Source organism: Podarcis muralis, chromosome 7 (genome assembly GCF_964188315.1).
Source record: "Podarcis muralis chromosome 7, rPodMur119.hap1.1, whole genome shotgun sequence".
Taxonomy (NCBI): domain Eukaryota; kingdom Metazoa; phylum Chordata; class Lepidosauria; order Squamata; family Lacertidae; genus Podarcis; species Podarcis muralis.
The window spans coordinates 40,549,120-40,693,298 of NC_135661.1; the positions used below are offsets into that span (position 1 = coordinate 40,549,120).

The following is a 144,179-nucleotide window of genomic DNA, read 5'->3' on the forward strand; positions in this document are numbered from 1 at the left end:
TAAACACATTTGTCTCCCCCACTCCACCTTTTTAATTTTTAGGTCTGTGCTTTATTGCATACCAACCTCTGCTGTAGGCAGGTTCAGATGTATTTAGAAAAAACCCTGCTCTCTCTGCAGAGAGCATCCCCAGCTGTGTGGAGGAAGTCATGTCTGACCTGGTGCAGGGTGGTCGCCTCAAAGCAACGCAGAGCAAAGGACAGAGGAATGGATTCTGGGGCCCACAGCACTGTGTCTTGTGGGCATGCATGCAGATGACGGTTTCATCAAATATGAAAGAGCCAGTGTGGTGTAGTGGTTAGGGTGTCAGACTAGGACCTGGGAGACCAGGGTTCAAATACGAACTCAGCCATGAAGCTCACAAGGTGACATCGGCTCAGCCACTGCCTCTCAACCTAACCTACCACACAAGGTTGTTGTGGGGATTAAATAAGGATGGGAAGAACTGTGTATGCCACCATGAGCTCCTTGGAGAAACAGGTGGGATACAATTGTGGTGATGATGCAGATCATCATCACCAGGGATGGGCAAATCTGTCAGTTTTGATTTCTTTCCATTTCTCATTTTTTTCCAGTCTTAAATTCAGTTCTCTGCAGTTTGCTTTTTTTTATAAAAAAAAAGCACCCTTGTGATGCTCTATCATCATTTTAGTGCAAATTCCTCCCTGTACACATATTTGTATACAAGTATGCTGAAAGCCAGGTCGAGGTGGAGCCTTATCACAGAATAATTTTAAATTTGATATTCTCAAAAGTATGATTGGCGGGGGGGGGGGGGGATACATACATTAGATTTCTGAAATTTCTGAAATTTATGTTTGAAAGCCATTTATGTGTTTGTTTGTTTGTTTGTTTGTTTGTTTGTATGTTTAAAAACCATAAACACTGAGCTTTATTAATAATATTTAAGGCAATCACACTTGTTTTCACCATCTAAGATAAATACTTGTATGCTTTTGGGGCCCACCTTATATTTATGATTGTAAGTTGTTTTAAATGGTTTTGATGTTGTTTTTAATGCTGTAACCCGCCCTGGGACCTTGGGGTGAAGGATGGGTAATAAATAAAATAATAATAATAATAATAATAATAATAATAATAATAATAATAATAATAATAATAATAATATCTAGGGTTGTGTCCAACTAAGTCCTGCTCAGAGTAGACCCATTGAAATTATCAATCTCACACTAGTCATGTCCATTAACTTCAATGGGTCTACTCCAGTGTTTCCCAACCTTTTTTGGGCAAAGGCACACTTGATTGATGAAAAAAATCTCGAGGCACACCACCATTACAGCCCCGTGACGTCAGCGCGCAGCGTCACGCCGGGAGGGACGCACGAAAGTGTAAGTTTCAATTTTTTTCCCTCCCCCTTGCCGGGGAACCTCCAAGCCTTGGGGGTGGGGGGGGGAGGAGGCAGCAAAGCGAGGGACTGAGGGACTCCTCCAACTCCTCCTCCTGCTCGTCCACGGCCGGGTCGCCGCCGTGAGGGAAGGGCGCCGGGGCGCTGCTGCTGCTGCTGCCGCCGCCGCTCCCGGCAGGCATGGGCCCAGCTGAGGCGGCGGCGGCTGTTGTGGTGGTGGCGGCGATAGCGGGCGGAGGAGGGGGCGGCGGCGGGGCCGAGGTGGCCGGCGGCGGCGGGTGGAGCAGGAGGGCGGCCGAGGCCGGTGAGGGAGTAGGGTTGCTCGGGGCTTGAGGAGCCGTCGCCGGGAGCTGCTGCTGCTGTTGTTGCTGCTGCTGCCCGGACATGCCGGCCTCCTCCTCGTCCGCTGTCTCGCGCTCCTCCCTTTTGCGCGCGCTGCCCCGCCGCCGCCCCATTGGCCGGGTCCTGTCAGCTGATCCTGTGTTATTTCCTGTGTGTGTGTGTGAGGGGAGAATGGAGAGAGAAACCTCGGCACCGCCACCGCAGAGCCGCCCCCGGCTCGACGCGGATCCTTGCCGCCGCCGCCCCGCCTCTCGCCGCCCGACTCGCCCGCCTCCCTCCCACGGCACACCAGGCAAGGTCTCGCGGCACACTAGTGTGCCACGGAACACCGGTTGGGAAACACTGGTCTACTCTGGGTAGGACTAACACTGAATACGACTCCTTATTGACTTACCGGTACATATTTATGTATGCATTTCTTTAAATAAGGAAGCCACTAAGTTGATTTACGGTAACTATGAAGACTTCTTTGTTGGGGAGATCTTTATGCTGGATGGGGAGAAGAGAGAGACGAGAGATCCATCTTTTAGCACTTGTCCTCTGTCAAGGCACTGTCCAGCCTTGAAATAACCCCCACCCCACCCCACAACTCTCTCCTTTCAACCTTCCCAGTGAAGTAAATATGCTTGCAAGAGCTCTTTTCCTTTTCCAGATGAATGGCATTCCTATGTTATTAAAGATTTGGGGCAAAGACCCACGACCCATAATTTGCATATGATTATTAATATTTATATAGATGTAAATTAAGGGGGACTTTTGGAGGGAAAGCCATCCTGTAAGAAATGAGAGGAGGTGAGTAGCAGGAAGTCTGGCACTCAAAGGAGCTCACTGGTGGACCAGGCCCCATGGACCACCCCCTGACCAGAACCCTGGCTTAGATGACATCAAAAACGAAAGGTAGGGGTATGAATCCGTACCTAGCCTCCTGCCCTTTTAAACATCCATTAATTGCTTTGTTTCTGTCATGATAAAAGATTGACTTTCCACAATCAGCCTTCCACACATGGCTGTTTGTCAAAAGAAAGAAAGAAAAAATGGGGAGGGGAAATGTATCTCCATCAAAATGGAAATAGTTGGCAAGCAAAAGCAGATTAAAAACCTGGATGCTCTTCCAGGCTGATGTTTGAAAAGCGATACAGTCAGCCCTCAAGGACCCCCCACACTGTGGACATGGTTTGCATGAGAGTTCGGCTTGAAAGTTCAGGAGAGGGGTCTCCCCCCCTCCTTTCAGCACCACGAAGGTCATCGCAAACACACACAAATATCAACCAAGAATATCTGTTGGCTTCTATGTGCTAAAGGGGGGGGGGAGAGAGAGAGAAGGCGGGAGTGTATGACTAATCTAGTAACCTTTCTTTTTGTGTTTAGTAGAACCCAAGTCTGTTTACAATAAAACGGAGTGAGATTTTTCATTCTTCCAAATGGAGCAGGGGTTATATCAACAGCATAACCTCAGACACAGCAAACACCTGTTGAGCAGAATTGGGATTCGACCAAATTTTAAAAGGGAAAGAATCATGATTTCCTCCCCTTTTCTTTTCCCCTCTCCCCACTCAGCTAAAGGGGTAATTTGAAGTCAACATGTATAGTGTGGATTGTATTGATCAGGGACACCCTGCATGAAATGTTGGCAAAATTAATGTGAAGAAGAAGAAGAGTTTGGATTTGATATCCCGCTTTATCACTACTGTCAGGGGCTCAGGAACAGAGGCACAGGGGAGAGAGGAAATGGAGAGCGAGGGGGAGGAATCTGAGGGCAGCGGAGGGCAGAATGACAGTGACCCGAGAGATTCCATGAGCCTCTCCAATGAATCAGAAGATTCCCAGAAGGGGGCGCCGATGGCCAGGGCAAGGGGGGTCCCAGGGGGGACACACCAGAAGCAGGGGGCCAGCGGAGACTCCCAGAGCAGTAGCTGGAAATCAGGGCCAGCTTCCCCACCGAAGCGTAGTGGGGGGGAAGAGTCCCATAGGTCAGAGTCAGCGTCTCCTCCGGCAAGCAGGGAGGAGGAGTCAGGCCCAGCTAGCGTCCCCGAAGAGGGGAGCAGCGACAGGAGCAGTATAACGGTCAGAAGGAAGGTGGCAGGCTGGGCGGGCGCGCCAAGTTCAAATGTACAGGCGCGCGGGACAGCAGGAAACCCGGATTGGGAACCAGGTCCTAAAGCCCGCTGGAGGGAGGGGGAAGACTCGGGGGAGTCAGCGTCAGAAGAGTCTAGAAAGGGGAAAACCCCGGCGGACAGGCGGACCCAGAGGAAGAGGGAGCAGAGAAAGAGGTGGAGCAAGGCTAGGGTCTTAAACTGGTGTCTGGGGGGAGGAGACTCAGACGGAGCTTCGGCGGTCTAGGGTTTAAGACGTAGAGCTGCGCGCCGTGGCTGTAAATGAGAAACTGAACTTCAATAAAGACTATTTAATATAACAACGGACTGGCGTTGGTCCTCTGTGAGCTGGGACCTGGGGCAGCTCTGACAACTACCCTAAGGAGTCTCAAAGCGGCTAACATTCTCCTTTCCCTTCCTCCCCCACAACAAACACTCTGTGAGGTGAGTGGGGCTGAGAGACTTCAGAGAAATGTGACTAGCCCAAGGTCACCCAGCAGCTGCATGTGGAGGAGCAGAGACACAAACCCGGTTCACCAGATTACGAGTCTACCGCTCTTAACCACTACACCACACTGGCTCTTTTAGTTGAATCAAAATAATTCAGGGGTTGTAGCTCAGTGGCAGAGCATGCAAAGAGTCTCCGCTTCAGTCCTCAGCATCTCTAGGTACAGGAAAGACTGAAAACCTGCCTGAAACCCTGGAGGGGCCATCAACACTAAAATTCCACTGAACCAAGAGTGAACTCCAAATCAGTACTTCAAATGAAGATTTGATGGGAAGAAAAGTTCTTTCTTTCTTTCTTTCTTTCTTTCTTTCTTTCTTTCTTTCTTTCTTCTTGAAGATCAAAATAAACTCCAGATAGAGTCATGTTTATATTTATTGGGGTATGTGTCAGCTGCAAGGTTCAGCATCTATGGATCTACAGTATCTGGAAGCAACTCAATTTGTTTCAGATCCACTCTGTGTCTTCCTAATTCAGCTGTATCAGATCTGTTAAATAAGAAGCTCTGTTTCCCCCATTGGCTGTAACGGAGAGTCAAAAAATGATTATAACTCCCCCATCCAAAGTGGATGAAATTTGCAGGCAAAGGACTTCCACTAATGTGGATTAATCCTGAAAAATTTCAGACAAATCTACGGGATTTTAATGCAGGGCTTCATTAATCTAAAAAAGGAAAGGGGGGGGGGGGATTTTGCCAGAAAAGGATTCAATCTTCAGGAATGGTTGCCTGTTCTGAGAGGATGAACCCCGACAGCTTTCAGAATGATAGATGCAGGTTTTCTCTCATGAGGGAAGACCACTTTGAGTTGAGCAAAATTGAAATAGATTAACCTTCTGTAGTGTTTTGTGGGTAATCAGTCTGAAAACTGGTGTCCTGAGGAAAGTGACCCTGAGCAAATGGACAGTAATAGGCTGGCAGTGAGCAACACAGCTGAGGGCAGGCTTAGCTGAAGGGGTGGGAATACCAGACCTTGAGGTGGGAGGGCAAAATACTTTAATAAAAATAATAATAAAGCTGGACAGCAGGAATTCATTGTAATGAAATCATAGTTACCCTAAAACTGAAGGAAGCAGAATGAAACTTTGGGTGATGTAAAAGCCACTTCAACGCACCCTCCACCACATGCTGCCTGGGGTTGATAGAAGTTGTAGTTCAAAATATCTGGAGGGCACCAGGTTGGCAAAGTATGCTTTAGGGCAGTGGTGTCCAAACTTTTTTCAAAGAGGGCCAGATTTGATGAAGTGAAGGGCCATGGGGGCCAACCAAAGGGCCAACCAAAGTTGTTGAGGGTTTCTTAAAGGATTTTACCCCAAGAAATAAACTGCCACAGGGGCCGGATTAAACCGACCGGTGGGCCGGATTGGGCCCCTGAAACGGACTTTGGACATGCCTGCTTTAGGGAGTCTTTGATCGAACTTGACATGTCTTGTTAATGGTGTGATCCAACTTAGGGATGTGAGAAACACTCCCAAATCACTCCTATCCACCTTGAAATTAGTAATAACATGTGACTGACAAGAAGTGATTAGGTAGCTGGTTAGGGGCAACTGAGACAGATGGGTGGCATATAAATAATAAAATTGTCTAGTGTTTACAACACACACAAGTGTGAGGAAAGTTATATAAAACTGCATCTTTAAAAAGTTGCAAAACTCACATTTGAAAAACAAACCCAAGTCTTATTTTCAACATCCCAAAATCCAGCTTTGCACAAGTCATTATTAATCTTCCAGTTCTTCACTCAAATCTGTGAATGTGGAACCTCCCCCCCCTTTTTTTTTTATTTAAAGGAAAGTCCCAAATTTTAGTTAAGAACAGAAAAGTTTAATTAGCAAAACCTTCAAAATTTCAGCCATCTGCTTCAGTTTTAATTTGAACTCAGAAATGCTGAATTCAGAGAATTACTTACATTCCAAATGTGCATTGGTTTTGCATTCTGTCATTGATCATATGGTTGTGAGAATCCAAACCAAATGTCTTTACTGGTCTTAACTACCTAGTCCCCCACCTAGGACCCTATTTGCTCAGTGGTTACTAAATAAAACACTACATACCATTTTGGCAATACACTGATCTAATCTGGAGCCAAATTGTGCTGTGCAGAAGCACAGAAAGAGACCCAGGTGTGAATAATTAGTGGATTGCTCAGAACTGAAGTCATTGCTCCTTAAAGCCTGAGCTAAAGGTTCCTAGCAAAGGCTGGAACACAATGCCTTATATCCTTTCCAAATGTGTGGGATTATTGCGGTTGTTTTCTTCCAGAGGTATGTTCTGACTAAGCAGGTAGCTACACACAAATGTCCTCTTTAGCCACATGTGTCTCTAGCCCATTGCTACCATTAAGGTTAGGACATTTGGGCAAAAGTCCAGAGTTCCATTCCTCAGAATTCCCCCCCCCCTCATGCCATAAGGCTGGCATATCTTATTTTGAAACAAGTGAAGTAAGACTTATTTTCATCTACAGCAGCGTTGGGAAAACTTTTCCAGCTGAACATGGTTCCCCATCTCTGTTCAATGTAGATGCATAGGATCGGACTCTGCGCTTGATGGTCTTCCTTTCTTTATATTGGAGATGGAGAACCTCAGACCTGGAGGCCAAATGCAGCCCTTCAGTCCTCCCTGTCTGGCCTCTGGGACTCTTCCAGGCCACATCCCTCACCAGTCCTGCCTTGCACCATCCATGGTTGCATTTGCCTGGCTGGAGTGAGTCCTTGAATACTGATAATGCTTCTTGATTGCCTGGATGGAGGACAGAAGTGGAGGTAGGGGTGAGGGTGGAAAGTAGCCTACTGTACAAAGGTAAAATTCACATTAGTTGCTCCGCCCACTTTTGCCTCTTGCTCCAGCCACCACTGGCATGTAACCATGAGGATACTACAAAAAACCTCACTTGTGTTCATGGGAGTACAATCCCAGAATAAGCTCCTGCCTTGACATACTCTAAGGCAGGCATGGCCAAACTTGGCCCTCTAGCTCTTTTGAGACTACAACTCCCATCATCCCTGACCACTGATCCTGCTAGCTAGGGTTAATGGGAGTTGTAGTCCCAAAACAGCTGGAGGGCCAAGTTTGGCCATGCCTGCAAGGGCTCATCCACACATTTGCTTGTCTCATGCCTAGAAAGCGTGAGTCCCAGTGCTTTTTAGGCATGGGTCTGAGTGGTTTTGCCTTTGCCTTTGCCTTGCCACTTTCCCTTGGAAACCCTGCTCTTTAGCAATAAATCCAGGGGGGGGCTATTCGCTGAAAACCTGATTTCCATTTGTTGCGATTCAGCGCTAAACAATTGGTTTTCGGGGGGGGCAGTGGCGTAGCATGGGTTGTCAGCACCCGGGGCAAGGCAAGTAATTTGCGCCCCCTAACCCGTGGATTTGCGCCCCCTAACCCGTGGATTTGCGCCCCCTAACTTGTGGATTTGCCCTAACCCCAGATGTTGCGCCCGGTGCGGCCGCCCCCCCCCCTGCACCCCCCATGCTACGCCACTGGGGGGGGGGAGTGGCAGGACAAATGGAAGTGTGGATAAGCCTTAAGATTTGTGCTCTGCATCATCACACATGCATTTGCAAAACTCCTACCCTAATTAAAAGCAATAATTGCTGCATTATATACAGCTGCTATTTACCTTTCTAGTTTCCATCATTTTAGCCATCTTACTCACAGGTGAAACAAATTTGACTGCATAAAGCAGATGATTGAAACAATTACATGACATTTATAATTCTCAGAGGGATATCAATCTTAGTGTGTTGCAGCAAAAACAACAGAGTCTCATGGCACCCTAAAGACTAACAAATTTATTACAGCATGAGCTTTCATACAGAAGTTATTAACTGTTAAAGTGCACGCAAGGGATGTTGTTGTTTTTTAATAAAAAAGGAAGGTTAAACAGAGATGTCTGTTTTTCATAATTGCACTGTGCTCCCAAGACAGCAGTTCAGCCATCTTGAAAATCAATGTTTTCATGACCTTTGAACTCTCTCTTCCTGTTGAGCGTCTCCGCCACAGGTTGCTCCCTAGGATGAAAACAAAGCAAATATATAACAGTAAAGGGCTGGGGTTAATGTCTTTAACAAGATAATGTTACTTAAGGGAACTGTAAACCAAATCATTCCAAAATTCCAGTTGGTCCTTGAAAATCTAAGGGATATTATGAAACCATATGTGCACTGGCCCAGCCTGAGTTCCTGACAAGCAATTTCATGGGTTTTTTTCCCTAGAAGGCTGCTCTTTTGGAACTGCACAATCAGGTTGACAGCTTCATGGGGAAATTGTTGAAGGTCACCACAGAAATCTGTTTGATGTGACTTCTGTTCTGAGCGAGGGCAGAGGGCACCTCATCATAATTCAGCAAGGTGGCTTTTAAAAGCAATACGGCTTGTCTGAATAGATGAAAGTTCTAAAGTTTATGCCTCTCAAACAGAAAGTTTCCTGCCCCACAAGCCTGCTGGAGGGTCCCTGCTAAGATAACTCTTCTGAGAAGGTTAAGACGTGGAAAGCAACATAGAACAAGTATGATTGGGACCTTCCCAGAAATGGTGGGGAGGAATATGTCTGATCTGTTTGTTTGTTTTTACAGTGGATAGACCTAATTCAACATTTCAGAATTTGCTTGTGGGTCAGAATGCAAGTCTTAGTCAGATTATGCACCAGCACTTCTGCATAATTTTGTGATGAAGCTTTGGTCCCCAAAAGTGCACACAAAAATATGTAGCTGATGTGCAAAAGAAAATGGAAATGAAATGTGTATTTCAGAGGGAAATGCACTGTAAAATATTGAAAATGTGTATTTTATGGGAGGAGTGCAAGCAAAATGTATACAACTTGCATGTGAATTTTTCATGTGGGAAAAGCAACAATGGATTAGAACAGATCTATGTGAGCAACAGCAAAACTGACATGGAACCACATACCTGAGCAGATTTTGAGATTTAAAAGGAGGATCCTGGGAGATAAGGGTGGTACCCTTTGGAAAATAAAGAGGTGGATCCTGAAAATAGTTAGAAGGAGAAGGGGATCCACTTTAGGAAACATTGTATGCTAGAGCAGTGCTTCAATTCAGACAGAGACCTTATATGTGAGTCAGAGACTCCATCCCTTTCTGGTTCTCTGCCAGGTGCTGATCTGAGCAGGTGCTTACATGAACTTTCTCCTTCTCCTTTCAAGTAAATTTATATGTGGCTAGTCAGACATTTTGCCTGTAGCTTCAGCACATCATTTCCTCTGCTCCTTTGGCTGTGGTGATGTCAAGAGAGGTTAGGGGCCGGAGACTGGCTGAGAACCTGAGCAATCATTTTGGAGCACCCCATTCCTGTGGCTGGAATGTCTGGGTCTGCAGCTTTGTTTTCAGTACAGATGTTTGCTGAGCATCCAGATACTCGATTTTTCCTCCAAGGGAACCCCAGGTTCCAGGTCTGGGTAGGGTTGAACCCAGGGCCTGATGGAGGAATATGCTAGCATTTCTTCATCAAAATTCTCCTGAAAATTCACCAGTATTTTTGTATGCAATTTTCCCTAATATACACATTTCCCCTCATATAATTTGTTTATCCTCTTTTCACTGATATATGCACGCTTATGCACATTTTACCCTAGTACATGCATTGTTGTACACATTGCTTGGCTATGTGTTTTGCAAAAATTTGGAGTTTTGCAAAATTTGGAGAAGTGCAAATTTCAAAGGAAGGCTGTATTTGGGGTCACATAAGTTGAGAAAGTTCAGATTTGGCATGTTCACCTTTAAATGCAATATGAATAAAATTTCTCCTCTACCCAAATTCAACACTGCCGTTGTCATTTTGTTGGTCTTCCATTTTCACTGCTGTTTGGTTATTGTTTCTATGGTGATTATTTAATACATTAAGGATCCCACTGGAACTGGGTGGGAATATTTATTGGAATAGAAATATTCAGATAAATAAGTGATCAAAAGTTTGGAACGGCAGTTTATCCACTGATTATCATAGTAACACCCCTGAAATTTATTCATTTATTTGTGTACTATTTATTTTTGATCATTTGTTGATCAACAAAGCCCTTCAGATGTTTCGCGCAGTTAAAAAACATTAAACTGTTAACTCAGTAAAAAAATAAAAAATGAATCCAATTGAACCCAAATTATTCTCTCTTAATTTTTCTAAAATAGCTCATTGTCCATATTATGGTTGTCTAATTTCTATTTTAAAACTGTTTAATTAAATTAAAATTTCATTTTCTCCAGCTAAGATTGCTTTTGCTGTGTTTAAAATATATGCCTTCAATGTATTAATCAAGTTTTTTTAATGTTGTCAGTCACTTTGAAGACATGCACCAAATAAAATGAATGTGGCTTCTCTAATCCATTGAAAATCTGTGGTATAAGGAGTAAATCTTGGGAGTTAGCTCCATCTGGGTGTTTTAACTGTGTCCCTGTCATAGTCAATATTGCTTCGCAACATCTCATTCTTTTGAACGTTAGGTAATTGGGGCCAGTTTAAGTTTTCTAGTTAAATAAAATGTCTTTCCTTTTAATTTCTGGGAGGTCGGGGTCTACCTCATGTCCAGGCCAACTCAGAGTCCTGTCACAGTGGTTATAAATATATCTGACATTACAGATGGAATTAATTGTCTCTCTGATACTAACTGTTATAAGCGAGAGCTGGAAAGGGGGAATTCGCCCTTTAACACAAGCAAGTTCAATGTGGGTATTAATTCAAGTGAACAGATAATTGATTTTGAATTTACACCTCTGTCAAAGTTTGTTTGCTTCATCGCCTAATTATTTGGGACAGAGAAAAATGTTGGCACTTGTTTTAGTCCATGGGCATTTTGAAAAGCCTTAGACCATATGAGGTGGGAAATCTTTTTTCCTTGCTGATACCCTTCTGGGGGCTGCATATCAGAGGTGGGTGGGGGAGCTAGACGAAGAAGTGGGTGTAGCAAGGGGGTGGGCTTTTTCTGCATACAAACATATACATGTTAGGAGAAATTCTCACACAAAAATGCTGATAGGGACTGATAGGGAAATGGTTGTGGAAATGTGGAGAACTGAAGACTCTAAAAACGAGAAACTGAAAGTAACCTAAACTGACAGATTTGCACATTCCTACAGTGAAGCCAGAAAATCCTGTTTGCACTCATAGCTCAGAGGAAACACTGACTGCAGGAGCCAGAGCATGTTTTCCCCTTTTTGAAAGTCAGGCTAAATTTGCATCTATACATATAAAGTAGCCTTTGGAAATTTATGCTGGGGGTCTTTTAGGTACTTAGCAACATCCCTGGCAGGACCCCTTAGGAGACCCAGGCATATGAGGCAGAGTTTGTTTGAGATGAGGTAGCCATTTACCAATCTACATTGCTGTCCCAATACTTTTTGTCACCTGACGGGGAAGGACAAGAAGGCATTCCCATTTCACATGGGAGAGCCAGTGTGGTGTAGTGGTTAAGAGTGGTAGACTAGTAATCTGGGAAACCGGGTTCGCGTCTCTGCTCCTCCACATGCAGCTGCTGGGTGACCTTGGGCTAGTCACACTTCTCTGAAGTCTCTCAGCCCCACTCACCTCACAGAGTGTTTGTTGTGGAGGAGGAAGGGAAGGAGAATGTTAGTCGCTTTGAGACTCCTTAAAGGGAGTGAAAGGCGGGATATCAAATCCAAACTCTTCTTCTTCTTCTTCTTCACATACAAAAGCTGAGGAGATTAGCAGTTGAATCCTATTTTGACACTGGTAAGGTCACTTGGTCAGGAGCAGATTTCATGGCCCAGCCCTGAGACCAAGGGGCTAGTCCTGGTGCTGTCACGGGGTCCCCTGATGATGATGTCACAGGGGACGGGCACCAATGATGTCATTAAGCATGAAACATTAAGCATTAACCACAGTCACTGAGAGCTTGTCATTCAAATGACACAAGGTCTGGCTGGAAATTAAGACAGAAACCTTAGCAAAAGGGGGTGTCCAGCTAAAGTGAGGGGATCATTCCTTCCTACCTGCTTAGGAAGCCTAGGCAGGGAATGCACTTTTGCCTACCTGCAGATTCAAGCCCTCTCCCTGCCACCAACTGGGGTGGAGGGGGAGGCAGGAAAATCTGGGGACTTCAGGTCAGCCCTGGGATTCTAGCAACCATAGACACGGAGGATTCGGACACTGTCCTCCTGAGAGTAGCAGGCAAGCTGAGCTGGCACAGGGCACACCATTCTTCCCTCCCACCATCTGCTGCTTGAGGCAGCCACCTCACTCTGGCTAATGGTAGGGCTGGCCTTGCCTATCCAGGTCACAAACTATGCCTATCCATTTACAAGCAAGCATTTGTTTCTAATCGGTTGCACACACATAATATCCTCAAGGCCTCCAGGTCTGGCCCAAGGCATTTTGGCTCTGATGGAGGAATCTCTCAATAGGACTCTGCTGCTCCCCCCAGTAGCTTTCTGTTTTGGCTCTGCTATTGCGGCCTTGGTTTTTCTTATGTGGAAAAAAAAGATTTATGATTTGGTTGAACTAGTGGATTTGTTTTAGATTTCATTTCTGTTGTTTTTGGTCATCAGCCACCTTGAATTTCTTCTGGGAGGGGCGGAATGGGAAGGGTGTGATGCTCGGATTAAAAAAATCAATAAAATAAATAGGGTTGTATCCAACATTAGTCATTGAATCCACTGAAATTAATGGGCATGACTAATTTAGGTTCATTAATTTCAATAGGTCTATTATGAGTGGAACTTAGTTGGATACAGTCCAAGTTAACATAGTGCACAATCCAGTTCTCAGACGTGCAATTTAAGATGAGAGATTTGATAAGAAAATAATAGCATAATAAGAGCCTGCTGGTTGAGGCCAATAGCCCAATAGTCCAGCATTCTGTTCTCACAGTGACTAACCAGATGCCTATAAGAAGCACACAGTTTAGCAATGGATGTTCTTTTTGTACACATTATTTGTTGGAGAACTACTCTGAAAAATTGGGAGAGTTGCAAATTTTCAAGGGTGGCTCTGTTTCAGTTCACACATTGTTTTGGAAAGTGTGGATTGGGTAAGTTTGCCTTTAAACGCAAAATGAATTAAAGGGGAGGACACACCATCCTAAGATCATTGAACCATAGTTAGTTCCTAATTTGACTGGGGCTATTTGGCACACTGGTTTATCCAGGCCATGCAAATCAGGCAGCTAACTGCCCACAGTGGTATACTCCCCCCCCCCCCCACATATTCACACAGACAGGAAGTTGCAAGCCACTTTCCTCAACTTCTATCTACCCCCTCTCAACCAGTTGCACAATGGACCTCTTCTCCCACCCCCAATGCAATCTCCCTTTCTCCATTCCATGCCTTATAAGGTATGCCAAGATGGGTCGGTCGTAACTTGCTGGGAAGAGGCTTCCTGCTGAAATGGCAGGAAATTGCTAACCCCACCAATTTCAAGAAGGCTTGTGACATGAGCCACCTGTGGAATGCCACCACATTCCATGCTGCCCCCCCTACACACACACACACACACACACACACACACACTGCCATGAAATTTTACATCCCCTTTAAGTGAGCCATAGAAATGCTCCAGCGCTGATAAACTCAGATTTATCTGTCGTTGGGTAGTAGATGTTTGAGTAGGTTGCAGCACAGAACGACTTCAATAAAAGAATCCTCAGTGCATGCTTGAGACACAGGCCATACCTTGAATCTCAAAGACTGGCAGCAAACCAGCAAACCAAAGTTTTTCTCTCTCATAACACTAGAACTCGTGGACATTCAATGAAGCTGAATGTTGGAAGAGTCAGGATAAAATAAAGTATTTCTTTACACAGTGCATAGTTAAACAATGGAACTGACTCTCACAGGAGGCAGCGATGGCCACCAACTTGGATGGCTTTAAAAGAGAACTGGAGGGTAAGTCTATCAATTACTATTAGCCATGATGGCTCGGCTCGGCTTCCATGCTTAGAGACAGTACTGCTTCTGAATACTAATTGCTGGACACTCCAGGATGGGAGAGCACTCCTGTGTTTGGGTCCTGCTTACAGGTTTCCTACAGCATCTGACTGGCCACTGTGAAAGTAGGATGCTGCACTAGTTGGGCCATGGACCTGATCCAGCAGGCTCTTCTTAACCAAGACAAAACAAAAAGTGGACAGTTATCCATGGCCGTGGGTTTCAGTGCAAGCTGCAGCTAGGTTTAAGTGAAGGTCACTTTCCCATTGAAAGTGACTTAGGGTCAATTAACTCTGAAAACTTTTCAGCTGGCTGGAGGCCAATGACAAAGGAGGAAGGAGGCCAGGTAGGGATGTTCCACCATTCCAGAAGGCTGCCATCCTGATCTACCCACATATAGTTATGTCAGTGGCTACTGGCTACAGTGGGTATGTTCTACCTCCATTACAGGAGACAGTACACCTCTAAATACCAGTTGCTAGAAATTGGCAAATTGGCAGCACAGAGAGAGGGAGGCTGATCTGTCTCATAGTAGGTGCTTGGGCTTTAAGCCTTTCATACTCGCAGTTTTCAGGAGGGAGGCAAACTCTCACTTAAATGAATGGGAGGGCTTTTTCAGTGCAAATTGCAGCTCCAGGAGGTGCAATCCAAACTGGGACCATAGCAATGGGTTAAAGTCGCCATACTCACCACACTACATCCCCAATGTGGGTCACTGGCAGTTCGTGTTTTTATAAAAATGAAACCCAACACTTAAAGGCACAGATCCATAGCTAATGTCTTGTCTAGTTTGGTCCTTACGAAGAAAGGGCATGTTGTTTGTACATTCTCAAATAAGGGATGAGCACCCATGTTGTGGATTGCTCTGTAGGCGGGCTCTGCTCCAGATCTTGCATTCTGATATAACTGAATTTCATGAACCAACAGTGGTAACTGGCTAGTGGCAGCTGGTGCCCATTGGGACTGACAGAGCCAATGAGAGGCAGAGCTAGCTAATTCCAGTATTCTTCTCACCCACCCCTTCCTGCTGAGTTCTACAAGGGCAATGCTGAGGCCAAATTCACAACATTCATTTAAAACACTATGATAGTCATGGCTTCCCCCAAAGAATTCTGGGAGTTATCATTTGTTAAGCGTGCTGAGAGTTGATAAGAAATCCCTATTATTCACAGAGCTACAATTTCCAGAGAGGTTACTAATCAATCCCTCTTCCCAGGGAACTCTGTGAACCAGCAGTGGAGGAAGCCGCCCGGGTGCCTGAGGCGGCGCGCCGCAGGGCAGTCGAGCCGCCATAGGGGCATGGTGAGGGCGTGGTGAACCTCCCATAGGGCCAGGGCACACCGTAGGGCCTCCAGAGTCTGCCTGCTCCCACTCAGCCACCCTACAGCTGGGGGAGGGGAGGCAGCGGGAGGACCGTTTGAGCAGAGCGGAGCCTGCGTGCACCCAAGAAGAGACATGTGGCTCGGGCGCATTGCAGGCCCCACGGTGAGTGCCGCTCGGCATTCTGTCATCCCCTCAGTGGTGACACCCAGGGCGGACCACCCCCCCTTTCTCCACCACTGTTGTGAACTGTTGCTCTGTGAGAGAAACGGAGGCCTCCTAACCACTCTCAGTGCCCTGAATAAACCACAGCTCCCAGAATTCTTTGGGGGAAGCTATAAGTTTTTGAAGTTGTATCATGGTACTTTAAACATCTTATGTGAATGTGGGTTGAGACTAAGGAGGAGGAAGCTGGAAGGCAGTGTCGTCCCCAGGAATGGTTGTAAGTAAGAGAAACCAGGCAGGTGGGGCTGGCAAAGGGCAGAATGAGGTTGATTGGCTGAATGGGTTCCCATCAGTTTGCAGCTTGAATTTCTTTCTTTCTTTCTTTCTCTCTCTCTCTCTCCCTCTCTCTCTCTCTCTCTCTCTCCCTCTCTCTCCCTCCCTCCCTCCCCCTTACATTATTAATGTGTTAATGCACATTGTGCTTCCTCATCAAGATTTCCTTGGTGACACTTATCTATGTGGAGATGTATTAGCAAGGGAGGAGGGGAAAGAGACTCCGTGTGGCAGAGGATGCTTGTCAATCTCATGAAAGTCCAAAAAACCCCACAATAACAAAGCAAATGGGTGAATTGCTATGGCCTCATTGCTATTTGATACTAAGATTTCAATATTTGGAACTCTAAAAACCCAGGAGTAATTCAGAATGGGAAGGTTTTTGCAATTAAGAACAAGTGCTGTAGATGAGCATTAGGCTGCATGCATACCACACATTAAAAGCACATGGTTTTCCTCACTGAATCCCGGGAACTGTAGTTTACCCACAACACAACTACAACTCCCAGAAACATTAACAAACTGCATTTCCCAGGATTCTTTGGGTGTGGACACAGCCCATATATGGAGAAGATGGCTGCACACAAAAAGTTCCAGGTTCAATTTATGCCAGAGGGAAAACTTTACATTAGGTTCTTTTAAGCAACACAGATTTCACCACCATGGCAAAGTCCATATTCAGTTTGGCATTCTGGAGAGGGGGGGGGGGGATGATCTAAGTGCCTACTTCCATATTGGGGTGGAGGTTGTGATGAATGCATTTTAAAATGCCTTTCTTTATGAAGGGTGCCTTCTAGCTCTATGCCCAAGACATGTAGATAACTGTTTTTAGAGTACTCCATGTTTCAAACATTAAAAAGGAAGAAGAAGAAAGAAATAGAAGCTAATCTTAGGTATTTGGTTCCCTTCAGTGCCTCAGGGACAGAAAATAATTCCCAACAGGAAGCCTTTGATTTTGAAGTTCCTATGTTTCTAAAATGTCTCTGTCAGTGTTAACACAATGAGAGCGTGCCTGACAGTTCCCACAGCCAATGCGAATAAGGGGTTGGTCCTCAGAAACACTGCTGTTTGGAGAACTCCTCAGTTCCCACAGAGAACTCTTTTGAGACCCCTCACACACATTACCCAATGAACCCTCTTTCCCCCACTGAACTTAATAGTGCTGCACATTTTTAATGAAAAGATCAGGATGGCTGCTTTACATATGTGAGAAATGGTAAGGAAGTTTTTTCTATTTTTAAAAAATGACAAATCTGTCCAGATGGAAACTGAACGTAACGCTTTTGCAAAAGGTGGGAAGATTCCCTTTTGCCAAAAAAAGGGGAGGACAGAGGAAATCTCTTGAAGTCAACTGCCATTTGAAAAACTCTGCAAGCCAGTTAACTTGCAACGGAGATGAGCTCTGTGGCAAAGTGTTGATTGGATGTCAAAGGAACTGAGCTGAATGACAAAGTAGTTTGCTTTGATCTAGCAAGCTCAGCTCTCTCAGGCAGCCTTATTGATTCACAGGCGCTGTAGGAAAATAATGCCAAAGTGGAAACTTGCCGAAAGAAACTATTACTTTATGCAGCACATAGCGTAACTGTGGAACTCACTCCCACAGGAGGCAGTGAGGGACATCAACTAGAACAGCTTTCAAAGAGGAGCAGACATTCATGGAGGCTATCATCAGGTACTAGTCACAATGGCTATGTTCTACTTCCACGGTCAGAGGCAGGATGTCACTGAACACCAGTTGCTGGGAATCACATTCGGGTAGTGCCCTGTCATGCGCATGTCCTGCTTGCAGGCTTCTCACAGGCATCTGCTTGGCCATTGTGAGAACAACATGCTGGACTAGATGGGCCACTGGTCTCAGTGGTGTAGCGTGGGTTGGCAGCGCCCAGAACCACAGGGAGGGGTGGAGTGGAAAAGAGGGAAACGGACAGACCATTCGTGCATTCAACTGCCTAACGGTGTACATGTCACCCAGGAGGTTGCAGCCACATAAATAAGAAGAGTCATTCCGTTGTCTGGAGAGGTCACTTCCTGGTTTGCATGGAGAAGCTGTTTTCAACAGAGCCCAGTGACAGAAGCACACAGCTGTGTTGAGGCAGCACTGGGTGTTGAAATTTTGCACCCCTAATGATTTGCACCTGGGGCAACTGCCCCTGTGACCCTCCCCGCATGCTATGCCACTGACTGGCCTGATCCAGCAGGGCTCTGACATTCTTATATTAAAGCAAAATGAAGAATCAGGAGGGCATAAATTCGGAATTTACCACTGCGCCATTGGCAGGTCTAGAAGGCAACTTCTCTCTTGTCCCAGGGACAGAACATGCCTCCTGAGTCAAAGACAGTGTTTTGTGTGGTACATGAAGCATTAGCTTTGAACATGAAGGAGTAGCTTTAAATTCCTGCTTGCTCTCAGCCATGAAACTTACTGGGTGGCCCTGGGCAAACCCCTGTCTCTCAGCCCTGACACGGGAGGCTTCGGAGGTAAAAAGATAGGCTATTGACTATATGTGCTAAGCTAATGATAAATAATAATACCTGTAAAAGAAGCCAGCCACTGGTCGTATTCCGGGGGGAGAGTGAATCAAGCGTGCTCTTTATCGCAACTTGCATTTGTTTTTCACTTGCTCTCAAGCAGGACTGCGTTTATTTCTAGCTGACCATGTGCTTTTCCCTGCCGCCACCCCCTCCTCCCACATTCATGAATGGGAACATTTTTCTTTCTTCGCAAGCATCGCAAATGGCTCTGGGCGCAAATTCCCTTGGAAAACTAGCGTGACTTTCTCTCTGCTGCTGCACATTCCCTGCAAAGAACCCAGCAGGGAGGAATCACCATGACCCCATCGAGCCTTGGAAAAATAAATCTTGCTGGGCGCTAATCTTTCCGTACACATTTCCCCACCACTGCCACCGCCGCCATGCTGCCTACAGCCCACATAATAGAAATCTGCCCCAAAAAAGTATTCTTAAGGGGGGGTGGCTATCCTTTTGGTGTTAATTTGTTTGAAATGGCATTTACATTTAACTCACAAACTGAAATCCCACTGCAGCTGCTGCTAAATAGATTGGCTAGAACCAAGAAGGCCCTAGGTGCTATAAGGGGGAAGATTCATCCTGTCTGAGATGGGGGGGGGGGGTTTGTCAATTTTGGTTTCCATCAGTTTCCCATTTTTCCAAACTTAAATTCAATTTTCGGTGTTTCCATATCAGTTTGAGATTTGTTTTTTCAAAAACTCCTCATGAAAACTCACCAGCATTTTAGTGAGAATTTCTCCTAATATGCACATTTCTTTACAAAGCAATTTCCCCATATGTAATGCATTCTTGTGTGTTGTTTTTTGTCAATATACACACTTTTATGCACACTTTACTCCAGTATATGAATTTCTGTACACATTACATAGCTGGGGAACTGCACTGAAAAATTCAGAGAAGTTTGAATTTCAGGTGGCTGTGTTTTGGCTTGTATATTGTTTCAGAAAGAGTGAATTAGGTAGTTTCACCTTTAAAATGTGAACTGAATTGTATTTCTCTTCCACCTCTACATACTGTATTATCTAGAAACTGTAAGAGTTCACTTTTTTAAAAAAAGTTCACTTTTTTAAAAAAAAAAGAACCCACAAAAGATAGCGAGAATTGTCAGGGTTGATTATCTAGTCGTCTTTTGAGGGTTAAGCAACTTTTGCTTTGCTTTGATGGAAGGGGTCCCCTCTGAAATAAATGGGGAATGCCACACATACATATATGAGTCACAACAAACAATGTATACAACCATTAATAATAGGAGGCTTATTCACATGTGACACTGAACACTGGTACAAATTATCTCTATATGTGTAAAAGTGTTGGTGTAGGAAAGTGATTTGTGCCGCTCAACTATTGTGTACACAGGGGCGCATATTGTACCCTTGTTGAATGTTACATAAGAGCACAAGATCAAGGGTGAATAATACAGTTATGTATGAATAACTGCATTAGTGTACAGCTCAACCATTTGTGAGCACAGATTGTACACTCACTGAATGTAACATATGAATGTAACCCCTATGGAAGCACACATAGGGTGAGTTTTCACCTGCAAGTCAGCCATGATCCTTTTTAAATTTTTTATTGAATTTATATACCGCCCTATACCTGGAGGTCTCAGGGCAGTCACAATATATAAAATAAAAATAAAAACAATAACCCAATAACACCCCCTTCCTAGCAAATGTGTCCCCATGTCCTGAGGAATGATTTTTAAAAGCAATAAAAATGGGTATGTACTAACATGACGATAACATATGGATTAAGATGACTAATAGCAAAACCTGTCCATACGGTATATGAAATCTTCAGTCACGAAGAACAACCTGCTGCATAACCATTTAAATCATTGCACCTTCTAATAGCAAACTCAGGTGGCGACACCTGCCAATCGGATAGTAGGTTAAAAGGGAGTCCTGAGAAGCAAAAAGGATGTATCATCAGCATACTCAGGGGAGAGGGCTATCGAGGGCTACTAGCCATGATGATTATGTTCTACCTCCACAGTTGGAGGCAGCAGTGCTTCTGAATATCAGTTGCTGGAAACCATGGGAGGGGAGAGGGCTCTTGTGCTCAGGTTTCTGCTCCCTGGTTTCCCACAAGCTTCTGGCTGGCCACTGTGAGAACAGGATGCTTGACTAGATGGGCCATTGGCCTGATCCAGTAGGCTATTCTTACGTTCTTATGATCCTGTAGAAGTACTAAAAAAAGGAAAGGGAAATCTTTGGGGAGGGGGACTAAGGGGACAAGTCCCAAACTTAACATATCCATAATGAAAAGTAGGCATGTTCAGTAGCCACAAAATGTTGATTGTCAGTTGGAAAAGAAAACAAGAAAATGGGGAAGGCCTGTCTGTGGTAGTGGACAGCATGGTGGGACTGTACCACTTTCCTGGCCTCCCTCTGCCTGAGTCACAGCTGCATGTGGTGGTGGAGAGGGGGAGGAACCAATGAGGTTGGTGCAGTGCAAATGCGCTGGTGCAGCCAATTCAGTGCTGCCACCCATGTTTGCACCATGTCAACCTTGCCACTATCTCACCCCTCCTCCTTTCTGTCATGGTATACAGCTATGACCCAGGCAAGTAGTGCAGCCCCATCACACCTTTCATTGCTGCTTGGTTGGCTGGCTGGGAGCACCCTTGCAAGGAGGTAAAATGCACTGCAACACTTTGTTGCAGGTCCGACTTGCATTGTATCAAATCTGAATGCTGAAATCACATTCCTTTTCAGAACTTTTATTACATACAGTCATACCTCAGGTTACAGCCACTTCAGGTTGTGGTGGGTTTTTTTTGGGTTGCGGACTGCCGAAACCCGGAAGTACCGGAACGGGTTACTTCTGGGTTTTGGCAGTTGCGCATGTGCAGAAGCACTAAATCGCACTTTGCACATGAGCAGAAGCGCCGAATTGCAACCCGCTTGTGCGCAGACGCGCAGAAGCAGGTTGCGAACACTGCGGATTGCAAATGTGCATCTCTCACGGATCACGTTCACAACCTGAGCATCCACTGTACTTTAAGTGGTGATATTATGCATTGTTCGTAGAAAGGCGATCGTTTTAAGAGGGTGAGCCCTCTCATGGAAAAAAGGATAGGAATGAATTCAACCAACAGCACCGGGTTATTTTTGCTCTGCTCTGAAGAATGATCCCGAGATGAAGATGCTTTTTTTTGCCTTGCACTGTAGTTGACCTTGAAAGTACTCCATGCTGTCTTGCGGGGTGAACAGCAAAGGACGATGCAATCCCCAAGCACTGTCATACTTAACTCTGACGAGCACTTAAACATAAATAAAAACAGCTTTCCTCTCCCAACTCGTCCTAACAAGGCCTAGCAGGGCCTCCTCCTAATCCAAGGGATTTCTGAAGCTTTTAGTTCTAACTAAGTAATTTGTAAGACTGTCTGTGATGCTGCCAACTCCGTGGTGACTGGATTTTTTGGTAGATTCCCAGCCATCTAATTAAAACCACGGGTTGGAAGGGATCATTCAAATTGAGGTGTGTGTGTGCATTCATGCACGTGCATGCATGCACGATGAAAAGAAATCTTCCAGAATCACACATTGAAAAAACCCGCTTCCAAAATTGCTCTTTGGAGGGACTTGAATTCAAAGCTGGAGAACTGATTTTGCAATCACATCTCAAAGCAACACGGACCCCACGTGCACCCAAGAGAGGTTGGGTAGCCTGCCGTGCTTTAGCTGAAATCTCCACATTTTAAAAAAAACTCCTTTTGCTTTGTTAAGATTAGCAAAGCTGTGAATCCAGGGAATTCAGTTTGTCTGGAAGGCCTGGGTTTTTCCATGGTTCATCAAGAAAAACAGGAGATTAGGAACCAGAAAAAGAAAGGGGGGTGGGGACCAGTCAAGCAATTGTATTCCATGCCTGGATTTGGTATGCGTGATGAATTTAATCCACAGAATGAAGTAACAGTACTGCAGTGGTTTGCAGCATATCTGGTGAACTACACTAGAGGGATGCTGGGTCTTCTCCCACAAAAGAAATGTTATGTTCCTGAGAAGAACTTTGCATGGCTGGTCAGCTGCTGCATCAGCAAAGGGGCTTCTCTCAAAGATTTCCCACTACCCCTTTTGTCTCCCAGCTTTCAGTCACAATCAGTTAAAGAGCCATACACCTCTCTGTTGTCTTCTTTTCTGGGACACCATGGGGGGCAAGGACTGCACCCACATGACAGGGGTGGATAGATGGTGGAAGGACCCTGAGTGGGAGGAAGGGAAGTGAAGATCTCCCAGGGTGAAAGAAGCTCCCAGGTGAGGGAGGGTCATTTTCTGTGAGGGCTGGAATTGAAGGCTACCTTTTGGCTAGAGAGAAGATTCTGTATAGGAATATAAGAAGAACCTGCTGGATCAGACCCATCTAGTCCAGCATCATATTCTCTCAGTGGCCAACCAGATACCTCTGGGAAACTCACAAGCCCAAGAGCATTCTCCCCTCCTGAGGTTTCCAGCAACTGGTATGAAGAAGCATTAGTGTCTCCAACTGTGGAGGTAGAGCATATCCATCAAGGCTAGTAGTTATCAACGACACTCTCCTCCATGAAATTGTCTAACCCTCTTTCAAAATAAACACACAAAAATCCCAGATGGGCTACATTTCCAGGTTGGTGAGCCCATAGCTGTCAACCTTCCCTTTTTTTGTGGGAAATTCCCTTATTCCAGCGCCGTTTCCCACTGCTTCCCACTGCTATCCCAGATTGTTAGATATCCCGTAGACTGTCCCCGGGACAGGTGAGACTGCTGATCCCTTATTTTCAAATCTGAAAGTTGACAGCTATGGGCAAGCCCCATCTGCTCCTCGCTTCTCTCTACAGCAAGTGCAGAAATTGCCTTCTTTACTGTTGGACACAGTATTGGTCTCCTCTGCTTAATCCACCAGAGCCTGTCTTCACATGCAGGGGAAGTCCCAAACTCATGAAGGGGTTGCGACCCACCAGCTACCCTTGCGTGGTTTAGCCATTCATCAAAGCTGTTGCTGGGGTGTGACCATTTTTGTATGCTGACAGCTTCTAGGAGCCATAGGGGAGAGCTAAGTGCAGGGTGGGAACCAAAGGTGGACAAACTTCTCCAGAAGGAGCATGATGTATCCTCCACCAAAGGTACTGCCCCATCTCTAGCACCCCATACACCGCAAAAATGACAATACAAAATGCATTATAGAATCAAAATTCATTAAAACAATACCATGTGATTATCACACTATGCTCATTCGGCAACGATCTAAAAATATAAAATATCCATTCCCTGTCCAGACAAATGCCTGGGGAAATAAAGAGATCTTTGCCTGGACCCAGAATGATGGAAAAGTGAGCTTCTTGGGGGAGAACATAGTTGGAATGGGGGCTAACACAGAAAATGCCGGTTCTCTCCAAGTCACCCATTTTGGAGGGACAAACAGAGAAATGTCTTGGATGACAACCTCAATATCCAATTGTATTGATATGGGGATACAGTGGTACCCCGCAAGACGAATGCCTCGCAAGACGGAAAACCCGCAAGACGAAAGGGTTTTCTGTTTCGGAGGCGCTTCGCAAGACGAATTTCCCTATGGGCTTGCTTCGCAAGACGAAAGCCCATAGGGAAATCTCCGGGGACCTGTTTTAAATTGCTGGCGGTCGGGAGCAAAGACTTTCGCCCACAGCCGGCCTTCAGAAGAGGTCCTGGACCTCTTCTGAAGGCCGGCGGGGGGCAAAAGTCTTTGCTCCCCCCCGCCTGCCTTCCCGGGACAGCGGAGACTTCTCCGCTGCCCCGGGCGATCTTAAAATGCTGGCGGGCGGGAGCGAAGCGTTCGCTGCCGACCCCCAGCATTTTAAAATCTCCCCGGGACAGCAGAGAAGTCCCGCCCCGTTCGGGATGGCGGCACAGAGCTGTCTGCCGTGCCGGGATCAGCGCAGCTCTGCGCGGCCATCGGGAGCCGGGGGCGAAGCCCGCCCCGCTACAGATGGCCGCGCAAAGCTGCCTGCAGTCCCGGGACTGCAGGCAGATCTGCGCCACCATCCCGAGCGGGGCGCTAAGTCCCGCCCCGCTCGGGATGGCGGCGCAGAGCTGTCTGCCGTCCCGGGATCAGCGCAGCTCTGCGCGGCCATCGGGAGCCAGGGGCGAAGCCCGCTCCGCTACAGATGGCCGCGCAAAGCTGCCTGCAGTCCCGGGACTGCAGGCAGATCTGTGCCGCCATCCCGAGCGGGGCGCTAAGTCCCGCCCCGCTCTGGATGCCAGCGCAGAGCTGTCTGCCGTCCCGGGACTGCAGGCAGATCTGTGCCGCCATCCCGAGCGGGGCGCTAAGTCCCGCCCCGCTCTGGATGCCGGCGCAGAGCTGTCTGCCGTCCCGGGACTGCCATCCTGAGCGGGGCTAAGTCCCGCCCCGCTCTGGATGGCGGTGCAGATCTGCCTGCCGTCCCGGGATCAGCGAAGCGTTCGCTGCTGACCCCCAGCATTTTAAAATCTCCCCGTGTCCTGGTGAGATTTTAAAATGCTGGGGGTCGGCAGCGAAGCCCTTGTTCCCCCCCCAGCCCCCCCAGCCTTCAGAAGCCCTTGTTTCCCCCCCCCCAGCCTTCAGAAGAGGTCGGGGGACAGACTGTCCCCGGACCTGGTCTGAAGGCGGTTTCCCTAGGAACACATTAATTGATTTTCAATGCATTCCTATGGGAAACCGTGCTTCGCAAGACGAAAAACTCGCAAGAAGAAACAACTTGCGGAACGAATTAATTTCGTCTTGCGAGGCACCACTGTAGATGGTCCCTGAGGCATTGGAGACCTGAGCTGTGCAAGGCTGTATCAGTCAAAATCAGCACTTTGAACTAGGAAGGTCCAGTAATCGCATAAGATGATGATGATGATTAAAGTTTTTCCTCATTTACAAAAGCACATGCATTGTCTCTTTCTTCAGGTATTGAAGGCAAAAAGAAAGAGAAGGGTGTAGTACTTAAAATGTTCAAATCTTTCCCAGCCACAAAGGTCAATGACCTTGGGTTAATCATTGCCTCTCAGCATGGTGAATGGTCAGGGATTATGGGAGGTATACTTCAGAAACATCTAGGGGGGGGCGCCAAGTGGGGGGAGACTGCAGCAGAAATTCTGTGGGCTAGTCCCCAACAAGCACCACTCTCTCCATCTTCTTCCATATTGCAGACTCAGGATCTGTACCGATAGATCACAACAGACATGCAGGAAGGCAGATGTAATGCTTTTGAAAGTCTGAGTTAACTTGCTATGCATAGGAAATTGATGTGGGTCAATGCTGAAATAAACAAAAATATAATCTGCGCAACATGATTAATTCTTGTCCCACTGAACATGTGTTTAAACAGATGTCTGATAAATGGAAAATGCACTGTGGGTTTAACAAGATTCTTTGAAATGACAGCATATAAAAGGCAGGGAATATCTCCATAGATACTTTAATTGGTAAAAGTAAGGATTTATTGAACCTTTTTGCTGGGGTCCATATCTTCCATTTTTATCTTTTAGTGGCTTGCATAACTGCTAACTCATTACAATCATACCTCGGGTTACAGATGCTTTGAGTTGCACGATTTTGGGTTGCGCACCGCACTGAACCTGAAAGTACCGGAACAGGTTACTTCCAGGTTTCGGTGCTTGCACATACGCAGAAGCGCCAATTTGCGACCCACATGTGCGCAGACGCGCAGGTCGCGGGTTGCAAGTGCTGCGGGTTGTGAACGTGCCTCCTGCACGGATCACGTTCGCAACCCGAGCGTCCACTGTATCAAGTATGCTGCAATTCCTGATCACTGGATGTTTCTTTTTAGCATCTCTTACCTCCAAATCTCCAAAGAAGCTTTTCAAGTTAATAAAGACATACAACACTGATTATTATAAGCAGTCTCAGAAGAGGTTTAAATAGCTCTTCCCTCCCAGTGCAAAGAATCCTGGGAACTGTAGTTTGTAAAGGATGCTGAGAGTTGTTAGGAAACCCCTTTCGCCTCACCAAGCTACAATTTCCAGAATTGTTTAACAGTCAATCCTTCTTTCCAGGGAATTCTGGGATTTGCAGTTCTGTGAGGGGAATAGGTGACCCAGATGCAGATTTAGGGCAATGCTACTGGTTTCACCGCACTGGGCACTGAGCATAGGGGGTGCCAGAGGGCCTTGCAACTATAGCTTAGTGAATTGAGCAGAACAGAAGGCAAGAGGCAAGGGGAGCTGAATTTTGGCCTTGCACAGGGTGCCGCTGAAATCTGAAAGACCAAAGTCCACCCCAAGGGGGGCTCCTAGCAACTCTTAACACCCTCAACAAATGATAGCACTGATAGCTTCCACACCTACCAATTTTTTACCTTTGTTCTTCCTCCAAAGTTGGAGGCAGCAATGCTTCTGAATGCTTTTGAATATTAGTTGCTGCAACCCACAGGAGAAAAGGGTGCTCTTGTGCATAGTTTCTGCGTGCAGGTTTCCTAGAAGAGGCATCTGTTCGGCTGCTGTGAGAGCAGGATGCTGGACTAGGTGAGCCATTGGTCTGATCCAGCAGGGCTCATTCAGTCTTCTTATACTATTCTAAAGACCTTGGGGAGGAACTTGAATCCTTAAGAATGAAAGCACGAGCCAATCATACTTGAAGATTTTTAACACGGCATCCTCTTAAAAGGGTGAAGGGGGGGGGGGTGTGATTTCCCCAGAACCAGAAAATAAGAAATGTCCCTTGTTAATAGGAGTATATGGAAACTATTGCACATGCAGATTTGGTTTTTAAAAAATAAATGCAAGCCACCCTGAGCAAAAAACAAACAAACAAACAAAACCATTGGGCACTGCTTTGTCAAATCCATTTCAGCCGTAAAGAAACCAGCGTTAATTTTTATGAACTTTATTAATTTCAGAAAGGGTGCATGTGTGCTAAGCTTCATTTGTGGAACCAACTGCTGAGTAACAATAAACTTCTGTTTAATGTGTGTGTGGGGGGTGGGGGGTCCAAAAATTACACCTCAGCTTTAACAAGCATGTGTATTTTCCAAAATTACACCTCAGCTTTTCAGATGGACGTTATCGATTATTCAACGTTTTGACTATACTGGAGACCAAATCCTTGCAGTCAAAATGTCCTATCCTCAAAGGTGTGATGAAACCAAAGCATATTCTTGTCCATAACCCCCCCTCCCTTTAGGTCTACTGCCTAAAATAATATTTCAGGATGCTGCCAGGGGAATCGAGCACTTCCTGCGAGTGTTTCAACTCACGGTCTCCCAAAAATAACACAGAGACTGTTAACACCTGCACTTCTCCATGTTTCCTTGCTAACAACAAGGAGATTAATGGGTTCCATTCAGAGCAGACCTTTTATGACCTCATTTATGATGTTGGGGATCCTCCGGAAATAGTTTTGCTAATCCAGATCTTGATAATCCCTGCTTCTTTGCAATATATTCAAAACACAGATCAAAACAAAGAGGAAGGGCTTCTTATTTTTCCAAAACGGTACAATCAGACAGCTCAAGTGCACGTGAGAGCTTTATAAAAGAGCTTTCAAAGAAAAACAACAAGGGGGGGGGGGGGAATTCAGTTCTTCCACACAAAGCAAGCCTGACTGGAAATCCATACTGCAGCTCTGTGTCATTGCTGGAGTGATCACAAAACCAAGGATCTGAAGCATTTTAACAATGAAAAAAAAGTGAGAAGTCTTCTTGGATTAGACCAGGGGTCAGCAAACTTTTTCAGCAGGGAGCCGGTCTACTGTCCCTCAGTCCTTGTGCCGGGCCGGACTATACATTTTTTGGGGGGGGGAGGGATGAACAAATTCCTGTGCCCCACAAATAACCCAGAGATGCATTTTAAATAAAAGCACACATTCTACTCATGTAAAAACACGCTGATTCCTGGACTGTTCGTAGGCTGGATTTAGAAGGCGATTGGGCCGGATCCGGCCCCCAGGCCTTAGTTTGCCTACCCATGAATTAGACCAAGGATCTATCTAGTCCAGCCACCACACTTACTGAGAGATAATCTGTTGGCAGCCAGCAGGCCACATACCAATAGCGAGGTCCCAGCATCTCCAGGTAGCCCTCTAGGAGAGAGTCCTGCCTGAAAACCTGGAGAGCCACTGTCAGTCAGTACAAGCAATACCATACCCTCCAACATTTCTCCGATGAAAATAGGGACGTCCTATTCCATAATGATAATTTTAATATTTATACCCCACACATCTTATTGGGTTGCCCCAGCCACTCTGGGCAGCTTCCAACATATATAAAAACATAATAAAACATTAAACATTTTTAAAAAACCCACATCCCTATAGGATTGCCTTTGGACAGGTCAGAGGCCAGATAACTCCATACCCTCCAACATTTCTCCAATAAAAATAGGGGCACCCTAAGGAAAATTTGGAGCAAATCAGAAACTGCAATGGTTTCTCTAAATCAGGGACATCCCTGAAAAATAGGGACACTTGGAGGGTCTGCAGTACTGAGGCCCCATCTGCACTACACATTTAAAGCACCACCATACCAGTTTATACAATCATGGCTTTACCCAAAGAATCCTGGGAAGTGTAGTTTATTAGGGCTGCAGAGCAGGGGTGCCAACTCCTGGGGGCTGAGCTCTTTTAGGGCCTCCAGTATTTGGGGCACCCACCATGTCCACAAATATCAGGGGTGGAGGAGGCCAAGTGTGGAGTCAAGCATGGTGTAGCTTCTGTGGCTAACTCCTCCTCCTCCTCCTCCTCCTCCTTCTGCTGTGTAGGGGAAGGAGGGTCAAAGCAGCCCCCACCAGCGGCGGCGGCAGCAGCAGCAGGAGGAGGAGGAGACATTGGCCACTGAAGCTGCACTTCTGCTATGTTTGGCTCCGCCCCTGGCTCCTTCCGATGTTGATCCCCACAATCTCCCTTGCAAGCTGGCACCTCTGGTGCAGAGAGTTGTTCAGCGACCCCTGTTCCCTGCACACAGCTACTGGGAAGAGGGATTGACTGTTAAACCCTTCTGGAACCTGGAGCTCTTTGAGGATGATAGGGCTCTCCTAACAACTCTGAGCACCCTTAAAAAACTACACTTCCCATGATCCTTTGGGGGAAGGCATGACTGTTTAAAGTGGTTCCTATTTTCATGCGAAATGTTGGAGGGTATGTGATACTGCTTTAAACATCTAGCAGCCAACCTGAACTAGTTGGATCAATAGTCTGACTCAGCATACAGCAGCTTTCCTATGTTCGTATGTATAGGTAGTCCCTGGCCAAGAGACACATCCTCTGAGGACATCATCATCCGTTTATTGCAGTCAACAGACCAGAAGTAAGGCCTTGCAGGACGTGTTGAACTTTGCTTAGGGTGTCAACTCAACCCATTTTCTGCATTCTAAATTGGTCATGTGACTTGATTCTCAGAAAGAGCATCACTTAAGTGATCCTTCTTGGATGGTCATGAAGATCATGACAGGCTACAGTGAAGGAGGTGGCCATGGAAGAACAAAGGATTTAGCTTACACTCCTCCCCCCCCACCCCCCAAAAAGCATAACCTCTTCTGAAAATGTCTGAGTCACTGTCGGGAAGCAAAAAGATTTGGCCCACGGTGGTGGCTGAGCGAGCTGCCTGCCCTCCGCCCTTCAGTGAAGTAACTAAATACTTTGCTGTAATTATGAAGTCTTAAAGTGGTGGATTGAAAGACCATTTCGCACTTGAAAGGATCGTTTGCAAAGGATAAACTGCCTCCTCCTAACAGTCCGCCTGGCTTTCCTCTCCCTTATAATGAGTTCGTTACTCTTCATGCCAAGCTAAATACGTATAATTAAGTTTGAGAGGCAGAGCACCAAGAAAGATTTCTTTTTCTTCTTTTTTTCAAACCACTTCACTTTCAAACTCAAACTGTCTCTTGACACGCAAAGATAATTTTGTGCTAATCAAGGGACACAAATATCCATGCCAAAGACTATTCATGGAACAAAGCACCAAGCGACTGGAGAAAACGTTTCCTTCATTTGTGAATAAGACACGAAGCTAGAGAGGTCCTCCACCTTGCCGGCATTCATGTAATTTCACACTTTCCTAAAATAAAACGCCCAATGAGTTCGACATAAAGTGCAGCTGTCGTATCACGATTGGTACAAGAAGAGGAAGGGGGGGGGGGAAACAGCAGCAAATTAAAACATGGGGGGAGACAAGTTTGGGTACACGGTTCTGGTCTTCGTTTCACTCCTTCTCTCTGATTAGATCTGAGCTACTGAAATTAAGAACAGCAAATATGGGATTTCCCCTCCCATGTTAGCTTGCGATTTCACAAGATGTTGTTTACAGAGTAAGTGGGAAAGAGAGCTGGGCAAAGCAGCAAGGCCAAGGGCTTTTTTGGCACTTGCCTAGCTAAATACTAGAAAACAGACATGCAACATGGAATATATATATGGATCCTGTTCAGTTCAAGCAGTGATGGCAAAATTCAAGGCAACCCAAATTATTCAATGGAGAGAGAACCCTGTAATTTTAGGGGCACAAGGCATGTAAGAGAAAAGGTAAGAGGGGTCATGATATAGAGGAGCATAAAGTGATGTAAGGTGTGAGAAAAGCGAATCAAGAAATGTTTTCCTCCCTCTCTCATAATATTAGAACTCGGAGGGAATAAAATGAAGCTGAATGTTGGAGGATTCAGGGCAGACAGAAGGAAATACATCTTCACACCAGAACACAATTTAACTATGGAATTTGCTCCCAGAAGCTACTAGGCACTTTGACTATGTTCTGTCTCCACAGTCATAGGCAGCATGCTTCTGAACACCAAGTGCTGGGAACTGCAGATGGGGGGACCGTGTTGCACTCAGGTCCTGTTTGTGGGCTCCCCAGAGGTGTCCAGTTCACCACTGTGAGAACAGAGTGCTGGATTGGATGGGCCTTTGGCCTGATCCAGCTTCAGGGCTCTCTGCATGTGGCTTAATTCTGTGAGCTGATGCACTGAGACAGTGCATCAGATCTCAGATGCCTCCACCATCACCTTGGGCAAAACCCAGCCCAATAAGGACTGAACATGCTCAGTATCTATGGAAAGCTAAGTGACCTTTGAAAATGAAAAAATGGAACTGGCTAGGCCCCTGAACAGGAACTGGAATTTTGTCACAGGTCCCACTCATAGCTAATTATCTCCCATGAATGTGCCTAACCCTTTAGGAAGCTACGGAGACTTTACCCCTACCTCTGTCCCTTTCTTCTCAGCCCTACTATGGGTTCACCCTGCCATGCATGCAGCTTTTTCAAGGCCAGATATGGGCAGGAAAGAAGTTCAAAATAGCATGAAGTGCAACTTCCAAGACCTTCCCAAAGAGAAGCCCTGCATAATTTGGCTTTCTTCCTCCAGCATGTTGACTTTGTACAGCCACTTGGAGATCCACCTGGATCCAACTTGTGCTAGTGCATTTTTGATGCAGAAAGCTCAGAAATAAAATCTTAGCCAATTTATGGCAACTTGGCTACAGAATTGGAAGCCAAACCAATCTCCACCAGCAGAAGGCACACAGGGGTGGGGTGGGGAACTGGGGGTGCAACATTGAGCTGATTTACTGATTTAACATCATGAACATTGTGTACCCAGCAAGGCAGTTCTTGTATTCACATCGACTGCCAGTCAGTGTAGACAGTATTGAGCTAGATGGCTCAAGGGTCTTATTCAGTATAAGGCAGCTCCCTGTTTTCCTATAGCTGAAGTGATACACATGTTAAGACCATTAAATCAAGGGCCTGAAATAACCTCACTGCAGTGCTGCATACAACTGACCAGGAGAGATAAGGATGCACTTGCCCCTTTTGGAAATATCTTCTAAGTGGTTGCACGGTGTATCCTTTTTCTTCACTGAGACGAACCTGCATCCTTCAAGTTGAAACAAAGTGGATCTGGCTGGAAGTAGGTGACATTTTTCTCCCCCGACAGCTGAAGGAAGTGTGCTGACCACCGTCCAGGATATCCGGAACTTGGCAGAGCCTTTCCCTTCCCTGACTTTGCTCACCAAAGGTTGCTTGTTTACTTTATAAAAGCCTATTCCTCTCTGACAGGTGTCCCGAGCGGAGGAGCAGTGTTTCTGGCTGATGATTCTCTCTAGCGAACGAGTCTCTGGATTTCTTCTAAGGGAAAGGAGGCGTTGTTCCTCCATGGTATGAATTAGGCATGGAAGGCAGTGCTAATTTCTGTATTTAGATTAGGGATAAGGAGAAAGTTCATTTTGCTCACATTTTAATGGGAAGCTGACTAATTCACACTTCTGGAACTAGTACATGCACCGAAACACAGGTATCGTTTGAAACCCACACTTCTGCAGATTTGCAGTTCTCCAACCAAAGAGTATGTACAAAAATGCATCTATTTGGGGAAACTGTGCAAAAAACCCCAACATGTATATGCTGGTGAAAAAAACATACAGAATGCATTATAAGAGGAGAAATTGCTTGCAAAAGTGTACAATAGTCAAAACTGAAATGCTGATATAAACTGCTGCTAAAATGTAGAGAACTGAATTGAAGATCAGAAAAAAGAGAAGCTTAGAGAAACTGAAACTGATCAATTTGTCCCTCCCTAATTAAGATAGACAGATGTACCAAGATATCAGGGAAGACCATGACAATTTGCTGTGTTTGTGATGGTGAGGATCAATACTCCCTGAGTAGCCTTGGACAAATACAAAGCTGCTGTATGTGCCAGACTATTGGGCAATTGACAAAAGCCCCCAGGACCTGCTCCTCCTCTTCACCTTTGGCAACCTCCTTGTTCACATGCCTTCATCTTGCTGTGAACCTCAGGGGACGAGTAAGCAAGCAATGTGGTGGTGAGAAGGTAGAGGAGGAGATGCCACCACCTGCTTGCTCTCTGACTCTTGTCAGGCAAGCAAGCAGGTGGTAGCAATGAGGAAACAGAAGAGCAGCAGCAGCTGGCAACAATGGCAATGTGTGGGGTAGACTCACTGAGGAAGGAGGCTCCATGGAGGATGCCTTGCCCAAGGTGCCCCTCCTCTGAAAACCTGGAGCTGGCACTTCTCCAAAGCCTCAGGCTAATGATTTTCTTAGCATTGCTATTTGCATAAGCAGTATAAGATAACAGATTGGTTCAGGCTGATAAAATGTTACTGAGCAGAATAAAAAAAGGCAAAACAGCAATAACTCAGAAAGATATACAGATAGAAGATAAACCTAACTCCTGAATTATTCTTTACTTAATCCAATGGAGGAGGAAGAGGAAGAAGAGGAGGAGGAGGAGGAGTTGGAGTTTTGATTTGATATCCCGCTTTATCGCTACCCTAAGGAGTCTCAAAGCAGCTAACAATCTCCTTTCCCTTCCTCCCCCACAACAAACACTCTGTGAGGTGAATGAGGCTGAGAGACTTCAGAGAAGTGTGACTAGCCCAAGGTCACCCAGCAGCTGCATGTGGAGGAGCAGGGAATCGAACCTGGTTCACCAGATTATGAGTCCACTGCTCGTAACCACTACACCACACTGGCTGCAGTATTGCTTCTTAATACCAGTTGCTGGAAACCACAGGAGGGGAGAGTGCTTTTGTGCTTGGTTCCTGCTTGCTGGTTTTCCACAGGCATCTGAGTGGCCACTGTGAGAACTGGATGCTTGAAGGCTTATTGTTTGATAACAAAAATAAACATTTTAATAAGGGAGAAATTATAACAACAAAAATTATTGCTATAAGGTTCTCACTGATCAATAAATCATATCTGGAAGGCTTCACAACATGTAGATGACTCTGGCCTCTCTACCTGGGCTTTCCTTCAAGGGCTTAAGGGTGGTGTACATGTTATTCTCACAACAGCCCTCTGAAGCGGTTAGCCATTGTGAGTAACTAGTCCAAGGCCATCCAGCAAGATTCAAGGTCAAGTAAGGGAACTGGAGGCCAGTTCTGTCATTAAGTTCAGGCCCACCTTGGGTGAATCACATCTTCTCACCCAGACCTGCATTAACCATTTGAGTATATTCAACCAGGTCAAGCTTCCTAGTTTGGGGAAGCCAAAATAGCTACTAGAAATCTGCTGGCCTAATGCCAACACACACACACACCATGAAAATCTCACTTGATAAAAACTCAATGCAGCAGTCAACAGTCGCTTTCCCAGTGCTAATTGCAATTATCCCGTGTCCTTTCAGCAGCTCATTGTAAACATCAAGAGGTCACCGGCTTGTATCTTTTGCTCCACTAACAACGCTCATCTCCGTCCCAGAACTTCCTGTCTGGCAATAGCCAATGCCTTCTGAATTGCCTGATGACTTTTGTTTCAACTTTAATCTCCCAGGGTCTTATTAGATGGAGAGAAGCCCATGAGCAATCCAAGATAGATATGCGAAACAGCAAAGGAGTCCAAGCAGGAATCATAAGATATTCCTCCTACATTTTTGAACATGTCTGTTTAGTCATTCTTTGTCCAATACGTGTACATGAAGACCTGGTTGGATTAAGGACCAAACTACTTTTACTAATTCTAATTATTACTATGATTCGTTTCATTTATGAATCCGTTCTTTAGAGGTGTATTGAAGCAACTCCCAATACAATCAAAACATACATTAAAAAACCACATCTATACATATAATGTTAAAAATATTACATATAACAATAGACAATAAAACAATTATATATAATAACTTTTAAAATTGCAATTTCATACATATCAAATCAATTTCAAATCCAATACAGATACTAACTTGGATAACAGTCTCCCCTTAGAAGACTTGTTGAAAAAGTCTATATTGCACTTATTGGGCAGGCTGCAGCTGTATCTTTGGGTTTTGTTCAATTAATTGCAGGTGCAGGAGTAACCAAATGTTGTCTGCAACGTGCTGGGCAGGGAGGTTTATCCCCACCCCCCACCCCATGAATCACATCAGGATTTATTTCATCCCAGTCACTCAAGGAGGGTGTAAAGATGGGTGAGTGAGGGTGTGTTGCCTCTAAATGGGTGTGGCTGAGGAGGGGATGTGGCCTGAAAAGAGTCCCCTGCTTTAAACCATTTTGGAAAGCTACCAGTCTCCAACCAGCTTCCATAAGGAGCCTTAGGAAACTTGTTGCATGCTGGCCATCATGTGTCCAAGATGATTCTACCTCCGCTGGAAGCCCAGGCGTTCCCTTTTAATTACCCTCTCCATTGTAGTCAAGTACAAAGGGAGTTCGCTGCATGACCTGCTTGTTTTTCATGTTAGGACGGCCGAGGAGCGATTCAAAACGCAATCTGCCTTCCAACCGCAAGTTTATGAATCCCAGAAGTTTCATCTGCTCAGGTCAGGCCAAGAGCTTGGCTGAAGCTACAGTTGAAAATTTTTCTCTGTCAGGCAACAGAAAGCAGTAACAAGAGGCCCAGCTGTTTGGCCTCAGAGTCCAGGCCCCTAATTAAAACAGTGGAAAATTAGATAACTTCACAAATTCATCACTGCCACCACTAGCTGTCAGAAAAACCTTTGGGATTACCACCCACCTTCTTGTTTAGATTGGTAACTAGTTGTCTCCGCTTAGCGTAAATGAGAAGGTTTCTAATCTTTGCATTGGTTTGGGATACTTTTTACCTCATTTAAGTAACTGTTTCTATCCAGAGTTTTAAAACAAAAACAAAAACCCCAAACCTTGATGCTATCTACAAGCACACACACAACTATATTTTCTAATGTAACTTTCCTAGTTAGAGAATGACCACCAACCCCACTCCACCCCCAGGTATAATTCACTCAGTAGTGCTCAACCAATATTTTCTATTTTAGGCACTTGTTGTTATTGTTTTTTTAAAAAACCTTTCTGTATTGTGCTTCTAATATCCAGTCTCCAAGGGATTCCCCCCTTTGAGGAATAGAAACTTGTTTTCCTACATAAATATAATCTTAAAAGTGGTGCAGTTTCATAAATCATGATGCCTTGCTACTGGTGCAGTGAATCAACTGTGTAGCTGTACTTTGCAGCACTGTATTTGGGGTGTAGGTGTTCAGAAGGCCTAACAGAGTAAGATGGGTACTTGTTACGACACAAGTGGACAAGAGATGTAACAAAGGCAGACTGAAAGAGTTGCAACATGAATCTCAGTACAGTCATACCTCGGGTTGAAGTTGCTCCAGGTTGAGCGTTTTCAGGTTGCGCTCCGCCGTGACATAGAAGTAACAGAACGCGTTACTTCCAGGTTTCGTCGCTCGTGCATGTGCAGACGCTCAAAATGACGTCACGTGCATGCGCAGAAGTGACAAATCGTGACCTGTGCATCTGCAGACATGGGTTGTGTTCGCTTCAAGATGCGAACAGGGCTCCAGAACGGATCCCGTTTGCATCCAGAGGTACCACTGTACAAGATAAGGGGTGTCTGTGTGTGTGTGCAACTCTCTTTCTTCACAGTGTAAGCCCAATACATTCTGACTAGTAGAGACCTCCCTATCATCACCACCATCATTTTGAATGTCCACTATTTGAATCTTCTTCTGTGTATGTCTATTACCACTATTACTATTATAGTTTATTAGTCACTTGCCACATAATGGGTCCCAAACGACTTACAAAATTTTAAGAACATAAAGCAAAACATAAAATCAGAAAAAAGAACAATACATTACAATCGAAGCCATGCAGCAGCCTATTTAAAAAAAACCCAATAGAGAAGAAGCAAAACCTTCATCCTTCATACACCATTTGATTGTAAAAAACAACAACAACCCAACCCACCAAGCATCTTACAAAGGTGGTCTCTCAAGCAACCTGTTTCTGAGATGCACAGGGCCTTTTATATTATTAGCAACACCTTGAATTTGGTCCAGGAGTAGACTGGCAGCCAGTGCAAATCCTGAAAGCAAGCAGTTATACATGGGTGGTAGTTTGGCCCTACAAGCAACCTAGTCACCGTGTTTTGCATCTAGATCACCTTCATTGTTAGCCCCACATAGAGCTCATGGCAGTAATCCAGCCCTGAGATTACCAATGCATGGACAACTGTGGTCAAGTTATCATGATCCAGAACAGGCATAGCTGGTAAAAGACACTCCTAACCACAGAGCGCAGGATGTTGACTCCATTTTGCTGGGAGAAGATCTGGTGCATAACAGTAGCCCTTTGAAGGTACCACCCATAGGATCAGCCGGCCATATAGAAGAATGGTAGTTTTCCTCTAGTAAACAGGATCAGGACCGGGACTTTTGCCCTTTGATATGTGAATGGGTAGGATTTCCCACACACACATCTCTGACAACAGCTGTCAGACCCAAAAGGTAAAGACATTAGGCGCTCTACGACGTATGTTGCCTTCTAAATCTTAGCTATTCCTTTGTAGTCTTGACAGTCATTTTTACATATATACAAACTTGCCAAGCTGGCTTTCTTTGATGTTCTTTCCTGCCTTTGTAATGCCGTTTCCTTTTAGTTGAGGGGAGAGCAATGGAGGCCTTTCTAGGTATGGAAAATACACTTTTTGGCATAAAATTCACATTAGGTTTTTTCTCTCTATAGACTCAAGAGGCTCACTTGAGGTTCCAAATTTGATTTTTTAAAAAATTATCTTCTGAAGCTCACTACCTTTGGGATTGACCATTTGGAAAATGTAATTTTAAAAAAAGAATCACAGATGGGGAAATTTGCGTCAATGGGAAATAAGCAAAGACACCGTGTTCTTCAAAAGTCTCTGTTTTGGGGGCCTAGATCCTTGTAATCAGTTCCCAAAGGATGTGTCCTTTCAAACTGAGGTCAGCTCCATTGAAACTCTGGCCATTTTTAAGAGGACAGAGCAGTGAAATCTGTAAATCTCAGAAATCAAGAGATGTAGTGAAATTGAAGCAGAAATGTAGCACGAGTTGTCATGCTTCATAATCTGCTTTAAAAAATAAATTCCCATAATATTTGCCATGCACACAACACACAGAGAAAATGGAGCTGCTACAACCGACTGCATCTTGTGTTACAAGGAGAAACACTAAGATTGCAAACTTGGAAGTAAATCCTTTTGAACATAGTGGGGCATATTTCTGAGTAGATTTACCTTGGCAGGGCCAAAGTCTTTTAGCAAATCTGCTCCAGCTGCCCACTTAGCTCTTTGAGGGACCTTGGACCACCCCTCAGCTTAGCCTACCATATAAAGCTTTGCTGTTGGGTCAATACCATTGGGATGTAACTCAGCTTGCACTGCAGGCTGACATGCCTGCATGAGAAGGGTAGATTGAGAAACCTCCAACCTTCCTAGACCGTCCTTTTTTTGCTCACTTGTTGACCTACCTTCAGTGATAGACTGATGCTTTCAGGGTTCCAGACTTCATTTTTACTTCCATCTTCTTCATCCTTACCTTGGAAGAGGAGACATCTTTATGTATCTCCTGCTGAGATGAAAGTGCAAGCATGGGTCTTTTCATGTCCACCTTAGTTCATTAGAACTAGGATCTTTCCTATAAAGTAGGTACTTCTTGCAATAAATGTAGCTTACTCATTTCTCTAAACTCATCAGTATAATTATACTCAGGGTAAAGTGTGCTTCTTCAACAGGGATACAGTGTTCTGCTCAGTTTATCTGAGTGTGTTAAATACAAATCTACTGTATATTTGGGGAAGTGCCTTGTCTGTCCAGCTATTTCTCAAGATACTGTCACCAAATTCAGTTCAAAGGTTCCTAAGGTGGGAATGGCAGTTTTCATTGATGCTGAAATGCTATCCACCATTTTGAGCAGCTGAGGAGGAGGATGGGAGTTGGAATTCAGCCACATCTGAAGGGCACCATCATGGGGAAGGCTGAGATTAATAAACCCTGTCTATTCAGTATTGTAGATCCTCGTAGAAAGAATGGGGTACAAGCATAATAAAATTCATTATATGGCCTCATTTCTACTTCAGCTATTTATTTGTGATCAACAAACATGCCATCTTGGTCCATGTACACAGTCAGCCAGATTTTTCATCAAATAGGCGTATCCTTTAATCTCTATTCTCACACACAAGGGTTGTTTACTTTTCGTCTAGGCAACCCACACCATGGAGAAACGACTCTGCAAAGCTTTGATTGACTTCACTTTATTGTATCCAAGTCAATAAACAAGCTTTTATTTTATTTTTATTTTTTAAGAAACTCCCACCAAGAGGATTAATGGAGATGTTGGCATCTGATGGTATTATCTCCTTGATGCCATTCTTTTTGAACCAGTGTGCCTCATGCAACAACTTGATGAAATAATTGGGATGATGGGACATGGCATTGCAAAGCAGCCTGCCAAGTGGGGTGCGGGTGGAGAGATGAAAAAGCAAAGAGCACAAATTTCACATCCCAGAACAGAAAAAGCATGCGTTTGAGAGAATCTTTAGGCAGCCAAGTACCTGGAATTGTCTTAATTGTACCTCCCTCCTAGCTAGGGGCTATAGATCATATCCTGATCTAAATGGACAAATTGCAAACAACAAACAGGAAAATCCAACCTCCGACTGAAAATCTTTATCCATTTCCAATTCAAACAACCCTTGTGCTTTGCTAAGGGATTAGTCGTTGCTATGAGAAATAACACAGAGACATCCTGAGTTTCTTTATTATTATGATCTGCTTCCTCCAGGACCTCACATGAGGCAGGTGAGTAGACTGACAGCAGCCACCAACAATCGGCTTTAGTATCGGTATATACTGGATATAGTTGAGACAATAATTATAACATATATATAATTATATATTACAACTCACCAGCTGAAGACCAATGTATTAGGATAGTTAGAAGATATTATGGATAAAGTTGTTCTAGAATTAATAATGGGGGTGGGAGCTAGTTTTATTTCATTGGAAAAGAAGCGAATGGTTTTATACAACCTGGGACTTGATCACATAGAATCATAGAACTGTAGAATTGGAAAGGATCATGAGAGCCATCTAGTCCAACCCCCCCACCCCCACCCCGTTCAATGCAGGAATCCTGCCCACAGCTGTCCCTGGGTGGGCTCAAACCACCAACCTTCTGGTTAACACACTGACCTGTTGTACTTGTGTTGCCACTGGTCTGATGGTGACTAACATATTTTTAAATCCAGCATGCATAGGTGGAAAAGAACAATTATTTCTCTGCACCCTCAATACTTTTTACGCTGCATTGTAGTTTCTCAAAACCACATATGCACGCAAGCATAGTTTAGGTTTCATATCCAATAAATGCATTTCCTAAAGCCCAGGTGTATTTAGACGTAACATTTTTTTGGCTCCTTAAGATGAGGGTAGGGGGGCATTGCTCTCTTATATAGCACTTGTGTTGCATGCAGGAGGCTACAGGTTTAATCTTTGGTATCTCATTCGAAAATGATCTGCAGGTGATGGAAAAGACTTTGCCTGAGACCCTGGAGAACTGCTGCCCGTTAGAGTTCCTGAACTTCTTAGCCAGATAATCCAAGGTAGTATAGGGCAGTTTCCTATGTGCCCAAGTATATCTCTGGAGTGCTTTTATGGGGGGAGCCCTTTACTGCAAAGCTGATAGTGCAGCATGACATGTCATAGGATGACTTCTCCATGCCCTCAAGAGCCCAGTGGGACAAAACAAATGAAAACCTGTCCTGTTCCAAGCAAACTTGGTCCTCCAATAAACCTGAATGGACAAACAATGTATTTATTCACACAGTTCATAGTTAACATAAGAACATAAGAAGCACTTTGTTGCTTTAGATCCAAGACCTGTTTAGTCCAGCATCCTGTTCTCTCAGTGGCCAATGAGATGCCCATGGGAAGCTCAAAACCAGGAACGTAGTGTGACAGCACTTTGTCCACAAGCTATTCCTAGCGCCTGGTATTCAGAGGCACACTGCCTCCAACAGTGGAGGTAGAATACAGACATGTCTATGCCTGTCCAAAACCTTGCAATATTCAGCTTCATTCAGGTAATCGCAGGGGAGGGGGGACGTCTCCTCCCTATCCACTTTCTCCACACGGCACAGTTTTACAAACCTTATATCATGTCCCCCTTCTTCACCTTTTAAAAAACACAAAACTATAAAGCCCCAAACATTGTAACCATTCCTCATGGGATGAGTTGATCCCTTGATCATTTTGGTTGCCTTTTTCTGAACCTTTTTGAGGTCTACAATATCCATTTTGAGATTAGGTGACCAGAACTGTACACAGTACCTGAAGTATAATCTCACCATAGCATTGCATAATCTACTATAATATGGATAGTTTTCTTTTCAATTCCTTTCCTAATGATCCTTAACATGGAATCCACCTTTTTCACAGCTGCTGCACCCTGGGCCAACCTCTTCAGAAAGCTCTCCACTAGGACCCCAAGATATCATTCTTGGTGAGTTAGTGCCAGTTCAGACCCTATGAGCAAATATGTGAACTAAGCATGTTTTGCCCCAATGTACATCACTTTACACTGGCTCACACTGATTTGCATTTGCCATTTTACTGCCCACTCACCCAGTCTAGGCCATGCTGCACTAGCTATATGCCTTTTGTCTGAGAAGCCACGGTTCTTCAAATGTTCTTGTGTTCTGTGCTTAAGCAGAGCCCAGCCCTGAGGCACTGAGCATGACTTGGAAGAGATTGAGAGTGACCATAAGCATGAATCACCAACTAGCAGAAAGCCGGAAGAAGGTTATGGCAGGGAGAAGAACTCTGCAGGACCTGGGAGAGCTCCCAGTAGAGACATCTGGTTGGCCTCTGTGAGGAAAGAATGCTGGACTAGATGGGCCTTTGGCCTGATCCAGCAGGGGTCTCCCTAGTTCAGTGTTTCCCAACCTTGTGCCTCCAGCTGTTTTTGAACTACAACTCCCATCATCCCTGACTAGCAAGACCAGTGGCAAGGGATGATGGGAATTGTAGTCCAAAAACAGCTGGAGGCACAAGGTTGGGAAACACTGCCCTAGTTGACTGATGGACACGGACAGCAAGCCCTACTTTCAGCAGAAACAATTGCACTATTAAGTTGCTAATCAAGAGCTCTGATCTTTGCAGGCTTGCTGTCAGTGCCCTTGCTGCCACTTTCTGGGATGAGGATCTTTGGAAGACAGAGCCCAGAGCAAAGAGGCCATGGTGATGGGGAGAGGTGGGCCCCAAGGGAGACTTGACCATGGGCCTTTCAAAACCCAGAGCCAGTACTAGGCAGGAGTTTGTAGGAACCAGGAAATGGCAATGACAAATCATAGTGGTGAGAGCAAAGCAAAAGGCTCCCGACAGAAGAATCATGGAAGTTCCCCATCAAATAGATAGCAACACCTGGACAGCAGGTTGAGCTGGCACACCATTCTTAAGAAAATGAGGGGAGTTGTTCCACCCCTTGATCATTCTCCTTGCCATTTTCACCTGGCCAGTCTTCCCTATGATTATGACATGCAATGCATTCCTGTTCAAAATGTATCTCCACATTAGTGTCTATACTCTGTGATGTTTTAATGATAGTACTCATCAGCATAGAGTACCAACGCCTCTTCCCCGCCCCCCTGCAGCCCATGGCAGTCATTGTGGCACCCACAGCGCTTTGATCAAGATATGAGTTCCAGCTCCTCATATTATTATTTTTTAAAAGCATTGTCTCTACATATAAATTATCATATGGAAATAGGACGCCTATCTGAGCTATCTTTGATCCTCATGTTTTGGTGATGGATAAGTGGTGGAGCCCCCAGAAGGCCACTGGTCCACATTCATAGCACTGGCAAAAGCTTTCCAGGTCACAGTGCGAAGTGCTCCCTTTCATGCTTTACCTTCCTGCACTCCCCTGTTTTAGAATTAGTATCTGGATGGGGTCACCTGGAAAAGGAGATGTTTGGGGCCCTTTTCAATATTAAGCCCATGTGCAACTGCTGAAAGGGATTTATTTCACCAATGAAAACTGAATTTCTACCATTTCACTGACCCGGGAAGAGAGATGACAGCAATTCCACCAGGACGTATTTTTTTGAAGGACTCTAATCCACACATTGACAGGAGCCTTCAGTGGGGCAGCTGTTTGTCCTCTTTGCGTCAGACGTTTGATCGATGCTCGAGCGCGGATCCCGCAGTATTTGACAACAGAAATGCAGCGTGGCGATTGACAAACGAGGTGACGCCTGACAAATGGAAGTGTAGCTCTGACATTTAGTGTCAGCCAAAGAACCCCGGGAGATAAAAATAGAATTTCCTGGGGGTCTATTACAGCTCAAAACGTCCACGCCTGCCATTTTAAACCTTTTCCTCTCCCCCTCCCCCAAATCTCTATATCTTCAGCTGAGCCTCAGGGCAGAAGTGTGTATGGGGGGGCATACAGGTTGAATCACATCTCCCTGTTCCAGGGAAGCTCAGCACAGATGTTTTTGCTTGGCGTGCTTGATTTCAGAACAGCAGAAACAACTGCCTTAACCTGTAAAAATCAAGAAACCAGTTAGGACAACAATATTGGAGTTGTATCTTGGGAAGGCCCTGAGTGAGAGGCCAGCATTCTGTTGCACAGACCTCTCACTTTGTGATTGTAATAATAAATTAAAAATAAAAGAACTTTTTTTAAAAAAATAGAATTGTACTGGAGAATAGAGACAGCAGGTTAAAAACAGGAAAAACTTTCTATAAAAACTTAACATTGGCAGCCCCAAAGTTTAAACACCTGCCAGAATTAAAGTCTGTGTGGTGCCAGTGTGGTGTTGTGGTTAAGAGCTGTGGACTCATAATCTGGTGAACCGAGTTCGCGTCCCCGCTCCTCCACATGCAGCTGCTGGGTGACCTTGGGCTAGTCACACTTCTCTGAAGTCTCTCAGCCTCACACACCTCACAGAGTGTTTGTTGTGGGGGAGGAAGGGAAAGGAGATTGTTAGTCGCTTTGAGACTCTTAGGGTAGTGATAAAGTGAGATATCAAATCCAAACTCCTCCTCCTCCTCCTCCTCCTCCTCTTCTTCTTCTTCATGAAAAGCCACAGTGGAGTGTCTTCCTATGCAGGGAGTTCAGAGCCTGGGTGCAACCAATGGAACCTTTCCTTCATTATCTTCTCCCAGCCAAATATATCTCAGATGCTAGAATATATGCCCAATCTTTCCCACACAGGTTCCTATAGGAGCAGACCTTCTTTAAAATAACCTCATCCGAAAATGGATAGAGCAGGTTGGGGGACCTCAGGCTCGGGGGTCAAATGTGGCCGTCCAACCCTCTCTATCTGGATTCTCCCAGTGCTGCACCTCTTCTCTTCAGCCACGGCCCCTTTCCTAGGCCACCCTCCCTCTCCCAGGCAACACACCCTCTTTCAGTGTTCTCACCTGGCTGAAACATGCCTTGAACTGTCCTCATCTCAGGATTTATTGTCCAGGTTCTTACACATTATCAAAACTGTAGGGGGGGAGGGATGCATCACCCCCCAAAAGAAGACACTGATTTGCACACCATTTGTATATTCCTAACTTATTGCTAGATAGATGCCCATTTAGAAATAATTATTATAATTCAAAAAGAAATTCAATACAGCTCTCTAGTGTCGATGGCCAGGTGAGCTGTGTGACTGCTCATTCACTGTGGATGAGCAACCTCAGGGTCCCTGCAGGTCTCTCTATCTTACAGATCACACAGCCTCTCAGAGGACTGTCCTCTGTAATGTAGGGCATATGGCCACTCTAACCATCTTCTTCTGAACCTGTTCAGATCTGTCCATGTCCTTCATAAAGTGCACTACCCAAAACACTGTACTCCAGAGGAATTATAACTTCCCCTGACCTGGAAACAGTGGTTCTGTTAATGCAGCCTCCAATATTTCTCCAATGAAAATAGGGACATCCTATTCTATTAGCAGCAACAGGAGCACCCCAACCACCCTTTTATTATTTATACCCCACCCATCTGACTGGGTTGTCCCAGCCACCCTGGGCAGCTTCCAACATATATAAAAACATAATAAAATGTTAAACATATTTTTAAAAAACTTCCCTCTACAGGGCTGCCTTCAAATGTCTTCTAAAGGTTGTATAGCTACTTATCTCCTTGGCTTGGGGATCGCATGACTCCACGCCCTCCAACATTTCTCTGATGAAAATAGAGACATTCTAGGGGAATGTGGGACATGAAATCAGTTACTGGTTCTGTAAATCCAGGACTGACCCTGGAAAATAGGGACACTTGGAGGGTCTGCATTAGCCTTCTTTTGTAGCTGCATCACACTGCTGGCAAATGTTCAGCATCTGATCGACTCCAGTCCTGAGAACCTTTCTATAAGTACTGCTACCAAGACAGGTATTCCCCATCCTATTTCATTCTCCTCCTGTCCACCTCCCTAAATACAGACTTAGCACTTGTTGATACCACAATATAGGGTGGTGGCCACAGCATAGAGGAAAAGCAAATTCATGGAGGGGTGGACCCCACATCTTCCACCTCAATTTTCCATCTCCTCTCAGAGCATTTCCTTTTCCTCTTTGAAACACTTCCTCTTCCAGACTTCCTTCCCCAGGACTCAAGCTTCCTGTGATTTCATGCCTGCCTGAGCTGCTCTTTGCTTACATCCTGCAGAAAGTCTTGCGTTCACTCACTGGCATCTCCAGTTGGGTCTAGGAAAAACTCCCTGTCTGAAATCCTGGAGAATTGATGCTAGTCTGCATAGACAACAATGAGATAGGTGGACCAATGATCTGACTTCAGTAGAAGGCAGCTTCCTATGTTCCTATGGCCGTCTTCCACAGCTCCTTTCCTGGGCACTTCTGTCTGCACTGTCCCTCTCTGGGGCCAGAAATTCATGGGATTCGCATATGCACTAAACAAAGTAGAATTTTGAGAGGAGGTGGAAATACAGAGGATTGTGCTAGCAATTGGACTGGTTTTATTACTACTGCCCAAAACTGGATTAAAGTTGAAGAGAGGTGGAGAGTTCCAGTAGTTACGAAGACTTTTCATACCACTTTCTGCCATTGGCCTTCAATTTTGAATGCACTGGAAAATACAGTAAACATGTGGACCTGCTTTAAGAAAGATGCTGAGATTAGGAAAATGGCATTAGACTATGGGGATAACACGTTTCAGATTTCATGCTGCTGCCGAATGTGAGTTTAGCTGCTGCAATCAACATACTAGATAAAGGAATAAACAAATCTAATATAGGCCAGAGCAGGAGGACTTGTTCATCACTGAGGGTCTGAGTAGAAAACCTGTATTAAAAAAAAAAAATCAATGCCCAGAAAACTTAAGGTCTAGAAACTTGTTTTGATTAAAATGAAAGCTGGCACTCACAGGAATCTGGCAAGAGCCTGTGTGTTGCTTACGAGGGATTGCTTGCTTCTTGCCATATACGATGCATTGTGCAGTGGAAATAGGACACTAAAGGGGGGCACTGCATTTGATTTCTTGAGATCTACTTTACAGATTTGGCTGGTTATTTGGACAATGTGAAATTTAACCCTTCCTCCTCTCGCTCTTTGCAGTTCTTTCCAACCAGCACACCACATCCTCCTGTCTCCTATCAGATTCTAAACCTTGACTGGCAATCAAAATCGAGTACCTCACTGCCTGGAAATGGGCCTGAGGCAAAATCCTGGAAACAGGCAGGCAAGCAAGTCTGCATGGTGCCACACATGCCTAGCTAAAATGACTTGTTGCTAGGGGTAGAAGAGGATGTCAATTTCGGTTTCTCATTTTTCCCATCTTAACTCCAGTTTTCTGCATTTCTGTATCAGTCTGCATTTTTTTTGAACAAGAACAAGAATGTGTTTTTCCTACTATACACACTTTTCATGCAAGACATTTTTGCAAATAATTTCCCCTTAATATAATGCATTTTTGTACGATATTTTAATGAATAAATGCATTTTTATGAAGACTTTTCCCCAGTATGTATTTCTGTACACAGGATTTGCATGAAAAACTGCATCTCAAAGTTCAGAGACATGTGCATTTTGCAGGATGAGCCACAGTCCTTGCCTTTGATCTGCTGCCATAATGTGATGCTGAAGTAATGTGACTACCTGCTGTTTAAACTATCAGTTATGTTGTTAACTGATTCATTGAATGAGTAACTGTACTTGGCTGTTAGATAACATATTATATTGTAAACCTCTTGGATTATTATTTTAATAGATTATGTTTAATCTTAAATAGGGGGGGGGGACTTAATGAAGCATCGCCAAGTGTTTATTTGCAGCTCCTTTCCTGTTCCTTCAGCTTTCCCACCTGTTAAATCTCTTGCAAGTAGGTACAGGCTGATGCCAAAATCATCTGGGCTGCCACTTCCATGGAGTGCCCCCCATTTACTGGGGGCGGGGGGGGTGTAAATGCCAGGGCACATCCCTTTGAATCCCACTCGGTCTCCAGTTAGATTTGGGATCACCAAGAGTTAACCTGATCAGCACCAGAGGTGCAACTCTCTGAAAACTCTCAGAAAACTTTCTTCCAAGACAGAGCTGGGAACTGCTGGTTTGTGCAAGGAGGAGAGTTTTCAAATGTAATCTCCCTGATCGTTTGTTTTGCTTGCATCTGATTCCTGTTGGCTGCCGAAAGCTGATGGGAAGGGAGGGAGAACCCAGAAAAGAATATATCCATTGCTGGGGACATTCTAAATATCCCTCACTTACCCTTGAATGGCTGAACTTACATTTTGCGAGCCCAGATTGAAGCACGCAGGGCCTCTGCACCGATTCATACTCGGGGACCCCCTGCTCTGCATTGTTCTCCATGCATATTCCTGTTGTATCTGTCCTCCATCATCAGGGAAGGAACATATACTGCAATGGAATTCTCCACATGTGAGCCAGTAGGATGTTGAAATTAATAGTTTACCGATGAAGCAATCGAGGTAGCAAAAGGTTAAGCAATTGGCTCATGGTCACTCAGTGACTCATTAGAGAAAGATGGCCAACGCTTTGGCCGGCTAGTTTGGCTCTTTGCACTGAGGCAACCAAATCTATTCATTTCAAGAGATTTATATCCAGTTGTTTAAAAAGGCACTCTCTCACGAAGCACACAAGCTACGTAACACATGATTTAAAATGTAAAAAAGCAATAAGTAAAAGCAATAATATAACAAATGCAGTCAATAGCCACAGAAGGCTTTGAAACAGCAATAGACCCCCAATAGTACCTTAACATTACAATATAGTCACAGGAATCCAGCATCACAGATTTCAGCAGCCTAGTTAAAACCACACAATCATAGTTAACTATGGAATTCACTTCCACAGCATATGCTAAGGGCCACTAATATGGAAGGCTTTAAAGGAGGGTAAGGCGTGGGTAGCGCTGTGGGTTAAACTACAGAGCCTAGGACTTGCCTATCAGAAGGTCGGTGGTTTGAATCCCTTCTCCTGCCAACCTAGCAGTTCAAAAGCATGAAGTGCAAGTAGATAAATAGGTACCGCTCCGGTGGGAAGGTAAACAGCATTTCCATGCGCTGCTCTGGTTCCGTGCGCTGCTCTGGCTTAGTCATGCTGGCCACATGACCCAGAAGCTGTATGCCGGCTCCCTCAGCCAATAAAGCGAGATGAGCGCCGCAACCCCAGAGTCGGCCATGACTGGACCTAATGGTCAGAGGTCCCTTTACCTTTACCTTTAAGGCAAACTAATTGAGGAGAAGGCTATCAATGACTACTAGCCATGGTGGCTATAATAAGTCACTCTGGGCAGCTTCCAGCACATATAAAAACATAATAAAACACCAAGCATTAAAAACTTCCAATAATAATAATAATAATAATAATAATGCTCTGCCTCCACTGTTGGAAACAGTATGCCTCTGAATACCAATTGCTGGGAATCACAGGTGAAAAGAGTGCTGTTGCACACAGGTCCTGTCCCATTCAATATACTCATACTGGTCTTTAAAGTCCATCTTCACCCCCAAATATCTGAACGTTTGCCTTGTGGTTATCCAAATCAGCAATGGATCCCCTTTTGGTAATTGCATCACCCTAGGAGGGCAGCCCCTAAGCTCCTCGATCCCAGGAACCATCATGCAAAATACAGTTTATACGTCCAAATGCATAGTGATCAAAAAACTTTCCGATATGTGTGTCTGTATGTGTTGTTGTTAATATTTTCTCCTTGCAATTGGCAAGTTAGCTAGACATTAGCCAAGGGCACTTTTAAGAAGGGATGGGGACAAGGAAAAGGTTTCATTCAAGGTCAGAAGAATAAAAGCTGGAAACAATGACTTGATTGAATTCTCACAGGAGAACCAGTGGCTGTTTTTTCCTCTCTGAGCTAATGCTGCTTTGGGTGGCATGACTCATCTGGTCCACGGAGGGGCTAGTATTCCAAAAGGAACAGTCAACATACCTGTCGGTCCAGATGGATCATTGGATTTTGCTGTTGGGCCAGCTGAATTTGAAAGGAAAAAAACGGTGTAGAGGACACTAATTCTATTGTCCTCTAGCAGAAGCTATGCAAGGAATGTACCTATCAGGGAACACAGAGTTTGAACCAGGGATAACATAGTCTGGAGGGGGGTTCTAAACTTTGGAGCCAACTGGGTGGGGACAATTCCCTGGGCAGCAGAAACTTGAATGCAATTCTGGTCAGCTTTAAAAACAGAGAAGGGTACAATTTACAATTGTTCTGGGACATATAAATGTTCCCAGCAGCCATGACTCAGTAGCAAGTAACATGGATGGCCTATCTTCCCACTTTATTTCTGGAACCATACACCATAGCGGAGCCTGTCATAAAACAACATGGGTGTTCTGGACCTCATCTTTAATGGTAGAACAGGGCATACCAAAAAGCCCAACTCACATCATTATTGCAGGCTGCAACAATTGGCAAACACTTTGTAATGAGTGGCCGGGATTTGTTAAGTAGCCGCCGGGTTGCGATCTGGAATGCTGGGCTGGAATTCATTGGCAGGAGAAGCAGGAGGACTTCTAGGCAGCCTCTCCTTGGCTCAGTGCCTGACCTTTGCAAGCATTATCAATCGCCTGCTTTCATGGTCATTAAAGAAATCAAAACTTTTCCTTTCCTTTTTTAAAAAAGTGAGCTCAAAGGAAATGCAAACTTAGATCAGGGTCAGGGGCATACAAGGGCTCTATTCCCCAAGCTTCCTTTTGTGGAAAGTCTTGAGGATTTTCCAAGCACTCTGGTTTGATGCTGATTGCAATTAGAGGGAAGAGTCAGTGCCAGTGCCAAGGGTTGGCATGCTTGGGCATTTGCTGATGGCCCACACTCCAGGAGGGGCACCACTGACAGCAACCACCTGGACCTGCTACAGTGAGGAACATAGGAAGCTACCTTATACTGAGTCAGACCTCTGGTCCAACTAGCTCAGTATTGTCTACACTGACTATCAGCAGTTCTCCAGGGTTCAGATGGGGCTTTCTCCCTGGAGACACTGGGCACGGAATGTGGGATCTTCTGCATGCAAGACTGAGCTAAAGTAGACTCACTGATGGAGAAGGCCTCATGAAAGGTGTCTTGCCCAAATGCCCTCAAAAACATGGAGCTGACAATGGGAAGAGGGATGACCTTTGGGAATATTGCATGCTGGGTCAAACCTGCAAATGATCGCTTTATTCCTTGACACTTTGGTAGTGTACATTTGAGGACAAGCAGCTGAATATGTAGAACAGATTCCATTGAGGAAGCATGGGGTTTTAGGTGAAGGTGACATAGAAGTGAAACCTGTGGCAATAGATCTGTGATGGTTCCAGGCATACAACCAATGGTAACCACAATGGAAATCTTCAGACACATCCAAGGCTATATATACTGGATGTTGAAAGGAACCCAAGAATCAGAGCTGCCAACCTTTGCCATGCCGACTACTTGCAAAACTTTTGATGTGAGCTATCTAGCAGTCGTCTAATCCAATGGATTATAGAAAGAGCAGCAGAAGAATGATTCACTTCTTTTAGGCAAGCCTCAACACCTGCAGAGCTTGTGCAGGAGCCGAGGTGCTCTTGGAAGCAGCTCTTATGCTATTTCTACCTGATCAGACAATGATATCATTTAAGAAGCTGCAGTGAAGGTGAAACTGGCTTACTACTGGCAAGAAAGGAACATGTTTTGAGGTGTTGAAGTCACAGGGTGATGAATGTATGAAGCTGCCTTACAAGAGGCCATAGTAGTATTTCTCTGACTAGTCCCAGTATAGTGTACTCAAATTGACAGCAGCTGTCCAGGATCTCTGGCAGAGTATGGCCTTCTCCATCGCATGATGGAGATGGTGAGAATTGAACCCAGGACATTCTGTGGGCAAAACACATTCAGCTATGCTCCCAACTCTAAAGACAAATGCATGAACAAGCCCATGAATATGGATGTATAAATCTCTCAGTTTCGGTTTCTCTCAGTTTCTGATATTTTTTTCAGTCTTGAGATCAGTTCACTGCATTGATGTATCACTTTATGATTTTTTTTAAAAGCCCTCATTCGGGACAGATAATAGAAAGGACTTCTTCATGTAGTGCAGCTATGGAACTCATGCCCACAGGAGGCAGTGATGATCACCAACTTTGATGGCTTAAAAGAAGATTGGATAAATTCATAAAGGATATTCCCAGCAGCTACTAGACACAATGGCTACACTCTGTTTCCATGGTCAGGGGCAGCAATGCTTCTGAATATCAGTTACTGGAAACCCTAGGAGGGGAACGAGCTCTTCTGCTTGAATCCCACTTGGTGGGTTTCCCAGAGGCCCCTGGTTGGCCGCTGCGTGAACATGAGCTTACTTCTATGCCATTTTTCCACAGTGGTGCTCAAAGTGGCTCGCAACATATCAAATGAGCAATAACAAATGTAATGTTTTTTTAAAAGGAAGATTAGAAATAATCACAAGATCAGTAAATACAGAAAATAAACACATACAAAAAGAATGCAAATAAGCTAACACTAACGCAGGTGGCGTGTGGGTTAAACCACAGAGCCTAGGACTTGCCGATCAGAAGGTTGGCGGTTCAAATCCCCACGACGGGGTGAGCTCCTGTTGCTCGGTCCCTGCTCCTGCCAACCTAGCAGTTCGAAAGCACGTCAAAGTGCAAGTAAATAAATAGGTACCACTCCGGCGGGAAGGTAAACAGCATTTTCGTGTGCTGCTCTGGTTCGCCAGAAGCGGCTTAGTCATGCTGGCCACATGACCCGGAAGCTGTCTGCGGACAAACACCGGCTCCCTCAGCCAATAAAGCGACCCAGAGTCGGTCACGACTGGACCTAAGGTCAGGGGTCCCTTTACCTTTAACCTAATGTAACAAAACAGGCAGAGGCAGATTTAGGGCAGCACGACCCATTCTGCCGCACTGGGTGTCGAGTCTAGGGGGCGCTGCAGTGCATCACAACGATGACACAGAGAACTGAGCAGAATGGTAGGTGAGAGGTTGGGTTGCCAAATTTTGGCCTCGCATAGGTTGTTGCTGAAATTTGAAAGACAAAAGTCCTCCCCTAAAACAGGAGACCTCCTTGTGAAGAGGCAGTCTATCTTTGAGATAGCAGTCTGAGCAACGATGGAAAAAAGGGTGCTGGAAAAGGTGGGTCTTTGATCTGATCCAGCGGGGCTCTTCCTTTGTTCTTGCGATTTCGTCTAGCTTCTCTTCAGTTTGTTGTCTTAAAACCTTTATCCTGACTTTCTGCCAGAGAGACCCCCAAAATGTTTTTTTCCTTTTACTTTCTTTTTGTTCTTTTTAAAGATAACAAAAGAAGCAGCCGAAAGCATTGCATTTCTTTCATGCATACATCTGTGACAATTTGTTGAGTGGGCACCAAAGGGAGAGAGAGAGAGAGAGAGAGAGAGAGAGAGAGAGAGAGAGAGAGAGAGAGAAACTTCTGCACTCAGAGGGCTCTTGCATGGTCTGCCAAGTTCATCTTATGAACTCTGCGTGCTGAGCCAAAGTCTTATGCATTGTGTCATCAAGGGATCACATTTACAAATAAGATTAAGAAGTGATATAAAATCACTCTAAATGGAGATAACTCACTTGCTGGCACAGTGCTAAAGGCTGAATTGATCTCCTGGCATCATTGCACATTTTACCATCTGCCAATAACACCCGGCAATTAGTCAGAATTCTGGTACACAATGTTTTTACCCAAGCGTCCTAATGAAATCAACATCCCCTCTCACGAAGGCAGCTTAACCCCTTGTGAGCATATTTAATATTAAAAGAACTGTCTCCCTCCTCCTTCCCTCCTTGGCTTGTAGCAGTGAAATACAAAGTGGAAAAAGTGGGCCTGATCCTGGAAATCCCTTGGCATGTAAAATATACAGAACTCCGCTGGGGTATGTCTGCCAACTAACAAGCAAGAGTCTTGCATTCCTTTGCTAAGAGAAAAACCCGGACAAACCTCCCATTCACACCCTGAGATTCTAACTGCAACAGAAGAAGTCCAGGGCTTCTTGCGTGGTTGATTACTGCCTTTTGAGAAAATCTGTGGAAATAAGCCTAATTAGCTTTTAATTATGGCTCTAATTTGGAAACCTTTTTTGTGTCAGCAGGCTTATACTTATACTTTTAAATTCACCAGTAGACCCTAAGAAGTTCCAGCAGATGGGAGGCATAATCTTCCTGTTCTTCTCTTTCTGCTTCAACACATATGGTACATCTTATAGCATTCTTTGCTTCCTCACTGAAAACCACAGTTCAGATTTTGGAATCTGAATGGTTCAGGATTTCTTTTTTTAATGGATGATTTCAAATTTTGAAAATGTTTAGTGGACTACAAATTGAATATGTGAGGCTACAGAAGTTGAATTCTCCCACCATCTCCCTTTTATTTCTTCCTTTCTACTTGGTCCTGGGGGGGGGGGGGTTGGCTTTCTGGTAGCCACAGTGCCACCTGCTGTCTGGGCCATCACTCAACATCCCTGAAATGGCCATAGGATTTAACATTTATTTATTTATTGTATTATAGCACATCCCTCATCAGAGTAGCTATCAAGCATGTTGCAATATGGAAATTACAAAGCCCCAATCACAGAAAAACAAAAAGCATATCTTTGAAAAAGTTTGCATCAGTGTGTGTTTAATCCAAATGAAACTACATTCAAGATATACAATTAAAGTACAATGATACTACTTTAAACAGCCACAGCTTCCCCAAAATAATTCTGGGAGCTGTAGTTCATTAAACCCTTACAGTTGCTAAGAGACCCTGTTCACCTCCCAGAGCTACAATTCCCAGAGTGGTTAAACAATCAATCCCTCTTCATAGGGAATTCTGGGAACTGTAGCTCTGCGAGGGAAATAGGAGTCTCCTAACAACTCTCTTGGGACACGGGTGGCGCTGTGGGTTAAACCACAGAGCCTAGGACTTGCTGATCAGAAGGTCAGCGGTTCGAATCCCTGTGACGGGGTGAGCTCCCATTGCTCGGTCCCTGCTCCTGCCAACCTAGCAGCTCGAAAGCACGTCAAAGTGCAAGTAGATAAATATGTACCGCTCTGGCGGGAAGGTAAATGGCGTTTCCGTGTGCTGCTCTGGTTCTCCAGAAGCAGCTTAGTCATGCTGGCCACATGACCTGGAAGCTGTACACCGGCTCCCTCGGCCAATAAAGCGAGATGAGTGCTGCAACCCCAGAGTCGGCCACAACTGGACCTAATGGTCAGGGGTCCCTTTACCTTTAACAACTCTCAGCACCCTGAACAAACTACAGCTCCCATAATTATTTTGAGGAAGCCATGACTGTTTAAATGGCATTGTAATGCTTTCAATGCATGGTGTGAATATGGCCTGGAGCAGGTGGCTCAGCATAAAAAGGGCAGTAGGAAGAGAAAAAACTGAAACCTTTCCTCTCTGGTTCTTTTGCAGCTCACAACACCTTACTGAGTTTTAACAATACAAGGAGTCTGTTTAAGACAAAGGGTTGAAAGAAAATGTATACCAAATAGAATCAGCACCCCAGAAGGACAGCTGTCAAACAGGCCAGAGAGCTGCCAATCAGTCCACTGCAGGGAGTGGCGCAAACATTCACACTGCAGTTTGCCGGTTTGCTTGCAAAATCCAACCTTCAGCCAACCCATATTCTTCTTTGACCTCTGACTTCAAGGCGGTAAAATTTGCCTGTGAATAATGAAGTGGGAAGGCAAAGAGTGGGGCAGAGCAGATACCAAATGGTGAGATGGAAAAATGGGGAAAGAGTTGGCCTCACTCTCTTGAGTTTCCCCCAAACCAGGGTCTAACTATTTAGGCAGGGTCATATGTTGTGGGTGGGGGGCGGGGGGAGCATCACTCAGTGATTCTATCATGAATCTTCCTTTACAAGGATCAGGCAGAAGGTGATGTGGAAGAGCCTTGCTTGAGACTTGGAGAGCTATTGCCAGCCAGCAGACAATACTGAATTGGATGGGTGAGATCCAGCCTGGTATAAGGCACCTTCCTAGCCTCTTCCACTTGCTTTCCTTATAATGAAGAGCGATATCCAGTTAGGCCGGTTTGTGGGGTGGTGAACCTCAGGCCTGGAGATCACATGTGACCCTCTATCTGACCCTTGCACTCTCCCCAGATCACCTTTGGGCAACCAAGCTCTGCTGGGATCCACTGTATAAAGGAACCTTTATTAAGCTTGAGATCTACATTCCCCTGCAGGCAAGCTTTTAGGGACCAGAGGCTTGTGATTGGCTGGGCCAGAGGCAATAAGTGAATCAAACAGTGGATGTGACCCTTGCCTTTTGCACCACAGGCAACTTTTCAGCCACACACACACACACACACACACACCTCCAACATCCATCCAGGCGAACAAGAGGCATCATCACAATTCAACCACATATTCCAGCCCGGCACAAGCCCTCAAAAGGAGTGTGGAACAGGGCTGGTGAAGGGTGTGGCTTGGGGCATGGGGTGTGGCCTAGAGCTAAACCTGAGGGCCAGATAGAGAGGTTGGAGGGCCACATTCAGTCCTGGGTCCAGAGGTTTTGCACCTGTGCCCTCTGTGATAGCCATCAGAAGAGGGCAAGAAAAGAGTGTGCAAATCTATCCAAAGCATCAGTCCCATCCTCCCCCCCCCCCGCCCCCGGGCACCAATACTCTTTTGCCACTGTAAAGCCTTCCCCCCAACTCTCAGTAACTGGTTTGTATCTAGCAATCACAGGTTCTCTCCGGCAATTATGCCCCAACCTCATTACATTTGCTCCACTTCAGTACAGCACATAAACATCTTGCAAATTAGCAATCAGCATGAAGCCAGTTTGGGAGTGATAATCTGATCCAGCGCAGGCCCAGATGGACATGCATCCAAGAAAACAAACATACCTGTGGACCATCACACGTGAATTTCTTCCATACTTGTTCTTTCATAGGTTGAGTGACTCAAATAACCCTAGGGGGGCCTGGGAGTTCAGCGCCTTTGGAATAGGAAGGCTTCAAGTGGGAGATACTTTTGTAAAAATGAGATACCCCCTTCTGGAAAACAAATGTAAACACAGCAAGATTGCATTTCAGGATCATTTGGAGCAGAAAAGTGATAGGGAAAGGTTAGAAAGAAAGAAGAAAAGTTGGGAAGAATGTAAGACTGCATGAAAATGTATACAGATCCCTTTTGGGGGGGGTTCTTTCTAACCTGTTTTTGAAATGTCAAAGTTAATAAGCTAACTTCATTGACTTGACATTGTGTGTGTGTGTGTGTGTGTGTGTGTGTGTGTGTGTGTGTGTGTGAAAATTACTAGATACCACAACATAATACCTACTCTACAAAACAGCTGTGTGAAATGCACACACTCTCTGCATTAAACAGTTCACCTGGACTAGCTGGCCATTATTCAGGCTGCATTTGGCGTGGCCACCTATCACCAGCCATGGGAACTGTAGAGTGTGATGACACCTTACATTTTATGTATATAGGAAGATATGTGGATGATACCTCAGTGAAAGAAAACACCACCTTAATTTGGCTTGTATGTAGAAAAGTGCACAAACGTCAAACACATACACCTTCTTTGGTTCTTGCAAGTGGATGCAATATTGATGAGCCACATAAAAAGCACCCCACTGGATCTGACTCAAGGCCTATCTAATCCAGCAGCCTGCTCCTCACTGTGGTCAGTCAGATACCTCTGGGAAGCATGCAAGCAGCCCTCTCCTGCTGTTGCTGTCCAGAAGCTGGTAACCCAGAGATATACTGCCTCTGAACCTGGAGGTTCGATCTGAGCTATTGTAGGCTAATTGCCTTTGGCAGACTCCTCTGTGAATTTGTGTCATCCCATTTTTAAAGCCACCTAAGCCATCATGCTTGGGGGCAGTGACCTCGTCTGTTCAGAATACGTTGTGTAAGAATGCCTGGTATCTGTACAGTGCTTGATTTTTTTTCATCACTTCCTAAGTTGACAGCTAATAATAATAGGTACCTCCATTAGTCTGTCTTGATTGTACTGTCAATCTATTCCATTCGGTGCTTTAAGTTCTAGCCTTGTGCAACAGGGGGCGAGAAAGTCCCTCCCTCCCTCCCTTTCCCCTTCTGCTCTCTGCATCATAATTGCATTATAATAACACTAATAACAATGTCTTCCATTGAGAGCCCGAACAATGGGGGAGGTATACATTGGGGCAATGGTTTCTCCCACCCTAAAAAAAAAGCTGGGGCTTCTGCTTCCAAGAGTACAAAAACACTAATATTGGAATATGTACAGTTTAGGACCTGTCTAGGCCAATGCAACGTCCCATGACGCTGATATTTGTCTGCTTGGCACTTCTATCGTCATCTGCCATTCTCTGGGTGGTCCCACGCCCTCCCCACTTAGTCCTACGAGGCCCTTGACTTCCACTCAGAGGTCTAGCCCAAGGAAGTGATACCACCATGCAAAGGTGATAAATTCTAAATATTTTTTTTTAAAAAATAGACAAAGCATCTCTTGGTCAAGCACATTCCATCTTTGGAGAGCGATATCCTCATTGCAACACTGCATTTGGTTTCCTACATTTCCATTAGCATGAACTATCTTTTTTTAAAAAAGAAAAAAGTGTACACTGCAACCTCCAAGGCTTCAAGTCCAAATGCTGCATTCTGCAGAGTTTTCTAGATGTAAATCATCCTTGGCAGATGTTTATCCAACATTCTCCACCAACCCCCTCCGTCCCCACATTTTTTAAAAAAGATCTCTATGGAGGGAAATCCCACAGCTTCCCAAAGCAACTAGTTCCAGGTCCCTAATAACTACATTTCAACCCTAATAACTATGTCTAGATTTAAAGTAGACAGATTCTTGGAAAATAGGACCATCCACAAGCATTAGTGCGAGACAGGCTCATGTAATCATGGGGGGGTTAATAAGCACCCTGTTTTCTGCTCCACCTGGACTCACTGGCAACCAGTTTCAAAGAATGGAAGGGAACTGGGAGGAAAGGGCACACACCAATGCACAGTGTGCAAGAAAATGCCTCATTGCAGTCTCCCAGAAGCAAAACATAGCAGTAGCTTGTTATGATTGAGCTAGTGACATCTAGTCTACCAACACACTCCACCACTGATCTTAAACACAGGGAGACTTGAGCATGAAACTGCTGAATTACAATTCATCGGGAAGTTTAACTTGGCTCATGTGGGCCTGAATAGAGACAAGAGGGTTTTTTTTCAGGTTACAGGTATGTCTGACAAATCAAATCAATTAGTCAGTCAATCATCCATGCCTTTAACTGCCTGAGTGGGAAATGGATGCATCTTATCTCTAAAGCACTTGAACACTAAGGCACAATGCACTGTGCAACCTGCTGAAGAATATTTTAGAAAATTTTGGTACATCTTTAACTCCAAGAATGAACATGCTTCATATTTTAAAATCAGTAGAGAGCAGACTACCACAGAATGAATGAATACAGCTGAAATAAAACTGCCTTCCCTGCTCATCTAAAAGTGAGCTGCAGCAGAGCTAGTCTCATGTGGTGAAAGGTAATTATTGAGTTATTCTAGTCCCTGATTTTTAGGGATTACACACTGCTCCCACCATTAGTAGGGTCCCAGTCTTGAAGGCATAGGGGACACGACTTTGCTGACACTAATCAGAACTGGATCTGGCCAATGCCAAGGTGGAAGACTACCTGAGAACTACATGGACACTATCTTGAGTTCCATGATGGAAGAAAAGTAGAATATAAATGTAAGAAAATAAATATTTGACACATTGATTCCTAGAGATCTGCCATTATGACTGCTATTAGTCATGATGGCTCTGTACTATCTCCAGGTTAAGAGGCAATATTTCTTTCTGAAGATGCAGTGCTAGAGAACAATAATGGGACAGGCAATTTAACTCATGTAACCTGCTTGTTTGTTTTCCAGTGGCATTTGGCTGGACACAGTCAGAAACAAGATGGTGGACTAGATAGGCCTTTGGTCTGATTCACCAGGGCTCTTCTTATGTTCTTACTATTCATTGAACTCAGGGATGTCACTTCCAAGTAAACATACACAGGATCAGGCTGCATACCACTTCTGCTGAAGTCAGCAGAACTAAAAATGCTTAGCTTTGCCCAGTGGAGACTGGTGCAGTGTCCCGCCAAGCAAATTCTATTTTCAACTACACCTACCTGTCTTCTTACTTCCTCCTCCTTAGCCTCAGTGTTGCTTTTGTAGAACTCAGCAGAATTAGGTGACTGCTCTTGCCTCCTTGCCTTCCACCTGAGCAGATCCAACCAAAATCCAACAGAAACCAGCCTTCAGTGGCTTTAACTGAATTATGCCCTACAAGTTTTAAGGTCAGCCTTTCTTTCAATCTCAGTTAAAATCTTGCAAAAAAAAAGGCCTTTGGGTATATTTGGCTGAGTTGTATGTGCTCGGTATATGCCCGTTTTTCATCGCAAGAATGTAGCCAATCCAGTTTCAGAACTACAGTTCCCTCTGCCTAACCTGCCAGCTTTAAATGCAAATCTTCTCCTCCCCACCTCCTGCCATTAATGAAAGGAAGCTAAGCTATTCCCCGTCTGCTTTATACAAATCTATTGTGGCATTTTCTGGAATCCAGCTTGTGTGTTAGAAATGCGTCTGCTATTATTGTGACTTCCTCCTGCTTATGGGCAATACTTGGTGATCTTTCAGTTGTGGTATGCAAAGCCAAACACAAACCAGTATTTTCCACCATGGTTGTAATTTTGGCCTGTAATTTTATCACTCAAATCTAAATCCACTTCAGAAACACCATAAACTAATTGTCACTGTATAAACTTAAACTTTGCAAGCGGTTTCGAAGAGTGATTTAATAAAAGGAAAATAAAAAACAAATGTTACCCACATCTTTTTTTGGCAGAACAAAAATGGTCAAATATTTCTTACCGTTCCCTTCTTCATTTGATTGCAGATACACACTCAAGTATTTTAAATGCTGAAGAAAAAAAACACCAGCAGGTTTTATTTATTTTGGATGATGGGGTTAGCTTATTCAACATTTAGCAGCCATATGTCAATTGCCTTTTCCTTTCCATTTCTTTTCCTTTCTCAGCTGACAGTAAATAGCAACGTGTCAGATCAAATTTGCATGTCACAAGCGTACCTATTTCCTAATGCCTGAAGAATATTTATCGCTCTGTGTTAACAATATGGATTCTTGTTTTCATTACTCAGCTCTGTTCACAGCTTGCAAAGCCAAACCCTTCAAAGCCCACTCAGAGTTTACGTTAGACAATAATCTGAATGACTACTGGTTAGCCTGCTTCGCTTCATTCATATTAAGAAACAATATACAGAGGATATAGAGCGATTAGCTCTGTTTATGCTGACGAAAAGGGGCTTGAATAGGCAGTAAACAGGCTAGCTGGGCATGGGCTTCCACTGGCTTCTGGTAATTCACTTATGAATGAAAATCTTTTTGCAAAACCTCCAAGCATTGGCAAATCTGGGAATGTCAAACAATGGCAATTCTTACAAGCAGCCCTGTGCAGTCATAAACAGAAAAGCATTAGCAAGTCTTTCCTTGTGGTGGCTCTTATATCAGTGCATGAAAACTTTTCAAAATGCATAAATGTATACAGATACAACCTCTTCTGTGCATGAACATCAGAATAGCACACCTGCTTTGCAATGCCAACCCCTCAAAGCACTGACTGGCTCATTGCTCAGTTTAAGAGTGGAAGCCCCCCAAAATAGCTCAGTGAGAAGTGGTGTGCTCAGTGGCTCTGAATGCTGAGTGTGGTGGGGAATGGCAATGGAGTGGCAAGAATCCTGAACAGGGATTATTTCACACTGCAACACTTTTGTTACAGGTCCACTAGAAATTGGGAGGGGGGTATCGGGTTTCATTCAAATTTAAATGAGAACCTACCAAATCTGGCTTTTGCTATTACAATGCACAAACGGGCATCTTTCAAAATACACACTCTTCCAAATTTTGCAGTGCAGTTCTCCAGCCAAGTAATGTGTATAGAAATGCATATACTGAAGTGAAGGGTGCATAAAAATGCACATGAATGTGAAAAAAACCAACAAAAAAGGTATAATATTAGATAATATTAGGGGAAACCACAATGCAAAAAAAATTGTGTATCTTAGGCAAAATTTCATACAAGCATGTATATGTTAGGATAAATTTGCACAAAAAGGCTGATGAATTTACATGATAATTTTTTCCCCTTAATGGCAAACTGATGCAGAAATGTGGAGAACTGAAAACCAGAAAATACAAAAGACCATGCAAAACTGAAATGGACAGATTCACCTTTCCCTGATGTCCACATTATGCTTTTTTAAATGGTTTAATTTTGTTCATTTCCTTTGGGGAATTTTGTCAGTATCGGTGATGTGTAAATGGCTGCCCTAACCTACCTTGCTGACCACAGGAGTGGTGGAAGACCCTGCCCCATCTTCACTAGCATGCAAGTCATTTTCAGCTCTTAGTCTGGTTGGCTTCTGTGCATAGAAAGAAGGGGATCACTCTATTGTCCTTTGTCTCATGCAGCAAAATACCTTGGGCTGCCCCTGCTCTTTCCTTTTTTTCTATGTAACCATTTGGCCCCTCAAATGGGCCTATGGTCTGATCTCCTTTCATGGCCAGGTGCTTTTAATAAGGGGGCTGCCAGCTCCGATGGGTATTGTGTGGCAAATAGTCCCTGGAATGAAAGGAAGAAAGCACGGAGAGGCGGGGAGGGGAGAGAGCGCCAATGAAATTGAACAGATAATTTTGCAATGCAATTTTCCATCCTCGCTAATAACGGGACCGGGCGTCACGCTAGATGGATGGAATTGCAGCCTCAGGAAAGCCTCTCCTGTTTTAACTGCAGCCCTTACTCGACTCATTTCTGCCACCCCACAAGTATTTCTCAGAGAGAGAGAGAGAGAGAGAGAGAGAGAGAGGAGTTTGGAATGCTTCCCACAAAGGGAATGAAACCGGGCAGAAGGTGCAGTGTTTAAACAAGGATCCTTTTCCTTAACCACGAGAGGGAGAGAATTGTAGTTTTTATGTGGAAAACTTTAACACAGAAGCAATCAGTCTTTAAACCCTCACCCCACCCCCCATTTCCATTCCCATCAGCGCTTATCTGAAACTGCTGACTGCCACACAAATTTACTACATCTGTTTGTTCCCTGATCCGAAGGGATCACTATGTTTCTTAACATTTAAAAGAAGAAGAAAGGGGGAGCTCTAAAGCCCATTACTAATCTGCAGCATGTAATCTGATGCCTATATTTTCCTGGGCCAGGAGATCTGCAATTTTAAAGACAAGATTCAACGTTATCTGGTTTGTTTAATCTGGCAATGCTGGCTCCACCAAAAATGTTATCTGCAAAGAAAATAATGCAATGAATGTTCGGACTGGCTGGGTCCCCACGGAGGGTTGTTCTCATTGCTTTAGAAAGCTGCCTGTCCTGTCTCTTTAAAAAAAAGGACTCCTACCGAGCTAAATGCAATAGTGTTTAGGAAGCTAAACAAGAAAATTAAAAAGTTTGTATTCTCAGTTTGTATTACTTGCACCTCTTGTGTCCAGCAGGGACACCTATTTAATTTGTTGCAAATTTACATTCAGATTATAAAAAGAGTCTCTAAATAAAATTTAAAAATCCGTAAGATTTCAAGTTAGGTTGCAAAATATACGTTTCAGTGAGAATGTTACTTTTTGGCTGCATGCTTTCCAAATGGGTTGCATCCTTATGCAAATGCAGAAATTCTTTTCTGTCTTCCTTGTCCTTTCTCTTAGGACAGGGGTTCCCAAAATGTGGTCCATGGACAACCGATGACCTCCATGTTTCGTTCAGGTGGTCCCCCTGAAGAACGCCTGCAACACTTAGAATTTGCATTCTAGAGATTTTTATGGAATTCAAATTGTGATACGGTCAAATACAATATAGGATATAAAAGATGAAATGGAAATATAATTTAAAATATACAGCAACTATCGCAGCACATTACAGTTGCTACAATAGGCAGGGGGGAAATTGTAAAGACCCTCAGCAATTTTTAAGTCGTCCATGAGGGGAAATGTTTGGGAACCCCAGTGTTAGAATAAAACACTTTGGGGGGTGAGAGGTAATGCTATTGCGGGGTCTCATAAATTTGACATAGCTTGGAGCCTCAGCACATCTTAATCTGACCCCGAGCTCACATTTGTCAACTGGTCCTCACAATTGAGTAAAGATGCAGCGATTGTACATTAAAATGTTGTCCCAGTTGAATCAATCAGTGAGACCAAATACAAGCAAAGCATCAGGAAATGGGGTTCTCTAAGGATCTATAGGATATGCAAATTATGCCAAGGTTCTCTTTCTGCATGCATTATTTATTTAATAAAATTTATACATTGCTTGATTGCAAAAAATGAACAAACCCTAAAAGAATAAAACAATAAAATTATCACACAGCACGCTGCTAAAATTTGAAAGCCTGAAGTCCGCCAATGCTTATTTCAAATATATATCCACGCTACCGAAGGATCCTGAATTTTTTAATTTTTGAAGCTGTTTTAGCACATAACTATATTAGCAAATATTACATGTTCTCAAATGGGATGAGGAAGTAAATATTAGTGAAGGCCTTTTGCTCCAGCAGTGATTAAGTATTAAAAGAAGCCACTCTTTCCCTTCAGGGTGCTTGGAAGGACACCTTAGTTGTCGAAGTGTATATGTAATATGTAAATTCACATTGATGGGTAAGTCCGATAAAAGCCAGACTGTGGATCAACTAAAATATTCTTTAACTGGTTCCCAACCACATTATTTACATTGCTTAAAGCACTCTCTCTCTCTCATATTCTAGAACTGGACAAGAAAGAATGTGCACTTGGTCTTAATGGTGGTGATGAAGCATGAAAATCCAATGAGACCCAACTTGTGCTCATGGCTTTGATCCAAAACGCTGGAAACTGAAGCCTTATGCCAGCTTTGTATGTATTTCATGCATTTTCCCTACTTTGTTTATCAACAGGAGGGTAACTTAAAAAAAGAAAGGAAAAAACTATTCCCACTAGCCCTCCCTTTGGCAACGATCCAAAGCTGCACCCTCCACCCACCATATTGTATGCTCAAAATATCATGATAAACAGCTGCAATTGGTTTCCAAATCCATTTGTTCCAGGGTACAGATGAAAATGTTTGATAGCTGAGCAGCAGTTCACAAGCTTTGCATCCTCTCTGTTCCCAGAATTTGTATTTTGTTTCTCTATTGTCCAAAACTAAAGAGGGTTCTTAGAAGATGTCGTCGTTAGCAGAGGTATCATCATTTCCAATGGTCTACATCAAGGAGAGTCAACATGGTTCCATCTAGATATTGTTGGACTCCAACTCCCATCAGCCCCATCCAACATGGGCAATGGGTAGGCATCATGGGAGTTGTAGTCCATCAACCTCAGGGGGGCACCACACTGGCTACCCCCAGTCTACATGCACACGATTTTCTTGTCCTGTTTCCCCCCACTGACCAACGAAATAAAAACAAACAAAACTACAAACAAAGCCCTTGACTTGAGCACTTCATTCCCCATTCATTTTGGTGGGGCTTGGCAGGAGACATGCTCCCCCCCCCCTTGGCTCTGTGAGGTAGTACCCCTAAGAAATGCATGAGACTGCAGCGTCTCCAGCTGAATACCATCAGCTCTGTGCCTCCTTGCAGCAAGGAAGCGTATACCAGGTGGTCTCTGTCAGGCGTTCTGATTTATGTTCACTTGCTTTCTCTTGGGCTGCTTTTATTTAGTTTGCGGGAGTTTAGCAGCCCAAAGGTCATGGACCCCTCGAGTCGCCAGTGTTTTCTCTGTCAGGATGTAGCAATGCCTTTATAAGGAGAAAGGAATGGGCTGCGGAGAAAGGGGGAGTGTGAGAAGGGAACGCGTAAGCAGATAACACTTGTCTCTGGGAAGTAGGGGGTGACAACTTTGGGATCCAAAAAGGGGTGTAAGCATCTTTTCCCATTCCTCCCTGTACTTGTCACATGCAGCACTGCTTCCATTCCACTGCAACTCGCCTTCCATCAAAAACAATGTTACATGTTTCACTGTTTGCTGTGGCAAAATTATGTAGCTTATGCAATTTACCTAATTAATTCTGTAAATCACACCATTGTTACATTATTCCATCATTTCACTGCAAAGGAAACACAATGAAAATGAGGCAAGGGTGGGGCAAGAGAATCATAATCAATCATGTATCATTTGTGTACAGGACGCAACAACAACCATGAATACTGATCATATGCTCTGGATACATTTTCCCTCTGGACACGGAGCAAAAAAGCAAACACCAGCATTTTCTACTCCTATTTCTGTTTTCATCAAAATTCTCCTACAACCCTGGTTTGAAAGATACCTGGAACCCTCTCCTCTCTTGAAGTCCTGTATTTGAAGGAGTCCTCTGTTGAAGCCCTACCCAGTTCAAGTTAAGGAAAAAGAATTGTCAGAAGGGAGAGCAGGATGGAGCCTTGAGGTTGCCCGTACAAAGTGAGCGCCTGGGCAGCAGACTGATCAGGCACACATCTCACCAAATCACAGTTACTAAGGTGAGATATACCACGTTTCTATTTGAATTATGGTCATTACTCCTACATTTTCATCTAGACATATGCATATACAGGTTTTTAATACAGATTCTATGCTTGGGGTTGTTGTTTTTTGGCATGTGTAAGGGCCATCCTAATTTTGATCTCTCCCCCACCCCTTCATTTTCATTTTATTTTTACATTTTTCCTGCTGCTGCAGTACGGAAGGAGAACTTGGCTTTTCTCCGGGAAAATTGGCCATTGGAAATCTGACAGGAAAGCTAGACTTTCCCAGGAAAATCTCTATTCAAGTTCATAGGAAACAGCAGGGATCTACACACGCCATGGACTTGGCAAGGGTGGCGAAGGTTGGAGGAGAGCTGGAGTCTGCACTGATTTTTCCCAAGTGAAGTTAGTTCACTTGCTATGTACTGGGAATGGGATGGTCCAGAAAATGTTGTTTTACATTTTGTAAGTCATCTTGAGTCCTGATCTGGGGAAAAGGTGGGATAACAACGACGACAACAACACTCAACAAACAGGTTGCCTGGATGTAACCTAATGTTCCGATAGATTATGTGGTTGCTGCACTTTTGTGATGGGTCAAATGTGATTTTTTAAATCAGGTTTTATTGTTACGTGTTGTGTGCTTTTCATTGAGGTGTTTTTGATTTTTTCCTTGTCTATTGGGTGAGCTGCAGATCTGATAGGCTCGAGTAGGAGGCAAAGCTAACCTACCTATCTCAGGAGAAGCGCATCAAAGAGCACCGTGAAAGCAGTCCCTTGCCTTGAGTCCAGCCAGATCTCCTCTGAAATGGGAGCAAATTCTCACCTCACGGTTCTTGAGGCTGTCAGCAGAGAGCAGTTAGCACGAAGTAGGAAATTGCTCTTCTCTGGTCTACAGCTGCTGAAGAAGACATGAAAGAAAAGAAAAAGTCAGAAGGAGCCTGAAGGGGAAATGGCAAGCAGTTCAGAAAAAGATGAGATCTCAAAGCAAAGAGGAGAGCACTTCTCTTGTCCTCATCTTATCACAGGAGAGCCTGTGCCTGCCCACTGGTGAGAAGGACACTTTGACGGGCAGCTTCAGAGGGCTTAAGGGTAGTGCAGGGTCTCAAAGGAATTCAGGGCTTTGGTGGGTAGGGTGTTATTTCTTGTCCCTGCCCAGCTGACTCTTTTGCTCTCAATATCCTGGGAAATTCGTGGAACCTAAGGCTATGTTCTACCTCCACTGTTGGTCGAGGCAGTATGCTTCTGAATGTCAGCTGCTGGAAACCTGGGGGTGCTGAGGATTGAAGCTGAGGCCTTCTGCATTCAGAGCAGATGCTTTGCCACCTTGCTATAAGCCCCCTTGCCCAACCAACCAGGGCTTTTCTTACACTCTCCTGTGTTTCCATGAAGATGTCACCAGATTAGGATGACAGTTTTTCTCATTCTTTGGGCCAAATAAATCAATAATTCCTGGTAGAGGGGGGAGTACTAGCCAATGAAGTTCTACTCAGAGTCGACCCACTGAAATTAATAGGCCTAGCTAACATAGTGCCATTAACTTCAGTGGGTCTACTCTGAGTAGAACTTAGTTGGATATTGAATATTTATTCTGGAAATGTATCCTAGTGGAATAACCTCTGAGAGAATTTTAGATCTCGCAAAGTGAGTTCAGGCACACATATGCACACACATGTACACATGTGTGTCGGGTGCATTTCTTATTACTCTCCAAAGTTGCTAAAGGTCTGATTTCACATTGGCGGCTGTCTCTGCTTAGATTGAGACATTGGTACTATAGGGTCCCAGAAGCCTCTCACATGTTTTCATGCCTGGCAATATCAAGTTAGAGATTCTCTGAAGGTGGCTAAAAAGCCAAGCTTTCCTTTTTTTTACCAATGACCTCAGTAGAATTATTTGTAGCTCAAATGACAGACAAATGCAGCAATTAAGTCTATTTAGTAAAGAGAAGGTGAAAGGTCACCCTACTGGGCAAACTGTCTCCAGTGCTTAACTTGGTCACCAAGTCTGCAAATTTGCAGGAAAAAAGTGGGGGGGGGGGTGTTTGTATAATAACCTGACACTGGCTGGTCAGCAGGTCCATTCTGCCTCAACTAGAAGGTCTCAAAGATAGTACAGCTAAGCCTATTGATGAGCTAAGTTTGGCTGATGCCCTTTTACAGTACAATGTTTTACATGTCCACTCAGAAGTCCCATTGAATTACATGGAGCTTATTCCAAAAAGAGATAGATAAATCTGTCGATTTCAGCTTCTCATTTTCCATTCTCCTCATTTTTACATCAGCATGTGATTTAAAAAAATCAGGAAAATTCACCAACATTTTAGTGCATATTCCTCCTAATACACAGATCTATTGAATGCATCCACATATTTTTGCAAAACAAATTTCCTTCATATAATGCACTTTTGTTTCACCAATATATGCTTTTTATTGCACAATATACCCTAGTATATGCATATTTGTATGTGTTTGGTTGCAACACTCACAAAATGTGGAGAAGTGCAAATTTTGAAGGACGGCTGTGTTTCTGTTTGCATATTGTTTCAGAAAGTAGGAAGGTTCACCATTAAATAAAAACTGAATGGAATTCTCCCTCCCTCTACTCCCAAGGAAGTGTGCATTTAGGATTGTAACCACACTCCATGTTGTGAGTTAAACATCAGGTCAAATTACAAATGGGAACCAGGAAAGCAGAATCTTGAGGAACAGGGCATTTGAAATCCAGGGATTAATGAGGATAAGAACATAAGATCCTCATCAGATGCTTCACTCCACAAGCCCCCCTTCTTCATAGATGAGGTGGGTATTGAGTTGTTGACCAGGAGAAAGGACTTTCCTGTGGTAGCTCCCTTGTTGTGGAATTATCTTCCAGGGGACATTTGCCTTGAATGGATGCTGTGACCTTTTAGACTATTCCCATATAGGGCAGTTTTTCTCCAGGGTTTTGGTGCTTTTATGCTACTGACATTGTCATTATTTCATTGCCTCTCTATTCTATGTGCTGCTACATAAGTATTTTTGTCCTTCGTAATCTTAATCTATTGCTTATAGATAGGAAGTGTCCTCCTATCTATAGGAAGTGTCCTCCTATCTAGGAAGTGTCTATCTAGGAAGTGTCCTCCTATCCATCTAAGTCCTCCAAGGAGGCAGGGAATGTATGTTGAAAATAAAAAGATTATTATCACAATCATTTATTTTATTAATTGGATTATGCATCTTTTCTACATGAGTTTGTGATTATTATTTTTTACAATTTTTAAAATGAAAATTCATGAGCATTTCCATGCAATTATCTGCAGGGCTGTCAAAATGGAAGATGGAGCAAGCTTGTTTTCTGCTGCTCCAAAGGGTAGGATCTGAACCAATGGATTCAAATTATAAGAAAGGAGATTCTGACTAAGCAATAGAAAGGATTTTCTGAAAGGAAGAGCTGTTCCAAAGTAGAATGGACTCCCTCAGAAGGTGCTGGACTCTCCTTCGTTGGAGGTTTTGAAACAGAAGTTGGATGGCCATCAGAGATTCTTTAGCTACAATTTCGGCAGCACAGGGAAGCCACCTGCCTGATGTCAATAGGCAGGGAGTTCCAAAGTTTGGCTGCTGCCACACGGACAAATTGATTGATTACAAATGCAAAACAAGTATTACAGTGCCTGTAACTGTACCAGTTCTGCCATTGGTATACTAGTGAACATGAGATTTTAAAATATTTTATGTTGCAAAAAATGTGCAAATCAGGCAAAATATATGAGTATCAGGAGAAATTTGCACTAAGAGGCTGATGAATTTTCAGGAGGACTTTTTGATTTTAAAAAAATCACAATCTTGTGTAGAAAGGTGAAGTGAGCTGAAGACTGGGGAAAAGAGAACTTGAGAGAAACTGAAATTGACAGATTCACTCATCCCTGCCTTTGCACACTCTGAAACTTACTAAGTAACAACAACCCATGCCACCCTCCTGAAAAGCAAAGAAAACTGTTGGAGAATGGTTTGCCAAAGCTTTCGTAGCAAGTTAGATCAGCATACATTTTCCATGTGTCTGGTTATATGAGCCGCAAAGGTTTGGTTTGGATCAAAAGATGGAGATCAAAAGATAAACCTATTACACAGAGTTCCGCCTCTTTAGCCTACAGTAACTGAAACCAATTAATAATGACTCTCCACCCACCTCAGACTTGATACTCTGCTGGAACTCAAGAGCACATCTGATTTCTTAATCATCTGGATTGCAGTCTCCTTCGGCAATTCAATAAATGAAAAAATGTATGCAGATTAGACAGACAGATGGATTTCTGCAGCCTTTGGAAAAGGGGCTCGGCCCTTAATCAGATCGTTCGGCAGTTAATCAGATCGATCTTCCCATTATCAGGGTTTTTAAAAAATAAATTCAGCATGCCTTTCATAGCAAAGACCAAAACCGCAGATTAGAAGGAGTGGTGATAGCGGAGGGAAGGACAACAGTGCCAGATGCTTCATGAGTTTGGTGGGAAGTTTGTCTTAAATCAAGTTTTAAAGAGATGCACTGATGTCTGGGGAGCTGCCAATTCAGCTCTGTGCAAATATGAGTGACGTTTCCCCCACCCCTCCACTGTAAGCCAAAGATGAGGAAATCCTGCATATTATCAATCTGTCTCTGGTACACTTGGAACCCAGATCTCCCCCCCACACACACTTTTTCTTTTTTAAAAAAAGTTGCGGACCCCATTCCCCTCCCAGAACTACAATTTTCAGAGTAGTTTAAAAGTCAGTTCCTCTTTCCTGAGACCTTCTTGTACCTCTATGGTACCACTTTAAAAGTCATGGCTTCCCCAAAAGAATTATGGGAGCGATGGTTTGTTAAGGGTGCTGAGAGTTCTTAGGAGACCCCTCAAACAGCTACAATTCCCAGAGTGGTTTAATGATCAATTCATCTTTCCTGGGAACTCTGGGAATTGTAGCTCTGTGAGGGGAATAAGGATCTTCTAAGAATTCTCAGCACCCTTAACAGACAACATTTCCCACAATTCTTGGGGGGAAGCCATGACAGTTTGAAGTGGTATCCTAGTGCTTTAAAAGTATGGTGTGGATGTGGTCAGAGAGAGAAAACACTTGATGCTCTGCCTGCTTTTGTCTCTGGCCCCACACATCACTGACTCCAGCCCCTCCCACCACCATTAAACATGTTCCTCACACAGAGAAAAATTGGTCCTCACCTCTGCCCTATATCTTTCCTTCATTAGGGAGATTTTGCTCTCAATATTTGAATCCTCCCCAAGTCTCCTGAATTGGGTAGAGGGGATTTACTCCCCCATTTCACACAGCTAAGAATCATGTTGTGTATTACATGCATTACATTACATGTAAGAATCATGTAATGTTGTGTAAGTGGGGGAAAGTGAGGCAGATTGCAATTAGAGTCAAGGGAGAGACACAGGTTGCATTTAGATGTGGGAATATTGCATTCATTGTCCTATTTCCTAATATTCCTTTCACATTGCAGTACCTGCTGCATTATGGAACTATGGCTTTTCGACTGATCTACCAGCATGTTGTGCTAAATTCCATTCACCCCAGTGGGCGTAGTGTGACACAACAACAAACATCACTGGACAACATTGTTACTCCCACCCTTTCTGCACATGCTTACATCTGTTTCCCCATTATTCCCTCCCGAAAACTGTATGCCAGTATACTGCCCCAAATCCCATCACTTTACCAATGCAATTTTCTGGGTTAAGAAGGCTGCAAACATATTTTGTTCTGGAATCAAATAAAACAGAAATGAGTGGTAACGTGCTATATTCCATCGGTTTTCCAGAAGTGGCTCTTATGTCATGTGAAAGCCCAAATATAATGTAGAAATTAGTGGTTAGGGAAACACTGGGGAAAGGGAACAAACTGCTGTGTGAATGCAGCCTTAGAGACCTGAACTGCATTTTTGTAGCTAGCATAATCTGTGGCTGCAGGGGTACCTAAACTGGAGATGTGGTGCAGAGCCACCAAATTTGCTTTGTTCGAGCAATTAAGCCATGGGTAGGCAAACTAAGGCCCGGGGGCCGGATCCAGCCCAATTGCCTTCTAATTCGGCCTGCAGATGGTCCGGGAATCAGAGTGTTTTTACATGAGTAGAATGTGTCCTTTTATTTAAAATGTATCTCTGGCTTCTTATAGGGCATAGGAATTTGTTCATTCCCCCCAAAAAATATAGTCCAGCCCCCCACAAGGTCTGAGGGACCGGCCCCCTGCTGAAAAAGTTTGCTGAACCCTGTAGCCATCTGCCTCTGCTCAAACTGTATATATTTGCAGATAAAATCAAATATCACAAAGTGATAATTCTGCCTTCAAAAGGAAACCAGACCCAGGTATGCAATGGGCAGGTCCAAAAGGGTGAATGGGGCATTCAGGTCCTGCTTGTGGGCTTCCCATTGGGGCATCTGTTTGGCCACTGTGAGAACAGGATGCTGGACTAGAATGGGCCTTTGGCCTGATCTGGCTCTCTTTATGTCACTCACCCTGAAGTTGTAACATGAAACACTTGGTTGATGTAAGATGGCTGTGGAGGCCACTGTGTCTAAATTTAAATCTTTCTTTGTCCCTTTTTTAGAAAAGTGATGGGAACCATCCCATTCGCATTGTTTCAGCAAACTCTGATGGAGTCTGCATCAGGAAAAGTACCAGGGAAGAAGCCAATTGTACCGTTTCCTTTGAAATTGCAAACGGAGCCAAATTCCAGTGTGTTCTTTGAGGAAAGCACCCGGGCTGTTGCATAAGGAGGAAACTGACAAAATGCCTTCTTTCTAATCCTGTTCTTCTCCAGTGCTCCTAAGAGCCCCAAATCTCTGCCTTCCCAATCTTGAGGAAACATGTGGATTTGGGGAAGAGGGGAGGAAAGGGAAGAATTTTAAAAAGGAAACCTTACACTGGTGTAGCAGGAGAAGCTGCATCACTGAAAATGCTCTCTGTGGGGAGCTGTGTCCTGTGCATGACATGTGCACCATTTACGCATTCAGACAGGGATGTGGAGAAGAGGCAAATGGTGACATGATGCAAGTTTATTAAAAAATGCACAGAGTGGAGAAAGTGGATAGAGAGACATTTTTCTCCTTCCCTCATAACATTAGACACTGTGGCCATCCAATGAAGATAAATGCCGGAAGGTTCAGGATAGACAGAAGGAAGGACTTATTCATGCAGTGCATAGTTAAAATACGGAACTCATCTCCATAGGAGGCAGAGAGGGCCTCCAACTTGGCTGGCTCTAAAACAGGATTGGACAAATTCACGGAGAAGGCTACCAATGGCTACTAACTACAATGGGTATGTTCTACCTCCACTCTCAGAGGCAGTACTGCTTCTGAAGAATCCAAGTTGCTGGGAAACTCAGGCAGGCAGAGAACTGGTGTGCTCATGTTTCCCACAGGAAGCTGGTTGGCTACTGTGAGAACAGGATCCTGATCCACCAGGCTCTTTTTACATTCTTATGGCCGCCAGGTCCTACTCTACAGCGTAGGTCCCCTACTGTTTAAGTTTGCCCTGTTAGCTAGTTAGAGTTTTTGACCCTGTGGAAAATATATAGGAAAATTGCCTGTGATTGAGCAAAGACTACCAGTTTCAAGGTGTTGCTCTCCTCTTTCTCTTTTACCCTCACACACACCATTGTTTGTCAGCTGCTGCAGCTGAGCAGGCAAAGAGGTCAGAGCCAAGGCAAGGAGGAGGGAGCTGCAGAGAGCACGCAATGCGCCTCCCTCTGTGGCTGCAAGCTCCTTAAAGGTCACTTCTTTGGGCTCCTAGCGTAGTTGCTAAAGGAAGCCACAACCATTTGTCAGTCCCTTGAAATGCCAAGAGTCGCAAGGCACTGAGTCACTGCTTTCCGAAACGCTCCTGGTTGGCGGTGAGCTTACGAAGCAGGCATTTCCTTTCCCGGCTGAGCTACTTTTTCCTCTTGAACCCGGAATCGACCTGCACAGCAAACCTTCCCCAAAGAGAGAGAGCTCAGCTTAGGGGATCCTGGAGCAGGACTTGCACTGGAGGCCTCTGGACAGAGACAATTTATGGAAACAGTTGTGTCATTTTAACAACTAGAGTTGAACTAAGGAAGGCATGCAAAAAAAAAGTTTGATCAGTGTCAAAAGGCGCACACACAAACCATTTCAACAATGACAATGTTAATGCAAGAGGAACAAAGGTATTTACCTCCTCACCCCAAAACAGACTTTCTTTCCTCCTCATGTTCTCCCCACCCTCTTCAATATGGGATCACCCATATGATCAATCCAGGGAGGCATTACCCTCATTTTGAATCAACTTTGTTGTCACCAGTGATGTTGGCCACATTTGATTGCCTACATCTAGTGTTGCAACATCATCTGGTTCACTACAGGATCCCTGATTGGCTGAGACCACTCTCTTTAGAAGAAAGAAACCATAATCCGGGATGGGAGAGGAATGTTGTTGAAGCACCAGCAAATGGGGGAAGAGGGGGGAACAGTGGCAGCCCCTGCTGAATGTGAGCCCAATAATATGTCCCAGAATCCTTTGCAACAGTATTTAAATAAGATTTAAATTTGGTTCTTTAAAAAAAAACTTTGAAGGCTCCTCCAGATGACCTATTTATGGAGCATTCTTCCTGCTTTTCTTGCACAAAGCTTACGCAGAGGTCAGATTATATCTGGTCTTTATTGATTGGTTTGCAGAAGGTTATAGGGCAATGAGCCTTCATCCTGCATTCATCCTAGTTTTCTTGCAGGGTATTTCCTGTTAGTCATTCTTTTGTCCCTTACTTTTCAGTGCATTTTCCTGTCACCTTCCTAACCGCAAGCAGTCCATTTCTTCTGTAAAGTGGATTTATTGCACTCCAACAAAGAGCACTTGAATTGTGCAAACCAAAATTTCATGGGATCCAATCCGTCTTGCAGATCCCTAACAGTTGGGAGGTGATCTAATGCACTGCATACTTTGGGGGCCTTTCGTAAGACATGAGATCTTTTTGCAGATTAACTGATTCATCCTGGAGATGGCTGCCAAAGCAGAGCAGAGCAGTGGAAGAACCCCTGCTGCAAGATGACCTTATCAGACAGAAGCCTGGGATCCCTGTAACTCATTGAAGATCTGCAGATGGAGAGACACTGGAGGAGTGTCTGTGTTTGCAGCTAGAGCAGTAGTTGGGGGGGGGGGTGTTAAGATGATTGAAAGCTAACTCCTCTGCCTGCCCCCAGGGTCACAAGCAAGAAAACTCCTTTCTGCTGCACCAGGACTGCTTGCACCGCCTGCTTATGGAACAGATGCACATTGAAATTCTCCTTCTTCGCCCCCTCCCCAAATCTTCCAATTTGACACGTTCCATTTGTATCTCTGCAAATACAATGCACACGCCTGATTTGTGGGTGCTCTATTTGGCAATGTATACTTCTACCTTTCTGTCACTTTAATAAGTTTTATTGCCAGGCTTCTAATTAGAGGAAATTGTGGAGAGAGCTGTAATGATGTTGTTGCTGGCTTTTCCTCCAATGCCTAAGAGACCACAGACATATGACAGCAAGCATAGTGTAGTGGTCAGTGTGTCAGACGAGGACTTGGGAAACCATGGTTCAAACTCCCACTCGATCAGCCATGAAACTCATTCGGCAACCTCGTACCAATCACTGCCTCTCAGCCCAACCTACCTCACAGGGTTGTTGTGGAGATTAACTAAGGAGGGAGAAAATAAGGTACACCACCTTTAGTTCCTCGGAGGAAAAGGTGGGATATAAATGAAATAAATGCATGAAATTCCCATTCAGTCGCTCACCCAGGCACAGATCAGACCTAGATCTGCTTGGCTTCAACAAGGTGGGGGCCTCTTGTGCAGTCGGGTCTTATGCAATTAGCTTCAGGATTGGCAGTCAAAATCATCATCATCACTGGGCACCTGCTGAGACTGTACCACTAACCTGCATGGGCCTTACTGCCAACGCCTACAATAGGCGTAGGGAACCTTTTTCTGGCCAAAGGCCATGTACCCTTATAGGCAACTCTTCTGGGAGTCATGTGCTAGCGTTGCATGGGCCAGGGACAAAAGTGGGCGCTCCAATGGCTGTGACTCTTACATTTATTCAGCAAGCTGTATTTCAGCCTCGTAGAAGCCAGAGATTTCTACCCCTACACAGAAACACCCTACACTTCTTTCCATCCAGCTAAGCAAGAGGCATTATCACAGTTGAAGGAAACAATCCAGCCAAGCAAAAGGACTCAAGGAAGGTGCAGAGCAGGGCTGGTGCCTTGGGGACAGAGGTGTGGCCTGAACTAGATATAGAGGTCCGGAGGGACAGATTTGGCTCCCAGGCCTAAGCGTGCCCAACCCTCTCACCATCATCATCATGGACACTTTGCAGTGCAAAGTAAGGTGTTCAAAGCTGTTGAACTTACTGTGCCTACTGAAGACTTTTCTTTTTTTTACTCCAGCAAGAACTTTAATTGTAGTGTGTGTTTATGGTTTTAACCATTTTTTACCTTTTCTGTGTTGCATTTCTGTATATTGCTTAGAGCATAGCTGTCAACATTTCCCTTTTTAAAAGGGAAATTCCCTTATTCCGAATAGGATTCCTCGCAAGAAAAGGGAAATGTTGACAGCTATGGCTTAGAGACAGTGGTAGTTAAGCAGCATATATAGATGGTTTAAATAAATAAGACAACAAAGTATGCATATAAATGGAAATATTTGTGAAAATAACAAATGCGAAAAAGCCTTATATTGGGGGGAATTTTCTTTGAGAAAATGTGTGCATTAGGCAGAATGGCATACAAAAATTGTCTATATCAGGAGAAATTCACCCTAAAATGCTGATGAATTCTAATGAGGGCATTTTTATTTTAAGAAAATTACAGGCTGATGTGGAAACATGAAGAGCTGAATTTAAGTTTGGAAAGATGAGAAAAAGGGAGAAACCAAAATGATCAGATTTACCAATGTCTCACCTGCCCTCCTCAATATCTGCTTTTAGAAGGATGGTGATGGTGACAATTTCATTTAGATAAGGTTTGTTAAGGATCCAGATTTATTATGTATCTATTGCTGATTTTAAATGCAGATTGTTTTAGCTTGGGGAGAGGTGTTTAGTTTATCAAATTTTGCATTTTTTAAAAAATTCAAGAATGCCACCATGTGCATGCATTTGAAAAATAAATGGGGTCCAATGAGATAGATGCATAATAAGTAAGGTAAGAATCACAATAATAACAAAATGTTTTGCACAGAATCCAGTAATGTTTCATGGTAGTGGCCTCATTGATCATGTTGTCAATCCCAGGCATAAGATAATTCCAGAAGTGGGGGAAAGGGGTTCTTGCAAAGCCTTCTAAGCCAAGGCAAAGAAATCTATAGTTTTTGCTGTAAGGAGAAGGAGTGGTGTGTGGGTGTGGGTGTTGCGTGCAAAGTCAATGCAGTCTGGTCCCTGTGTGGTCCAGAGGAGGGGGGTGCGTGTGTGGTCCTCCTCCAGCCCTGCTCATCTGTCCAAAGCCTGCTAACTGCCTGCTGATGACCACAGTTGTTTACTTTAACTCTGTCTGCACCGACTGAGTTCGCATCGCTGTCTTCCACCAGCTGGGCTGACTCAGGACCCCAAAGTAAGGCAGGGAAAGGAAAGGAAAGGGGGGTGGAGGGTGGAGAGAGAGGAGGGGGGATCTGTGTGTGTGTGAGGCTCCAGAAAAGACGAGATGCAGAGGAGGGAAGATTCTGCAAACGGACGGCAGCATAAATCACAACGAACAATTTATAGGCCTATTCCTTCTCTTCCATCACTTTTTCTCCCTCCCTCCCCCCCCCCCCGAGCCCCTTGCTCCAGCAGACCAACCTCATAAATTTTCAGTGCTGAGTGCTGGCAGAAAGAGTTTTCATGTTCCTGACATTGGCAATAAAAATATGCAGATGGGTCCAGGGCTAGAGGGAGGGGATGGGGGGAAGGTGCATCTGGGGATTGTCTGGTTCTCTGGGGTGGGCATTTAGCTTCACAAACATGTTGCATCGGTGTCCATCTTGCCTGTGTGCATGCCTGGTTGTGCGTGTGTGTACATGTCTGGATCTGATAACAGAAACACCTGGGATCGCCTGTGTGCACTTTGTGGCAATTCTATGCATGTACTCAGACATGCATCCACAGGGCTTCCACACACATACATGCACTTCTCCAACAGCCTAAGGTTAGAGTTGCGATCATGCTGTCCCCTATGGATCACTGGGAAGGAGCAAATCTGTTGATTTCAGCTCCTCATTTTTCCAATCTCAGGTTCAATTCTCCACATTTCTAAACTGGTCTGCAAACTGCAAAGTGAATCTCTCTGGATATATAGTTTGTATGAATTTTCTGCAAGACAATATTCCATTACACAATGCAGTTTAATGTTTTCACGAATAAGTGTGCTTTATGGAAACTTAACCCCAGAATAAGCATTTTCTTGTACACATTGCTTGGCTGGAGAACTGCACTGCAAAATTCAGAGATCTGCACATTTTGACGGGTGGCTCTGTTTTTGGTTTCCATATCCTTTTGGTGAGGGCTGTGGGTAAAACCTCAGTGCCTAGGGCTTGCCGATCGCATGGTCGGCGGTTCGAATCGGGGTGAGCTCCTGTCTTTCGGTCCCAGCTCCTGCCCACCTAGCAGTTCGAAAGCACCCCTAAGTGCAAGTAGATAAATAGGTACCGCTTTATAGCAGGAAGGTAAACGGCATTTCCGTGTGCTGCGCTGGTGCTGGCTCGCCAGAGCATCTTCGTCACGCTGGCCACGTGACCCGGAAGTGTCTCCGGACAGCGCTGGCCCCCGGCCTCTTAAGTGAGATGAGCGCACAACCCTAGAGTCGGACACGACTGGCCCGTATGGGCAGGGGTACCTTTACCTTTACCTTATCCTTTTGGTGAGTGCAGATTAGGTAGCTTCATCTTTTAATATGACCTGAAACAAATTTCACTCCCATCCCTAAGCATTACCAATAGTGTAGAGTGTGAAGACTACAAAGGTTTTCTAATAAGGAAAAAGAGCAAACCAAGAGTTCTGGAAACAAAGGATAAATTTGTTATCAACCTGTTCCTTGCAGGTGATTAGTCTTTTGAATTGTACAGCATGCAGCGGTGATTTGATGGAACATATGTCTGGCTCAAGCACCTCTTCATCTTAGTTAATCAACCATATCCAGATGTTTGGCTATGGCTGCTTTGATCCACCTCCCTCCCCACAAAAGCAAGGTGGGATATACAAGGCCTAAACAAACCAATCAACCTAGCGCAACAAAACATTGTGCCACAATGCATCTCCAGTGTGAATGCTGGTTGCTTGGAAACACAAAATGCGAGAGTGCTGTTGGGCTCAAGTCATGCTTGTGCCTTTCCCATTGGTTGGCCACTGTGAGAAGCAAGTCTGACCCCTTTGATCTGATCCAGCAGGGCTCTTGCTGTGCATCTGTTAAGCTTTAAGGGTGCCACAAAACTTAATTGCAACAGGTGAACATGGCTACCCCTTTGGAGTTTCGCGCCTGCTTACTTGTAGGTGAGAGTCTGAAGTTGCTCCATTGAACAGAATTGTGCATCAGTGGGTGGGTGGATGTGCGTTTGACTTAGGCTGCCATCCAAACCATTTCTGCTCAGAATTCAATGGGACGACTTAATCCCAAGTAAGTGGGGCTAGGAGTGCAGCTTAAAGGGAAGGGAATTGATGCTGGGCATGCGGTTCCTCTTCATTATTGATCAATTGATCCTGTCTTTAGCTGATTAATCGGTCTATCAAATTTAAACACATTTGTATATGATGAAAACTTCTGCACTGCTGTCTCTTTGAGGTACTAAAATAATTGTTAGATAACTAACAATTTAATAAACAAAAGTGATTCGAAGCAAAGGCTAAATCAATGATTTTCAAACAGATGTGTCTTTACTGCTTTGCAGATTCCATTGATTAATCTTTTATTTATGCTTATTACATAGTGCAGTCCTAGCTTTTAAAAAAAGGAGATTGTAAACATCACTTGTGAACACAGCTATTTGCTCTGATTGTAAATACAGTTACATAGAAATAAGCCTCATTCATGTTAATGAAAACCTACTCCCATCCTGAGTGGTTTAGGTAGGGATGGGGGAGAAATTCAGTTCGCTTTGCGCTTAAAGGTGAACTTAAGGCTCATCCACACTTCCCTTTGTCCCGTGATTTCTAGGCATAGGTCCAATGCATTTTTCTTTGGTCCTGCTGCTTTTCCCTGGGAAACCCACTGCTTACTGATCAGTGAGAGCAAAGGTCAATCCACAGAAAACCCAAAAGCAGCAGGAAGAAAAACCTCTGGGATGAAATCACAGGACAAGTGTGGATAAGCCCTTATACCTAATTCACTCATCCCACCACAATACACAAACCAGAATACAACCATCCTTCAAAATTTGCACTCTCCAAATTTTGCAGTGCAGTTTTTCAGCCCAGTAATATTTTTTACGTTTAGTAGGATTGCCATATTTCAAAAAGTGAAAATCCAGACACAAACGTTGTTGAGCTTTATATAGCAAAATTGTTGAACTCTTTAAAATTATTTTTGCCCAAAGTTGTTGAGCTTTTGCTGTTTTTGAGCTATTTTGAGCTTTTTTAAAAAAAGGGGAAATTGGCAAAAACGACACTGCCGATATGGCTTGCCATACATCTGGATTTCCCCCAACATTTTCCCGATTTCCCCAGACATTTACTTCTGACTGCAGTATTCTGGGTATGTACAGGAAATTCTAGGCATATGACAAACCGACCTTTAGTGCATGGCGTTTCTGTACACGGCTTAGAGGATGTTGTAGTTAAGCTGTATATAACTGATTTAAAGAAATAATATTAAAAATGCAGTACATTAAAGTCTTGGTGAAAATAACATGTAGAAATGCATTAGGGGGAACCGGTTTTGCAAAACGTGAATAACTGGCAAGTTTGCATATAAAAATATGTTTATTAAAATAAAGGTGCACTGAAATGCTCATGAATTTCCATGCATTGCAGAGGATTGGGCTAGGTGACCCTGGGGTAACTTCCAACTCTACAATTCTATGAGGACTTAAAAAAATAAATCACAAACTGATGTGGAAATGTGAACTTATGATGGGAAAAGTGAGAAACTGTGGAAACAGAAACTGACAGGGTCACTCATCCGCATTCAGGTGCTGGTACCCTGTAGAGAGGAACAACGGTGGTCCTTACTTACTACAATCCCTTAGAAGAAAGTCCCTTGGCTTTCCAGGTTTGCTTCCTTCCATTTATGCCCACTGTACTTAGACCAGAGCTTTCCAAACTTTTCATGTCAACGACGTGCTTTTTAGACATGCATCATTTCATGACATAGTAATTCAGTTTTACTAGCAAACTGGAGGTTAAACTAACCCCTTATAAGAGCGTTCGTGCGACACACCTACACGCTGCAGCCGACACACTAACATGTCATGACAAACAGTTTGGAAAGCTCTGACTTAGACTCTGGAACTTAGAAAGCAAGCATCAGTGTCTAAAAGGGCATGAAGTGAGCTGCGAGGTTATCTAATTTGCCTGCAGAAAAGGAAATAGTCCAGAAGGAATGAAGGCTATTTGCAAATTGAGGCAGTGCCCTTGTGGGCGCCAGCCTCTGTACCTCCAAATAAGTCCTTTGACCCCTAAAATTAACCTCTGCTGGCCCAGGTCGAAGTTAGGTTAAGACGAGACCACAGTGCTTGCTTGCTTGCTTGCTCCTTCACTCACTCAGCAGCTCATCATCAAAGCAGCCTGGTACAACAGACTCAAGGGAGTGAGGTTTTCCCTTGTTTTAATTTGATTTTCTTTTCCTTCTTCTTGTTTTCCCATGTCTTGATTCCCCTTTAAAGCTGGCTCAGTGTGAGGACCAGTTTGAGAGTTCGGCTGGAGGCCACAGTGAATTCTCAAACAATTTGGAGGGATTTTAATCAAGCCAGCGTTGTGTGTGTGTGTTGAATCTGTCATCTTCAATTCATCTGAGGTGGTCCTAGAACCTGTTTTCAGTGGCCAAGAGTTCAGCTTTGGGACACATAAAGAAGCAAGGTTGCCTCTGGAATACCGCAGAGTACATTTCCCATCCTATGTGCACAACCCGTCTGAAGGGCATATATGAAGTCCAGAGAGAGAGAGAGAGAGTCTGTTTACTGAGCTCAAAGTTCTAGAGGTGTAACAGTCCCATCAACATGCTTTAAAAATAAAAATCAACCTCTTATGGACATGGGGGGTGCATGTCCTTGCTTTACCACTTACAGTAAAGCATAGTTACATCAGACGGTATAAGATCTCTGAAAGCGTCTGAATGCTTTAGAGGAGGTCAGAATAGATTCAAATGTTATTTTGAATGCACTGTCTCAGGCCCTAATGAATACACCAAATAAATTTATTATTAGCATCATTCCCATGCTAAGCTAATGAACTAAATGCCTCTAGTGATTTACTCACATGCAAGTGTCAATAACACCTCATCCAAGAAGTAGAAACTCGTAGCTTTCACCCTAACCTAACCATTTCCATTAATGTGTCATTTTTGTGGTTTGAATTTTAGGGTATCGGGAATCAATATCAACCTCCACCCCTACCCCACCCCTCTCTTTTCCCTCCAAGTTGTTGGGGCTGCATATTGCATTCAAATATATATATATTTAGCGTCAGCGGGGGGGGGGCACTTGCTGACATGGGCATAGCCAGACTTCATGTTAGGGGGGCAGAATCTCAATTAGTTAAGTATTTTTATTGATTTACTTGATTTAGGGGAGCTGCCCCCACCCCCTCTTGGCTACACCCATGCTTGCTGGATGCTTGAAGGACACTTTAGGCCCAGGAAGATTGCCTTGATGTGGTGGGGGGTACCTGGACTGGAAAAGCCTTTGCTCAGAATTAAGTCTGAGGAACTCCAAAGCAATGTGGGCATAGGATCAAGGTCTCTACTTTGCCCATTTATTAGACAAGCATCCCTTGCAAAGCACTTAATGATTCCTTCTAGATGCACCTCTGGAATTCTCTTCTCTTAGAAGTTAAGCAAACCCGAACATGATTATGTTTTTGAAGTTTGTTCCCGACTTTGCTTTTCCTCCTAGTCCTTCCCAAGTTAGTCTCTACTGTTTTTAATTCTTGCTTTTTAAAAACGTTTAATGCCATTTTTTTAAATCCACATGATGTTTTATGTTTTATTTCTGTATACCATTCACATATTCCTTGGATGCAGAGTGGTTTATCAATTATGAAATAAATGCAATGTTAAATCTGAAGTTGTTGTTTTACTTTTAAAAGACAACTGAAGGCGACCTTGTTTAGGGAAGTTTTTAATGCCTGATGCTGTATTGTTTTTAATATTCGGTTGGAAGCCACCCAGAGTGGCTGGGGAAACCCAGCCAGATGGGCAGGGTATAAATAATAATAAGTTGTTGTTGTTGTTGTTGTTGTTATATTTGTGCTTCACCTACACCACAACTTTTAGGCATCCTGCAAAAAACAGCCAGAGTCATCCATTCAAAATTTTGAAATGCATCGTCCCGTCCCAAAACAACATGAAGCAACCCAAACCCTCCCTCATTCAAAGCTATACATAGAAAATTTCCCATAACAACAATAACAGAAGTTACAACCTCAATAAACAAGGACTGAAAAAGTAAAAGCCATCAGCTTAAGAAGCCTGGAACAGCGAATCCCTTTGTGTAAACGGAAAAAGTATCCAGAAAGGGTAGTTAATGATACCTTCTGCGTAACAGGAATCAGCTCGAGCGAGGCGAGAGACGCTGATTTGGATCCTGCAAAAGGCAACTCAGGCAACGTGGAGCGGCTTCCCCGGAGGGGCCACCCGGGCGTCGATACAATTGAAACTAACGCTCAGCTGCAGAGAATCATCGGGGTGCAAAACTTCAAGCATTAATTAAGTGGCCTTCAGATTACTGGAACTATTAATTGTAACTGTTTGGGAGGCGTACTCAGAACTAGTTAGAAAGCAAATGGGCACCATGGTGTAGAAGACAGAGTCAACCACTCCAATCGAACTGGACTTAACAGAGATTTAAAATAAAAGATTAAAAAAATAAATCCTAGCGGCTATTATATTTTGATCGGGTTTGAAATAATAAGGTTAACTGCATCCGGATTTAATTGGAAGTAAATCCCATTGAAACCAAGGGGGAGTTACTTGGGAGTAATTGGGGCTCCACTGTCATTCGGGCGTACGTCTCATCCAATTGGATATGAGCAACTTCTGAGCGAAACCTGCGCCAGAGCTGCTGCTTAACTTCTGCGTTGCGCTTCTGCGTTATCTGGACTTCGCTTGATTGTGCGTGAGAGAGAGAGAGAGGCGGGGAAGAGGGGAGAGAAATGGGCTTCCTCGTTTGGAATAATTTGTTGAAGTTAGATTAGCGGTGTAGCCTCACCCGGATTTCAGTCCTAAAAGAATTCGCTGCCACAAACTGGGCGATCCCTTCCCCCAAGTTCTGTACCTCTCTGCGCGCACAAGCAATACTTTTAGGGGGCGGGGGACTGTAGCAGAGATAAGAGACTTCATTGAAGTCACTCCTTCCACTTCGCATCCCCCAGCTTTTGCTGAAGGAAAAGATTCCCTTTTAAACGGGTTTCTGGGGTCCCCTTAGGCAGATAGATGCATTTGTGAATTGCATTTGTGTGCGCCTTGCGAAAGAACCGCAGTCCACAGACCTGGGTGCCTGGAGCAGAGAAAAACGCGACGCAGGACATCTGAAGGGGAAGGACCGCAGCTCGGGGGTCGAGCAGCTGCCTTGCATGCCGAAGGCCCCATGCTCAATCCCCGTCACCTCCAGTTAGGGCTGGGAATGCCCCCTGCGTGAAATCCTGGAGAGATGCTGCTGCCGGCCAGAGTTGACAACGCTGAGCTAAATGGACCAATGGGACTGAATCGGTAGAAGGCAGCTTCCTATCTTCCAAAGAAGACACACCTTTGCGATGGTGGAAGGTGTGGCGAAACTAGGCTCATAATCTTAAAACTTCGGGGTCATCCAGCAGTGGTTGGCGGAAGATCTGAACTGAAACTCCCGTCATCCCTAACCATTGGTGATGCTGGCTGGGGCTGATGGGAGCTGGAGTCCAGCGCCATCTGGGGGAGCACAGGGTTCCTCATGCCTGCTTTAAATCCTGGGCTTACCAGGGGTGAGCTCTTTAGACGGCCAACTGATGTGTATTGTCTCACTCCCTTCAGGTTGCGGTAAACCCTGCTCATTCTGCTGATATACCGCTGTCCCTGTTAATAGATACCCAGAAAAGTGTCCAGCCCCACGGCTTGCCTCATAGATGCGTGCGCGGAATCACGCACACCGACCTCACCACTACCACTAGCACCACCGTCTGCACGCACGGAGGGAGAGCCATCTCCCTTTGCAAGCTCCAAGTGAGGGCAGGAAGAGAGAAAGCTGATCTCCCAAGTTTCCATCCTGCGCCATTGAAGCGCGGAACCTCAAACGAAAGATTTCCTGCCAAGCTCCGTCATTCCTGGGGATGCTGATGCTGATGGTGGCAGAAGGCCTGGGAAAACCGATCTCCCTGGCCTGCTCCCACCCACGGCGCGCCTGGCCGCACACTGGCCTGGAGGCCGGCACGAGGGGCGGGGAGGAGGGGTCATCGCCGCAGCCACTAGGGTGCTGGGAGAAGGGAATGGTTGGTCGCTGTGGCTGCGTCCACTCTCGACAAGATCTTTTGTTCTGCACGAGTCTGCCCCTAGAGGCTGGGAGAATGTGGGATTGGAACAGCCAACCATCTGGGTAAAATCGTAGAATTGGAATTGGAAGATACCCCAAGGGTCATCCAGTCGAACCCCTTGAAATGCATTGCAATGCAGGAATCACAACTATAATTTTTTGTCACATTATTTTACTTAGCTCCTAAGTATTTAGGAGCCCACTCTTCAATGAATGTTTTCAAAGCCAGAGCAGGGAACAGTGGAAAAAATATACACATGATGGAGGGGTGGGGGATAACAATATACAAAAATTACAGGCTCTGTAAAAATAAGTCCAATCAATAACAAAGAAATCCACAAATTATTTGCTCCATCAGTGTGGTTTATATGGTGTAGTGGTTAGAGTCTTGGGCTGTGATCTGGGAGACCAGAGTTCAAATTCTCACTCAGCCATGAGGTTCAGTGAGTGACCTTGGACCAGTCACTGTTTGTTCCTGCTGCCCCCACCCCTTTGCCATTTTGTTCCCTCCCCATGTTTATTTTATATTGTAAGCACTTTAGGGCAGGAACTTGTTTTCTTATATTTTGTAAAACAGTATGTGTGCTGTTAAGCCATTGTGTCCAACAACTCAAAGCCTTCTTCCTCAGCAATCTCTGTGTTGCTGAGGGAAAAATAAGCACTTTTTATCTTCACAACAACCCTGTAAAGTAGATTAGACAAAGAGATTGGATTGGCCCAGTGGAGCTGAGATAGGAAGCCAGGTTCACACCAACCAAAGTCCAATACACTCATATCTGGCTTTTTTCTTGCCAGTTCTTCACCTAAAACGAAGAGAGGTCTTTCTGCACCCAAAAACAGCTTTAAGGCACCCCTCACTGTGTCTTTCTTAATTGCCTTTTGCAAGACTCAGTTAAACATTTACAAACAGTTTGAAATCAAACCTCACAAGCTAAAAGGAAACCTTTGCATTTCAAAAGTGTACCTTTGGGGGAATCTATAAAATAAAAAGCTTGCTTTAAAATATATGTTTCAGTTCTTCTTTGCTGAGCTCTTGTCTCATTCCAGTCTGCAGTCTATGGTTTTGGTGACTTTTTTTAAAAAGCAGGTCTGATTTCATTGACACTCTAAGCATTTAAGTTGCTTGTATGGGTATTATAGGTTTATAGCCCTACAGGATGGCTTTGTTTGTGTAAATTCTTATGCACTCAATTTATTAGCCTTTATGGAGACATAGCTAAACTCTAGGATTATCAATAATCCAATTATACTAAACAGTACAAGTTATAAAAAGAGGGCAAGGGAAATAGTTCTGGGGCTGGGATATTGAGTTACGTCAGGGAATTCCAAAACCTGTCTGGGTGTCAAGGTTGATAAAACGGAGCTTGAATTATGATTCAACAGGTTTTCATGGGTTTCCAAATTCACCTTACAGTTTGCTTGGAAGACTTCTCTGGGAAGACAGATTGACTCTTAAACCACTCTGGAAATTGTAGCTCTTTGAGGGAAATAAGAGTCTCCAGGTAACTCCTGGCATCCTCAACAAACTACAGTTCCCAGGATTCTTTTGAGAAAGCCATGACTGTCCAAAGTGGTATGATCCTGCTTTGAATGTACTGTGCGGATGGGGCTGTAGTCTGCTTTTATTGCATTTTGCCAATGGCCTTTGCAACTTTACAAGAAACAAAACATAGGTTAGTTATGACTATTATTTCCAATGGGTCTATTGTGAGTAGCATTAACAGTTAATACAACACAGAGCTAAGTATATTTTGTAACATAGCTCTATAGCAAAAGAAAGAAAGAAAGAAAGAAAGAAAGAAAGAAAGAAAGAAAGAAAGAAAGAAAGAAAGAAAGAACCCTTTAGGGAGGTACAGTTTGAAAAAGATCCCCCTTCCAACTCAACAGTTGTATGATTCTATCTATGAGTAGCTTACAACATCTGGTGACCATCATCCAATTTTTATCATATTGTAACATACCATAAAGAGGTTTTGATATATGACTATCTGGGATAGCCTCCTGTTTCTGCGAATGGCTCAGCATGGCTTAATGTGCATGGGCCATAACTGAAGGAAGCCTGGCCTTTCTGTGATCATTTGCAGGCAGGGGCATTGTGAATGTCTGCACGCAGGGACTGGAGAAGGCTGCTCAGTGACAAATGGTTTCTGCAGTCAGCTTCAAAAGCGCTCGGTGCCCCAGTGCCAAACTGCCAACTGCTCCCTTGTCAAAAATGCATCTGCACTTATATGGTCACGAAGCGCCCCAGATTCTTTACGCGTGCCTGACTTCTGTGCATAGAGGCGTGCCAGCTGAGACACACCAGCCCTCAGCAGCTTATGAAGGGGAAAGGCATATTGGTAAGAGTTGTTTAAACTACACATGTCTTCAGTCAAATACACGCCCTGACACGTTACCACCACCAGGTTGCAGAAAACCACAAGCCCATCATAAATATACCAGCAAAGAGAGAAGGGTCTATTCAGTCTGGTTCGTTCTTACATACCCACAACTCCGATGAAGATGAAATGAACACCCTGAAGTACAAAGGAATGTGCAAAAAGTTGCCAGCAAGAACCTGATCGTTATTGAGCTGGGGGGGGGGGTCAGAGAGGAGGGAATGAGGAGAAGGTCTCTGGTTTTCCAGGAACAGCAAGATAAATTTCATAAGAACATAGAATGGGTTAAGCTTCATTCTTGTGTATTTTGCCCATCCATGCATAGAAATCTCTCACGTGGAAGGAAATTGCAGCACCTCATCTCTCAAGCCAAAGAAATTCCATTTGGGAATCGACCTAATGAAGTGGGGGTGGAATTAGCCCTTCTTAGTCAGTGAGAATGTACAAATTTCAAAAAGACCCCTTTGCCTGTAAAAAGGAAAAGAAAACCCCAAATTAAGCAACAATTGGACACACCATGAAATGATTATTTCCTCTCATCACAAGCACTTTAAAAACTCCTGGGTCAGCTTTGACTTAGTCACGGCTTTTTCCTCTGTTTGCCAGCGTCAGAAACCTGCAGCCAGTTAAACAGCACTCAATGCCCAGGGACTGTGCTGAAGGATCACTTGCACCCCACTGAGTATCCACTTGTGCTGGGAGACCGTCTACTGGCTTTTTTTCCCCCTGGGACTTTATGTTGGACAAAATCAGTGAATTTCCATTTCTCTCAGTTTCTCATTTTTTCAGCCAGCTTGCCCCATGTCTGCATCAATTTGTAGAGCAATACCAGTATATGCATTTTGGAATAATATATGCATTTCTGCAAGTGATTTCCCCTACTACAGTGGCTCCCAAACATGCCCCGCCTCCCCCCAGTTGCAATGCACTGTGCTCAATGCTATGCATGAGCACACCAAGCCCAGAAAGAACACAGGAAGCTGCCTTATACACAGCCAAACCACTAGTTCATTTTAAAAAAGGTAAAGGTAAAGGACCCCTGGACGGTTAAGTCCAGCCAAAGGCAAGTATGGGGTTGCGGTGCTCATCTCGCTTTCAGGCCAAGGGAGACTGCGTTTGTCCACAGACAGCTTTCTGTGTCATGTGGCCAGCATGACTAAACCACTTCTGGTGCAACAGAACACTGTGACGGAAACCAGAGCACACGGAAACATCGTTTACCTTCCCACCACAGCGGTACCTATTTATCTACTTGCACTGGTGTGCTTTTGAACTGCTAAGTAGGCCGGAGCTTGGACAGAGCAACAGGAGCTCACCCCGTTGTGGGATTCAAACCGCCAACCTTCTGGTCGGCAAGCCCAAGAGGCTCAGTGGTTTAGACCACAGCGCCACCTGCATCCATTTAGCCCATCTAGCTCACTGCTGCCTATACTAACTGGCAGTGGCTCTCCAGCATTCTAGGCAGCATTCCTTCTTATGCCTGGCCTTGAGACATCGGGCATTGCACCCTGGACCTTCTGCCACTGAGCCACAGCTCATCCTTTAAAAATAAAGTAATATTCCAGTCCTCATGGTTCTGAGTGCATGGCTGGCTTAAATGGGAATGTAGGAAGCTCCCTTATATTAAGTCAGACCACTGATTCACTTAGTTCTTTGTTGCCCACTCTGGCAGTCATTTCTGAAGGTTTCAGACTTTCCCAACCATAACTGCCAGGGATTGAACCTGGGACCTCTGCATGTAAAACAGGAGTTCTACCACTGAGCTATGTTCCTCCTATCAATACTATTTAGCCCCTGCTTTCTGGACCAGCTGAAGTTTCCAGACACTCATCTCTCTGCCTATGTACCAAAGCTAGGAATTATACTCTGTGCAGGCCCAGACCGGGGGGGGCGGGGAGCCATATGGGCCACTTGGCCCGGGCCTCCGATTCCAAAGGGGGCCTCGTTCAGCATATTCACAAAATTATTTATATACTTACGTATTTATAAGACTTCAATTATCCCCAGGGTAAAAAGGGGGGGGCACATTATCTACCTGGCCCGGGGCTCTGCCTGGCTCTGCAAGGCCCTGGCTCTGTGGCCAAAACAATACAGACCATAAAAGAGCTGACTAATTTTCTCATGAGTTGCAGGATCAAGAAATGAGTAAGGCACATTTTTTTAATTCTGTCTAGTACCGTGCAAACCTCAGATCATTTCATGTCAAGCTCTAAGTTGTTGTTTTGTGACCATCCTTTGAAATTTTGCCTCTGCCCCACCAACCCTTGATTCATTAGAACCGCATTTGATATAAAGTCCACTAGGGGGAAAATAATAAAGGGGAAATCAATATTTTTGACAAGAGGAATTTATCGGGCAGGCAAAACAGCGCGCGCACACACACACAATATCTAACTTTTGTTGAAACAGATTGAGGACTAGATCCATCAACACAGAGAAATGCTTTCAATTTGCAGCCTTTAAGCATGGAAGGATATTTGCGGTGACGGAGCAATCTGCCACCCACCGCTCTCGCCATGGTGTAAGATTTCTGCGGTTGTTCACTGACGGAGACAAGCAGCCAAATTAAAAGATTCCCTGCTGGAAGGACTGAGATTCCCAAATGATGCCTCATTTTGAGTGGAAAATTTATTGGAGTTTCCCTTTTGACCAGCTGCCTGAAACAGGGTTTTAATTTAGCAGCTCCCAGCAATTTTTCCACCAACTTTTCTCATTTTCAAAGAATAGCAGGGGCTTGTTGAGGGTTAGTGTCTCCCCCCCTCCCCCGCTTCCAAGCTTGCTCCTGGCAGCTTCATGCACCTCAGGGCATATAATTCACCAAGAAATTCTCCTGTACCACCCCACCCCCCACCCCCGAAATGCATAGGACTTGGCATGTCTCCCATACATTCCAATAGGGCTCAGGAGACATTATGGATGAAATGTGCCCAACGGCAACCCATGGTAGGCTTTAGCTTATTAATCTCTTGGGTCCCAACAATCACAGCTTTGGCTGCCAATCAAAGATCCCTGTCCACATGTTCAGTGAGTGATGATCTGGGTTTCTAAGCACCTTCTGCGGGCAGGGAAACATTTGGCAGCCCTTCTTTGACAGCAGAATACTGAAACACTGATACACATTTCTGGCCAACCACATGCCCCACCGTCCTATATCTAGGCCTCTAGTGAGGAAGCTCTGTATGGAGCAGGGGCACTCTGTTCACTTCCAAGTCAACTTGGTTGGAGGATGGATGGCGGCTAACAGATTGAGGTTGAATCCTGACAAGACAGAAGTACTTTTTTGGGGGGACAGGAGACGGGCAGGTGTGGCGGATTCCCTGGTCCTGAATGGGGTATCTGTGCCCCTGAAGGACCAGGTGCGCAGCCTGGGAGTCATTTTGGACTCACAACTGTCCATGGAGGCACAGGTCAAATCTGTGTCCAGGGCAGCTGTTTACCAGCTCCATCTGGTACATAGGCTGAGACCCTATCTGCCTGTGGACTGCCTTGCCAGAGTGGTGCATGCTCTGGTTATCTCCCGCTTGGACTACTGCAATGCGCTCTACGTGGGGCTACCTTTGAAGGTGACCCAGAAACTACAACTAATCCAGAATGCAGCAGCTAGACTGGTGACTGGGAGCAGCCGCCGAAACCATATAACACCGGTCTTGAAAGACCTACATTGGCTCACAGTACGTTTCTGAGCACAATTCAAAGTGTTGGTGCTGACCTTTAAAGCCCTAAACGGCCTCGGTCCAGTATATCTGAAGGAGCGTCTCCACCCCCATTGTTCTACCCGGACACTGAGGTCCGGCACCGAGGGCTTTCTGGCGGTTCCCTCACTGCGAGAAGCCAAGTTACAGGGAACCAGGCAGAGGGCCTTCTCGGTAGTGGTGCCCTTCCTGTGGAATGCCCTCCCACCAGATGTCAAAGAGAACAACAACTACCAGACTTTTAGAAGACATCTGAAGGCAGCCCTGTTTAGGGAAGCTTTTAATGTTTGATGTATTATAGTATTTTAATATTTTTTTGGAAGCCGCCCAGAGTGGCTGGGGAAACCCAGCCAGATGGGCGGGGTATAAATAATAAATTATTATTATTATTACTACTACTACTACTACTTCTATGGCTTTCTAGACTTCCACCAGAATGCATTTTTATTTGGTAGTACTGCTAAGGCTTACAGCTGTGTGAATTGCCATTTTAGGAGAAATTGTGTGCATTATTAGCATTATTAAGTAAAAATGTGAATGTTGTAGGTTGTGAGTCAAAGGTGGGTCTTGACCAGCTGAAGACCACTGTTGTACACAGCCTCAAGCTCCTTGAAGAAAAGGTGGGGTATATGTGTAATAAATAACTAACTGTATCAAGTCTGTCCACTTCTTTGTGATCAGTTGGAGGCTGACTGAAAAAGGGAAGGCACTGTGAAAAATTGTATTTGCAAGACTTCAGAAATTGCCCATCTTTGCTTTTAGAAGAAACGTCTGTGAATCGGAACACCTATTTCATGCAAAGCATGTAACTCTGCAGATTCCTCGTGCCCAGCTGGGCATGAACATTTTGAAATAATACATCCTTTTGCCCCACGCCCATTGGTTGGTGGGGGTTCTGTTACTTTGAGGTCTGTTGAGCTACATCAAGTAGCTGTCTAGAGATGAAGGAATCTTTTGTGTTGTTCCATTCTCGACATCTATCCAAATCTTTGTCTTTATCAGTCAGTTCCCAGCGTTCCACCTTAGCCATGCTCTGAACTCCCATGACTAATTGTGCAGGGAAATTTTTACTTCTGACACCGTGCTGTACAGAACATCATCAGACAGTTCAACCAAAACCCGACATTTTCTGCCATTGCACCTGTACTGCAAAATACCCATCCTTCTGCCATGCATGAAACGTTATCTGTTAGTTTCTTCAGATGTCTTAGGAACACATATCTCTTTCTGAGGCTTTCTCTGACTTTTAAGATTGGACCCCATTATCTCCAAATTCCTGTTTTTGCCTGCTCCCGTTTTAATTTATTTTTTAGGATTCCATTTTACTGTTTTTATGATTTTTTTAGTTTTTTAGTTTTTATTGCTCATAAACCACTTAGAAGTTTTATTTATATATGTGTGTGTGTGTGTGTTTAGAAATGCTTTTAAATACACAAATAAACCTCAATCAGGAACTTATTAATTGGAGTGAAGAAGGGCAATTGTTCAACAGGGTGAACTTACTGGTGACGGATGGGAGTCCCAGCTGCTGGAAATATTTCTGTACCTGACAGATTCCAGAGTGGTGGCAAGAAACATTTGGAAACAAGAACAGGTATCATGGGTCCCCAACTACACACTGGATACCCATGTAAGGAAGCAAGAAAAGTCAAAAATAGTGCCTCACCTGGCATTTCACCTTCCCTTCCCATGGCCTTTCCACTACCTGCAGGTAGACATCTTTATTTTTCCCAGTCTGCCTCCACCGAATAGCCTCATCTCCCCTGGCTCCTGGCTCTCCTGCCTCCCACCCAGGCCATGACCATAGAGGCTCTTTGTTGAGAGTAAGGGAGTTATCTTTATTGAAGCAGAGAAGACAAACCGGCACAGCAACAGGTAATGAGTGCCAGAAGCCACTACACTCAAGCTCAATGGCACAAAAGGTGAGGCTTGCCGGGCTGGAAGCTGTGGTTCAATTTTAAGGAACCTGTGATGAAGGCAAGGAGTTTGGAATTGCACAGCAGTAACTGAGTTATGGCAAGTTCTTAAAGAAATGGGAGTGCCTGATCACCTCATCTGTCTCCTGAGAAATCTCTATGTGGGACAAGAAGCTACAGTTAGAACTGGATATGGAACAACTGATTGGTTCAAAATTGGGAAAGGAGTACGACAAGGCTGTATATTGTCTCCCTGCTTATTTAACTTATATGCAGAATTCATCATGTGAAAGGCTGGGCTGGATGAATCCCAAGCCGGAATTAAGATCGCCGGAAGAAATATCAACAACCTCAGATATGCAGATGACACAACCTTGATGGCAGAAAGTGAGGAGGAATTAAAGAACCTTTTAATGAGGGTGAAAGAGGAGAGCACAAAATATGGTCTGAAGCTCAACATTAAAAAAACGAAAATCATGGCCACTGGGCCCATCACCTCTTGGCAAATAGAAGGGGAAGAAATGGAGGCAGTAAGAGATTTTACTTTCTTGGGCTCCATGATCACTGCAGATGGTGACAGCAGTCACGAAATTAAAAAACTCCTGGTCCTTGGGAGAAAGGCGATGGCAAACCTAGACAGCGTCTTAAAAAGCAGAGACATCACCTTGCCAACAAAGGTCTGTATAGTTAAAGCCATGGTTTTCCCAGTAGTGATGTGTGGAAGTGAGAGCTGGACCATTAAGAAGGCTGATCGCCGAAGAATTGATGCTTTTGAATTATGGTGCTGGAGGAGACTCTTGAGAGTCCCATGGACTGCAAGAAGATCAAACCTATCCATTCTTAAGGAAATCAGCCCTGAGTGCTCACTGGAAGGACAGATCATCAAGCTGAGGCTCCAATACTTTGGCCACCTCATGAGAAGAGAAGACTCCCTGGAAAAGACCCTGATGTTGGGAAAGATTGAGGGCACAAGAAGAAGGGGATGACAGAGGACGAGATGGTTGGACAGTGTTCTCGAAGCTACAAACATGAGTCTGACCAAACTGCGGAAGGCAGTGGAAGACAGGAGTGCCTGGCGTGCTCTGGTCCATGGGGTCACGAAGAGTCGGACACGACTAAACGACTAAACAACAACAACAACTGAGTTGTCCCAATGGGTTGACACACCCACCTGCCAAGCTTTTAAAGATGGAACAAGGATTCACAAGACTGTTGAGCATGCAGACATTCACTCCATCAGGGAAGATGTGTCTATTGCCTGTAATGGGAGTGCAGCCAGGTCCTGGTCAACCAGGCTATGCCTATCTCTTCTGACTCCAGTTCCTCCACCCCTAGTGGTGGGCTGATGCCCTCCCTGGAGTCTTGCTGGGCTCCTCACATCAGGAAGGGAGGATGGTACTCCGGCTTTCCCAGCCAGGGCAGCCACATCATGAGAGGGGGAAGAACTCACCTCCTCCAGCCTCTGTTCCCCAGCCTCAGTCCACCCCTCTACTGCAAGTCACCCTCCTGTTCCTCCTCCTCATCCATTTCAATGTGCCACCTGACTCATGACAACACTTTTAGATAGTGTGGGTAAAACCACAGGCAAAAGAGACCGCAAGGCTTTGTGAATCAAGTTCAAAAGTTTACTAAAGAAGAAGATTGTTCTTAGGGGAAAGGTTACAAAACATTCCCTAAATAGCAAAGAGGGGGTAATGGAAATAAATCAGGATAAATGCATCCAATTAGTCTTATCCAAACTGTTTCCTAGTGGCTAAAATTCTGTTAAGCAAAATTCTTTCAATTAGAGCTCTTAGGATGGTATGGCAGTTAGCAGCTCTCTCTCCCTCTAGCCTCCAGTGCCTGCTTGTGCTCTTCAGTTCCTTCTGAGACCCTCCCATCTCTTGTCTCTGTAAGTTGCCCCTTATCTATATCTTTGAGCCACTGTTCTTTGCTATGTCACAATCCACAAACAACCCAAGCATCAAAGTAATACACTTTTACCTTAATCCCCTCTGCAAACCCAACTTGTCCATATTCCACACTTCGGCTTCATTATTTTTTAACACCTCCTGACTTTAACTGCCAGCTAGGTTGTCTCTCAGAAGCAGATTAACCCTATAATCCCCAACCTAAGCTATATACAGTACAAGATTTTGATTTCTTTTTAAACAGTCCAATTCCTTCACACGCAGGAAGCTCCAAGCTCCAAAACGCAGGGAGAGATTTGGAGGTAGAGAATTTTGGAAGCCTCTGCTACTTCTCCCACATTACATCCACAGAGGATGTACACAAATGAAGGTGCATGAGACAGGTAGGCTGGCCATGAGTCCTGCTTGACAGAGGACAGTCCTTTATATGAAGGAGCCCTCTATTTGGAGGGGTGTCTGGCCAAGTCCAGTTGAAAGATAAAGCGCCATAAGAAGGGAATGCCTTGAAGTAGTACATGGGCATCAAGCTAAGCCGAACATCAAGCACCTGGTCACAATCTTTACCACAATGATGAGATGTATTCTATTTCTGTTTGAATCGTAGTAATGGCCATCTAGGCCTATAAATCAACATATGCAAATTCCAGGCAAATTGGCCTCCCCTTTTGTCTTCTTCTGGGGGAAGACTTTCCTTCTTTCCATCAGTGATGTGTGTGGTCACCCTAGAGAGAGGCAGAAAGGCACTTTTAATCTCATGTGTGGAAAGGACCAAAGTCTTTCCGGAAGACTATTTTTAAGAGCATACTGTTTCAGTGCTATATTCTCAACATTTATTCAGTCACTTCTGCTCTTTGGGAGGGATTTACAGGAAGCAAGCAAACAAACCCAGATCCAAAACTGAAGGCCCTAGCAAAGGCTACATTTAACACCCAGCACTCCTCCTCCTCCTGTCTTGCAAGAGCTTCCCCTCCTTTCCCAAATGCGTGGAACAAGCAACTCTCATCAGATAAACAAGACAGAGGCAAACACTTATCGGTCCATCTTCATCCTGATTTACGTTATAGTGTAAAACTACATCACTGGAAGCGGATATGAGTTAGTTTACCGCAATGTTTTCAGTAACGGTATTAAGAATGTAATTTCTCAGGAAAGCAATGACTGTCTTTCACTCAGATGTACAATTAGAGGAATTAGTAATTTGAGAAACAACATCCTCAAGAAGTCTGACACAGAAATTGAAAATTGCACGCAATCCCTAGAATAGGGGTCAGCAAACTTTTTCAGCAGGGGACCAGTCCACTGTCCCTCAGACCTTGTGGGGGGGCAGACTATATTTTGAAGGGGGGGAATGAATGAATTCCTGTGCCCCACAAATAACTCAGAGATGCATTTTAAATAAAAGAACACATTCTACTCATGTAAAAAAAACGCTGATTCCTGGACTGTCCACAGGCTGGATCTAGAAGGCGATTGGGCTGGATTCAGCCCCCGGGCCTTCGTTTGCCTACCCATGCCCTAGAATAAGGCTCAGGGGGCAATGGAGACAGCCCTTCCGAGTTACTATTAGTGGGTTGAATCCAGAGTAGCTCTAAGCAAAGTGACTTAGGGGCATGCCTGTTCCACTGGTGTAATGTTTTGCACTAGTGGGACATTTGTTGCACAGGAGAATGCAACGAGTAGGGATGGGGGAGGATTTTGAGTCAGTTCACAATTAAAGACAAATCTGGGAGAACTAAATATAGCCATCCTTCAGAATTCTCACTTACCCAAATTTTGTAATGTACTTCTCCAACCAAAGAATATTTACAAAAATGCATATATGGGTTAAAAGTATATATTAAATTGAACACATTCATGAAAATACCATGCAGAAATGCATTACAGTAGAAGAAACTGTTTGCAAAAATGGAGGAGTCAAAACCGCATACAAAAATATGTTTATTAGTGGAAATCTGCACTAAAATGAAGGTGAATTTTCATGAGAATATTTCAATAGAACACAAATTGCTGCAGAAACATAGAGAACTGAAATTTTCGGTGCCTGCTTTAAAGCAATCTTGTTCAGACAAGCCTACTCAGATGCTTAAAAAGTTGAGGTAGTCTGTTTTAGTATCTTAACTTTTGTATGTTTTAAAGCATGGTTATGGATTTTTCTTGACTTTCTTGTTCTGTCTTTTTTGTAAACTGCTTTGAGTATTTTTACAATCAAGCGGTGTAAAAATTTTATGTAATTAATTAATTAAGGTTGGGGTGGGGGATAAACTGAGAGCACTGAAATTGACTGATTCTAGGATTCTATCCCTTTCAGTGAGTTTTGGTGATTCACAACTTCCTACGCCATTTTCCCACAGCTATACATGGAGACCCTTTTGTGTTGGACTAGGTGCCCTTCCAAACTGGTATTTTATTGCAGGTGTATTAAGAAACACGTTCTTGACATTTGTGATGGATTCATACTGCTTTATTAGTTGTCCAACGATGTTTCCTCAATGTAATACCACATTGTCGCTATCCAGAGAGACTACAGTGCAACAAAAGCAAGACAACAAACAAACCCAACAACATTTGTGGTATGAAAAGTTACTAGATTTCAGCAGGAGGTGACAGGATATGCACTGATTGGAAACAAAGCTGTATGTCTACCCTGAAACTTTCGCAGGTGCAAATAGTATTGCAAGTGAGATTACATATGACCACCTCATTGCATCCTGTGCCCAAATCATCTGGAATGCAAGATCAAAATGACTTTGATGGACCTTTTACTTATTTTTTGTGAACAACCTAAAATGTATTGCATAAAGAACTTACAACATTTCTTCTTGTTGTTACAAGACTTGTCATGGCAAGAAATGGGAAATCTCCCTTTCTTAACCTCTTCCAGAAATGGGATCATAAAATTTAGAATACAGCGTAGACAGAGAAGCTGACACGAAAAATGAAAGCATTGCAAAATGTTTCTGGATCTGATTAATTTCAAGACATATGGTATACTTTTATCTTCTATGTTACTAGACAGGAAAATGATTTTACATCTCTCTCTACACTTGTTCAACCGAGGTTGATAATTCTGGGATAATCTTGGGAGCAAAAACTAATGTTACTTAATGTATTCTGCTGGATTTTATCGACTGGTGATTGTAATAATTGATGAAATGTTTCCTCTCCATTGTTTTTGTTACATACTTTTTATGCCCCCCCCTTTAAAACCAATAGATAGATGATATCTTGAAGGGTCCAATGATGGGATGACCTGGTTTCAGATCCCCAATCAGTTACAATTCACTGGGATTCCTCCAAGTGCAAACCCCATTTCTCAATCTAACCTACCTCACAGGGCTGTTGTCAGAATAAGGGACCAAACTATATATGCCACCTTGAATTTCTTGAAAGGAGGACAGGTTGTTGTTGTTTTTTAAAAAGCCACTAAAATATTGAAATTAAGGCTTTAGATTTGAATGGGTAGCCTATTGCTTAACAGTGCCACATATGTGATTTCTCTCGTGTGATACTCCTGAAGAACTTCTAGACTACATTCTGGATTTTCCAGCATGGATTTTCAGACATTTGTGGGCTGGCACAACTTCCATTGAATGGATTGTTGTTCCATCTGGCATCCACTCTTGGAGGGGGGTTGTGGGGAGGGATAATTTTGCAAGGAAGTGTGGGCGATTGCCGAGATGTTACTTTCGAGAAACATGACTAATTGTATCCATCCTTCGCTCCGTGTGTCACGCAAGGACCAACTTATTTTCATTTGCTTATATTGTTGTTTGTCATTAAGCAGGAAGTTCACATCTTTTCTGGGTTGCAACATTAACAACACACGTACATAGTTGCAGCGTTCAGGGCTGTACAAGCCAAAAACAGGACCTACAACTTGAATATTAGAAAGAGAAATATCTTTTTATGACTCTTTTCTGAATTTCCTTGGTCTTTTAAAGAGGATTTAGTAATAATTTACATAATTATTTATGTGTATCTTTTATATATTTGTAATTAATATTATCATTAATAATAATTGTAATTTGTTATACCATGCACAATTCTTTGTTGGTTTTCTTGCTGTAGGCTAAAATAGTTATATTTCAAACAACAACAACTTCTCCTCAGCTGGTATTCAATAGTGTATTGCTGCTGAATGTGGAGAATTCATATGGCCATTGTGATCAATAGGCATTGATAGTTCCCTTCTTCTCCCTGAATATGTCTAACTCCCTTTTAAAGCTATCAGGACAATTATACTGTATACTATAATTGTATACTGTATACTATAATATATAATACTGTATATGGCAGCAAATTCCACAAGTTAACTATGCCTTGCGTAATGAAATACTTTCATCTGTCAGTTCTGGCTCTTCTGCCCATCAATTTCTTTGGATAACTCAAAGTTCAAGCCTGATGAGAAAGGGGCCAATTTTTCTTTATTTCAACTTTCTCACCTCACTTAGGTTTATACACCTCTATGCCCCATCTTATTCATCTCTTTCCCACAAACAAACAAAAGAAAACCCAAACACGTAAGGAATGCCCTGCTCACCCTGGTTGCCCCATTCTACACTTTTTTGATGTCTTAAAAGTGCTGCTTATTTGAGAAATAAAAATGTCCCTCACTGTTAACAAAACACCACCTTATCTTTCAGGCAGGACTAAGCTTGAAGGCTTGTTAAATCCAGATCCATATTTATTATCCTAATGAACTTGGGAAACAAAAAATACCACATCTCAAATTATATTAAATTGCCAGTAACCTTCGCTGGCAGTCTAGGTATTTTAAAAAGGAAATATTTAACATTCAATGCCCATAGGATAGCTTAATCCTGACAAGATAAAATGCAGAAAAACAAACTACCACCTGGGGTTGTCCAATGGCTTTAATTTTATGCTGTATTTTTCAAATGCCAGCTGATTTTAAATCATTTGGATCTGATAACATGAACCCAGTTTATACAACAGAAAACTTTAAGTTACAAGCACAGTTATAGGTTAAGAGCAGTGTTATGTAAAGCAAGGTGAGAGGGCCTTTTTGGTTGTGGCTCCCCTAGCTATGAAATGCTGTCCCTAGGAAGGCCTGCCAGGAAGTGACTTTCACATATTTTCAGTGCCAGGTTAAGGCCCCCCCCCCCCGTTTTCCCAGGCATTGGGTGGATAGGTAAAGTTAAAGGGTAAAGGGACCCCTGACCATTAGGTCCAGTTGTGGCCGACTCTGGGGTTGCGGCGCTCATCTTGCTTTATTGGCCAAGGGAGCCGGCGTACAGCTTCCGGGTCATGTGGCCAGCATGACCAAGCCACTTCTGGCAAACCAGAGAAGCGCACGGAAACGTTGTTTACCTTCCTGCTGGAGCGGTACCTATTTATCTACTTGCACTTTGACGTGCTTTCTAACTACTAGGTGGGCAGGAGCAGGGACTGAGCAACGGGAGCTCACCCCGTTGCGGGGATTCGAACTGCTGACCTTCTGATCGGCAAGTCCTAGGCTCTGTGGTTTAACCCACAGCGCCACCCGTGTCCCTATTGGGTGGATAGTGGTGGGTTAACATGGCCATATTGATGTTTTCACTGCTGTTGTTGTTGATACAATTCATGAGATTGTGGTTTTGTTACCAGAGATTGGGAACCAGTGGCCCTCCAGAAGTTGTTGGACTACCACACCAATCATTCCTAACCATCATGACCAATTGTGAGGGATGATGGGAGTTGTGGTTTAGAAAAAACTGGAGGGCCATAGATTCGCTTTCCCTGTGTTAGGGATTGATTGGTGATTATTAAATTTCTATACCACTTGATTTATTAAAAAATCTCCTAGCTGTGTACAAAAAACTGAAGCAACAACAGAAAATATAAACAAAATATTACAAATATGCACAGTTACAAATAAAAATGTTACATTTATACAATGTTACTAAGATATATAAATCAATATATGGCTATGTTTTTAACTCTGTATTTGTATTCTGTTTTTAAGTCACCTAGAAACAGAGCAAATGACTGAAATAAATAGTTAATCGTGTAAAATATAAAACAAAGTATCTATTATTTTGAAAACAATCTTACGAATTCTTTTAAAAGGATAGTGCTTATCTATTATTAGATTTAATCAGAATCGGATTCTAACATGTTGCTTAAATGATACCCACATAAACTTTGTCTGCCATAGTAGAGAACAAGTTTAAGTTCCGAGAGTAGAGAAGCTCTCTTTCTCTTTGGGAAGGTGTTTATTAGTGTAAGGTTCATAGTCTGATTTATCGATTTAGGCCTCCATACCACGATTGGCCGCATCGTACAGCACGCCAGTGTTTCTGTCATGTGTTCCCCTCTGAAGTGTTTACAATATTTTTGATTTACACCTTCCAGGTGTTCATTTGGAAAATATTGCTGCATTTGGTTTACACAGTTTTACAATATATTTGTGGACACCATTTAACTTCCACGTTCGTAACTGTTGACATTCCAAGGCCTCCTGGTCAAATGGAGGAGAAGGGGGGCGGGTGTCGTCTGCTGGCTTTTAAAAATGCAAGCTAATTGATTGGCTGTATTAGTCAAATCCCCAAACTACATATTTTAGATCGGAGGAAGTTATAAGGATTGCAGAAGAACTTGCTTAATGCTTTTGGTTAACACCTTTCATTAATAACAAAAACAGTCTTCTTCCTTTTCGACTCTCAGAAAGAGAATGAGATTTGCCTGCATCACTGTTTTAATTTCCTGTCCAGCAAACATTTACCATCCATGGCAGCAAGAAAAGTCTGGAACCCATGGCCCTCCAGACATTGTTGGACTACAATGCCCATCATTCCTGACCATTTGCCATGCTGCCTGGGGCTGATGGGAGCTGGAGTCCCACAAAATGGAAGGCCGAAGGATCCCCACCCTTGATATAAAAGGAGATAGGCTTATTCCTTCCGTTTTGGAAAGGTTTAGATGCCATATCTCAAAGCACGTAAAGAAGTCCATAGAAATTCCTGCCTCTAAATCTCTTGCTCAACCAACAGGTGACCAGATGAGAAGCAATTTGCAATCTTGCTCTAGTGTGTCTTTTTCACACGGTTGGATATTCATGAAATTCCTTTGAGTCATCATACACCCCAACGGTCCCTATTCACCAACGACAATTTTATTTTCTGGAACTTATCACTTATAAATCCAAGTCTTCAGAAACCTCAGCAGGTCCAGAACATGCTGCTGACAGCCATTGCCATTGTCTCAATTTCTATCCCACTTTTCCCCTAATGTAACATTTCTATCCCACTTTTCCCCTAATGAGCTCAAGGTGGCATATGGGGTTCCCCATTTTATCCTAGCAGTGACCATGTACCATTCATTAGGCTGAGATGCTCAAAGTCACTCTGTTAGCTCCATGGCTGAACCCAGGTCTTAGTCCAACTAAATCACACTATATGGACTCTCTTGCAGGATTCATAGTAGCACAGGAAGTTGCCTTTCACTGGGTCAAGACCATTGGTCCATCCAGCTCAGTACTGCCTACATTGACTCGCAGCAGCTTGCCAGGCTTTCCAACAGAGGACATTCCCAGCTCTACGTGGAGGTGCCAGGGATTGAACCTTCTGCAGGCAAAGCACATACTCTGCCACTTTGCTACTGAGATCACTTTGCTGCCAAGTCCGGACTAGATGGGCAAATAACCTCAATCAGTATAAGGCAGTTTCCTGCTATCAGAAGAAGTTCATTGCTCTGATTTTTATCCTGATTGTAGACTCTGCTCAAGGGAGACCACAGCCACTCAGTTACAGTACTTCCCCAAAGAAAGACAGGTTTCTTCAACAATGGGGAATCAATATGAGTCCTGGTTTGAATAGCTGGGTTGTTGTGATGTACTGCAAGGGTATGTACAATGAATTGTTTTAGCAATTTGATATAAAAGCAAATGAAAAGCAACTTTTTAAAAGCATAATTACAAAGAGAGTCACTTATACATTCTACCTGAAGTCAGATCAATTGGCTAATTGGCCAGTTGATTTGTGATTGTTGTATTTCTTTTGCACTTGGGTGATTTTGCTAAATATTATTGTCAATTTCTTAATGAAATGAAAGTTGCTTAGTTTATTAACTACTACAACTACAGGCTTATTTTAATGTGTTGATCAATTTTGATAGTGATGAGTATATTAAGAAATTATGAATTAATAATTTCAAATGGTGTTGTTCAGATTGCTAGATTTGCCATTACTTGATCTTCAGTTCCTTATACAGGTATATAGCTGTATAGCCAGTACTTTTTTTCTGGGGGGACGCAGGGGGACGCATACCCCTAAACATTTTTTGAATCTAAGTTTGACCTCATTGAGGGGCAGTATTTTAATATGAGTAGGAAAATGAGAGTACCCCTAAATATTTTTTTAAGAAAAAAAGCAGGCTAGACTACTCCAATATGCTGTATGTGGGGCTACCCTTGTGGTTGGTTTGGAAATCTTAGGTAGTAGTAGAATATTACACCAGCATTGAAAGCTATGCACTGGCTGCCACTACACTACCAAGTTAAACTGAAAGTATTACTCCTTGTGTATAAAGCCCTAAATGGTCTAGAACCAGGTTACCTGAAAGCCTGCCTTGTTTCTTGTCCATCAGCCAAATCACTGTGATTATATGGAGAAGCCCTCCTGACGTTTCCACAGTTATCTCATTTTCATTTAGTTTCTACAAGAACTAAGGCTTTTAGCATAGGGGCACCACTATTTCAAGACACTGTTCCAATTGAAATCAGACAGGCACCTACACCTCTGATATTTCATCACTTGCTGAAAATGTTTGTTTTGGCAAGCATTTTCCAATCATTGATTTGATTCACTGTTGGTTATTCATTCTGTGTTTTAGGATTGTATAATTTGATGGTGTTTCAGTGATCTTATTTACTTATTTACTTTTTTTTAACGAGTTGGTGGTTTATAAATACTCTTGTTAATAAATAAGTTAAAATCTGAATTTAAGGTAATGGTGGATGCCTCTCGCCTGTAAGACACAAAGATGTCAAAATGCACACAGGAACCTTAAACAGTCATGTAGAAAACTGCCTGCCATTTCACACAGTTTGGAAGCTCCTTGTGAACCATTCATAGCAGATTGTAAGACCATTCGTGTTTTTCTGGCATACTTTAGAATAAAGGCCTTTCTTTTAAGTGCTGTAGAAGCTATTGCAGGAGAGAAGACTACAGCAGATGGAAGAGTGTCATCAGTGATGTATAATATATAATGAGCAAAGCTCTAGCCCTAACCCTTGGAATGAGAATAGCATAAATGCTGTGTTACAAGCACATTCTGATTTTTATCTGCAAATTCTGGAGAGTATATGTTTGTAATATTTTTCTCCCTCCTGCCCAGATAGATGAATGACTTTGCAGCTGAAGGTCTAACATTAAAGCTTATTTGCATTTAATATGCAATCCTTTTTATTTTAAAAAAATGCAAATACCATCAGAAAAGTGATGGGGACTGGCAGGGCTGGTTGTTATCAAGATAATTATAAGAAACCAAGAGGAAACTAATGACTCAGCAATAAAACTGCTAGCAAATTTGGAAAGCTAAGCAGGGTCTGGTATGGTTTCAAATTGGATGGGGTCCCACATGTTGAGATCAGGAGTTAACTAGATGACCCTCAGAAACCCTTCCAGTTCTATGAGTTTAAGATTCTGTATCTGAAATTGACCATTTGTCCAGCCCTACTAGCCTGCATAAATAACACAAGCTGTATGTGAAAAATACCCTCTGATCACTCCTGTCATGCTCTGCCACTAGCTTAGATGCCCTTCAGCAGAAAAAATTAGACACAATCTCAGAGAACAAGCCTATTTGGCATAACAGCAAATGTGTTCAAAGGTAGCCAGAGGTGTAGCAAGGTACAGTGGTACCTTGGGATAAGTACTTAATTCATTCTGGAGGTCGGTTCTTAACCTGAAACTGTTCTTAACCTGAAGCACCACTTTAGTTAATGGGGCCTCCTGCTGCTGCTGCGCCGCTGGAGCACGATTTCTGTTCTCATCCTGAAGCAAAGTTCTTAACCTGAAGCACTATTTCTGGGTTAGCGGAGTCTGAAACCTGAAGCCTATGTAACCTGAAGTGTATGTAACCCGAGGTACCACTGTACTTAAAAGGTTCATGGCATAGGCCCATAAACACAAATGTCCTTAACAAGTGGATGGGTGCACCCCATTTTAGAATTTAAGGTTTGTACCCAATGTTAGTCCTACTCAGAGTACACCCATTGAAATGAATAGAATCACAGAGTTGGAAGGGACCTTGAGGGACCATCTAGTCCAACTCCATGAATAAACATAACTAAAGTCCATTCAGTTCAGTGGGTTTACTCTGAGTAAAACATAATTGGACACAATCCTAAGTGTCATAGAAAGCAAATCTTTTTTTAAACATTGTGTTTTAATTGTTGTAACCCACTCTGGACCCTTAGGCTGAAGGTCAGGTAATAAATTGTTATTGTTGTTAACTATTGTCCCATTCAAATCACTCTTCAGATCAACTCTTCAGTTGATTCATGCTTCACCCAGGATTATTCCAAATACATCCCATTTATATAATAATAGTAATAGTAATAATAGTAATTTATTATTTATACGCCGCCCATCTGGCTGGGTTTCCCCAGCCACTCTGGGCGGCTTCCAACAAAGTATTAAAATACATTTTAATTAATTTAGTCCTCAGTAGATTCTGCTCCAAATCAATTCTCCTGCAGTTGCCCTCCAAATAATCTCTACAGAAAGTCATTTTCAACCTCCTTCCCACTAATCCAAATCAACCTCTGGGTTAAGTTTCTTCTGAATTCAGGAAAGTCTGGGGCACTCAGAAAAAGATGAAGGGCTCATGTCTCCTAGACCCACCCCAATAATAGCCCCCCAAAGGTAGAATGCTTCTGAATAACTGATGCCAGGGGCAAACTGGAGGTTGTACTGCCTTTTGAACTTCCCACTGATGCCTGGGTATCTGCCCCTGGATGCAGGAATTTTCGTCTAACCCAGAAGGGCCCTTATGACCTTCCAAACTCACCTAACTGAAATAAAATTAGATGGTAAATATTATATTGGAATCTATATGGGACACATCTATGTATTTAACAGGCATGCTCAACCTGATCCAGAATGAGCTCCTGGTCAAGAGTAGGGTCTTACCTTAGTTTTCTGAAGAGAATTTCCCTCTACTTGGCCTATTTTTGTACTTGCAGGGAGGCAGCCAGGAAAGAGAGGAATTTTCTGAAGAAAACTAGCACAGTCCTCCAGTCCAGAGCCAGAACACATTCCATACTGGGGAGACCTCGCAGCTATTTTTTCTCCAAAAATAAAATGCCTCGATTTTACACGTGTGTAAAATCACAGGCAGTTTGGTCCTGCAAAAATGTGTTTAGGGTTAACAAGTACGTTGCTTTATCTGCATGTCCCAGAATGCTAAAGTTGCTTCGCCTCTTGTACTGTTTGAATACTTTTATGCCATCATATTTAATCATCCTATCAAGAACACTTAAATTGCTTTTTACAGCCTGGTTTAACGTCTAAACAATCGGTCATACTTTGTGGTCCAGCATTTTCAGTATCACACTCAACAAATAATAGCAATAGATCGGCAAACAAATGTTTTGCCAGAGTGGGGATTATTCATTTTGCCTAATTTGTCTGGGATAAATCTGGAATTTTCTTTTTATTAGAGAGGCAGACACTGTAAGTAAGTAAATAAATAAATAAATTCAACAAGCTTATATATTAAGGGGGAAACGTGTTAAAATTGGCTGTCAAGTTTTAGGGTGCCAAGTTTTAAATCAAACACCTTACCAAACATCAGGTTAGATGGGTATATCTATTCTTAGCTAGACTTGCAAATTCGTAAGTCCCTTCTTTGGATTTGTTTCATATGCAGTTTTCCTTGAGCAGCTCCATGACCATGTTGGATAAAAGCTCACATGATCTCTGCCTAAAACTAAAACAATTGACATCGCTACACATCAAAGGCAATGTCAAGGCAGACTGTGTGTGTGCACATGGACACATTTATTGACTGCTAATTATCTTATCAATTTACAGTGAGTATGTGCTGCACTTAATCTATAAAAACTTGGAGGGAAGATTGTGATTTCCTTAGGAAAGAACTTCGATTCAATTCACATTTAAAGGATAAGCAACCTATTTTGCACTTTCTGAACCAATGCACAAGCCGAAACACAGCTATCCTTCAACAGTCTCACATCTCTGAATTTTGCAATGCAGTTCTCCACCCAAGTAAGACATACAAAAATGCACCTATTGGGGCAAAGTGTGCATTTAAAGTCATATATTTGTGAAATGATCATACAAAAATGCCTTATATTGGGCAAAAATGTTTTGCAAAATTGTGTGCATTAGGTAAAATTGCATAGAAAAATGTGTCTATTAGGAGAAATCTGCGCTAAAATGCTGGTGAATTTTCATGAGGACTTTAAAAAGAAAAGAATTTGAAAACTGATGTGGAAATGTGGAGAACTGAATTTAAGAGTGGAAAAGTGAAAAACATATAAGCAACATTGAGATATTTGTCTGTCCCTACATTTCCTGCATGCACTGTCTAGTTCAAGATATCTCCTTCAGCTATTTAGAGGTGAGATTGTACCTTTCTTATAAATGTTTTCTCTCTTTTTATATCTAAGACACAAAGAGGCAACGGCTACAGAAAACAGGAATGTCTTTCAGGCGATTCTTACAGGGGAGGAAACATCATTGAAATAAGTGGTGACTTACTTCTGAGTAGGATTATACTTCCCTAATGAAAGTGACACAACACAACCCTACTCCAAAGTCCAATGAGTTCAGTGGGACTTACTCCCTGTGTTCAAGAGACTCTCATTTTAACTGACAATTGCTTTAGACGGATCATGGCCACTATAATTACTTGGGCTCAAACACGATACACGTACAGTACATCAACAAAACATGCAAGTTTGCTTAAGATAAGCCATATTATCTGAATAGTTTCGTGAGTGGGGTTTATTTTTTCCCCTGCATTTAAAGAAACAAAACAAAAAACAAAAACAGAAAATCTGAATTCTGAGTTTAATACTTCAGTTTCAAGCTGATCTTGGCTCCCTCCAATCAGTTCCAAAAGGAAATGGTGGGTTATCCAATATTTTGGATCTTGGACTCTTATTGAAAGAACATGTAACTTGAACTGAAAGCTAATAATGTAGCAAAGAGGAGTGGGGGGAATCTTTGCCAGTTGCCAATGCCTGTTAAATGGGCAGATTAGCTGTCTTGCTTTTTAACATATAAACATCTGAAACCCGTTTCCTGTTTGGGGAGGGTGAAACTAGGTGGATGACCTCAGGCAAACTTTTTTTTTAAAGGGGGAAAAACACAAATGAGAATGGTACATAGTACAGGGGGAAAGGCCACTCTTGGTGGTCTTGTTACATGCTATAGAGAGAGGCAGGGTGGGGTGGGGTGTGCGGGGGAGAGAGAGAGAGAGACAGCGCACAGGAGGAAGGGGGGAAATACAAAAATAAACTTTTACCTTCTCACTTTCAGAGTAGGCACTGCCATTCCTACACTGGGGTCTTCTGCTCTGCAGAGTGTCAAAGGCTGTCATTGCCAGCACAGTTCCAACAGTTAAGTATACACTTCAACAGAATCCAAGACGAAACATTCACTCAAATCCCCAATGGCTGGTCCCTGTCCTCGCTGCGTGCTACAAGTTCCTACCCTGGCTGTCAAAACCGAACACAGAAGATAATCCAGTGATTGCCTACCCTAAGTGCCAGTCCAGAACCTTGGCAACAAGGGAAACTGCTGGCAAATTGGCTCTTGACTCTTTCCCATTTGAGGAAGGAAGGAAGGAGGGAAGAATGAACGAAAGAATGAAAGGTGTGGTGCGACAAGGGAAAGAGAGAGGACAAAAGGCAGAAATTGTAATCATCGTCACAACAGCTGTAAGATGTTGCTGATTGTGGCCTTTCTAGATGAGACATAGATGTTCTGGGCTAGGAATGGGGGGTGGATTTGGTTCAGTTCGCATTTAAAGGCAAATGTAGCAAATTCGCACTTTCTAAAACAATACACAAATCGAAATGCAGCTACCCTTCAAAATTCACACTTTTCAAAAAATTTCAGTGCAGTTCTCTGGCCCAGCAATGTGTACAAAAAGGCATATACAGGAGGATAAAATATGCCTATAAACACATATAACATCATGCATTATGTACGGGGAAATGGCTTGCAAAAGTGTGTATATTTGTCCAAAAAGAATCATATAAAAATGTGTTTATTAGGATAAATTTGCCCCCAAATGCTATGAATTTATAAAAGAATATTTCCAAACACAAAATGCTTCAGAATTGTTTAGAACTGAATTTAAGCCTGGAAAATTGACAAAATTGAGAGGACCAAAAGTTGATAGGTTCATGCCCCTTTTAATTCTGCCCTTGTGCATTAGAAAAAGATTTGGGTGACCCTTTGCTGCTGGACTTCCACTGACCCATTTTCAAATGTATCTGTGTCCCATTGGTCTTCAGCTTGGCAGACAAAACAAGCTACCTTAATCAGGTAAAACAAACTCCTCACTTGCAGGGCTGTCCATTGGAGAGGAAGGAAAACTATGTGAAGATTCTTTTAGTGTGTGTCTTTCATTTCCTTCCATTAAAATAAATGATACACTTACGCACCTTCAAGAGCTCTATAAGCACATAAGAGCACATATGGAGCTCTGGAATGACGCTGTTTTTATTTCAGGGTAAACTTCACTCCCCCCCCCCAAAAAAAATCTAACTAGTCTTTATAAGTAGGTTTTATTTATTTTATTTTATTTTTAACACTGGGTTTTGGGAAAGGCCACCTAGTTGTGGTAAAGAGCCAATCTTATTCCAATGTGATGGATCATTTTCTTTGTACAGATTTCCATTTGTGACCCTAAGTAAATCAATTCATCTTCTGTGCATTCTTGAGAAAGAATCCATGGATTATCAGTACTTGCCATTAGTTAAGATGGCTTTAGAAAATGCCAGCTGCTATATCATCTCCTTAGTTCATAGCAGGGAGGGGGAGCCACAGGCTAGGATAATTAGTAAAATTAAGTGACTTGGTATTTGGAATTTGTTTGCCTTGCAGCATGAGCTTCCCCACCCACCCTAGATTTTCTCCATCTTATCATCGAGCTTTTGACATGACAGGTTAATGCGAAAACCCCCAAGTTGGGCTTCTGCGGCTAATCGTCTCGTGGTCCCTCTGTCTGGCTTCTCCTCCCGTGAAATCTGAGCTCCTTGGGGAACAGAAAAAAGCAACAGTTCCAACTGCCCCAAAACATTTACTCAAGGGCGACTGCAAGTTTCCCTTCTCAAGTTCATTTTGACTTTAGTGTCGGAAGATTCTGAAAGGCCATGATGGATATGGAAATATGTGAAGCCTTTTAGCAAATGATACACTGAGCTTCTTTAGGCACAGCCTTCACTGCCCATGAGGGTGTCCTCTGCACTAAACAGACAATCAAAGCAAGTCACTCTGTGACTAGAAAAACTGTATTCTGCCACGTCCACAAATTATGCAAATCAAGCACTTCACAAAAGCTTGCAATTTTTATTTTTACAATTTTTCATCCTTGACTTTGATTCTCCTAGGTGTGGGGGATGCAAAGAACCAGGCAGTGTGAGCGCAAGAGCAAAGGGTAGCGATTTACAGAGGCTAAAGCACCACAGGCCAAATCTCAAGTGCCAAGTACACTTGGAGAGAGACACTATATTTAAAAGTTTACAGGTGCCCTCTTTGGAGGCAGCAATGCTTATGGGAGCCAGTTGCTGGAAACTGCTGGAGGGAAAAGTGCTGTGGTGCTCAGGTCCTGCTTTCAGGTTTTCTGCAAACATCTCATTGGCCACTGAGAGAACAGGATGCTGGACTAGGTGGGCCATTGGGACCTGGGAAGACTTCTGTGGACCGATGTGGCAACCCATAGAATGCATCTTAGCTGGAATTGGTAGTTTGCACAAGCCGTTGCCCAGGGTTGTTGAAGAATAAGTCATTTACCTTTCTTGTTAAACTATCTGCCTGTGTCAGCTGAACATGAGAGTTGATAACAAAACATAACCTTCAATAAAAACAAAATGAAAAGAAGCTTCAAAACAGTTCCCAAATCAGACACCACCTTGGCGATCAACCATATTTTTTTTTTTTTTAAATCTTTTTATTAAGTTTATTTAACACATATAAAAAGAAAAAAAAACAAGTACACAAACAAATACATTCATCAAGGTAACACAAGAAAAAAAATAGCTAAGAAAAATAGAAAAGACAAAAAAGAAATAAATACAACACTGAAAACGACGACTTCCTTCCTTACTGATTTCGGGTTCATACTTTCAATGGGTTTTTTATTACTGCTGGTATTGATTTTTGGTATAAGCATCGGAAGTTTTATAACACTCCTGCTATAGTTGGTAGGCTTCTAAAGTTGTCTTCAAAATAAACCATAAGCTTCTCCCAATCTTTTTTTAACTTTGTATTTTTTTGATCCCTAATTCTTTGCGTCATCCTTGCCAATTCTATAAAATCAAACAATTTTAATTGCCAATCCTTCACCGTTGGAAGGTTTGTGCTTTTCCAGTTTTGCGCGATTAATATTCTGGCCGCTGCTGTTGAGTATTGAAATAAGATTTTGTCTTTTTCTTGGATTTCTTTCCCAACCATCCCTAGTAGGAAGGCTTCTGGGTCTTTGGGAAATGTGTATCTAAATATCTTTTTTAGCTCATTATATATCTGATCCCAAAATTTTTTTATCTCCTCGCATGTCCACCACATATGTATAAAACTGCCCTCTTTTATTTTACATCTCCAACATGTCTTATCTGCAGTTTTATACATCCTGCTTAATTTTTCTGGGGTCAGGTACCATCTATAAACCATCTTTACTAGGTTTTCTCTAATTGCAGCGCTTGCCGTGAATTTTAATCCCTCATTCCACAGTTTTGACCATTTTTTATATTCTATATTATGCCCCAAATCCATCGCCCACTTGACCATAACTTCCTTAATTTCTTCATCTTTAGTCTCCCATTCCAATAGAATTTTATACATCTTGGATAATATTTTGGATTTACTTTCAATTATTTCAATCTGAAATTTGGACTTCTTATCATTCATTCCTGTTTTCTTATCCTCCGTCCATTTTGCATTTATTTGATGGTACTGGAGCCAACCCGTCAGACGTCCCTTTATTTCTTCATACGGCCTTAACCTCCAACTATCTTGGGATCTTACCAATAGGTCTTCATACGTCAATTTTTGGTCTTCCATATTTATTTTTTTAATTGATAAGATATTTGTTGGGGATAGCCACCAAGGTGTTTTCCACTCCAACAACCTCTTGTTTCTTTCCCAAACCTCGTACAGGGGACCTCTAATAATGTGATTCGAAAACCCTTTATGTGTCTTTTCTTTATTTGACCAGAGGTAGGCATGCCAGCCGTGTCTGTTGTCGGCCCCTTCTAAGTCTAACAGATCTGTGTTCTCCAAGGTTATCCAGTCCTTGACCCAGCAAAGACAGGCCGCCTCATAATATAATTTTAAATCAGGTACTGCCAACCCCCCTCTCTCCTTGCAATCTGTAAGTAATTTAAATCTAATCCTTGGCCTCCTTCCCTGCCATATGAATCTCGAAAGAGTTTTCTGCCAGTCTTTGAATATTTTGGTCCCTCTGATAACAGGTATGTTTTGGAATAGGAAGAGCATCTTGGGGAGTATGCTCATTTTTATTGCTTCCATCCTGCCCAGCCACGAAAGGTTCACCCTATTCCAGACATCCAGATCTTTTTTTACCCTGTTCCATGTTGGTGTATAATTATCTTCAATTAGATTTATATTTTTGGATGTTAGCCAAATTCCTAAATATTTTATTTTTTTTGCCACTTTAATTCCATATTGACTTTCTAATCCTTCCTTCCCATCATTTCCTATATTCTTCGTCAACATTTTTGTTTTGGTTTTGTTTAACTTGAGGCCCGAGACTTTACCGTATTCCTCCAATATCTCCAATGCTTTACCCATGCTTTCTTGCGGTTCTTCAAGGGATAACATCAGGTCGTCCGCGTATGCCTTTAACTTATATTCTTTAGATCCTATTTTGATCCCTTTTATCTCCGGTTTGGATCTTATTTTATTCGCCAAAATTTCTAGGACCAGAATGAACAAAAGTGGGGAGAGGGGGCATCCCTGCCTCGTTCCCTTTTCTATTTTAAACCTGTTCGTGATGTTATTGTTTATTACCAATTTGGCATATTGATCTGAGTATATTGCTTGTATCCCTTTCAGAAATTCACCCTCAATCCCTGCCTTTTCTATAGATTTTACTAAGAACCGCCAGGAGACGTTATCGAACGCCTTCTCTGCGTCTATAAAGATCAGGGACGCCGGTATGTTGTTATTAACCTCCAGATGTTCAATTATGTTTATCACATGCCTCACATTGTCCTTCAGGAATCTATTTGGGAGGAAACCCGCTTGGTCTTTATGAATTAGGTTTATTAGACATTTTTTCAATCTATTCGCCATAATATCAGTATATATTTTATAATCATTATTTAATAACGAGGCGATCAACCATATTTGAATGCATAGAAATATTTCCTGATTCCAGCTGCAGCTGAAGCAACAGATGGACTACCGCCATCCTGAAATCTTTGCCTAGGACAGGGTGACAGAAAATCTTATCTGAGGAAACGATGTGAAACCAGGACGCATTGTACTTTGGTATTGAGCCACTTAGCAATAGGACTGTGACCCTGCACTTAAGAATAAAAATGGCTCCAGGGTGATGTCAGCTTTTTCCAGAATCGGGTTGTGGCTCATGATCTGCAATCTGAGAGGTGCAACTCAGAATCCCCTGCAGAATGGGAATCTGAATTGAACAGAAGTTAGCTTGGCGCTGCGATAGAAAGTGGTGCAACATGTTTTGGGGGCAGATTTTGCACAGCTTTGAGTGATGTACCACAAGACCAGCCTTAGGCAAATTAGTGTCCTCCAGACATTCTGAACTGCAACTTCCATTAGCCACAGAGCAGCTGGCCCCAGCCAGCATGACCAATAGTCGGGGATAATGGACGTTGTAATCCAAAACATCTGGAGAGTACTAGGTCAGCACAAGGTCCCCAGAGACACCTGTTGGATCAGTTAGTGCAAGGTTGACTAACCTTTGGCCCACCAGATGTTGCTGGACTCCATCTCCCATCATCCCTTGGCACTGGCCATGCTACCTGGGGCTGATGAGAGCTGGAGTCCAGCAATATTTGCAAGGTCCCTAGTTAACCACCCCTGGGTTTGTGTAACCGAAAGAGCATATGGCTAGTCTCATTGCCTACGCAGTTCATGCCACACCCATAATGATTACAGCTAAAGAAAGCAAAGAACCAAACTGGAAAATAATTATTTCACCGATATTCTAGTTTATAATTTGCTGCATTAAAGCAGTTTCTGCCATCACCACTTTTCCGCCTGTCAAAGTCAGAAACTAGGCGGCCATCCCGTTTTCACAGCCATTTCCGTGTGTTCCATATGTAATCCCAATGTTATTTCCGTTTCTTAAATTCAGAATAGGAATTAAGCTAAAGCGGATAAACCCCATACCCGCCCGCTGGCTTTGTACTTGGCATTTTCCTGCAGAACTTTGTTTATCTGCAAAATAAATTAAAAGGTGCTAATTTTAGCTTACGAAAAATGGATGTCTGCTTGTGTCAGACGGAGTTTGAGAAAGATAGCTGGGGCAAAAACTATGTCATCTAAATATGGCATCCCATGAGATCAAAGAGAGAACTGTATACATCTGCCAAGGCTGATTGAAACGTTATTGGTGCTCGCTTCCGTTCCGCTAAGTATGTGTTCCATTGATATGAGTAATTTGCCAACGCCGTGAAAAGAAAAAGCCAGTGCCGTCTGTCTGTGCCAGTTGATTTCTATGGTATCTGGAGCCTTTTTTCAAAATAAGGATCCAAAATAGATGTCCTCTTGTCTCCCCTGCATTTCAGCTCTTGCCAACAGAAAATGGCATGGGTTCAAAAAACAGTTTTTAAAGATATGTGCGCTGGAAATTGCATGGAGGTCGATAACCATCTTGCCTTCCCATGACTAAGCACTGACATTTAAATGTTTAAAACCAAGTCAAAAATGATGCATTGCAGCCCCACCTGAAATTGTTTTTCATTGTCTTTACTTCCACTTTCTGGTCCTCTAAAAGGAGAAGCAAACATCTTGGGCGTGCTGACGCAATCATTTCACATTATGTGATGGAAGTGGGAGTCTGTAGCATCCAAAAGGACACTAGCAAAACAGGAACAGCTCTGGCTGCCCGTTCAATCCTTCTGCCGAATGGTAGGCCTCAGTGTTAGCATCTTCAGGTTTGTGAATGGCAGCAGCATTGCTAGGTCCTTGAATGGCTCCAGGGACAGGCTGATGACACAAATTTGCATTAAAGTTACATATGGTAACTTATATGTGTCAGTACAAATTTAGGCCAACACAACTTGTGTTTTAATTTGCTGGAAGCCGCCCAGAGTGGCTGGGGGAACCCAGTCAGATGGGCGGCAAATAAATAAATAAATAAATAAATAAATAAATAAATAAATAATAAGAAAGAAAGGGAGCAATGTAAAAATGATAAGGTTGTGCATTACTCTTCTGATCAGATTCAGGGCCCACTGTGGTACTTGAGAGTGGATCCTATCTGACCCAGGACAGTCCGGGAACAAGAAGACTTGGATCAAACTGAATTGAGATGATGCATGTAGTTTAATTAGGCTTTAATTAAGCATGCAGTAGGGAAAGGGGAGGAGACTGTGTGCATCTCCTTCTACACACACACACCACCCAATCACCCCCTCCTCCTCCTCCTCCCCTTTGACTGCCTGAGATCGCTCCAATCTGACCTGGGGCAATCCAGGGCTGCCTCAGCTTGATTCAGTCCGGGATCTGGGATTTGGCTGTATCTGATACACAGCCCTAGCGTGGACCTAGGATACTTTCTTACATATGAACCTTCCTGATCCCTGAGATGGGAATATGGGAAGCTGCCTTATATTGAGTCAGACCATTGGTCCCTCTAGCTCAGTACTTGTTTGTATCAACAGGCAGCAGCTGTACAGGATTTCAGAATGAAATGAATTCCCAGCCTTATCTGGCGATACCAAGGCCTGAACCTGGGATGTTCTGCAGGCAAAGCAACTGCTCTGCCGCTGATCTACGGACCTTTTCAAAGATCTGGGGATAACAATCTCCTGGTGATCCCAACATCAGTTTACGAATAAGCCTTTTAGTGCTGTGCCCTAAACTTCGGCATCAGCTTGCCAGTGGTGTGCGACAGATTGAGGGTCTTGTCCTTTTTAAGCAGACCGTTATCCAGACCTTTCTTTTCTTTTCTTTTAGACAGATATTTTCAGGACTTGCATCACGTCAGTTGTTGTGACTAGTGTTTTATTGGCTTCTGTAAGGAACATTTTCCCCCCAGGTCTGGGGGAAGAGAAGAAGCTAAATAAATATGACAAATGCCTGTTTCAGATAAAAAGTAGAGCCCAGTGCAAGAGGGGAGGTCCTTCCCCGCCCAAAATTTACAAAGCAAAAATAAAAATGTAGGTGCTGCATTCTCCATCTCAACAAAAACATGAGACGGGAAATGGGAATAAATAGGAAAAGTTGAGGACAAAGTTGCTGCTTGAATACCCATTTTATCAGAGAAAGCAAGGAGCTATTCGTCACTCGATGCATGTTCCATGCAGGGAAGTGAAGTAATTGGAAGGAACTAAGCCTGAAACTGTTCCCCTTCCTGCAACACTTGTAAGGTTAAAAGGATAAAGATCCATCAATTTGTACTGCCTGACCTTGCCATGCTGGTTTTCATCTGGATTCAGATGTGCAGGATTAACCCAGAGAGGCTTGCCTGACACTGATTTAAAAGCTGTGTCGTGGGGCGACTCCCAGCAAATTACATTAATTGGGATCTTTAATCTGGGAACGAGAAAGGAGGAGAAGGTCCCTTATCGGGCGTGCGGCATATGATAAACAGATGTCTCTTCATGCAGATAAATATGAGAGCGGTGTTTATTGTCGAAGCACTGCAAATCAAGCATTTTATTAGCCAGCGATGGCAAAAGGGATTTAGCGACCTACAAACCAACCTTGGAAAGCTGTGCTGAGAACAAATTCTGGAAGATGCTGAGCTCCAGAAAAAGGCGAGCGTGTCCATGACAGCTAAAACAAATCAGAAGCCAATCAGATGAAATGGATTGTTAGATGGCATTAACCATTCATGGTTGGAGGATGTCACTAACCATTACACCAGCCTATGAGAATACTGCTCCTTGTTATTTGTGGTTGTTCACATACTCTAACGTTATATTCCTGTGCCATAAGGAATAAGAGACGGACAACAAAAGTGGACCCACAAAGAGCTAATGGGTGCACATCACACATTTAAAGCACTTTTAGGCCACTTTAACCATCATGGAGCATCCTGGGAGCATCCTTCCATTTAGTTAATAAATACAGCATAGTACAGGCTCAAAAATGAATGGGGTAGATAAAAGAATATGCCCCCACCAGCAGTTTAGGTCACATTTGAAGCACTATGATACTGTGGGGGGAATGGATATAGAGATCACCCAGCTGTGGGGTAATTGATAAAAGAATTTGATGCATCGCTAGATCCAGAGTGCAGGGCTAAACATACACTCTAGCAGGACAGAGCCGCCAGCTGAGTTTAAAAATCCAAAATCATGCAGCACAGACAAATATGGATAGTTGGACCTTTTAAATATCCCATTTATAGTCCACTTACAGTGCTTCCTTTCTCTATCCCTCTCACAATTAACAGACTACACTGTTAGTAAGTTTAAATGCTTTACTTACAAGCTCCAAAGGTTAGATTCATATGTTATTCCATGCAGCAACAAGAAGAGAGCTTCATTGCTATACTACTCTGAGAACTGTAGCTCTGGAAGGGGAATAGAGATCTCCTGACAGCTCTCAACACCTTTAATAAATGACAGGTCCCAGAATTCTTTGGGGGAAGCCATGACTGTTTGAAGTGGTATCATAGTGCTTTAAATATATGGTGTGAATGTGGCCTTAGTAAAATCACTGCTTAGAGTATGGCATGGCTAAGTTCCCTAATAACATAACACATTAAAAATATAGCATAGGTGAAGCCCTCATACAGTGTTGTCATGAATCAGGAAGAGCCTTTGGCTTATATTTTGGCTCTTCCACAAAAGCTACTAGCAAATTTTTAAATCACATATATTCTTTTTACCGATGCTCTTTGTCCTGCTCTTTTTCTGATTCTGCTGGGTTTTGGTTGTATGTTTTAAGAAAACTTTTATTTTTAATGTTTGTAAAGTGCAGTGCAAGAATTTGCTAGATAGCTAAATAAAAATTCACATAAGTCAAGCCCGTTTCGTTCAATAGGAGTAACTCCCCATATGCCTCAGGATCAGAGCCTTAATCACCATGACTTTCTGGTTTCATGTCCTGGTCTCAATTTGTGACTAGTTTTAAACTCAACCCCCACCCCAAGGCCTCCCCAGAGATGAGCAGATTAAAGCATGTTCCCTTGTTCTCGAGGGTACATTAAAATAGACTAAGTTATCTTAAAGATGAAAGAGACATGAGAATGAGGGAAATTATGTGATAGTTTTTTTTAAAAAAAAAGATTTAAAAAGCCTTCAAGTTGGTTGATGCAACTAAATACGAAAATAATTATTTTTATGTGGAAACTATTGTAGGAAATCACTTGACCTCCTACTGCACCCACTGAGGGGCAAGGGGCTCAGTAATGCTAGGGAAATGCAGGAGTGACCAACATAAAGACATTCTGGAAAATGTTTAAGCTATGTCAGTGTTCTTCAACCTTGGCTCCCCAGATGTTGCTAGACTACAACTCCCATCAGCCCCACCCAGCCAGCTTAGTCAATGGTTAGGGATGATGGGGGTTGCAGTCCAACAACATCTGGGGACTCAAAGTTGAAGAACATTGAGCTATGTGATCTTAGCACTGAAACAGCTTCCCAAACTTGAAGCAGAGGGAAAGGAGTAGCTATACTTACCTACATGTTAAAAGCCCTGAGGATATTGCAACAGCCATGTTGCAGCCAACACATTATATCCATGCATATTAACTGGGAGACCTATCAGCAACAATAAAAAGGCCTCATCATGCATCACAAAAAAGGCAAAGTTTGCCCTGCAAGAAGCATGTTTCCTAGTTATAAGAAAAGGTTTATCACATGTCCTCTCAGATGACACACCTTTTAATGCAGGTTATGGGAGGTAACTAGGGATAAGCAAATATATCCATTTCAGTTTTTATCCATTTCTCATCTTTCCAACCTTACATTCAGTGTTTCACTTTTCCACATCGGTTTGCAATTTTTTTTAAAAAAGAAGTTTTCATGAAAATTCACCAGCATTTTAGTGTAAATTTCTCCTCAAATACACATTTTTGTGTGCAATTTTGCCAAATAAACACATTGTCACAAACCAATTTTCTCTAATACCCCATGCATTTTTGTATACTATTTCCCCCTAATATATGCATTTTATTCCTTCATTGACTCTTGTGAGTTTCTTTCTTTTGATTTTTTTCCCCAGAAGAGAATATTATTAGTATGTGAAAAACTGGTATATGCATTTTGTGCACATTACTTGACTGGAGAACTGCACTGAAAATTCGGAGGTGTGCAAATTTCTTTTTTTTAAAGTGTTTATTACAGATGAAACATTAAAGCAAACAAATGGATATAAAACACTAAAAATATTCCAAAGCTCATATGGGGAGTGGGAGTCTTTGAAAATAATATATCTATAAATACCTAACATACAGGATTGATTACGGCAGCAGACTTGCAAAGTTAACAACAACCTTCTTTAAACCTTGGAGAGACTCAGTGACATGATATCTAAATAAAGAAAATAAACAAAATTCAGAATACTATACCTCTCCAAAAAGAGAAGTGAACAGATTATGGTCTAGGTTCTTCTGGTGGGGAATTAATGAAAGGGAGGAGAGAAATGGAGACCAGGTATAAAAATGATCTCTAGTAAAGTCACCTTTAACCATTCTGCAAAATTGTGCTAGTTTGTCTGCAAGAAAAACCTTCCAAACCCTATCATACCAGTTTTGCATAGTTAACAAACGATCACTTCTTCATAAGAATGCGGTTTTCATCTGGGCTGCTATCAGGAAATGGATTATTGATGGCTTAAATAAAATATCTTTATTAGCTACTCAAAATAACAACAGCAAGGGTCCTAACAATACCAAAATAGCAATACCAAGCCTGGGTCTTTAACTACTGTAAAATTTAGAATTCTAGAAATCACATGGAACGCATTGTTTGAAAACTTGTTTGTGGCCTGACTCTTCTATCCTAAGTGAATATAAGTCCCATTAGTGGAGCATCCCCACCAACAAAGAGAGTAAGCTAACCCATAAAGTGACGAGGCATTTTGGTCTGCCAACTTAATTTCAAATGGCATCCAGCATTCAAATGACAATTCAGTCTGATGCCCAACTTCAGGAACGCTCATGCTAATTTTGGTGAGGTGGCCAAACCAATGGCCAAAAAAACCAGGCAAAGTCAGACCAAATTCACATTTCTATCCTCCAGCTTGATTCAGAAATAGTGTCCAGTGTCCAAGCGTCAATGAAAACAACCGAATGCTCTTGCCGAGTTTGGTGACAGTATCTTAAGAGGTATCCAAATGTATAGAAAACAAATGGGCAAGCAGACAAAACAGACAAACCGCTTTCCAAAATATATAGTAGACAATGATAGCTATAGATCAGGGGTGGCCAAGCTGGTGCCCTCCAGATGCTTTGGACTACAACTCCAAACAGCCCTAGCCAGCATGGCCAATGGCCACATTCTGCCTCCACTATTTCAGCGTCAGAAGCATTATGCTTCTGAAGACCAGTTGCTGGAAATCCCAGGTGGGCAGAGTGCTGCTGAACCCAGGTCCAGCTGGCAGGCTTCTCACTGTGAGAACAGGATGCTGGACAAGATGGATCACTGGCCTGATCTAGCAGGCTCTTCATATGTTCCCAAATCAATGGCCTTAAATCAAGTATTTAAATCCTTTAAAGGATTCTTCTGAGCATGGCTTTCTGTTGGATATTACCCCCAAACGATTAACCATTAACCAGTGACACATGACCACGTGGGCAAACCTTTCAAATGTGGGATCCAGCTGAATTGAGTTCCACCATCTCTCCACCCACCAAAGTGGCAACAGTGGTGCCATGAGGTGGGGAGAGGCCTCTACTGGATTTGGGGCCAATGCCAACCTCCCCCTTTCCTCCTTTTCTCTGGGATCTCCTCCTGGGATCTTCCTGCACTGCTCACGCTCTGTTCCTTTATACGTTTCTTTGCATTTGAACACATCTGCTTCCTATTAGAATGGCAAATATGTTATTTTAGGATCCCGTGTTTGGTGCAAGCCTTTTCTCAAGAGATGAGGACCAGGAAAAAAGAGGGAGCGGGGAACAGTTGGAAGCTATTTCTGGAAGCCTCTGAAGCCTCTATTCTTCCCACAAACACCGTCAGTGACCAAGTCAAGAGTCCATTTAGGCCTGGAAGAACAAGCCAAATTGTTTGCTGTTTTATTCCCCTGACACACTTCACATATTTCTTGAATGGGGGGGTGTGTTACAAAAAATGTACATGGAAGGAAGTCTTTTGCAGCTGGACTTGGAATACAGAGAGGGTTTGGGTCAGCTCCCACCCTTCATCAAAGAACGTAGCTGACTTGAATCCTGGATTCCAAAAGATTCTCATTCCAAGGTATTTTGTCTTCTGCAGAATCCGTTGCTCTCCCCCACCCCTCAGCACATGCTGGGGGAAAACAAAAAAACAAAAAAAAAACCAGGAAGGTCATTTGTTTCCTAGCAGATAGATCCCCCATTATCCAGAGCTTACGAGAGCCCAAACAACAATTTATAAACTCTAAGCTCCGTTGCTCTTGCAAGATGAAGCGCTTTAGTGTCGAAGCCAAGCCAAATCTTTAAATGGTATAAGAGGCATTTGGTGGGGCAGGAGGGGGAGCAGTTCTTCCCTTTGCCCAGCTGACAGTAGGTTTACAGTTTATAATCTGGCCTTTGTAAAAGCATTTGTCAGCCTGTATATTTCATTTTAAACCTCGACCACCCATGAGCAGCGACCAGCAGGAAGTGCCTTTTTCTCTCACACCAGCAGCCCATTTGCAAGCAGACTGCAAAAGATCACAATTTAATCACAACGGGGAAATTTCTTGGCCCTATCTCACTAACATCTCCAGAGTGGGGGGGCATAGGGGGAAGCTGACTTTTGTTTATGCGAAGACAGTCCTCCTCTCTAAATTTGGAAATCCTAGGTATTCTCTTAATCCTTGAGCTGTAACAGGGATGCTGTAGATCAGGCACCTTCTAGCCTCCCTCAACTCACCCAACCAAAAAGCTTATATGTCTTTTTTTTCCCTTTAGGAAAAAATAACACTTCAACAGCCCTTCGAGATGAATGGCAATTGTAGCATTAAGCCTAGATTTATATAAGCAAACATTTCAGGTGCAATGGTTCCACTCAGTGCAAGATGTATGACTGGCCTGTGCTTACCTGTGGACAGGTGAGCAATGGCTCCTTATAGTTTTTGTAGCAACAACAACAAGGGTGCTTCCAAACATGTGTTTTTATTCTGGGGTTCATCGTGCTCCTCATGCATGCAAAGGAAAAAAATGCAGTGTCCACACACAACATTGTTGGCATCGAAGTGTCACTCCCTACTTTTCTTCTCCATTTTCTCCAGATTTACCCTTTCTGGGAGAAATCCAGTAAACTGAAAAGCAAGTCTGTTGCCAACGTGTTGTTTGTGATGTTTAAGTGGCCTTTTACATAATATATTCCATCATCAAGAAAACAAGAGCCAGTGTGGTGTAGTGGTTAGTGTGACCGGCTAGGACCTGGGAGACCAGGGTTCAAATCTCCACTTGGAGAACAGTGGTATACAAAACATACTAAATAAATAAAATGCAATAAAATAAAAAATACTCCAACAACTCCCCACTGCTCCATCACTGTTCTGCACGATGTCTACTCAGTGCCTGTTTAAATAAATGCTGAATTAAAAGGTAAAGGTAAAGGTACCCCTGCCCGTACGGGCCAGTCTTGACAGACTCTAGGGTTGTGCGCCCATCTCACTCAAGAGGCCGGGGGCCAGCGCTGTCCGCAGACACTTCCGGGTCACGTGGCCAGCGTGACATCGCTGCTCTGGCAAGCCAGAGCCGCACACGGAAACGCCGTTTACCTTCCCGCTAGTAAGCGGTCCCTATTTATCTACTTGCACCCGGGGGTGCTTTCGAACTGCTAGGTTGGCAGGCGCTGGGACCAAACGACGGGAGCGCACCCCGCTGCGGGGATTCGAACCGCCGACCTTTCGATCGGCAAGCCCTAGGTGCTGAGGCTTTTACCCACAGCGCCACCCGAGTCCCTTAATGCTGCATTACAGTCCCTTAATGCTGCATTACAGACCCTCCAAGTGTCCCTATTTCCAGGGACCTCCCTGATTTAGAGAAGCCATCCCAGTTTCTGATTTGATCCCAGAATGTCCCACTTTTCCTTAGGATGTCCCTATTTTCACTGGAGAAATGTTGGAGGCTATGGCATTATCTGACCCCTGAGCTGTCTGAAGGCAATCCTATATAGGGAAGTTTTTTGAAAGTTTAATGTTTTATTATGTTTTTATATATGTTGGAAGCTTCCCAGAGTGGTTGGGCCACCCAGTAAGATGGGTGGGGTATAAATAGTAAAATTATCATTCTGGAAAGGGACGTCCCTATTTTCATCGGAGAAATGTTGGAAGGTATGGCATCACATGAAAGTGAGCTACCAGGTGTCAGTGCTAGAGTATAAAGCTCTAAACAGCTTGGGACCCACGTACACAGAAGAGCACCTCCTATATCTCAGGTCCTACAACTGATAGAGCAGAGGAGGCCCTACTGGTGATGCAGCTGATGGGTGCTGCATCACTGATGTGGAGCTGTGACAGGGCCTTTTTGGTGGTGGTCCCACATTTGTGAAATACCATCCATGTTGAACTGTGTCTCACTCATCATTAACATTCCAGAGGATTTTTTTTTAAAAAATCCTGTTCACCCAGGCATTTGATGATTGAAAGATACTGTTCCGGCATCCTTGACATTTGCTGTGAAGGCATGTGACTGTATTTAAATATCTGTAGATGTTCTTAATGTTTTCTATGTGTTTATTATCTTATTTTCATTGCATTGCATTGCATTGCATTGCATTGCATTGCATTGCATTGCATTGCATTGCATTGCATTGCATTGTTGGACTGCCTTATTGTTTGCCACGCTGGGTTCCTTTGGGAGAGAGTCCGGGCTAGAAATGCAACCAATTCAGCAGCAGCGTCACTGCACGTGATCTGCAGTGCAGGCTGGAGTGTGTGGCCTGGACTATCTGCCTCTTTACCAGCCTATTTGGCCAGGGGCTGTTCCCAACACCACTGCTTGGGGTGAGGTAGAAGAAGGCAACGACATCAAACAGCTAGCCAGCCGAGGCCAGCAATAAGCAAGGACAGCCATCACTAAGGCATCAGCTCAGGAGGATGCAAATGGCAGAAGGTGGCTCAGGAAGGAAAGGCTGGTGAAAATGCTGTCCCCAGCATCTGCCACTTACCCAGGGCCGGCCCACCCAGTAGGCAAGGTGTCACAGCCACCTTAGGCGGTAGGATTCATAGAGGCAGCGGATCCTGATGTAGATCCTTATTCCCCCCCCCCTTTCCCCCCTGATGAAGATCTTTACCCATCTTTTCTTCCCAGGCCGGGGGGTGGGGGGGCAACATTTTGTGGTTCGCCTCAGATGCCAAAATGCCTTGGGTTGGCCCTGCACTTACCTAGTGGTAGGGCTGACCCTGCCCAGTCCTGCTCAGCTACAGCAAGCTGACAGCCCGAAGAAGGGCTGTAGCTCAGTGTTAAAGTATCTACTTTATGCGTAAAAGGTGCTTGGTTCAATTCCCGGAGTCTGCACCTTGGGTTGGGAAGGACTCCTGCCTGAAACCTTGAATTGTTGCTGCCAGTCCTTGTGACAGTTCTGACCTAGATGGACCAATGGTCTGACTTAGTACAAAGCATCTCCCTATGTTCCTATTATTTTGGAGCTCTCAGCCCCCAATAGGCACTGGTGGTTAGGTTAAAAAGTGTACATATTACATTTTCACCACATTTGCCAGGCAGTTGCTGGTTTTTTAAAAGGAAAACAGACAAACAAAATGGGGGAAATTTCCCTTATGCCCTCAAATTTATGGATATGTTATATCTCTGCATAAGCCACTACGTCACTAGAAGTGTGTGGGAAACAGAAGGGAAGGAATGTGTTAAAAAGGCAAAGATTCTTTGGAACGGCGGCAGATACCATTTTACAAAAGTATTTTTTTCCCTCCCAGTATCGTAAGTAACACTCAAATGTTATCTCTTTTTGCTCAAAAGTTTAAAAGGGAGGAAATAGCATAGTTTTAACTTTTAAAGCAAGTGATAAACCCATGGGGGTTTCTTTTGCTTAGTTGCAAATCATGCTAGAAAATTTATTGGCTGGGAAGTTCAGCTTTGAGATAAAGTCTATATCGCCATTGCCTTTTCTACATCTCAAATAAATCATGCACAAAGTGGTATTTTAATGTAGAGCTTGTGTAGTGTAACTACTAAGAGCCTGAACCAGGATTCAAATCTTGCCTCACCATTCAAATGGCAACTAAAGTGCTGGGGGGGATTATCCCCCCCCCCCACAGTGCAGATAAGTGCCTTCAAAAGAGTGCTGCACCAGGGGAGGGAAATGCTAAATTTCTCCTCCATACCAGTTGGGACTCCAATATTATCAGCCACACCCAACCCAATTCTATTTGTATTAAAGAAAACTTGCACATAGGGTTACCATATTTCCAAACCAGGAAACCCCGAAAGTTGTTGAGCTTTTTCTTAGGAAAACCTGAAAGTTGTTGAGCTTTGTTTTACGAAAATGCCCCCCAAAAGTGATTTACCGTATTTTTCGCTCTATAACACGCACCTGACCATAACACGCACATCGTTTTTAGAGGAGGAAAACAAGGGAAAAAACATTCTGAATGAAACAGTGGATGTATCATTTTTGTGCTTCATGCTGTGGCCACAGACATGTGATCTGATGGTGAATTTGCGGTGACCCAATGCAAAGATCCTGAGGATCCATGTGGATCTATGCTTTGTAACCACGTTTTTGCACCATTGCAGCCCCAGGCAACAGTGGGTGTGTGATTTTTGGGGGGCAGGCTGTAGCCATGGACATGCTATGTGATCTGATGCTGAATTTGGGGTGACCCAATGCAAAGATCCTGAGGATCCATGTGGATCCATGCTTTTTAACCACGTTTTTGCACCATTGCAGCCCCAGGCAACAGTGGGTGCGTGATTTTGGGGGGGTAGGCTGTAGCCATGGACATGCTATGTGATCTGATGGTGAATTTGGGGTGACCCAATACAAAGATTCTGAGGATCCATGTGGATCCATGCTTTTTAACCACGTTTTTGCACCATTGCAGCCCCAGGCAACAGTGGGTGCGTGATTTTGGGGGGGCAGGCTGTAGCCATGGACATGCTATGTGATCTGATGGTGAATTTGGGGTGACCCAATGCAATGATCCTGAGGATCCATGTGGATCTATGCTTTGTAACCACATTTTAAGTGGGGAGGGAAGGAAAAACAAAGAAGGGAAAAGGAGCATGAGAGGGGTGTGCAGAGAAGCAGCTGGCTAAGAATGCAGGAGAGGGATTTAACGGGAGGGAGGAAAGAAAGGCAAAAAATTTTTCCCCACCCAAGCACCCAAACCAGCCAGCTCTCTCTCTCTCTCTCTCTCTCTCTCCCACCTGCATGTTGCCTGCTAGTCCCTAGACGCAGCACCGGAGCACAGAGAGGAATTAGAAGGAACGACTCTCCTTTCCCCTCTGCTTGCCTGGAGGGGAGGGGCTTTCCCTGCTCTTTGTTCCGTTGAGCAAACACAGCAACGAAACAGAGGAGGGTGGGAAGTAAGACCCTGAGGCAGAATGCAGGAAAGCAGCCGCTTCCTCTTTTCAGGTTTCCCTTCTCCGTGACTTGCGATTTGTTTTTTGTCTGATTTTTTGGCTCCAGGGACCACACATTCGCTCCATAACACGCACAGACATTTCCCCTTCCTTTTTAGGAGAAAAAATCTGCGTGTTATAGAGGGGAAAATACGGTACTTGCAGAAGATCCGCCACCTTCCATAAATTCCTCCTGGACGTCACTTCCGCCTTTGACATCCCAGTAATGTCCAGGAAATCCCAGATGTATGGCAGCCCTAACATTGACTCAAAAATGTATTTGTGATCATTCTTCCTCTCTTTGTTTTGGGTTTTGTTGTTGTTGTTGTTATATTTGGGAAGGAGGTGAAAGCTTCAAAGTGCAATCACACTAAACAGGGCTGACATCATCACCTAGTATCCAGGGTGGCTGTCAAGGCCCCAGGGGCCCACCGCAGCTGTTTGATCTACTCCTCCCTTAATTTGTGGGGTGGGTTTCCAAGCACTCCATCTTCAGGCAGCTGGAAATAGTCACCCTTTTAATATTCCACAATTCCACCTAGTGTCACATGGGGCATTGTGGGAAATGAAAAGGTTGCCTATTTGCAACTACTCAAGAGATGCTCAGAACATAGGAACGAAGGAAGCTGCCTTATACAGAGTCGATCCATTGGTCCATCTAGCTCTGTATTGTCTACACTGATGGACCACAACTCTTCAGGGTTTCCGTCAGGAGTCTCTCCAGTCCTACCTGGAGATGCGAGGGATTGAACCTGGGACCTTCTGCATGCAAAGCAAATGCTCTGTCACTCAGCTATGGCGTCCAGGTAACCCCCACTAAAGGACTCTTTGCCTCCCCAAAGCTGACTCTGAAACTAGAGAAACTTCAATGCATGTTTCCAAAAATGTTATCCTTGTGTGTAAGTGGATCTCACGATGTCAGACAAAGAGACTTGACACCTGGATTGTATAACCTCGGATTGGCCACAGCGATACCCCTGGCTGTTGAAATGCAGCCTTCACTCTGCCAAAGGCCTGGCAAGTGGCATCATTTTTGGCTTATTCCTTCACCGCTTTTGTTGGCCAACAGCTGCTTGAGCAAGCAACAAAGGAGAAGTGTGGGATTTCAGAAAGAGTGAGCCTGCCCTGGAGACTGCCATCAGCTGCATCTGATTTTACCTCTTCGCTTCCGACGCTTTGCCGTTCCGTACTGTGGTGAGAGTTTCGACCATCTCTGCTGTGTATAACTTGTTCCAGGCTTTCAAGTGAGCAAATGCACTTTCCAAAACAGGGATTGGATTTCGGTTCATGTGAAAGAGCAGAGACTATGCTTTTAGCCGTGGCGCTGTGTAATGTAACTTAAGGAGGTTGAGGGGTGCCATGTTCTTTGCTAATTTGTACATGTTGTGCTGATTGGAACAGCTCAAAGGAGTGACATTTACCCTGGGTAACTGGAAAACGCCAATGCAGTCCAAATTATAGCCGGGGCAACTCTATATACTGACACAGGAAAGCCACAATTGCGGTACTGTTTCGAAAAAGAAAAGGGGGGAAATCAGTATCCTGGGAATCTCAGCTTTAATGTTTGTTTGTTTTTTAAAACAACAATAATAAAATGTGTTTCTACCCACATTTGATTGCAGGGATATGCTAGAAAGTGTATGGGCTATTCCTGAGTTGGAAAAAAGTGCTAGAAACTAGAAGAGTTAATGAAAAATATTCCTAATGGGGGGTTTTTGGAGGGGGGGGCTTCAATGCCCTAGATAGGCTCCTAGCCCAAACCCTAAGTATAGATAAGACAGAATACATTGTGCAAAATTATACTAACAAAGCAAATTTGATTATTTTCCACAATCTAAGCAGGATTGCAAAAATTCCTCTGTTCTTCACACAGAATTGTTCACTACTGTGGCCCAAATTCTTATTTTCATTTCAGAGCACACTTTTTAAAAGTAAGGGGAGGTACCTGCTGATATGGCTCTACTGGCTGGGCTTGATGAGAGCTGTAGCTCAGAACATCTGGAGGGTACCAGGTTGGCAAAGGCATACCCTCCAACATTTCTCCGATGAAAATAGGGATGTTCTATGTGATAATAATAATATCAGGCATATGTAAAAACATAATAAAACATTAAACATTAAAAAAAGTTCCCTATACAGAACTGCCTTCAGATGTCTTCTAAAAGTTGTATAGTTACTTATCTCCTTAGCTCAGGAGCGCAAGACATTTTGGCACCTGAGGTGGACCAGAAAATGGTTTTTCCAAGCCAGAAAAGAAGGGTGAATGATCTTCATTGGAAACGGGTCAGAGAAGACCACCAGCTCCTCCTATTAGCCAAGAGGCCACTCTAGAAGTGGCATGGGGGTGGAGTTGCTGAGGAGGTGGCAGATCCGGCCTCCAAGGTGCACACTGCAGCTGTTGCTTCTACCAGGGCAGTGGCAGTGGGCAATGCATTTCTTGGAAGCTGCTGCTGTGGATCCTGCTGCCCAAGGCAGTCATCTCACCTTGCTTCATGGGTGGGCTGACTCCAGTCTTGTCTGGGAATAAGGCAACTTCTCCTGTTCCTGTTTAAACCATGAGTACTGGAATCTTCCTTTATTTTTAGCAGAAGGGTTAGGGTTAGGGAGAGCACATGTGTTACCTGCAGAACAGTCCAGGTTCAGTCCCTCTCATCTCTGCCCAAAACCCTGGAGAGCTGCTACAAGTCAGTGTAGTAGACAGTAGTGAGCGACATGGACAATTGATCTGACTGCATGGAAGCAAAGTTGTTACTGAAAATGCTGAAGAAGATGGACCAGTGGTCTGACATGAAGCAGGCAGCTTCTAATGTTCCTGGGAGACTGCTTTGACTTTCTAACAGGTCTGAGGCCCTATTTCTGCCATCTCCAGGTAGGTCTGGGGAAAACTCCTTTATGAAACACTGGATAACTGTTTCCAGCCAGTGTCAATAATACTGAGCTAGATGGACGCACGGTGTGACTCAGTAGAAGGCAGCTTCCTATGGTCTTGTGTTAATGCCAAGACCAGGGATATATTTTTCCTGGTGGAAAGACATTTTTCCAGATTGGGTAGTTGAACAGACAGCCGAATGAGACTCTCTGCTGTCCTCCTGTAATGATGGCCTTGCTCTGTGTATATAATTAGAGGTCAGGGGAGTGTCCACATGGGCACATTAATCCTGCGGTGGAGACCGCAAAGTCTTTCTCCCATCCATAATCAGTGCCTGACCCGGCAGGAACAGCAACCACCATAATAGCTCTGTATGACAATGCTGCACTCTTGCCAGGCCTACTAAAGGGGGCGAGGAAGAGAAGGGAACATGGGGCATTTTCCAGGAACATCTAAATGAAAAGAATTTTGTGCCTTTGTGTCCAAAGGGGCAGACAAGAATGAAGAAAGCTCATGACTGACCGATGACAACATCTGATGAGAGTCCTGGTTAAGTTTAGAAGAGGCCTGCAAAACTGGCCAAATATTGGGGACTGCCTGGTACCTCCACCCCATATTCTGCACAGACAGCAAAAAGCAGACTTCTCTGGTTTGGCACCATCCAGGTGTTTTGGACTACAACTCCCTTCAGTCCTAGCCATCATGACCATTTTGGCTGTGACTGATGATAATTGTAGCCCAAAATACCAAGTTGGTGAACTACCAGGCTGACTAGAAATGGAACACTTATGGAGCTCTAGGTTGGCCACTATGTATATAGAACTGGCAAGAGCTACAATAAGCTAGGTGTTAAGGCCTGGTTTACAACCAGAATTAAAAGTCAGAAGAACATCAGAAATGTTGTGAGTTTGGGTGCAAAGTATGCATTAAGCAACTCCCTTTTGAAGGCTCCTAGGGCTGGCAGAGGGGGTGCAAAGACAATCCCTCTCATCCCTCCTGTGACCACAGAGACCTTCCCTAGCACATGTAGTGTCCCATCACACACACACACACACACACACACACACACACACACAGACACACCACTGAAATAAAGTTTGAAAGAAGCCTTCATTAGCCAATAGAAGGATTTTTCCATTCACAATACAAGGGCAGTTACTGCTGAGGTGCAGAGAGCTGCGGTATGCAAATGAGCCTCTGGGCAAATGGGCCTTTGGGCCCCAAAGAATTGGTGCCCTGTGATCTGGACCAGCATCCCTCTTCCCACAGTGGTGAACCAGATGCCTCTCAGAAGCATACAAGCAGGGCTTGAAGGCAGCAGTTCTCCCTTGTCATTGCTCCCCAGCAACTGGTATTCTGAAATATATCACAGATCTGAAGATCATGACAGAAGGCTGTTGCTAGACCTTTCTTCCTCCATGGCATGGTCTGTTCCAAGGATTTTGCACCAGTGGCCTTCTAGCCGCTGTTGGACTCCAGCTCCCAGCAACTCAGCCAATAGTCAGAGAAGATGGGAGGTGCAGTCCAATAACAACTGGAGGGCCACAAGGCGCACCAGCCCTCACCTAATCCCCTTTTGAAGCCTTCCAAGCCAGCGGTAGTCACCACATCATGGAGTGGTGACTCCATATGTTAATTATCTGCTTAAATAAATAAATGCCCTGCTGGCAGTACTAGATCAGACTGAAGGTCCAGCACCTGGCTTGGGGTGGTGATGTGTTCTACTTTACAAGGGGCAGCCCTCTGTTTCAGTGTTCATCAACCTTGGATCCCAAGGCACTGCTGGACTCCAACTCTCATCACCACTCCCTAAGCTGACTAGGGATGGTGGGAGTTGGAGTCCAACAACATCTGAGGACCCACAGCTGAAGAGCATTGCTTTGTTTGAAGGTGATGGTGATGTTGGTTTTCTCCTTTTGATTTCTGTTCTCCAGCCCCCAGCCTCTATTAATTATTTGTGGGTGATATGACTCATCCTGGCTTCATTAATTTAAATTCAACTTCAACAGGTCAGAGCATGTTGTCTTTTTGAAAAAAAATACTAAGCTGTGACGCATTACATATGTTTGGCTCTTTTTCAGATCAGAAGTTCTTTAGGAGAGAATTCCACATGGACCCCAAATTTGAACTCCAAGCTGAGTGCAGATAGAGTTATGGCACACTGGTTTGACCGAGCAGGAAAGTGCACTTATCTAACATTTGACTGGTTAAATTAATTTAACAAAAACATTTTAATCAACTACAAAGGAGCCCCCAATTCATTTATTTAAAAATGTTCTACTAAGGGCTAACTACTTCTCCATTATTTTTTAATACAAATGCTTATGGAAACTGCAGGTGGCGTCATCTTAGAAGAGACTTTGCTTCCTGTGTGAGAGAAAACAGAAAATGTCTCTTTCTAGTTGATGTTTCTTGCAACATCTGCATGAATCATATAAAAAAAATGTTTCTTCAGAACGAAGAAGCTTTTCTCATTTGCAAACATATGCAGATTTAATCAATAGAGGCTGCAATCCCATTAACACTTCAACAGCCCAGTAATTAAAAAATATATATGCTCAAAGTGAAGGGCGCTGTTTTATATTCATTACATTTTTGTTCTACTCTGCAAGTATTTTAATCACACAAAAGCCCTGGCTAAGCAAAGAAATAATAATCGCCCAAGGCCACCAGTGAATAGCACTTGAACCTGCAATTCCGACAGTCACATCCAACATTCTAGGGCAGTGTATTAGAATAGCTTTACAATCAACCCAGATTCAAAGGCTTACAGGGAGAAAACATCACTCATACATTTGCATATACATCTGTGCAATCTGTGGCCCCAGCCAGCTGGGTGAAGGAAACATCCTCATGTGGAAGATATCCTTGGGATGCATCTTAATTTTCCCCATGCAAAGTTGCTGGCAAAAGAGAAATGTGTGATCCATGAGTCAGGATATGTTTCCACACAGTGAAGAACAGCTCTGGATTCCATCCAGTGACAGAGCTGTGTAGCGAATTTGACCAACTGGTTACGATTTAGCACGCTGGAAAAATTGCAGTGCTTGATGCTCCATAGATGGGTGTGCATCAGGTGGAAACACGGCCGTTTGCACTTCAGAGGGTCTTCCAGAAGAGGTTGGTAACAGGCCTGCTTCCACTTTTAATCAATAGGAAAAACACACCTATGAAATTTCGGAGATGGCAAACAGAGAAGAATCTCATAGCCAAATAAAAGAGTAAACCCTAAAAACGCATGATTTGGACTAGTGTCAGCCAAGGGCTTGGCAACAGCTGGAGTATCTCAGTCAGGGCCAACTTAACGGCTGTAAAAGGCCCACCCATGGCTGCATCCACTGTTTTTCAAAACTGCAGAAGTTTTGTCATTCCAGAGCATTGTAGGTAAAAAAAAGAAAAAATGGCAACAACCAACACACACACCCCTCCAAATGGTGGCTGCTAAGTTTGTACATTGGACAACTTGTTGTTTTTACCCATTATACCAAAGAACAATTGAACTCCCGGGACATCACATTTATGGGGTTGGGGGGACTGAGATGGCAGCCACAACCACAGCCCCTGGGGGGTCTGGAGCACAGACTCTGGCAAGAGTCCCCCCTGGCAGCAAGCCCTGGCAACTGCCTCAGGATGCCGGGTGCTGACGCCAAGCGTGATCTCAAACCCAAGGGAAAGAAGTAGTAAGATTCAGGGGGATACGAATGAGAGGTAATGAGGATAGATCCAAGGAAAGGAAACTGAGACCAGAATAGCAGAAAAAATTACTTTCCCAGTGGCAAAGAACCATCATGCTGCTGAACGATCTCCTAAGGGAAGAATAATCAAGCAGCTCAGCCCCTTGCAAATTACAGGATCAACTGAGGATGATTTAAGAAGCAGCCTTGCATGGAAAGATGCAAATGACCTCATGGGTAATTTTCATCTCTCCTTTCTGTGATTATAGGAGGCTTGGCTAGCACAGGACATGGACGAATAGCATGGCAGCCCTAAAGAGCAAAGCAAAGTTTGCTTCAGTTCCTCCACCCTCCATTTATTATTTTCTACCCGAAGTGCATGAAGCCATAATTCCATGCAAACATTTCATAACTGAGCAGATGTGAGAGCAGGTGGAGGTGGAATCAAGATTGTGTCTTTTAGCCCTCCCACAATCATGGTCAGTGTTATTTGCTCAGCAGCCTGTGCAGGCATCCTTTCTGTTGCACATTTGCAATCGTTTGTAGTCATGATAGAATCGGAGCAGTTAAACACAATTTGGCTTTTGATGTTGTTTGTGCCTGCTACAGTCTGGAGGGCAGTGATACTGCTCCTTTTCCAATCGGTGCCTGCTCTGTAGCTTCCTGCTGAAATCCTGTAACCTCGCAGACCACAAATGTTCTGGAATGGGAAGGGGGTTGTGCTACTTTTTGTACTGCAATCGTGCTCCTTTGGATGACAATAACACAGAATCACTTGGGAAGCATCACAGATCTAATATAGCAGAATGATGTGCAGATGGTCCAATACAAGTCCACCACTAATATACTATTTTTGCAACAATGGCATGTTGCAGAATACACCTGCAAGGTACCCTAAATGAACATACACCTGTATCCTCCCCTGCAATCCCTAACCTGTGATGGAAATGGAAAGTGTGTAGACAGGAGGCTGTGGAACAACTGAAATTGTGAAATAATAGGAACATAGGAAGCTGCCTTATAGTGCCTGTCAGACCAGTCCATCTTGCTCAGCATTCTCTGTACTGTCTGGCAGCCATGCTCCAGGGTTTCAGGCAGGAGTCTTTCCCAGCCCTACCTGGAGATGCTGGTGGCTGAACCTGGGGTGCTACCATTGAGCTGAGATCCTTGCAAATATATTCTCAGCATATAGAGGTGGGAGCCAGAACAGCTGGCTTGTCCATGATTCCACTCCCCACCCCACCCCAATGTTCATTTCTACCAGAAAAGAACATACATAAATGTATTGTGCAAGAACAGCACATTCCTACAGTTTACATTGGTTTCATCCCAGTCCTGCCCCCAAGTTCTTCAAACGTAAGTCCCTTCCAACTGGAGCCAACAGGATTTAGTGGTGACAGGATGGCCCCAAAGTTACCGCACAGGTGTAAGTGATCTGCAAGCCACATCTGTCGAAATGGTTGCAGATGGTGTAAACATCCAGCAGATGTCAAATCAGCCTTCATTTTTCATCCTTGATAGCCAGTATAAATTTGCTTTCTTCATCATCATCTCTCATCCTCACCGGATCACATCTTTATGGCCTTTTCGTGAACTGCCTCCGACAGTTCCTCATGTGCCACGATTTTTGTGACAAATTTCAATCTGATGTGTGCACATCCACCTGCTCCCCATTCCCAATTCATCAGCACCACTAAATCCCACTGTGGGTGGCCTCTGTGCCCAGGATCTAAACACATGCAGAGGAGTATCTGCAGTATTTTTATTATTTTAATTTCATTTCATTTGTTATATATGTGTACCACCCAACAACCAAAGTTTTTTTTTTCCTGAATGGAGAGACTCCTTTAGATAAACTGACCCCAAACTATTTAAGAAAAGCTTGCTGGATCAGGCCAATATCCCATCTAGTCCTGCAACATGTTAGCACCGTGGCCCAGCAGGTGCCTATGGGAAGTTTCCAAAGCACAACCTGGGCACAACAACATTTTCCCCTCCTCCACTTCCCAGCAACTGGCAATCAGAGGCATGTTGCCTTCAGCTGTGGAGGTAGAACATAGCCATCAGAGTTAGTAGCCACTGATAGTGTGATCCTCCATGAATTCATCTGATCTTTATTTGAAAGCCATCCATCATTGCCTCTTGTAAATCTATGCGCTACATGAAAAAGTACTTTTACCTTAATCTTGCAACATTCAGCTTCACTGCATGTCCACAAGTTCTAACATTATGAAAGAAGGAGAGAAAGTTTTCTCTAGCAATTTTAACATCGGCACTCTGAATTATTCTGGATATGAATGAGAATATGTACGTCATTATCGAGTTATCCTTTTGAAATCTATGGTGAGGGTTTAAAACCTACAATCCCAGGAGAGTTTTTAGAGGCACCTCAGTCCGTGTGTGGTTTCTTTTTTGTTTATTTCATACATTTCTGCATCATAACATCTTCAGGGATATCTTTTGTCCTTTGGCACACCGCATTTCAAGCCAATCCCAATTAGATTCACTATCATTTATGATCATGTGAAAAGAAGCTATAAAACACAGCACCTTTCTTTAAAGTAAAAAAAAGTAAAAAAAAAAGTTGTGTTTGTACAAGAATCTGCTGACATATTGCAGAGTGATAACATAATAGTGAAATTAGCCAGATCGCTGTTAAGCTGTAACCTGGAATCGGCAAAAGAAGACAGGCAGATCTTGACCATGCTTTGCCTCTCCACTATGCAACTGGCCCTATTATTATTTTTTTACACGAAACCTCTATATTTTTTCTTAAATATTTGCTGTTTTCCCTAAAATGTTGGCTCAAGACTCAACCATTTGTGATAACAATTATGTTTAAAACTACTACTACTACGGTCAAAAATGAAATCTGAATTTCCATTTTTTTTTTATTTTCATGAGGGATAGGGCTATTAGTGGATAGTAACCACAATGGGTATGTTCTGCCTCCACTCTGTGCCTCTAAATTAGGAATGTTGGAGAATTCCAACGAAAACAGAAGTCCCATGTCCAGCTGCAACATTTATAGTACTCACCTACCCTACATGTTGCCTACATGCTGCCATGAGGATTAATTCAGGGTGACCCTATCAGTTGGTCAGGTGAGGCACCCACCTCAGGCCAGAGATGCTGGGGGTAGGGGCTGTGGCAGAAACCTGCAGGCTGTTCCTCCTCAGCTGCTGACCACTCAACCATTCCTGCCTTTAGGATAACAGAGCTGTGTATGCTTACATATCCTGTATTCTCCATGACTTAAAGTGGTTTAAGAATGTTCTAAATGTGTGTGGGACCTGTAAAGCACTATTGACTTTGTTGTTGGTGCTGCTGCTGTTGCTGCTGCTGCTGTTTTTCAAATTGCAAACATATCCTCCTACCCTTCCAGATTGCTTTTGAACTTGATAGCTTTGGCTCAGAGTATGGAACAACAACAAAAATCGGCTTTTGTTCTTGTCTTTGGCCTGAGTACTTCAGAGTTTAAAACTCTTGCTTTGGTCCTCTGTAGTAACACAGGAGTTTACCTTAGGTCATGTCACACCATTAGGCCACATAGTTCAGTACTGTCCACACGGATTGGCAGCTCCTCTCCAGGATCTTAGGAAAGGGCTGGTGCTGTGATGTTTTTATTGCCATTGTCTGTGTTTTTAATAGAGTTTTAAATACTATTTTAATTCAATTAGTGTTTAATTACATTTTTATGATTGTCTTTTCTATGTTGTTGTTTTTTTAGCTTGTACTATTTTATCTGTGTAAGACACCTTCAGTCCAAGACTGGGAAAGAGGCAGGATATAAATAAATATAATAATAATTTTACACAATGCATTCCCAGTCCTTACTGGAGATGCTGGGGATCAAACCTGGGACCTTCTGCATGCAAAGCAGATGCTCTACCACTGAACTATGCCCCCTCCCCCTTCTTGATATTTTGAGGTGAGTTATAAGAGGGCTTGGGTTCTAGCTTCTGCAAAATTCTGCATTGGTTTATCACTGATGTGTTTTCTGCCCTGGCCACCGTGAGGAGGATGGGGTAGGATATAAACTCAATAAATGAGTAAAATAAGATCATTCTTACCTTCTGGTCAAAAAGGTGCCCTGCAAATAATATTATTTCCTTGTTTTCAGTTGTTGTTGTTTTAAAGTCAGCTAAAACATATTGCCAGGTTGAAACGAGAGAGGGCCCTTAATCAAACCCATATATGTACTTTTTATCCAAGTTTGGGGGTGAAGGCTCAGATACAGCTCTTACGAATCAAAAGCTCCACATGAAACCCAAGAGGTTTGAAATCAAGCAGAAACCCCAACATTTGGCCATGGGAAATCCAGACCCAGAGGGCCGCTTCATAATCCGACACTGTTTAAAACAGAGCATATGTTAGCTTCTGCCCTCCCGAGGGCTAGCCAGCCTTGAGGGGTGCTCTTTTTCACACACCAGTGTTCCTCACTGGACCATGAATGCTCAAATATTAGCTTTCCACCTAACAAGACGAGACAGGGGCACAGAAAAGCCCTGCCTGTTTCTTTGCCTTGATGCAGGAAAGCCATATAATTCTGTTAATCCCGTGCGCCGCCCCCCCACTGCCGTCTTTAAACGCCACACACTCCAGTGTTTACTCTACCAGGAGGGTAATTTTATCAATCCCCAATGAATGCAGAAGCAATTTATTGCCGGGGGGGGTTTCACTCCCTCAATAAGGAAAGGGGGGGGAATCCTTTGAGTATACAATGGAGGTATCCTTTCCTCCTCCTTCTTCCCCCTTCTCCTGTCGTCGCTGCCTGCCCCCACCCCTCTCTCTTCTTCCTTTTTTTCTTCCATAATTTACATGTTGTCATTTCACTCAGGCTTCCAGTCCGTCTTAAACAGTCCATTTAGGCTGCTAGCTTATTATAAACTCTACCGCGATGGTCTCCTTGAATTGACCACCCACCAAATCAGGCTGTCTAAACAGCATCTGTCTAACTCGGCGGCACATCCAGTGAGTTAAAAATGGACTCTGTCCAGATTTTTCTTTAAAAGGGAGGCTTCGGGGTGGGTGGGGGGAGAGACGTCAATAAGGGGAGAGAATGAGCATCACCAGCAGGAGAAGTTCATTGCAATCAAGACACAATTGACAAGAGAAGCTGAGTAAATGCCCCTTTGTCTTCGTCTCGCCCGCCTTGCCTCTTGACATTTTCTCTCCAGGTTAATTCATTTCGCGAGCTAACGAAAGACAAGGCCTCCCTCGCTGCCAAAGTTACCTCGTACAAAAATAATAATAATCTTGGCACCAATTATGGGCTCGTTGTGTGATTAGCGTTATTAGCGACTCTCAGGCAGTTCAGGCCTAATCCCAAATGCATTACCCAGCAAGTCTTTCCATGGCTTCTCTGGCTTAAAGTATCAGGAGGTTATTGCCTCCGATAGGTAAGTGTCGTCCCAAAGAGCCTTCCCAGCAAACCGGATCGTCTTCTGAAAGAACACATTGATGAGAAGCTTGCTTGCTCTGCACTCGTCTCCATTCAGGTCATTTGGAGGCATTTTGGAAAGATTAGGAAGGATTAGCCATTTGAAGCATCACATTGTTTCCAGCTTAACCACAGAAAAGAGCTAAAATGGGTGAAGGAAAAGTTGCGCCATTCAGTTGTCTCAGTCAGGAAAGGAAGCTGTTGTAGGCCAATGGTCCCAGGGTATGGCCTGGGGGGACATGAGGTTGCCACTTAGCAGAAGCTAAGCTATTTCTGGGTCTGGTCAGTGCCTGGATAGGTGACCACACTGGAAACACAATTACACTATCTTGCCAGGGGGGAAAAGGAACTATTAGTGGTCCCCATTGCTTGGATGTATAGGTTGTAACCACCAGGAGCTGTGCATTTAAACTGTGGGCTCAATTTTATGAAACTTGCTTCTAGTTGAGGTCAGATTGGCCCCTGCCCTACTGATGACTTCTCTTATCACAGCAAGCATTTAATTGATTTTATGGTTTTAACTGATTTTCGTGTCTCTGCAATGCATCTTTGTACAGCGCTCACAGGCTATTGTAGTTAAGTGGCAAATAAATTGTTTATATAAATTAATAGGTAGTGATGCATATCCCAGTCCATATCTGTACTGAATTTGAAACTGTTAGTATATATTTAATTTACTTGACTGTTTTGTATATGGTTTGGGAGTATCAGTCTGAATGACACTTGTAGGTCCTTTCCAGATCTTTGATTCTGTATCCAGTGCGGTTTGAAATCTAATAGAAGAAGCTGCAAAACCAGTCAGACCAGACTCTTTGTTAATGTAATGGCCTTAGCTAGCCTCTTAAGTACTGCCCTTTACATGTCCAAAAAGGTTGCCCTGTTGCCATAGAGACAAATGGATGGGGCTTTCCCACCCCACCTGGCTGCATACCACACCATCCTAGAATGGAGAACAACAGGCCAAGGCGGGCGATGGACTGGCTCGTGTTGGAAGTTGGAGAGACAGAGACTTCGATTACTCAGTGCTGGAGTCAAAGCTATGGCTTGGGAACCTAATGGCGGGGGGAGAGATCTTCTGGAACATTAGTGCCGTGAGCCCCTCCATCCTATGCTCAGGTGGCATATCTGTGTAAATGAAACCATATATCCTAAAGATGCCTCAGTCTCCACTGACTTCCATTCCAAGGAACTCTGGCTAAGCCCTGGGATCCTAAAAGTCTCTCCAATCTTAGAGAGTGGGGTGTGTAAAAGAGTATTGTGAAATTGCTTTGAGATGCTTCATAGGAAGCAATTCATAAATTAATAATAATAGTAATTCACAATGCCCCCAGCATGGCATTGTTCTGAGGCAGTGTGAGAAATAAAAATCCAGCTACCAGGGCAGGCATCAATGCCAGTCAGCTCTGCCAGAGCACCAACATGCTAGATGCCAGCTCAAGAACTGCCATACTGAACATCCAAAAGGGCCAGCTGTTTCATTTAGCCAAGAGCAAAGGCTTCAGCAATGCCATAGACTGCCTCACTTTCAGGAAAGGGTGCCATTAATTTGCCACAACTGTGATACATGGAAAAATCTTCAAATACCAGCTGAAAATTAATCTTTCAACCCAGATGCTTCCTTCTTTCATTTATCAGGCTCTCTTGGAGGAGAACTCTTTACCCTTCATAAATGTCTAAGGCCTTCATACTAATGAGCCTGCAAGAACAGAAATTATTACCAGGTTTCACACAGATAGATATTGATGTATAATATATCTATCTTAGGACAAGCTTCTCCAATTAGATGTGCCAGCAAATATCAAAAGATAGTTGAATGTTAAATGATTTTCACATCCAGGAGAGATCCATTTTTACAACCGCGCAACACAGTTCAAATGTCAGCCTGTGCTAATTGGATTAATCTGGCACTCCGCATTATCTTCCTCTCTCCAAAGGGGTCTGCTGTCATTTGGTCTCATTAGGGTCACATGCAAAACTCCCGTTTAATTTTCTCCAGGAGGAGACCGGGATCCCACCCAGCCACTCACCCCGGGCAATGCCTTCGTTTCATTTGCCTACAAGAAATGGAGACCTATCACAATGTCCATTTTTCTTCTGTCTGGCCCTTGCTTCTGATATGATAAGGACGGCACTCTCCTTTGCTGGTGACTCCATGCTTAATTAGCTCCAGATGGGGGCTAATTTGGCCGTCTGTGCCAAGCGGATTGCTCCGTTCATTGTCACTTGTGTGGTTCTCACCACCACCACCGCCCTTCGCTGTTGCACAGATGAACAAGGTCGAACATGGAAAACAGATGCTGAAGGTGTGGACCAGGCTCCATACAGTGTCTGCAGAAGGGCAGATTAAGACCTTTAGAGCCCCCAAGACCGGAAAAGATCATGGTGCCCTCCCCACATATGCAATTTGAAATAAAAACCATGCTAAACCATAATTTAAAATTCTAAAATAAAATACAGATTTAGTGCAATGCACGACAAGATCTAATTTCCCTGCATTACTTATATCTGCATTAGTAAGATGAGATCTATAGGTATAGGGTGATATACAAGAAAGAAAGAAAGAAAGAAAGAAAGAAAGAAAGAAAGAAAGAAAGAAAGAAAGAAAGAAAGAAAGAAAGATGGAAGGGACCCAGAGGATCTTCCAGTCAATCCCCCTACAATGCAGGAATCTCAACTAGATCATACCATGACAGATGGCCATACAACGTCTGCTCCAAACTGAATCTGCATAAGAAATTAAAATCCTAAACAAATTTGCACCAAATTTGGTGCATTTCCACTAATACACACATTTTAGCATGCACTACAGTAATACCTCCGCGAACATCTGCCTCGTCTAGCGTCCATTCCGGTGAATGTCCGTGGCAAACCTGGAAGTACCGGAACGGGTTACTTCCGAGTTTGCTGCTCACGCATGCGCAGAAGTGCTAAATCGCACTTCCCACATACGCAGAAGTGCAAACTGCTCCATGCACGTGTGTAGACATGGCACTTTGCCCTGCATCCTTTTCTGCTAGCAGCCAGGGCTCCGGAACGGATCCCGGTTGCAAAACAAGGTACGACTGTATCGCTGAATATTCACATGTTAGCATGCAATTTTGCTGAATGTGCACATTTTGTAAGCAATTTCTCCTAAATCCTTTTCAGGGGTGTTATTTTCACTAATGCATGCATTTTATGCACACTTACCCCTAACATGTCCATTTCTGTACATTTTTGGTTGGAGAGCTCCACTGCAAAATTCAGAGAGGTGCGAATTTTGAAGCATAACAGTTTTACAGGTTTGGGTGACTGCAGATTAGGAAAATTCTCATTAAAATGCAGACCAACCTGAATTCCTCCCCCATCCCTGCTCAGCCACACACCCCAGTGAGTTAAATGAGTAAGTGTGCTATATAGTGTTGCACCTGTAATCAGAAATCTCCATCTGCGGTCAACCTTCTGCCCCCAAAATAATGCACCCTTCACATGTAGGTCCTGAAAATATTTCGTGTTTCAGAGCAAAGAAGAAGAAGAAGGCCCAACTAATTGATACCTGACTATATATTTTGACTTTTGTCTCTCTTTGGAACGCTAATCCAAAATCAGCACAGAGGATAAATTAAATATCCAGCTTGTGAGAGGAGGAGGAAGACAAGGCTGTGCCCACAAGACTCTTTGGGACACAGAGGTTGAAAGGGTGTGTGTCTGAGTGTCCATGTGGTTTTTATTAAACTGCACGAGGCTGACAACAAATCAGGGTATTAGAGATAATTGACCTCTCTCAAAACTAACTCGACAATCACAGAAGCTGCGATTGTGCGGGGAGGGGGCAGAGTCTGAAAGGCTCCACACAAGTGGGGCAGAGGCCCCGCTGGAGTGGAATTACACCAACTCATTTCCAAAGACAAATTTCCTGAAGGTATGTAAGTAATAGGGTAAAAGTATATTACAGGAACAGTGCCTCTCCAAAGAAGAGGAAAACACTCAATCGGAAGCTGGCGACTCCAGAGACTGATGGCTGCAATCCTAGGCACATTTACCTGGAAGTAAGATTTGCTGAGCGTTGTGGGGCTTACGCCTGAGTAAACATGCAGGGACTGGATCCTAAGCATATATACTGCGAAGTAAATCCCATTCAGCTCAGTGAGGCTTAAAGGTAAAGGTAAAGGTACCCCTGCCCATACGGGCCAGTCTTGACAGACTCTAGGGTTGTGCGCTCATCTCACTCTATAGGCCGGGAGCCAGCGCTGTCCGCAGACACTTCCAGGTCACGTGGCCAGCATGACAAGCTGCATCTGGCGAGCCAGAGCAGCACACGGAAACGCCGCACCCGGGGGTGCTTTCGAACTGCTAGGTTGGCAGGCGCTGGGACCGAACGACAGGAGCGCACCC

General features: G+C 43.7%; 1 long non-coding RNA gene across 1 annotated transcript; it reads right to left on the reverse strand.

Moving 5' to 3' along the window:
• Positions 1-54,294: 54,294 nt before the first annotated feature.
• LOC114603095 (uncharacterized) lies at positions 54,295-109,618 on the reverse strand. Its single transcript, XR_013393629.1, has 5 exons — positions 109,229-109,618; positions 66,915-67,083; positions 60,557-60,605; positions 56,548-56,697; positions 54,295-55,694 (listed from the first exon to the last, which is right to left on the reverse strand). It is a non-coding gene; the product is annotated as an uncharacterized LOC114603095 (long non-coding RNA).
• Positions 109,619-144,179: the final 34,561 nt, after the last annotated feature.